This window comes from Eublepharis macularius, chromosome 4 (genome assembly GCF_028583425.1).
Source record: "Eublepharis macularius isolate TG4126 chromosome 4, MPM_Emac_v1.0, whole genome shotgun sequence".
NCBI lineage: Eukaryota > Metazoa > Chordata > Lepidosauria > Squamata > Eublepharidae > Eublepharis > Eublepharis macularius.
Genome location: NC_072793.1, coordinates 39,630,728 through 39,774,906, shown reverse-complemented (window position 1 = coordinate 39,774,906; position 144,179 = coordinate 39,630,728). Strand labels below are relative to the sequence as shown.

Below are 144,179 nucleotides of genomic sequence, written 5' to 3'. Positions count from 1 at the left end.
TCTGTAAATAAACTTCATGCTACTAAACATACAATAAAGACTTTAAAGTCCAGCTCATATTATTTATATTTAATGTTACATTCCAGGATCTCCTCCAGAGTCTGCGGTTCACTGTAGTTCTTTCTTCTTGCAATACAGATCCTGGGCTGAAATACAAGATGAACAACCTCTTCAGTGGAACACACAGATTTAGTGAGAAAAAGAGGGGGAGAAAAACCTCTGAAAAACCAAACACAGGAGGGACTCGCTCAGTACCAGAGGTCACAAAGAAAAAAAAAGTCCTGGTTTATATATAAATGAATGTTATTAATCACAGGGAGTGATTTAGTGGGAACTGAGATTTGGAACAGGAAGCATTGTAGCAAAGGCTACAATGGGACTTTGCCTAACAGCTCAGTGATGCAGCCCAATTTCGGTGTAAGATCCCAGTTTCAATCACCAGGATCTCCAGAGCTGGTTTTTGTTTTTTGCAAAAAGGATGTTGAGTACGAAGGGCAAGACTTCTGCTTAAGGCCTTGGAAAGCAACTGCAAGTCATACTCTGTCTATATGCTACAAAATCCTTATGTCTGTTGGGGGAAAATACATGGACTTCATCAGGGCTTTTTTTCTGGGAAAAGAGTTGGTGGAATTCAGTGGGTTGCCCTCGGAGAAAATGGTCACATGGCTGGTGGCCCCGCACCCCTGATCTCCAGACAGAGGGGAGTTTAGATTGCCCTCCGTGCTGCCGAGCGGCGTGGAGGGCAATCTCAACTCCCCTCTGTCTGGAGATCAGGGGGCGGGACCACTGGCCATGTGACCATTTTTAAGAGGTTCCGGAACTCCGTTCCCCTGTGTTCCCCCTGAAAAAAAGCCCTGGACTTCACAGCACATGGACAATGGGAGTTCTCTGCCTCCTGGATGCACATTGTCTCTTTTCTGTTTATGACCACAGCACAGGGAGAAGAGCAACTATAACCTTCCCCACCGCTGTTTTAGCATCCTCAAACCACTTCAAGGAGTTACGTTGCTATGTTAGCCTCACAACAGAACCAATAGCAGCTCCATGGAGGATGCAAAAATAGTGGTGGTCGGGAGAATCTATAGCCGCTTCTCCCTGCATGCTGTGGTCACAAACAGAAAAAAGCCATGGTGCATCTGGGAGGCATGAAATGCCCATCGCACACATGATATGAAATCCTGGTGCGGCTCCTCAACAAACACAAGAACTTTGGAATGTGCTGATGGCCCCTCAGGGCATGGCCAAATGGACCAAATTCTGACTTAGCATAAAGCAGCTTTTTACATCTTTAGCAAAAAAAAAAAAATCCAAAGAAGGGCATTCTTACACATTAGGTTTAAAACAGCCGTTGCTTCAATCAGCTGAAAGACAAATGTGGCAAACGGGCTCATTCACATTACATATGGCTCACCACCTCTGCATTACAAGAATTGTGTGAGAGAACCAGGAAATTTAAGTTTTAGAGTACGAAAGCATGAACAATTACATTGGGGAAATGAAACACTATTCCTATGCTTCACCAGCCCGAAGCAAGGATGCTTAATGACCCCCTGGTTGACTTTTAACCTGCTCATGTAAACTTGGAGTCACTTGCAGAGACTCCAAACAGCTTGCACATGTTCAATTATGACCAAAGACGACTGTACATGTACAAGTATGCATACTGCTCTGCTGCATATCCCACCTCACCCTGGACCATCACAATCACTGTGTATACAAGATAAAAGGCACATTATTAAAACAAATAATGCACATTTTTGAGATGACACTCACTAAATTAGGAGGTATTTCTGTGTCCTCTATGTTATTCCCTTGTGTCATTCTTTATTTTTGTGTCATTCTTTATTTTTTTTATTTATTTGCTTCATTTACACCTTACATTTCTCCCCAGTGGGAACCCAGAGCGGCTCACATTGTTCTCCACTCCTGCATTTTCTCCTTGCAATGACCCTTTGAGGTAGGTTAGGCTGAGAGGGTGCGACTGGCCCAAGTCACCCAGCGAGCTTCCATGGCAGAGCAGGGATTTGAACCTGGGACTCCCAGATCCTAGTCCAAAACTCTTAACTACTACGTCATACTGGGTCTGATCTGTTCAGATCTGGATAAAAACCATGTATACTCACACTGCCTCATGGAAATTGTAGTCTCTCCATGCATTCATATGCACACACACACGTGCACACACACATAGAGACATACAAACTTACAAACACACACACAAAGACTTTGAGACTAAAAAGAACTAAATTAAAAAGAAAGGTAGTCAGACTGTCTTGACTGGGCTAAATTTGCACGTGCACATTCACTGTAAGTAATTTAAACAATTTACAGTTTCAAAGAGAGGGCATTTGATTGTGTGTGTGACAAGTATGTCCCTTTAATGACCCAGTCCTGACTCTGCCATGCCTTAATCGATGATTGAGTGGTGACCACATAGGTCCTAAATTGGCTGCAAACTGTAACATACAAGCTACAAACATAGTTTATTTACCAAGGCACAACCAGCCACGATCCTGTAGCGCCAATAGCTACAATTTAGGTGCAAAACTGTCTGGCACAGCATTCAAGCCTAATGCCAAATTGCAACATTGAGTTGATCCGGTAAGGTGGCTCAATTGACATGTAATCAGGGTAAATTCAACTGTCATTCACACCCCCAAATTCTCAACGTGTATTGTCTTTACCCTCCCATTATGAGTTTCTTAAGCTTAGATGAGATATAAAAATGCAACTTCAGGAAACAAGATAGCAAAAGAAAACGTGTGAAAGGATAACCTGTGTAACAAAAGACTGAAAGCAGCTGAGAAAATCATTCCAAGTCCAGTCATGCAGGCGAGTGCTTGACCATGCAGGGAGATGCATGACAACTACAGGGGTTTCATTTTGTGAACCATTAAGGGCCAGAGTCTGAAAAAATGTCAATGGGCAATTGCTTGCACAAATCAGCCAATTGGATGCAAAGCCACATAGATGTTGCATGTGCATATCAGGCATGAAATTGCATTGATGTTTTCTTGCCTTAAAGTATTGAACCACTGGCTCTAGACATTTCTCCAGAAGTCAATAAGCCTGGGAGAAGACCATTTGTTTCTTTGTTCAATTGTTTTAAAAATATTGTCTAAGTTTGATGAAATGTTATTTTTTAAAAGTATTTAAATAAAAAGAAGAGAAAAAAAACTTCCTTTTCTCCTCTTGGAACCTCAAAGCAGAGAACCATGCAGCAAAGCTGTGTAGATTTACAGATGGAGAAAGGACAATATTTTTCTGTTATTCATTTGTTACTGTATAAGGCATATGCCTTTTATTCAGCAGAAAATACATAAACATTCAGCTTCAAGTGACCACCACTACTTTAAAATATATAGAACAAATAAAAAGAAGTAATAGCATCATAAAAATCATGAACAACTCAGAACTGATGGGTGTGCTGAGTGTGTTTGATTTTTCAAAGTCCTCATTCTACATGGAATGTAATAATAACATACTTTGTAAACCTCTCTGAGTGGGTGTTAAGTTGTCCTGAAGGGTGGTATATAAATCAAATGTTGTTGTTGTTGTTGTTGTTGTTGTTATAGGCTCTTGTGTGCCACTCAGGGGGCAACTGAGAATAACAGCAGAAAAAATGGTTGCGTGGTACAATGCATCCCAACAATTATTGAACAATACAATTACATTTCATTTTAAAGTCATTATATAAAGTCATATATAAATTGAATGTTATTATTATTATTATCTGAGTGAATACGTTCATCCAGTTCTTGGGGACACAAACAATAATGACAAGAACATGGAAAGAAATAAATTTCAGCGAAGAGTAAAGATGGGCACGAAACGAAGCATGGATCAAAATTCCAAACGGAATGGCTGGTTCGTTTTCAAAGAAACATGTTCCGTGGGTCCGTGTTTTTATGGAACAAACAACTTTTCCTACCGTTCTGTTCTGTTCCGTTCCATTGTTGGTTTGGGAAGCCAGACACTTTGTGCCATTCGATCTATTGCCCAGGCAATGGTGGCAGTCTTTTGGTTGCCCCCAATCTGAGGCCTCCACGCTTGATTGGCAGCTGTCCCTGTGAACTAGAGAGCTCCCACTCTGGCCCATCCAGCCAGGAAAAGGGCCAGCCCCTCAAAGTAGCTGCCAGCAGACATTCTAGTTTTTGCCACTATGAAGAGAAAATAACAGGAATGGGGGGGACCCATGGATCATGCCTTTCCCGGGGTTCAATCTCTCTGAAACTTGGGGGGGGGGGGTCTTTAGAGGACAGTGAGGACTAGGTCATCTGCAATTTTGGTGGGTATTGGACATTGGGAGAGTCTTGTTTCATTTGGCTGTGAGCATGAAGATGCCCATTCTGGGCTCCCTCGAACCTCGAACCGATTCAGAACCGGCTCAAGTTTGGCTAATTCATGCTTCATGTTCCATGAAAATGAACGAACCACAAACCACGTAGTTCATTTTTTCCCTGTTCTGTGCCCATGTCTAGCGAAGAGATTTTAAGTATTCAAAGTGCTGCTAGTTCTGGCTAGGGACCCTTATAAGCCAGGACATAGTTGTCCTGTATGTACAGAGTGCCTTCCCCTTACTGTAACCAAGCCAGCCTGCAAACATTTGGGAATGGGAGACATGCCAAAGGCATGACTTCAGCCATCAAAACTTGTTTCGAGATCCATTGCTTCCAAATGAAAAAAATGAATGAGATAAAAAAAGTTTGAAGGCACAATTCCCTTATCAGGAAATTATCTGGCTCAGAGTCCATTGTTAGCCATGACTGATGCCGGTGGCTCACTGCATTTGTGAATATGTGATGGTTGGAGGTCCTTTGTTCTCTTAATACCTCTCAGAAAAGTACAAAATCCCTTAGGCATGCTTAAGGTAACTTTCTGCCTCTGACAGCTTAAAGGAAAGGGTCACAGAACTGAGAAATAAAATCTTCACTCAAAACAGTTTAAAAACTATGTTTTAAAGAAAAAAATACTTTCCAGATAATCAAACTGTAGAGCAATAAGGGTGCAGTTGTTACTCATTTGTTGCTCAGAGTTAAAAATGCTTTCTTTCAAGCATGTGCCGCTATAATGAAGAGGCTATATTCCTCTTGCACTGGATATGTTACATTCTGTATCTGGATAGATTCTTTGGAAAGACCAGTAAGGTTTTCCTTTCCCCTTGCAGCAATGGTCTGTCATTTAATGGGGGTAAGGGGCCTATTTTATTTTATTACTTTGGCCCCTGTGTGGTCCACATTTTGAATGCTAAAGAACACACCTGCCCTTTCTTTCTTTCTTTCTTTCTTTCTTTCTTTCTTTCTTTCTTTCTTTCTTTCTTTCTTTCTTTCTTTCTTTCTTTCTTTCTTTCTTTCTTTCTTTCTTTCTTTCTTTCTTTCTTTCTTTCTTTCTTTCTTTTTTAAAAGGCAAACAGCAGTACCACATTATTCCCCACAGTGGGTTGAATCTAGACTAAATTTTACACTCATGGAAGGGGTGGGGTAATTTCCATCAATTCCCTCTTCCTGCTGCACACCCCTGATTTACCCCTCATGCTGTTTCTGAGGGTCTCCTGTGCCCCAGAAGCAGCATTTGTGGGAGAACACAGCAGGCTGCTGTGGGGAGAGGCAATTCTGTTCCATTGGTAGAAGTGCCTTGTGTGAGGGGAAAAGTTAATATGAATACAACCTATTTTATGTTAACTGTATTTTCATTATGTCTGTGGCCACTTAGCAGGCCCCCTTTGACTCCCCCATTATGCTGCCATTCAGTCTCCCTATGCCTCTCCTCTTGTGCCTGCTTGACCGACCCCCGACCTCCGTGCCCCTCTCTCCTCGCTGCTGCTGCTGCTCCAGCAGTGTGGAGAGAGGTGAGGTGAGGGTCAGGGGAAGTTTCAGCAACCAAGCTTGGAGTGTACTCATCTGCAAACTGGCCTGCCACAAAGTTTGTAAGACACTCCTACTTTGCACCAGCATGCCTAATGTAACAAGCATGTTCTTGTTCTTTTCTCCCCCCCACCTTTCTTTAAATATATATATATGCTGCCTCCTCAGAGACCTGCTTGAGTGACCTGTCCCAGAGACCATACTTTCGTTCAGGGCTTTTTTTCTGGGAAAAGAGGTGGTGGAACTCAAGACTGCCCAATGACATCACTTTGGGTCAGCTGGAACAAGGGGGGAGTTTTTAAAAGTTTAAATTGCCCTTGGCGAAAATGGTCACATGGTTGGTGGCCCTGCCTTCGATCTCCAGACAGAGGGGAATTTAGATTGCCCTCTGCACCTCTCGGCGGCACGGAGGGCAATCTAAACTCCCCTCTGTCTGGAGACTAGGGGGCGGGGCCACCAACCATGTGACCATTTTTAAGAGGTGCCGGAACTCCGTTCCACCGCGTTTCCGCTGAAAAACAGCCCTGCTTTTGTTATGACTGATTTCCAAATTGTTGGAATCATAATGACCTTCTAATTATAATTATGACAGGGAACTTGAGTGGATATTTTCAAGGCTTTTGCCTGGGAGAGAGGTAAGTTAGTATGTAAAGGGTTTCAAACTTGTTCTTTGGATAACATTGGAAGCATACAGGATATTGGCCTATAAATCTCTCCAGTTTATGTGTCAGAGGGAGTGATTTTCTTGTCGGGTGCATTAGTTTATTAGCCCCATAAATTCTGGCTACTGACTTGTTATGAGAAATTGTATGAGGAGAAAGAAGAGTAATTGGCCAGAGTATTCAAATGTGTCAGCTTAACTCAGGATGAAATTCTAAATAAATAGATGATAAAGGGTGGGTCTTAAGAGCCACTGTCTTACTGAAGATCAGCTTGCCCCTGGACTTTGAGAGTGAATAAAGTGAGTTTGTGCTTGTACCTGCATCCTCTTAATCTGTGATGGGGAGTAGAAGGAAAACACTCTTCCCAAAACCTGAAATTCAGAAGTAGAAAGACACAGTAAGGAAGTTATCCAATTTGATTCACACTATATGAAATCCACATTCCAAATTGTTTTCTGAGAGAACCTAAAAATAAACCTCTACTGAACCCTAGTTGCTCTGTGGCATGGGGGGCTCAGCACCTCTCAACACAATTCTGTGTAGAAAATAAAATATGCGGTGCCAAAAAAGTTGTTCTTGCCAGTCTTATAAAGAAAAATACCACTAAAACCATTGGAACAAGAGGTGTTAGGAGAGTAGATGAGCATCCCAATTAAAACATGCAGATCCCATGAAAACACCTAAAATGAGGCACATACGTGCTAAATTGGGGGCATGTTTCTTCTTTATAGGGGTGGGAGGGAACAGGAGCACCAGTGACAAAGAGCAGCTGCAGCTCCTCATGCTCCTTCTGTGAATCAGTATAGGCTGCAACCTGCAGAAAGAGGAAAACTTGGGTGTCCTGACCCTCCTCTTCCCTCTCACTCTGAGACCTTCCGTGGGGAAGGACATTAGTATGTATTTGTTTGTGTCAGATCTGGCTGGCTGCCTTGATACTGGTTTGCCAGTTGGCTTGGATTCTTTGGTTTGGCATTGGTTGTGTTGGGCTTGCCACATTGACCAGTGGCTCTTCTGGGATTTTCTGGTATGGTGTTGGTTATTTGGGGAATGTTGGTTCTGTTTGCATTTGAAGGCTTTTGGCCAGCAGTTACTCTTTTGTGTTTGGCTATTGGCTTCTTTGTCCTGGAGAAAGCATGGATTTCCTACCCCCACCCCCCATAGGAAACAGTGGAGACAAGTAGAATGACTGGGTGCACCTTGTTCAGGGGCTTGTAGAATTGGACCTCTTGATCCAATTCTTACGAAATGTGGGGGGGTCTTTAGTGGTCAAAAAGTGTTAGGTTTACTGCAATTTTGTTGTCATTGCTTTGAAAACAGCCACTCCAGCCTTCTGGAGATAGTCCCCCTTAAGGAATAATGGACCCAAAATTTTCAGAATTCTGAAAAAGAAACCTGAGCCCAAATTTTGAAATAGTATTAGGGACCTGAATAAACTGGAATATGGGTATGGATACCCTTCCTGAAACGTGAATCTGAAAAGTTTCATTTTTTTTCAAGTGCACATTACCCACTCACAATTTCATGTGTCAATACTAATAAACAATATTATACGAATATTGTTACATATACTATCATGTATAAGAAAAGTAGAAGTCAACATGATTAAGTGAAATTTGCCTATTGACATATACATATTAATGTTATTTGTGAGTGATTTCTCAAAACCAAACGACGTAAGATTGTTCTTCCTGAAATGGTAATCTCAGGGGCGTTGCCATGCCAGTCTGTTGTAACAAAGCAAAACAGAAGTTCAGTGCCACCTTAAATGCTATAGCAGGATACCTGGCAGCAATCTGCCTGGTGGAGCAAGCCATTCCCCTGGGCCCAGCAGCTACACTCACCTGGGTGGAACAGGGTTGACCAGGGGCAGGAGGGTGCAGCTAGGAAGGCTCAGAAAAGTGAGCCACACAAAGGCTCAGAACGTGTGGAAGCAGCAGGTGAGCCTGTACAAGGGAACAATGGCTATCTGGGCCCAAGTGGTTTAAGGCAGGGTGTTGCTGTGGAGAACGAGAGCTGGCTAAGGAGGAAGAAACAGAGAAGAGATGGGTCTAACTTAGCACAAGGGAAAAAAGGAGGAAAGGTGAAAGGAAGGAGGCTGGATGGAGGGGAGAGGAATGGAAGGAGAAATGGGAAATGAAGCCAGTTTAGAGAAGAAGCCCGAGAGAGGGAGAGGAACTGTCTTAGAGAGATTCCTAGGTAAGAAGGCAGGTTAAGGCGCTATGGCACTTCTCCCTTCTAAACCATCATAACTCTGAAGTGGATGAAGCTAATCACATCTTTGGGTGCTTATTTTGGTCAGCTTCCAATAAAACAAACTGTGCAAGAAAGCAGTAACTGGGCTGGTGCTTTCAAGGCCCCATCTGTCTGAAATTTAGCAGCATGGGTATCCTTGTAGAATAGTACAACCCCCCCCCCCCCAGTTTCATCCAAACTGGAATGGAAAACCATGAAGACAGAAAGCAGCAGACATATCAAATTAGAAACAGCGGATGCTAAAGAAAGTATCCATAATTATTTATGGATAAGAAATCAAGCAAATCTATTCATAAACAAGATGGGACCCATATTGTAAGGGATGGACTGCTTAAAATATGGTTCCAATGCAGAAATAGATTGAGCCCACCAATTTCCCCATTGATGTCACCAATTAACGCCTACTATGATGAAGTTAGAAACAGAATTGATGAACCCAGCTATGAATCTATGATAGACAAAGAAGGAAACATAAAAACCTGTCAAGAAATCCAGGCCCAAGGCAAAAACATTCCTTGGCTGACCTATCACCAAATAGTATCAAGACTGAAGGATCAAATTCTCAAAGAAGACGGCAGGTTGAAAGCAAAAACACAATATGAATTATTAATATCCGGAGACTTGTCACATCTTTTGGGGAGAATTTATAAAATACTACTGCAATACCATACAGAAATGGAGCAAGTCAAAACTTGAATGATAAAATGGATGCAAAATTTTGGGGGAAACTATTCCTATGGACTTATGGAAAAACTTATGGACTAAGGACATAAAATTTACAGGTTGCCAGTTATTGAGAGAAAACTAGTATAAAATGTTCTTTAGATGGTACATTACTCTCAAAGATATTGTGAGGATTAGTAGCAGTTACAGTGGACATTGTTGGAAATGTCAGAATATGGATGCAACATTTTACCATGTGTGGTGGACTTGTAAGAAATCACGAAAATACTAAATAAAAATACATGAAGAGATGCAAAAGATCCTTAAACTCAGATTTAAATTAAACACGAAAAGTATGCTCTTAAATATTTTACCAACTAATGTGAGAAAAGAACAAGTTGCAATGAGACATTCAAGGCTCTTTGGAGCAGATGTTTTCACAGTTAACAGCACCAAAACTGCACAGAACACAGACCTCTCTCTAAACCATTGATCCACCAAGTTTGAGCACACACAACAGGGTTCAGTATTTATAGACCCCAAAGAAGAGCTGGGGAAGGCAAGTAATGGAGGAGCACACGCACACTGTTCTTTGCAAGGGGTGGGGGTGGGGAAATGAGGGCTCTGGGGCAGTTATTTCTGCTTCTAACCAAAAACATTATCAACAATTGGTCCCCCTCCCTCTAAACCATCAATTCACTGAGTTGTTCCTCAGTTATACCACACATACACACAACAGACCCCCTGAAAATGGTAAGAGTCAGCAGGTGCACACTATGGCGGGAAATTGGCTGGTAAAGTGGTTGCTGGGTGGTGGCAGCATTAAAAAGAATCCTGCTTCATGGTTCTTAGTTTTCTAAAAACAATCATCAGTAAAATAGATTAGTTATCAAATTTGTAATTTAAAACATTGAATATAAAATATTGAATATAAATGTATTTTAATAAAAGTAAATATCATTGTATTTTATAGGAAGTCTTAAAAATTAATGCAGGTAATGGTGAGGAGAAATACTTTGTGGTTTATATATTCTGATATATATAGCTATCTCTGATTTATATAACTATGTTATACAATGCCCTTTTTTTCCTTTCTACTTCCCTTTTTGTTATTTTATTTTTCAAAATGAAATATATTTTAAAAAAGAAAAGAACATGGAAATCTCTTGTTATATGGTGATGGCAATGAGAGTACTATTTGCAGGAAAATGGATAACCCATGCTTGTCCTGGTCTCCCAGAGTGGAGAGATAAGATTCACGAATATGCCTCAATGGCCAAATTAACTACCTACTTACGTAATAGACTGATAACTGAGTTCTGGAAAAAATGGAAGGATTTCTTTGATTACTTAGGCAAAACTAATTGATATAGAAGTTTAGAGGGAAGGAGGGAAGGAGAGAGAAGGAGAAATGTTATGTATCTAGGCTTAGGGAAGCCAAATATGCAATGTTTTGCTTATCAGGTCAAAGAAGCTTAAACGTATTGCTTGTTTTACTCCCAAAACTATTATATATATGTAGAAATCTGAGGGGGGAAAGGTTTCTTTTATGGGAAATAATAACAAAATACAGTTATGAATACAAAATACCATTAACAAAAGAAACAATAACAAAAATACATACAAAATGACCCAAATAAGGAAACAGTTCCTTTTGAGATTAATAACTAAAATGAAAGAAATGAAACAAATTCCCATGTATAAGTCTAATATGTAGTTAATGCCTGAGCCCAAGAAACTGGAGTCTTTCTTCTGCTCTGGCCTTTAAAAGTATGAAATGGAAAAGTAGCAGACGTTCCTTAAAATGTCTAGCTACTTTCAAGAGAAGGACTGAGAACAAGAGATGACTTTCACTCAATCTCTCTGTCTTGCCTCCTCCCTGATTACAATCTTTTTCAGCTTCTTACTCACTTAAATTATAATCTCAATTCCTTGAGCAGATTGCCATGGTGGCTATTTGATTAGTTAAGTGGGTGGGTGTACAGAGCAGGACAGCCTAGGCCCAGTATGGCTATAAAGGCCCTTTGAGTTAGTAAAATATATCAATGCAGAGGGGGGCAGTCCTTCCCCATTCTCCATACTGTACCCAAATGTTCTGTTTTCAAGAAATGCATGATAACCTCAGTCAAAACCCAATGGTCTGTGATGAACAATGGTCAGTGGCTGAATACAGACTCCGATGCCTTTCTTTACAGTCTGCAGTTTATGACAAGAAATGGGAATAACAGTTTTCTGAGCATTCTGTACAGTGAAAAGAGGCTGAACCTTGTCTTGGCTGCAAATGGAAGAAGCATCTCCTTACAACGAATGCCTGTATTCATGGCAAACAATAAAGCATGCCTGTTTTGCATCTGATATTGTCTCCCTGGGAAGGAAGGAGGGCAGCACATCCCAACTGACAGGCTGGCATCAGTCGAAGAGTCATCTGGGAGGCATCCGCCACCAAGGGCAGCAGTACCTGAACATGAATTAATAAAACAGAGTAAGAAAAGAAGCCTGAATGGGATACAAAGTCCTTTGTGGTCCTTGACGTAGCTTTTTCTTCCTAGTAAACCTTGACACTGTGAGTGTACGTTGATATGTCGGACAAAAATGATATCTTCTCATTCTATAGCATCAAGAAAAAGAGAAGTCTTTTGTTTATGGACCCTGAATTTATCAGACTCACATTAAGCAAACAGGGAATTTGACCAACATTTCCGTTATCTTATATACTAATAGCCAAGTGGCCCTGATCTGTGGTTACTTAAATCTGGAGATTGGGGCCAAGAATGGACAAAACTGATCTTTCTACAAATGTGAAAAATGTTCCAGGTTTGCAGAAGAATCTGAAATCTAAAAAAAAAGGGGGAGGGGTTAAAATACCCAAAATTATAAAAGGAGCTCCTGTAGCTTTAACCAGATGTCCTCAGCGGCTGTTGTTAGGCAACCATAACAGTTTTGCCAACATTTTCAGGCTTGGTTGCTGTCAGTAAAAGGTAGAGGGAGGGGGAAGGGCCCTTTCTAAGGCTGTTTGGGCCTTTGAGGGAGGATTCATTGGGGTCAGGCCCAAAAGCCACCACTGGGCAACTTGTTACCAGATGACTTGCATGACTCACTGAAGCCTGACTGCTTGCTATTGTTCAACAGAACCTCCCTTGAGCCATGGTAATGCCGTGGTTAGAGTTTCAGAGTAGGAAATGGGAGATTCAGGTTTGAATTACCACTCTACTGTGGAAGCTCACTGGGTGGCTTTGATCCAATCATACACTCTTGGCCTAGCCTACTTCACAGGGTTGTTGTGAGGATTAAGTGGAGATAAGGAGAATGATGAAAGCTTCTTTGGGTCCCCATTGTGAAGAAAGGCAATATATAAATGAAGTAAATTAGTAAATATAGATGAAGATATGGGGGACAGATAAAAGGTAAGTTGTTTAGTGGGTTTGAAGGAGAGAAGGATGTAGGGGAAAGTGCACATGTAGATGCTTCCAGGGATAGGGAAAGAGGAAATAGACTGAGGAAGGGGATACAGTGAAAGTGAAGTAACCCCTGCAAGTCCTTGCAGGTTCCTCACCATGCAAGTGGGCCCGGCTCAAATGGCACCGCACAACTAGGCCTTTGGGGAAGGCTGCTGAGGGGGAGTAGGAAAGGTGAAGATGGGGGGCAGACAAAGGTGGGAAGGAGAGAAGGAAGCAGGGAAAGAGGGAGAGGCTATGGGGGGAGGCTTGGGAAGGGGAAGAGGACATGGTGGGGGAGGGGAAAATGAGACGCCCCCTGCAAGTCCTTACAGGTCTCAACTTGTAAAATAAACTTTTAAATAAGTTTGGAAGAGAGCAAATGGCTCAAAAAGATTGCATCTTGTAGAGCAAGACTAACAAAGAGATCTGTCTCCTTGACATACAAGAGTTGAAGAGAGAGACAAAATATAGGGACAGAGACCTGCAATCCAGAGCCGGGGACAAGAGGGGGCTGCCGAGGTGGGTCTGGTAGCTATACAGCCTATCTGGGGTCTCCCAGATGCAAGGTTGCCATCTTAAGCAGCATCCTTCTAATCTTCTGTGATCCTACCAGACCACGAGTGACCTCCAAAGGAAGAATACAAGAGGAACATGTGTTCTACTGCTAGCGAACTAATTTGGTAATTACCTACATTATTTTCCCTAAGTCTCTAAAGGGTACACACAAAATTCCATGCTCACTAGTGATCACTGTCAATATTTTGCTAGTTTCACCCCAGATGCTTGTGGCAAAATTGCCATCCATTATGCCAGCTGTTTGAAGGGAGTTCCAGATGGGGTTGCCAGGTTCCCATACCCTCTGGGCGGGAGGTGCGAGACCTGGCACTCTCCTTCAGGAAATGACATCATCGCGCAGGCCATGTGCTGGCCCTGCAGTGCTCCTGTGCTCCACAGTGGGCTGATTTCGGCCCATCTTGAGCTGAATCAGGCTCATTTCGGCCAAAATTGGCTTGCTGTGGAGTGCAGGAATGCTGCCAGGGCGGTGTGATGGGCCCTGGAGTGCTCCAAATTGGCCCACTGTGGCACACCGGAGCACACTGCACCACCCAGGAGCATGCACCGGGAACTGCGTTCCCCCTACTTTTCGCCCACCAGCCAGCTAAGCAAGGGTGAGGGGTGGAGGGGGGAACCCAGGGATCCCCTGCTCCCAGTGGGGGACTGGTAACCCTAGTTCTAGATGATGTTGATAGCATTCTGTCATTCTCTTGTTCTTTCCCTGCTACACTCCCAGCTTTACCAGGAACTGGCTTGTGATTTGGTTTCTGTCGTTGTGAAACAGAAGGCCAGTGTCTGTGGCGTGAATGGTGTTTGCACCACTGTTGCAATTGGCCATTGTAACTTGCTGCCTTGTTACCTCACAGCAGTGCAGTACTGTAGTTGCTACAGTTCTTTGGGTTTTGAGGGAGGGGGGACTGCTGTCTGACCCGATTCTTGTTTCTGGGCCTGGGACCAAGTTGACACGTTTTCTGATTTAATTTTTACTGTTTTTCTGATTTGACTGTTGGGGTGGGTGTCTATGGAGTAGGCTGGTGGTCTGCTGTTGAGGCCTGGTGGCTGCTGCCTGCCCTAGGCTAGGCCTTCTCCAGGCCTAGTGTGTTGCCTGGCCTAGTTCTTCTCAGGAAATGGACAGGTTCATGATTAAAAGTGGACATAAACAATCTGGACCCCAGCTGTCTTCTAGGTGCCAGCCGTTTGACTGTAGACCCCAGCCATCCTCACAGAGAAGAGAGCCAACCTTTCCTCCAGATTTAGGTGCGGAAAATCCTTTGCAGCCTTGGCTACCAAATCTCCTTAAAACAAAATTTGGGAGCAAAGAGTATTATTTTAGTACGATGGCTGTCCCTGGCTGGAATACTCTGTCTCAACTGACAAAGTTGTCTGCTTTCCCTGCAGAAAGTTTACCAAGGAAAGTGAAGGGGATGCTGCATTTATACTTTCTGGTTTCAATAATTGGAAGACTGCTTTGGAGTCCAAGAAGGGATTCAGTAGACATCTAAAACCCACATACTAACAATATCACAATTGGAAGAACGAAAGGCTTGGTCAGAACTAGGAAAAGAAATGCATACTCTGTTGGGATCAGGATAGATAATGAAGAATAGGTATTATGTCAAGAGCATTGCAGAAACCATCAAATTCCTTGCTGAAAATGAACTGTCTTTCCATGGTAGTGAGGGCCATGGGTCGATTTGTGAGAAAGCTGAATAGGAGGAATCCAGCTCTGATGGACTGTTGATGGCCCTCTTTCTTTATACCTTAAAGAAAGATGAAAAACTCAAAGCAATCATTCTGAGTATACCCACCTATGCTTCTTATACATCCCCGGAGTTTCAAAATGAAGTAATCTCTGTCCTTACATCAATGGTGGTAGGAGAAATTGCTTCCCTTTATAGAACGAGTGAAGTGGATTTCTTCTGAGTAAAAGTTGATGAGACTCGTGATGCAAGTGGCGTTGAAAATTTATCATTTGTCATCAGATTTCATAAAAGATGGCAGATCAGCTGAACATCTGGGTTTGTATGAACTTTCACTGTTAGTGGCAGACTACATATCTGATCTCGTGCTTAAAGTTCTTCCTGACCGTGGGTTTAATCAAAAGCAGCTAATAGCACATTGCTATGATGGGGCTAGTGTTATGTCTGGCAGGTCTGGTGGAGTTAAAAAAATACAAGAGAAACTTGGTAAAACTGTACCATATATACACTGCTATAATCACCAATTGCAGCTCATGATTGTGCCTACCCAAAAATATTACCTGTGAAGCAGTTTTTTGACACATGTAAGAGTTTATACAACTTCATCAGAAAACCTCGTGTGAACCAACTGTATTGTGGTTCTCAGCTCAAGAGGCTCTTAGAACATAGGTGGACTAGACATTTGGCAACAGCGAGAGCCAGGGCTTTTTTTCAGCTGGAACGCGGTGGAACGGAGTTCCGGAACCTCTTGAAAATGGTCACATGGCTGGTGGCCCCACCCCCTGATCTCCAGACGGAGGGGAGTTTAAATTGCCCTCTGCGCCACTGGAGCAGCACGGAGGGCAATCTAAATTCCCCTCTGTCTGGAGATCAGGGGGTGGGGCCACCAGCCATGTGACCATTTTCTCTGAGGGCAACCCACTGAGTTCCACCACCTCTTTTCCCAGAAAAAAAGCCCTGGCGAGAGCTTCAGAGAGGTGCTGGCAGTGTTCCGTAACCTTACAAATCCTGAAGGGGAAGCTTCAGCTTGCACAGAATTGCGATTGGAGGCAATAGGTCTACATGGCACATGTGCAAATGTGAGGTTTGCTTTTTTAGCACTCTCAATGAAAGAGGGATTGTCTATATTTAAGCCAGGTAATACAGCACTGCAACAGAAAGATATGCACTTAAGGAAAGCTGCAGAAGTGGTGAAGGCCTGCATTTCCGTCTTTAAAGATAGGAGAAGTAAAGCAAACACTCTCTTTGAAGAGCTTATGGGGAAAACAGCAGCAATATGTGAACAGAGCGATATAGCTGTAGATACAGTGGGAAGGGGAGTCAAAAGAAAAAGGAAGGAGAAACATTTGCAGGATTTCATTATAGAAGGAAGTACCAGAACCAGCCGTGACATGTCTTCTATGCACCTAAAACAGGATTTCATTGAAGTCCATGACTATTCCATTTCAGAGGCTGAAACTCAGTTTTCTAGTCACAATGTGGAATACTTATCTGCTTTGGACTCCCTGATACCAAATTCAAAATCCTTTTTAGAGGTGGAAGCAGTAAAGCCTAGCCTACAATTAGTACATGCTAATGAGGATAACTTTGCTCACGAAGCAGATCTCGTTAAAAGGAACATTATAACACCAGCAAATCCACAATTGGAAGAAGACAACAGTATCTATAATGCTCTTGCTGTGCTATCCTCCTAGAAAGGTGTATTCCCCAATGTATACAGAGTCCTTGCAGCTGCTGTGACTTTTGGAGTCTGCACTGCTACACGCGAGTCAGCATTCTCTTGCCTTACTCATGTTTTACGACCACAGAAGCGGGCAACGTCCCATCTCCAGAAAACCAGTCTAGTGCTGCTTGGTTATGAGAAATCACTCACAAATAATATCGAGATGGATGCATTCCTAGAAAAATTTCATTCCCAATCACATCAACTTTTACTGTAATTGCTCAATAGGCTATGACTTTCTAATAAACCTGAAACATTTTTGTGCAATAAACCACTTGTATTTATTATTTATGTATTAGTTATTATTTAGAAGTATGAGTGTGGCATGGCAGCTTTGTACAGACATGTAATAGCTGGCCCCCTGAGCAAAAAATGCCCCCCCAGCAAAAAGTTTGCTAGCTACAGGGCTGGTAGTGTCTTACTGGCCTTTGGATACCCTTTGCTTCACTTCCATTCATGTTGAGGTTGTTTTGGCCACATAACCCACAGGCAACAACAGTTTGTGTATACTGACTCAGAAGGAGTTGGTGCACCTTTCCTATGAGGAAAGATTGAAGAATCTGACTGGGCCTTTCAGTTTAGGAAAGAGATCACTATGAGAAACTTGACAGAGGTTTATAAAATTAGGTATGGGGTAGAGGAAGTAGAAAGAGAGAGCTTTTCCTCCCACTTCAGAAATACTAGACCTCGAGAGCATCCAATGAAGATGATGAGCAGTAAATTCAGGACAGGTAAAAGGAAATACTTCTTTACACAATGAGAAATTAAAATATTGAATTCGCTGCCCGAGGATGAAGTAATGGCCACAGGCACAGTTAGCTTTAAAAGGGGATTAGACAGAGTCATGGAGGATAGGTCTATCAGGGGCTACTAGATATGGTGGCTAAAGTGAATCCCCACATTCAGAGGCAGTGAACCTCTGAATACCAGATGCAAAGTCAGGGGAAGGCCCCGGCCTCTATGCCCTGTTGCTGGCCCTGCAGAGTAACTGGTGTGCCACTGTGAGGCAAGATGATGAACTAGATGGATGACTAGTCTGATCCAGCAGGGCTCTTCTTATGCTCATCTGAGTTGCACAAATTGTCCCGGGGAACTGGATGCAGTGTTAACAGATTTGCTCAATAGCAACATTGGGATTGGGGGAGTACGGATAATGGTGCTATGAAACTGAAAAACTTGCATTTTTTTCTGAATTAAAGCTCTCTGGTTATATAATGCGGACGTCACTACTGAAAAGGTCCTGTGGTTACATGGAAAAGAGTCACTTTTAGATTCATTCTTTATCTTCCTGTCTAACATTAACAGCCTCCTTATATCTCCCTTGTGTTGATTGATTGATTGGATTATTAGACCGACCTCCCCGCAAGCAGGCTCAGGGCAGGTTGTGTTGCTTTTACGGACCATGACACTGAGTTGGGCTTCTTCTAGAAGAAGCTTGCTAATTGAATCCCAACAGCATTCTTTCAGCACAAAAGGAAGAGTCAAATACAATGATGATTTTTCATTGCAGCTGGCAGTTCCCGAAATCAAAGTTTCTTGAATCTTCTTCAGGCTGGTTCACCCACGACACAAATCCGTCCATTTCAGCTTCGTTCCCAGCCATGCCAACACATTTGTTCACACATAATGGAAAAGGGGGGAGGAGTCCTTGAACTTCCTGGTTGATTTCAAGGAGGGAATGCCCAGAAGATTATCCAGTTCAATAGTGGATTTGGGTAAAACAGGAGCCTCCATTGACTCCTTTTCTCTGGGCTCGCAGATACTCACACTGCCACTGGCTCCTCCCCATTTGCTATTGTCCCTATTCATCCAAAATAATGAAGAGGGCTTTTGTTGCACCAGCCCTGTATGGGGTCAGATAGCCCCTTGCTTATCAATCTGCCTCTCTCTTCTCCCTGTGACCTCAGCTCCCCCCAGATGCAAACAATACAATGTTTTCTTCTGGCACCGTTTTCAGGAGGAGGAGAGGTTGCCTTTGGCTTCTGACCTTGTAATCAGTTGTAAGGATGTGTTAGCCTCGCTGCCCTCTCCCCCAAACTCCCCGTTTAACCTCTAGACCTGCCTAAGTGATCGGAGACTCCAAACACAAAATCACCCTGCCTTCCAGTTTTCCGGAAGAATGTGCAACTGGGAGCTCCATCAGTGGTACATTTAATACCCAAGGAACCGGCTCATTCACCTAAAGAGCATGGTAACACCTTCCCAAGCCAGATCATGGCAACAGGTAAAAAATAAATATGGTCACGATTTTGAAGAACAAAAATCGCTGTAAAGATTTGAGTTCTTCCACTGTGTCTGAGTTTAAATCCTTATTTTCATGAAAACAGGGACTTGCCCCTTACTATCAAACCCCTTATGGGGTTCCTAAAGTTGCCCCCTTCCTTACAAAAAGCAGGAAATGATAGATTAAACTGATTTAGTACACCGATTTTAATAAATTTGTCTAAGTACAAATATTTCAGTTTAATTAGGCGTCAGGGCAGACTAAATCATCTTGTAGTAGTAAATTTCACGTTTACCTCCTGATAGGCAGTGAAATTTGAAAGAGTGAGAAATACAGAATTCTCATAGAATCATAGAATTGGGAGGGGCCTTACAGACCACCTAGTTCAACCCCCCACCCAATGCAGAAACAGCCTAAAGCATCCCTGACAAATATTCGTCCAGCCACTCCTTGAAGACTGCCAATGAAGGGGAACTCACCACATCCCTAGGCAACTGATTCCACTGCTGAATTACTCTTAACATGAAGAAGTTTTTCCTAACACCCACCTGGTACTGCCCCTCCTGTAGTTTAAACTCATTGTTTCCGGTCCTATCATCTGTTGCCCTTCCCTCCCCTAAGTGACAGCCTTTTAAATACTTAAAGAGAGCAATCCTGTCTCCCCTCAACCTCCTCTTCTCCAAAGTGAACATTCCCAAGTCCCCCAGTCTTTCCTCGTAGGGCTTGGTCTCCAGTCCCCTGGTCATCCTGGTTTCTCTCCTCTGCACCTACTCAATTTGTCCACATCCTTTTTGAAATTAGACCTCCAGGACTGCATACAATATTCCAGGTAGGGCATGACCAATGCAATATATAGTGGGACAATGACACTTTGTGACTTCTGCATGGAAAACCTCAGATTCTCTACATGGTTCTCCACCAGTTCTATAATTAGAACATGTGACAGATATTTGGAAGCGTACATGAAATCTACATGTCTTAACATATTTGCAAAAAACCCTGTACCTTTGTGAGAAAATTTCTCCAGACCACTTCACACATTGCATTTTTTAGGTATATATCTAAGATGCTTTGGACGGACATCTAGAACTGTAGTATGAATGCAATAAACAAGTAGTACTGGCACACTCATCACTGAGCCATGACCGGATACAACTCCCTCCTGACTACAGCTGGTGACAATCTCAGGTTTGCCTCAGCATAACGTGCAAAATACTGCTGGACTGAAAGGAAGTGTGAAGGCATAAATCACAGTGTTCTCATCTCACACGATCCTTGACTACCTCCCACTTCATCATTCTCATATATTTATGTATTATTTATTTAAATATTTATATGTTGCTCATCTCTCCAGTGGGGACCACAGTGGCTTACAACATCCCTCTTGCCTCTTTCATGTCATCCTAACAACCACCCCGTGAGGTAGGTTAGGCTGAGAGCGTGTTACGAGCCAAGGCCGCCCAGAAAAGTTCCTATGGTAGAGTGGGGATTCAACCTTGGGTGTCTCAGATCCTAGTCCAATGTAGGATTGCCAATTCCAGTTTGGGAAATTCCCAAAGATTTGAGGGAAGTGCCTGGAAGGGTGAAGTAAGTAGAGGGGAGGGAGCTCAGTAGGGATATGATATCACCACTGAAAGCTTCCATGGGAACTGATCTCTGTAGTCTGGAGAGCAGCTGTAATTCTAGGAGGTTGTTAACCCCAGTCTGACACTTGAACCACTATAGCATGCTGACCCTCATCTAGGGGACATCCTGGGTATACCTGCATCTACCTGACACATTTGACAGCATCACAAAATATGTGAACTCATTTTGATGCTAAATGTAAGTTTCCTAGAACTATATAAAATATACAGGGTTTAGCAACTGGTAGCCCCTGGACTAAATCTGGACTCTGAGGTGTACTACTTGGTCCCATGATGTTTGTCAACAGAAATCAGAGGAGGAAGTGGCAGCAGCTGTGGCCGTGGCATTTGTCAGTAGTCCATTTGGAAACTGGTGAGTTATCTGCCGATCTCCATCTCATAGTAGCCCTCCAGTAAAATTAGTGGCAAACAAGATCATAGATTTGTCTCTGCCACTATTCCGAACTACAAAGAAGTTGTTCAGACAAGTTTATTGGCTAAATGAACAAAAGCATTAACTGATTTCTAAGAAAGCGGTATAGACTTTTTCACTGACAATATTACTTGTGAACTGTAGCCTTCTTGTTTCCTTTTACCAGATATATGGCTTCTATTATTCCAATGGCTATAACATTGATGATCGACATTCATAATCATCTCTGGACAAGTGACATACAAAGTTAAACATTTTTAAAATACCGCACAGCCTGATCTTAGCCTCATTTACTCAGAAGTAAGTCCAGAAGTGGATTGAAAAGAATTCACTCCCAAGTAAGAATGCATGGCTTGCATCCCTTATCACATGTTGGTACACAGATTTCAGCATTTGGCTGGATCATGCTCCTCCCATTTAATTCCTGGATAATAGTTGTAGTAGATGTGTCTTCTAAACTGATGAAATTCAGCATCAAAGCTAAATGTAAATACCCACAAAACATAAGACGATGTGCATCAAGGGCATGCTGAGTAACGTGTCTTAAATTCTAAACCCTGTGAAAACCATTTCAAGGGAATAGGGCTTTCCAATGAAATAATGATGCCTTTACTACTAAGCATTTGAAGCAGAATTTATTTATTTATTTATTTATTTATTGTTTATGTATTTATAGTCCACCTTTCTTACTGAGACTCAAGGGGGATTACACAGGGAGAGTCAGTACAATCAGTTTCAAAGACATTTCAATAAATAGGTTAAAGGGCATACACATTCACATTTGCAAAGATTTAAAACCAGCAGAAATCCAATACAGAGCTAAAGAAATCCATTCCTGACACATAGCACAAGCAATTCTAAGACTGACATATTAAACAACTTAGGAACTACCCAGTAAGGTCATACTTGTTACAACAGTAGTAAAGTCTACCGTCCCTCCCTATTATTTTCCTGATGGATCTCTTTGAGACCACTTCCTTACAGTACAGCCTTGTTTTGTACAGTTTGCTGAAAGCCAATGTTGGAAGAGGAGGATCCAGCGCTATCTCTCTCCTTAGGTTTCAGAGGGGAACAAACCAAAGAGTTAGAAAGATAGAGAGGTCAGAGCACTCTGTTTACTGTTTACTATTGTTTACTGCTCTGACTGTCCTTTAATATGCAGATTGTTATTCTCAGGATTTCTTCTGTCCTGACTTCCTCCCGCTCACTCCTTCTCTTCCTGGCTTTGTTCCAGGCAACACCTCTCTCCTTCTTCTCCCTCCATCTTGGCAGCATGGGTGCAGGCCTTGTCGTGCCATCCATGTCCATCCTTAGATGAGATAGGTAGTTAGGATCTGTCTCTCCTCCTTTCCTGTCAGAGTATGGAGTTCCTGCAATAAAGAACTCTTATTTCTTTTCTAAATATCAACCAAGTGTATGCTTTTATTATTTTCATTCCTACACACACACACCAGCCAGCAGAACCAGCTCACAACCACCTATAATCACGCTTCCTATGCCAAACGACAGATTCTGCTAACGGCCCAAACATGGAATCCTTTAATTAGGTTTCTGGGGCCTACATAATGATTTATTTATCAGCCAAGACAGGGGGAGCTTTCCTAACCTCTTCCAGTAGACCATTCCATAAAGTGGGGGCCACCATGGAGAATGCATGTGTACAGGCAACTGTTAATTTTGCCATGTGCAAGGTGGCATTTGCAGAAGGCCCTGTTCAGATCACCGAAGCTGCCATGGCTGAATTTAGGGAGAGAGGTGGTCCCAAAGATATAATGGGCAAAAGCTGTGAAGTGCTTTATATGTGATAGGCAATACCTTGAATGGAGCCTGGTAACTGATAGGTAGCCAATAGAGTGACTGCAGCCTGGGAGTAATATTCATGCTCCTCCCAAAAATAGCCAAGATGCAGCATTCTGCACCATCTAGTGTCTCCCAGTTAATTTAGAGGGGAGACCTATATACAGTGCATTACAATAGTCAAGTCTCAATGTTACCATGGCTTGGATCAAATTAACCAGACTGGCCATGTTGGGGTAGGAGGCCATCATCCAGGCTGGACTGAGTTTGGGGAAAGCATTTTTTTTTGCAACTGCCTTAACTTGCTTTTCTAGCAGTAGCACTGTGTCCAGTATAACCCCTAGGCTCTTAAATGAGTCCATAAGGCTCAGACAAACTCCACTGAAAGTGGGGAGTGTGATGTCCTTCAAGGTTTGTGTCTTACCAAGGAGCATCACTTCCATCTTGTTTGAGTTTAGTTTCGTTTGCTTTTAGACCACAGTCGTCAGGCAGTGGTCCAAGATGTCTACTGCATCCCGTGGTGATTTGGAGAGCGACATACAGAGCTGGGTGACATCTGCATATTGATGGCATCCAATTCCATAGCTAAGAATGAGTTCTTGTAAATACTGAACATAGTAGTTGAACAACATGGGGGATAAGACCGCACCCTGTGGAACCTCGCAAGATAATTCCCACTCTGGTAGAACTCCAGCAGAAATCCTTTGAGTCTATTTAAACCAGTCCAAGGCACACCCCTTGATAACCACTTCTGCCTCCATATGCCTCAACAGCATGGCATGGTCTACTGTATCAAAGCCTGCAGACAGATCCAGGAGGAGCAACAAAGAAGCATGGCCTTTGTCTACAGTCAGGCAGAGTTCATCAACTAACACCACCAGAGCAGTTTCCATCCTTCTCCAAGCAGAACCAAATTAAGTGATGAGAGAAATTAAAAGACAGCATGTAAAAGACAGTAAGACTGTCTCCTTGCTGGCTGGTTTGCGAATCAGCCCTCTGCTGGTTTGAATTCCACTACTACCAAGAGCTCAGCAGGTGGCCTTGGGTAAGCCACTCTTTTCAGCCCCAGCTCTCATGAAGAGATAATAATAACACTGTTCACCACTTTGAGTTGGGCATTGTCTAGAAGAGCAGTATATAAGTGCGTCTATTATAATTATTTGTGTGCAGATGGTTTTCCACAAATAGGATCTGTACTTATTCCTGAAAAAGGGTGCTAGAATATAAATTATGTGCTGTGGGTGCCGTCAGCTCTGACAGGTGCTGATCAACGAGGGTATGGCAGAGCCAAATCTAGGGTTGCCTTTCCCTGCCACAGGTCATCAGAGATGACAGTGACCGTCATTTGTTTGCTGCAGGGACTAGGAGGGAGATCCTTGTGTGCACTGTAGATGTGCAGCTCACTGCCGTGGGAGAACCATGTTCCTCCTTTGAGACTTTTGTAATTCTAGGGTAGACCTGTCAGTAGAGCTATTGCTACTGCCTGGTGACTCTTTGCACTCTTCTGACTTTTCATGTTACCTCTTTAGCACCATGATTAACATTTTTATTGAGAAAAATAAATAAGATCACCAGACTGGCTCTGACTTCAAGTGGCTGAGAGGCAGTGTGGCGTAGCAGTTAGTGTATCAGACTAAGATCTGGGAGACTTAGGTTTGAATCCCCACTCTACCACGGAATCTTGCTGGGTGACCCTGGACCAGTCACATGCTCTCAGGCTATCCTACCTCACAGGGCTCTTGAGAGGATAAAATGTAACAGAGGCAAACAATATAAGCCACTTTGAGGATCCACTGGGGAGAAAGGTGGCCTATAAATGAAGTAAATAAATAATAAATAGTAAGATGCATTGAGTAACTGTCTCTTTATATAAGTACCTGATTCCATCTAGTAGGTAAGGCTGCCACATTTTCCTACGAAAGAGTTTCTGTTTCTTTAACTGCTCCACGACAGGCTTTTCCAGTGGTGAAAATACTTTATCAGTTGAATTTCTTCCTGTCACATAACAGAATTCTAACCAGGAAACAAGATGACAACCCCATTTGAAAACAGACAACAAAAACAGAAGGCTTGGGAACTGCCCCATAAAATCCCGTAACGCTGATTCAGAGTGCAGTTTCACAGAATAGTTATAGCATCTATAAAGAAAGGTTACTTTGCTATTGGATTTTGGAGGACAATTTGTTCAAACACTCCTCTGTTCTTTTCCCATCTCTGCAATTTTATTCCCCCCTAAAGGCAGCAGATTTTTTCTGGCTATGTCCCAAAGAAACTGGGTGGCCAGATATAAGAGAGGATAGTATTGTGGAGAAGAGGGATAGTTAGGAGGCAGCAACTTTTCTCTCCTGCATGGCAAGAGACAAAAGCCAAATTTGCCAGTTCTATACAACCATTTATTTAGAGTTGTTCTATACCTGGCTTTCTCCCAATGCAGACAAGACCCAAGGTGGGTAAAACCAAAAATACATTACAGATATAGTCATCTATATGTACATAATCATAACTGATAGTTAAAAGAATTAAGCCCGAGCCTGTTCAAGCTGTCCCATAAAGTCTTTCAAATAATTCTGGCTTACAGCCTTGCTGGAATGCACCAAGCGTAGATGCCCACTTCATCCCTTCTGGGTGGCTGTTCCATAGCAGCAGAAAAGGGCCAAGGCCCAAACTGATCATATCATCTAACTCAGAGGAACTTCTATTATTCCAATTGTTGGACTGTCTCCCCTGATGCCGATTTCACTCCGCACAACAGCAGCCAGCGAAGAATCTTTAGGACTGGTGCAATATGGGTCTGATTTGCAGCTTTTTGCACCCGCTTTTTACATCATCTGAAGTTTCCATTTTTTCCCTCCAAGGGCAGTCTCCTGTAAAGCATGTTACAGTAATTGAACTTTGAGGTCACAATAGCATGGCCGGATCATAAGTCTGCATAAACAGGACCAACTTCTGAACTAAATGCAGCTGTGGGGTGGAGGGTTGCTATCATATTTTTCCCCTAACAGGTCACCTGGCTCTAACAGGACTCTTAAGTTTTTAACTGAGTCCTTTATTCACATTTGGATAACATCTCATTCCAAATGATGTATGATCTTATCTGGGGACTTATACAGATATGGGGAGAGAAGTGACCCTTGTGGGACCGCCCACTGCAGATTCGATGGGTTTGATTTGCATCTCCCACTGTCACGCTTAGTGGCTCGGCCACCATTACGGACTGCTTGTATTTTTGGTGCTATGAAATTTTGTAAATGTTTGTGGTGGATTCTCTAACGGCCCCTGAGAAGGTTTCCATGAAGCACCAGGAACCTTACTGGCGCTGAATGTCGGGCAGGCGGGCTGCATCCATTGGGTGTCCTGTTCTTCAGTGAACCACGTGAGAGAACGATATGGAGTGAGGAAGAAATATTGTTAAAGGTACTGCAATACTTGCAGAATTGACTTGCTTGATTTACTCACCTATCATCAGATGGACCTTTTCCTTTATTTTGACTTTTCGGTACCTCTGCACCTCTAGTTTAATAGCGTCCATTAATTTACTTGGTCATTAACTGTTTCCTGACCAGGTTGTTCACCATCATTGTTTTTGTTAATTGAACTCACCCATGGTATAATATATCGTGGTTATAAATTTATTGCTTTTTGCCTTCATTTGTGGTTATCCACTTGAGCCCTCAGAACACTTTGATGATAGCCTGTTAAAAAAAGATGTAACCTATGTTAATATGGCTCTGCCTAGGTCTACCTCTTCTTCTTGGTTTTTCAGCAGTATACGACCTACAGTGTGAAAAGCAGTGCAAAGAGTTAATAAAAGTAGCAGGAAAGCTTTCCCCTTACCCATCTGAATAAGCAAGTCATATTCCCGTATCAGTCTGTTCTACTTAGGCTATCTATGAGCAGAACCACAAGTGACAAAAGGCACAAATTGGACACTTGTCAGCTTCCCTCAAGTTTTGATGGGAAATGTAGGCATCCTGGTCTTGCAGCTTGGCTCTCCAACTGCTGTCCAATGGACTTTTCAACTGTCACTTGTCCAACATTCCGCCAAGCTGCCTACATTTCCCATCAAAACTTGAGGGAAGCTGACAAGTGTCCAATCTGTGCCTTTTGTCACTTGTGGTTCTGCTCTATGTTGCAAAGACCTAAAGGCTGACTAAAAAAGATTAAAACTCCATGTGCCATTCAAGTAAACCCAGGGCTGTGCGGCCACCATTGCATCAACATTTTTTTCCTAGAAAAGATATATATGAAACAGTTCTGTATTTGGCTAATACCAACTTACTGCTGTCAATTCTCTTTAACAAAGGTTTAAGAACTGCTTCTTTCCAGGGTCCTGGGGGGGAAAACCCTCCAGTACAGACACATTCATATTTTCTTGTTCCCTCAATCCAAGACTGTATAACTATTAAAAATAAAGCGGCTCTGCCCTGCTTTGCAGCCGGCCACCCTAAGAAAAAAAAAAGCAAGGATGTAAAGATGCCACACCTGTTTGCATTCTTGTGAATCTGTCAGAACTTCTAAACTTTGCAAGAGGCAATTGCTGGAGCTGTCAAATGGAGAGAACATTGCACCGAATCCCTGGTTTACGTTCGTGCTTAGCCATAAAACCATATTTTATTACTCACATTTTTATTCTGTCTTTCCTCTCAGCAGTTCGGGGTGGTGTGCAGAGCTCCCTCTCATTTATCCTCACAACAAGTCTGGGAGGTAGGTTAGCCTGCAGGAATGACTGGCAGAGTGAAGATGTGTAGCCTCACACGGGCTCATTGGTTGGTATTGGGGGGGGGAACACACTAGCTGAGAACCTCATTGTTCTCATCTGTATACTAATAAACTGCTCATAGGCATGGCGTCAAGATGTGAGGTTATACTTTACTCTAGCCATGTATTGCTCTGGATTAGTAATAAATCCTAATGAAGTTAGCAGGGCATATGAGTAAGCAGCGGCCAGATAAGGCTATAATAATGCTTCTGCGTTTGCAGGGCTGAAGAGACCAGTTTCCAATAGAAACCAGCTTCTCTAACTTAAGAGTTTGTATGCAGGGCTATCCTCAGTCCGGATCAGCCCCCCCCCCTCTTCTTTGAAAGGCAGACCCGCCTCTGTCGACAGCTCATTGGCTCGCAGGCGCGTCACTCGGGCTCGGAAGTGCCTTTTTGGAGAAGTTTTTGCTACAACCAAGAGCTCCACGTGTGGTCGCAGCTGGAGCAGCCGGGAAAGGAAAATCCCCCAGGGGAGGTGACGGGCGGTTGGAAGGCTTTTCGCCCACCTCCCCTGCCTGCCATCCGTTCGCGCCAAGTGGGAGCCGCGCGAGTCGCTAATGAGTCAAGCTGGCAAAAGCCGGAGGAGGCACGGGGAAACGACGCCGCCGCCACCGCCGCCCGGCAGCCACGAAGCCTCGCTGACCTCGGGCTGCTCGCGGAGAGCCGCCAGTTTGAGGCGCGCAGCCTCTGCCTTCTCACGCCCCGCGTGGAGAGAGCGGCAGCGTTGCGACTTCCCCAGCCGCACGAGCTGAGCAGAGAGCCTCCGGGCGAGGCGAGGGGCGCCCCGCAGGCAGCGCTGCTCGGGAGAGAGGGGCGGCTGACAGGAGAGCGGGCACCTGCGGGACTCCAGCAGACGACCTGCGTCCAACTCTGGTCCGCGCCTCAACTGCACCCTGGCGCCAGAGACGGAGCGTCGCTCGTTTGCAGGCGGCTGCCAACGTCCCCCCGCGGCGGTGCCCTCGCCTAGTTCAGAGGCGCCCAGCCTTTCTCCGCTCCGGCCCGGGCGGGACGACTCCTCTCGCTCTCGGAGCTCGCCGAAGTTGAGGCAGTGCGCCCGCCCCTCGCTGGGCTGCGATGCCCCGTCTCCTGGGGGGGCTTGCTCAGTCCCGGGCCCCAGATTTCCCCGCCCGCCGCGACCTTTCTGCCCCCTGCGCCGGCCCGATGCTCCCGCGGCACCCTGAGCCCTAAAGAGGGGAGGGGAGGGGGCCTCCCCCCGCCGCCCACCCCGCTCCGACTCGCCTGCCCATGGGGCTGCCTGGTCCCCGCCAGAGCTAAGCGGCCGAGCGTGGGGGCGATGGCCCCGGCCCGGGGGGCCGCCTAGCATGGCCCGGGGAGGGGCGCCCCCCGCCTCCTCGTCGGCTCCCGAGCCCTTGCCGCGCCGCGCCTTGAGGAAACTGCTGCTGGTGCTGGGCTCCCTCCTCATGTCGCTCTACGCCAGTTACTGCCTGGCCGGGGCGGCGCGCGTCCTCGCCCGGGATCCGGCCCCGGCGCCGCTGGCTCCGGCGGGCGAGGAGCTGGCCGGCACGCCGCGGGATCCCCTCATGCCGCCCCAGCCGGGGGGAGAGGGCACCAAGCGCCTGCCCCAAGCGGTGATCATCGGCGTGAAGAAGGGCGGCACCCGGGCGCTGCTCGAGTTCCTGCGGGTGCATCCGGACGTGCGGGCGGCGGGCGCCGAGCCCCACTTCTTCGACCGCAACTACGGCCGGGGGCTGGCCTGGTACAGGTACGGGGGGGGGGGGGGGGGCTACGCCGCTCTCGGGGGTTCGGTGGGCTCCAGCGGCGTGCCGGGCGCGGTGCAGGAGGGCGATGGAGCGCCGCCCAGCCTTCCTGGGCTGCTGGTAAATCCAATGGCCTGGGCGGACTCTGGGCCGCGCCTGAGCTGCGGACTGGGGGGGCCTGTGCGTAGCTACCATAACCCCCAGTTACACCCAGGCCGGGCTGACAACTGACCCACACGCCCAGGAGGGGGATTTAAAAGGGGTGGCGGGTATTGCCGGACTCTTGAGGCACTCCTAAGGACGCTTTCCTGGGAGTAAGTCCAGTTGAATAACATGGGACTTACTTTCGAGAAAGCCTGCTTAGGCTTGCTGTCTCAGCCTATTTATTTTGCCTTGGAAGCTCTGCTCCTGAGTTCTTACTGTGCTTGCTCAGCGAGGAGGGGAAAGGACTTGGCTCAGAAGTAGTACAGACTCCTGGACTGCTCTTTGGTAATGGGGGTGGAAATAAATTTCTGGAACATGGCCTTGGTGAGCCTTTGGACAGACTAAACTCTGTCCACGCTAGCCCACACAAGGTTAGCTTACTCTTTTTCCAGAACTTTGATGTCTGTGGGCTCTTCCTCCCTCCCCCATCCCCTCTGACAACCGCAATAGCCCATCAGTCTTTGCGCAGAGTTGCAATCTTCTCCCATCAATTTAGGTCACTTTCCCCCTTTAATCCAATAACTTTGACAGAAATTAACTCTACACCTAACCCTTCTCCAAAATCCTCCCACCTTCCTGGGTACCTGTCCTGTAAGTGCATCGTTACCTTTCGGACTTGAGCCATCCTGACCAATGCTTTGACCCTGTTGTCAAAGTTTCGTTCTGTCCTCATGCCCTGTTCTTATGCTAAGGTTTCACTGTCAAGTCTTTCTGTCAAGCTTCCTGTTTTATAAGAAGATGTGAGGGAGGCACTTTCTACAGAGGACCCCCCTCATGTTGCCGTAGCCACCACAGCCTCATTACCCACAGTTACACCTAGAGTCTATGCGCATTCTTGAGGCTCCATTGAGTTCGGTGAAATTTGCCAAGTAAAGTGTACCTAGGATTGAAATCTTAAGGACCCCCAAAGCTTCCCAGCAGATTTGATCTCCACAACACCCCATACTTTCATTACAAGTGTTGTGAATCAACCAAAGTTCCTTGTAGTCTTACTCTCTGCCTTTATATAAATCCTTAATTAAACCTCACACCTTTCAATGAACCTTCTTTTCCCCCTCTGGATTATCAACCCTGTTCTTCATATCTGACTCTTCTAGGCTCAGCTTTGAAAGCCACCTTGTCTGGTGTCTTTGACCCTTCAGATAAGGGGGAAGGGGTTCAAGAGGAGGTGTGAGACTGGCATCAGCAAAGCCCAGTCAATCAAGATCTCAGTTGAGACGGAGGTAGAAGGGTCAGGCACTTGACAACATCCTGCTTAAAGGCATTTTCATTAGCAAGGCCAGGAATGTCTTTTCAGCGGCAATGATCTGCTTGTGGTAATACTTCACGTTGACTAGAAACTGGAAAACAAATGGTTTTCAACTGTACATGCTGGCTAGGGGAAGGTCTGTACCTGAATGTTTGAGCCGGGAAACGCAAAACACTCCAGTTTAAGAATTAAGCCGTGCCACTGTGTGCAGAATTACACCCTTCTAAGTACACTGAAATCAATGAATTTAGAGGTGTGTAACTCTGTTTAGCATTGTACTATAAGTGACAGTAAGAAAGCAGCCTAAGAGGAGATTTCCTTTTCTGCAGGAGGATTGGTGATTCAGAAGTAAATGGAAAGTTTCCGCAGAAATAACTTGTTCCTTCCTTAGGGTCCCTGTTACCTGTGGCTCTGATAGGACATAAAAGTAGTCATGTTGGATCAGACCAAGATGGTCCATCTTTCCAGCAAACTCCTGTTTCCAACAGTAGGGAACCTGCAGGTAGGAGGTAATGCTTCAGCTGTGGTTAAAACAAATTGGGTTGGATCCTGCCACTTGTTTCACTCAGGCTTACCTAATTTTGTTTATTATTGGCCCTGTTGCACATGACCTCCCCTAGCATAGCTTTTTGGGTGATCAAAGATGTAGGCTATATTTTTTACAAGATCTATGAAAGCTGGAATCTATGAAAGCTGCTGTAGCATAGTGGTTGGGTTGCAAATCAGCACTCTGGTGGTTCAAATCCCACTACTGTCATGAGCTCAGCAGACGGCCTTGGGTAAGCTACTCCTCTCAGCCCCAGTGCCTCAGTTGTATTGTGGGGATAATAATAACACTGACTATGTTCACTGCTCTGAGTGGCCACTAATCTGTCCAGAAGGGCAGCATATAAGCACTCTATTATTACTGTTACTAAATATTGGAGGGGTTTTTGCTTGTTTGTTTGATGAAGCGAAATTAAAAAATTAGTTGGGTTTGTATGTGTTCTCATTTTCTTTGTCACAATTCCAGATCACATTCTTGCCAGTTGGTAGTGGAAATTTATGTAATTTTCTCTGTTTCTCCAAATTCACACTTCCTTTATCATGGCTTCCTCCAGGCACTCCTAAGAATTTATAACACTAGAGGTTTGCTAGTGAATTTCTTTAACATTATCCCAATGGCCCTTAAAGATTATGGGCACAGTCCAGAAAAAGTGAGTTGTGGTTTATTCGCATCAAAATTAGTTGCATAGGTTGTAAATTAGTCCCTTTTCCCCTGAGTTTGGGGCATGTGTGTGTGATTTTATCAAGAAATGTGCCATTGTGTAAGTTTTGGTACAACATCTTTCCTCAAGATGATGCATCTGTAGCAAGACTATTTCATCTTCTTGGCACACATGGAAATATTTGTCCCTGAGAGAAAGTGATGTATCCTTACCACCACCATTCAAAGCTATTGTAGTGATGCGTACTTCTACGTGTGGAGTGTAGTTGCATAAGTTTCATTGACTCCCACTAGAGATGAGCAATACGTCTCTCCAATTTATGCTATCTGTGAAGTTCCTTTTTTTTTTAAGGAAACACTTGATGTACCCATCTGCACGTACCACTCAAGTGCTGTTCTAGTTTTTAACCTGTAAAAGTCTCTTGAGATCATAAGTGTCTATGAATTCATTTCCTTCTGCTTGTTACTTGGCATTCTTTTGTATTTTAAAAGAGAAGGCTTAGTGATAGTTTACACATTTGCCCATACGTGTGGTGGAGCAGTAGGTACATGCCATTTGGACAGGGTTTTTTGAAAAACAAAACAAAACAGGACAACCACCCTGGATTCATACACTCCATGTGATTTCTTTGAAGATAAAATGGGATATTCCCCCCCATGGGAAAACCCTTAGGTTTCCTGGAGGTAGAACAAGTTGGAAGGGTGGTAAATAAAATATCTCTTGCATGATACAATATAGTCTCTACTAGAGATGGGCACGAATCAAAATACAACCCAAAATTCGTGATGAACCAAGCTGGTTCGTGGTTCGCGAACCAGCAGTTTGTCAGATCCCATTTCTGATGAATCGCCATGAACTTTAGGCTGGTTCGTTTTTTGATTCATCACTGCAGACAGCCTGGTGCTGATCAATCAGTTTCTTAGGCAACAGGGGATGGGCTTCCTGCTGACCTTCTGCTAACTTGGAAGTGACCTTCTGCTAGCCCGGAAGTGACAATTTTCTGACCTGGATGTGAAGTTTTCACGAACCAAACAAACCAGTTTGTGAACCAGGGGCAGGTTTGTGAAAGTTTGTGGTTCATGGTTTGTGAAATTTGATGAACCATGAGCCACATGTTTGTTTTTTTCCAGTTCGTGCCCATCTCTGGTCTCTACGTGCACTGTATTGCCTAATCAAAAAGAGTCCAGTAGCACCTTTAAGACTAACCAATGTATTGCCTAATGTGTTGAGCCCTCTCGTTTTCTGAGGGGGAAGGAGTATGTGATTTGGACTGGATAAAGCAAAAGGAAGTGCTTTGCAAGCATTTTTGGCAATGTTGACAATCCCCTGCTTCAGCATTCTTTGGGAGGGAGGGTGTTTGAAATGGTTCAAAAGTGTTTACCAGTTTAGGGTTAGTCGCATGCAATGCTTTTCAAATTTGCCTTATTTGACATTGTCATGTAGGCAAATCTAATTGGTGACATATTGTTGTGATGTCATCCTCACTCTTAGGTGATCCCTAATGATAACGCAGGTAGTACTGCTCTTGCTTTCAGCTGGCTTTATCTACCCAATTGTTTAATATTATGATGCCATCCGGTTCACTGCCTGATTGATTCATTGCCCATATGCTTAAATGAGGAAGGAGAGAGAGAATAATTTGTAGAATAAGCCTGGAGCATACGCAGCAGCATGTGGGAATGGAGGAGAATGGTAGCTGGCAAGCTGGGGAAAAGTTTCGTTAGTTAAAGGATTAAAGGACTTTTGAAGAAATATTTCAGTTCTCCAAAAATCTTACTTCAATCAAAAAAGTGAAATAGGAAAACACTTGGTTCAACTCTAGTGTACACATGGAAGTGCATACTGTCTGCAGCATGCTTTGTCACACGTTGGCTGTGGTGTGGATGTGCTCATTGTCCCACCTCATGGATAGGATTTCTGGTTGTGGTGCAAATGTGTGAACCGGTCCTTTAGTCATCATGTCTTTTGTAATTGCCCTGTGAAATGTTGAATTTTTAAAAGAATAAGGGGATCCATTATCAGCTATTGTGCCTTACATCTACTTCAGAGAACCTTGGTATATAATATTACTTAATTTAAGTTTGCTTCTTCATGCTGTTGAGGGCCAGGCTGAATCAGAAGATCACGTGCCTGTATGCTGTGTTTAAGTTTCTGCTACATGAGGCTATGGGCTATGGGGTGTCTTAAGTCTTAACTCCCATCATTTATATAAATAATCCACTTTCCCAACTGTACAGTTTCAAGACGTCTAATATGTTGGTTATTGGAGATACCTGTGAAGACAACTATAATCAGGCCCAATCAAATCTTGCTTAATGGAATACATTTTTCATTCATTCGAGAAGGTCCCCAACAATGTGAAAATGAAGATGAAAGCCATGGGGCAATTGTCTTATTTGCAATTTGCATTGTTTAGATGGTTCTCCCACTGGCTTCTGTCATTTAAAGTTAATAAAGTTGTGTCCTCTGGCAAGTTAATATGAAAATAGCTTGTTGGCTCAGCAAGTAATTTGTCTTTTTTGTTGCACAGCAGAAATGTTTTGTTCTCCATTAAATACACAAGAGAAAAACAAAAGAGTCTGAGGCTAGGATCTGCGTGCCCTTGGTAGTGAACCATGCTTCAAAGTTATCTATAGGCATCTCTTCCAAAAAAGAGGGGAGGGGATCTGATAAGTATCCCGCCGCAGTCCTCCTAGGCTCTCTTACTGAACTGAGTGAACCTATTTCTGATAATGCTTAAGATAACACAGTACATCTCTTTCTGATTTGTCTTTATCTCTAGTTATGTCTGTTTCTTACTTGGAAGATTACCATTAAGAGTAACCACAGAGTGAGCTGTAAATTCTGGTTGTGGCTGAAGGAGTGCTCTTGAAAAGGGGATAGAGAGTATTTTAGATTTTGATGCCAATATATGCCCCCTTAATTCCGTAGATACAGGAGCATATAGATGTCTTTTTCAGAGAATAAAGACTTTCTGTTCTTAAAATTCAAAGCTGTCCATGGAACTGTATTTTCTCAACAGTACACTTATCCAATTTTGCATGCCTTGAAAGAAGACCAAGAAGGGAAACATTAAAACTTCTGAGGTTTTCCCATTTATTTTTAAGCACATTTTTTCTTGACTTTGAAAAATAAACACCTGCCTTTAGGGACAGTGCATGGCCATAATGTCTGGCTGATATTTAGGAAAACTATTTATCTTCGGTAGTGATCCTAAGGAGACTTGAAACTAAGTTCCACTGCAATCAAGAAAACGTCTTTTGGAGGAAATGCTGCATACAGTCCTAGAAACCTCGCCAGAGTGAAGAATGCAGAATTGACCCAAGAAAAAGTCAGCTATATTTCTGTTCAACAGACTTTTTGGATTAATGGTGTTAATTTCCACCACAATGTCATTGAGATTAAAAAGAACCAGGCAACTCTCCTCCAAAACTACCTTTCATCATAGGACTCATAGGTCCCATTTCAGTTTTCTGTATTTATTACAATTTATCTTACCCATCCTCCAAGAAACTCAGGCCACCATACACCTTCCCCCTCATTCCATGATAGCCTCACAACTATTTGAAACAGGTTAGGTTGAGAGATAGTGATTTCTTAACAGCAAGCTTCTTGCCAGAGTGGAGACTTAAATGTGGGTCTCACCTGGTCCATAGATCAGTTGAATTGCTTACAGTTGTCATTTACAATGCAGTCCTATGCAGAGTTACTCCAGTCTATGCCCATTGATTTCAAAGGGCTTAGACTGGAGTAACTCTGCTTAGGATTTTGCTGTTAGTCTGTAAAATCCAAGAGCTGGCCTCGAAAAAGCGCTCTTGGGGAACACTCGTGTATGGTCTGACATAAGGTGTGCTATGGTTGTTGTGGATTTTTGAAAATCCACAACAACCATCGTTCTCCGGTCGTGAAAGCCTTCGACAATATAAGGTGTACTGTTTAACTGTCCTTTGCTCTGCCTAAATGGTGCCCCTGAAACCTTCATGTGAGATTATTAATCTAATGTTAATGTTTTAGGTATTAGATCCCTGGGAATTAAACAATAGAGATTTTTTAAAATAGTTTTTTTAATATTTCAGAGATTTCCGTGCCATCTCATCAGAATCATGCTCAAGGAAGTTTACAGATGAAATACGTTATCAATATAAAAAGAGCAAGCCGTTACAAATTTAGGCATTCAAATATATCTGGGAACAGTCTTTGTGCATGATGATCCAGTGACATCAGATATAAAATATTGGAATTAGATGACTGTTTGAAAAATTATCTGAAAAAATCTTGGCTTTTGGCACCTCTAGGTCGAGTGAGAGACTCACCACCAGTCTATTATTATTTTCCAGTGAAGTCAAGAGGACAGGTAATCCACAATTGAAACCAGAGCTTTTTCCTTTGGGATTAATGGACACTCAGCTGGATGGAAGTCATAGAACTTTGTTTTTATATATGGCAACGGCAGCAAGAATATTATATGCACAAAAGTGGAAGAGTCCAATATTGCCTCCAATAGAGGAATGGCTGGTGAAGGTGTTGGAACTCGCAGCGATGGCTAAACTTACTTCACTGATTAGAGAAAAGACAATAAATTCGTTTATTGCTAATTGGAAACCCTTTATAGACTTTTTGCATGAAATAGATAATAATGATTTGATAATTAGTGGGTTTGTTGAATAATGGATTTGGGCAATAGGAAAAAAGAGCTTTTTGTAGACATAGAGTAAGAGAAAATTTTGTAATGATGCTTATATTTATCACAGAGAAAATCAGAAGCCTCATTTTACTTTATACGGTTTTCTTTTTTCTTAGTTTTGTTGTTTGTTGGTTAGCTGTTATTTTATAAACATTTTTTTTTTTAAAAGGACAAGTATTCCCTGACTGGGTAACAGCTATTCTATGAGAGTCAGTGTTGGTTAATATTTCTTTGTATGTTGCTTTGAGAACTTTTTTAAAGTTGAAAACCAATTAATACGCATGTGGAATAAATAAAGTACCATCCTAGTCTTGTCTTTTAAGTTTTTTCCCACTAAGCCTTTTTGAAAATATGTGATTAAATTGTTGACAAGTAAATTCAGTCCATAAACTGGGGAAACTGCTATTAAGAAGTACATGTATGGTGAATGTTCCAGAAAAATGTCAGAGGCTGCAAAGATCTGGAGAATCTGTTTAAAGTGAAAATAACAAGGAGTCTTGGGGTAATTTAAATACGAATGAATTTATTGTGGCAGACCTTAGGCTACAGCAGACTAATATGACTATCCCTCTGGTACTTTATGCAAGTTTTTATTTCTACATTATAAAGCAACTTCCAGTCTATTCCACCTGAAATATAACTTGCAGGGTTACTTCAAAGTATGATGTGAGGATTTTTACTAAATCCACACTGCATTTCTTCTAGGCTTCTAAGCTAAAATGTCACACTTCGGATTTCTTTTTCCTAGCTAACTGACAGGAAACCCTAATGAAGCCTTAAGCAATTCATCTAAACGAATGCAATGTATGGATGTTTATATTAAAGTAGGGGAGGGGGAGGGAATCATAGCTTTTAATATGGACAGTCAGGGAGAAAAGTGTTTGGAAGGCTGTGAAGGGGGAATACGGGCTTTTGCGTCGGTCTCCAGTCTGCCCACTTGGGATAGTTCCATCTACACAACTACAAGAGAACAACAGTGACCCCTACAGCTAGAAAAATACTAACAACTCTGTTTGTTCTGTAGTAAGGAAGTGAGGGGGCGAACTGTTGCAATAAAGAGGTCTAGAAAGAATTTCATGTTGCTTTTCTAATGGGAAATTAAAAGTTTAGTAAAATTGTAGCCAGAAGCTGAGTAAATCTGATTAAGCTTTTTTTTCTCAGGGAAAAAAAAATCAACAAATGAATTTTGATGACTATAGCAAGGGGGAGAATGTGCTTCTAGCAAATCTCTCTGCTAGCTCCTTGAAATCCCACTGCTTGCTTATGGATCAGAATAGGAAATGAAACTTGTCTAAATTGCTGTGTGTTAACTCAAGGGGAACAAAAGCTCCTCCCCTCCTTCTTCTGTCAAAAAGGCAAATCACCTGTAGAGATGCTTATTTAACAACAAGTTCTGTTTTAATTTGAAAGCTACGACACCTATGTGGATAGATCTGTGTGGGTAGAGTATTGAGGGGAATTTGAGCGCCTGCTGCAGCTTTCTCTGTTTCAAGTCTGTGAGTTACCAGGTTCATGAGGGACAAGTTGGGAGGGGGGAGGGGAAAGGGAAAGCAAGCCACAATAGCCTCATTGATTTAAAAAAATCAAGGAATTGCTGAACAAGTCCATTGAGCAGCTAGAGTTCAATAGCAGGTGAAGCTTCCCCTCCACCCCTCCTCCCATGTAATATGACTTTATAAAGCCTGCGGGGGAAGAAAACCTTATGTTGGTTGTGTTATAGTGTATTGGAGTAATCCAGTCCAGTTACAAAAGGCATTTTTCTTAACCCGGGCCATTAGAATGGAGGGTTGTTTTGAGGGGTGTTGTGTTGCTCGCTGATCCTTTGTTTTGCTAGCCTCAGATTCAGTTGCCCACTGGAATCTCATTATCCTGTCAGTCACACCAAGAGTGTCTATTTTGTATAGTATGAATCCTGCCTGTCTTTGTAAAGTTGCCTATAGATTTGGTAGAGGAAAAATGCCGCCGTCTTAGGCAGCATGTTGCAAAAAGATGGAAGGTTATTCAGTATATTATTCTTTTCAAGGGGGTGCGAGGAGCAGGTTGAGGGGGTGAGTAAGATATTGGCCTGCTTAATGTTATAGATCTGGGAAATTCTGTGTCCTCCAGTTCCCCCAGACAGACAGGGATGGTGGGAATTACAAGTGAAGGGAGAAGTTTTCACTTCCTTGAAAGGGTTTGGAGAGAAGCCTGTCCCAGCAGCTGGAAGCAGCTATGGAGCATGGCTTCCTGCACAGCTTCTCAACCGCATTGCCTCAAGCTCTCCCTACTATGTAAAGTTGAGCTGGAATCTGAGCCTTGGGGACTGGAGTGGAGGGCTGCCACCTCTGCTGCTGCTAAGGGGGTCACATATGCACGATAAGGCCTAAGAGACCACAAAGTTCAGAAAGGCTCTTGAAGAATCCACAAGCGATGGTGCACAGGAAGATGTGCTTTTTGGAGTGGGATGGATTTCTGTGTTGGGGTGTGTGTGTGTGGGGGGGTGGCTCTTAAAGGAGAAAAGGGAAAGTCAACTTGTCAAAGACAAATTGTGTAGAACTGATTAGACAAAGGCTTGTGTGAATGTTATGTTCCCTAGGGACAGGACTTTTGGAAGAGATCAGGGTCACACATTTGGCTTCTGTGTTCCCTCCTCTATTCCTCTTACTAGGGGAGATGGACATTTTAATTTCTGTGGGGGGAGAAGAAATCCTGCATTCAGAGTTCTCCAGTTCAGGCATTTACATCTCAGTATGATTCCAGATTATTTTATGAAAAGTGCTCCTTAACTGTTTGATATGCACAGCAAACCTTAAACTTGCCTCTGAGGAAATACGCCAGTAGTTATAACATGCCATGCATAGTCAGACTGTTGTGCTCACTGAAAGAGGTAATATTTACTGTAAATGTTTGCTTGGGATAACTCAGCTCTTTGGACAAGCACTGTGAGGTTATTCATAAATGTACAAACAAGGCCTGTGGTAAATATCCTCATGGAAAGCAAGATATGATATGCCACGGATTTTTCACGATGGTATTGTTTCTTCACAGGGGTGCGGCCCTGCACATGCTGCCACAGATGTTCTAAGCATTTCAGGTACTTAGGTGGTATCCCAAGCCGGGCTGAGCATGAGTTTGCCAAAATCATCAGACAGTTGTCAAATCCTTGAAATGCCATAGTTAGCATTACCGGACTTTTCTTGACCGTATTTTTTTAAATACGTGATTTATACCTGTACATGTAGCTCAGCTTTGATCAGAGGTCTGATCAATTTAAATTTTAAGAACTTGGAAAAATAGAAATTTGATTTTAAACTACAGTGTCATTGACCTTTGTTACATTAGACACGTCCTGCTTTTTAAACAGAGATCCTCTTTTGTTTTCTGCTCTGTCCTCTGACTTATCCAATCAATAATGCATCCAGAATACTTTTGATTTTAGAATTGAATTTGCATGCTGCAGATCGGTAGCGCTAATAGTGAGGTCATTGGTGGTTAAGACACAGTAGGTGAAGCCTTTGTATTTATCCACTATATTTTTATCCCACTCTTCTACTGATGAGTCCAGCGTATTGGACATGCTTTTTTATTTTCTTTTTTATTTTATCCTCACAACGGCCTTGTGAGGTAAGTTAGGTTGAGAACTATTGATTTCCCCCAGTGGAATCCTGTTCAGAATTGTACCCTTAGAAGTGTGCAACTCAAGAATCCCCAAGTGGGACGTGAAATTGGCAGAGCCTTCAAGGAGGTGTAGATGAAATTAACAAACCCTCTGAAGAGCGATCTCCACTGGTTCTGTCTTTTTAAACTACGCTTCCCAACTAACATTGCATCTCCTTGCACTTGAACATCCCTGTGTAAGAGTCTCGTGTAGAGAAACTTTCTGTTAGGATTCCACTGTGAGCTACATAATGGATGACGATTTGAAACTGGATCTCCCATGTCTTAGTCCAGTACTTTAACTACTATACAGCACTGGCTTGGTAGAGTAAATACTGGAATTTTTTCTCTCTGTCCCTTGAGTAAGAATAAATAACATGCTGCATACTCAAAATGAAGGCTGAATTTGTACTACTATCTCCCTATAGTTGTTTCTGCGTGTGTGCTTGTAAGTTGTCCTTCTTTAGCCAGATGGTGATTCTTGTGCCTGTGCCATGACCGCAGGCTCATAAAAGCAGCTGTCGGCTCCTTGATGAGCTTTTGAACTCTGACCTGTGTTTCCAAGGGTCGGGTTTTTTCACAGGCTAGCTATTGAGTTGGTGTAGCTTTTAAATCATACTGTACCCTGTGTCTGCAGCGACAAGGTGATGGGGTGAGGGGGGGAGAGAATAATTCCAAGGGTGCAGGATGATACATCTTTAGAAGTAACTTAATTCATTTCCGATAAAGAATGAACAGGAGCCCATATCATATGAATGCAACATCTGGGAGCCAAGTGGAGTATGCGCTGTGTTGTTGGTACAGATCACATGAATTCTGTGTCCAGTTCATTGTGTATGCACCCATATGTATTATGCTAACAATTTGGTAATAGTAGCTTGCAGGTTTGCTGTGTTATATACTGATGGATTATTGTCCTTTATAATGCCGGTAAACTAGGAGATGATGGGTCTTCCCAGTTGTTGCTATCACTTTAGACATATAGATTTATCACTATTTTCCTCTTGACTTATTGGGGAAGACGTTCAGGAAACTTCTCAAAACATTAAGTCTTTACATCTGTTACGAGTCATTTCATCTGCAAAAGGGGCATGTCATTTTTACAGTTGCAAAGACTGGTAGTTTGCCTATTGGTGTAACTGATCCTACCCCATCACATGATCTGGAGTGCCCTCCTCTGTTGCCAACAGAGACATCATTTTGCAGTTAACATGCTCTTCTATTTGCATCTGCAAACCTGAAATTCACCACCACAACCTGGTTCTTAACTTGCAATCACAGATGTGAAAATGGCCACTCTGCACACGAGACACGCAATTTTTAAAAAATGAAAAATTGACTTCTCTCCTTAATCACCATGGTTTGTGTATGAAAAGTGCAATCATAAGCAGAGTTACACCTTCTAATGGTTGCGCTGACAGCATGCCGCATGATTCTCAATCCATCATATATCTAATAGTGAAGTGGCCCTGACACATGCGGATGCTTAAATCTGAGTATCAGGATGACTTCAGAACAAACAAGATGTTTCTGCGAGTCTGAGGCATCCAGAGGCTTGCAGAAAAATCTCAGAAGTAAAAAAGAAAGTACATTGGGTGATTTAACCCCCACTCCAACCAAAAGCAAAAACAAAAGTGTTTTCTGCACATGCACAAAAAATGCATTCAGCTTCTCCATCAATCAGTACTGAGGCGTGGTGACCCAAGGCCGAGCCTAACCAGTGAAATAGTTAAGGAATATGGGGGGAGGGGAACCATGTTTGGGAGGGAGCAAGGGCGGACCAAGGGAAAGGGTATTTGGAAGGGAGGGGTATCCTCTGAGATTTTTCTGCTTTGATTCCCCTCTCCTCCACTTGAAGCCAGCTGGGTGACCTTGGGTCAATCACAGCTCTTCCAGAGCTCTCTCAGCCCCACCCACCTCACAGGGTGATTGTTGTGGGGATAATAATAGCATACTTTGTAAACCGCTCTGAGTGGGTGTTATCTTGAAGGGTGGTGTATAAATCGAATGTTGTTGTTGTATTGAACTATTTTGCCCAAGAAGGCTGAAGCTGCTGTTGGCATAATAATCTGCACAGCCTTTATCAGAGAGCTAGCTAGTTTTGGTACCTTGCTGTCCTGCCTTGTGATGTTGAGTGCCATCTAGTGTGTATATTAGGGGGAAGATTTTAAACAAAAAATCATGCATACTTCAAACACTGTGAGAGCTTTAAAATATTCTCAGAAAAATGAACTTTTAAAATAATGAAAATTTTCCTTTCTGAATGTTTTATTTTCAAATTTAAAAACTGGAATAATCATATAGAAATAATAAACTGGTAATGGCAGTATCTGCTCAAAAATTAAGAATCTGAATGATGGAGAATATTTTCAAAAATGGAACATTTCTGGGACATTGTTCTGACCTGTGCACACATCAAATAGTCTGAATCCCTGTCAAAATTTAGCGCTGTTTGGAAAGTGTTGTGTGGTTCCAGAATCCTTAACAAACTGGGCTGAAGTAATTTTTAAAGTCTGATGTCAGGCTCAAACCCATCTAGGAAACTTTTCCTCACAAGTTGGTATAGGCCGTTTTCACACACCTCCAGAAAATCGCACAAAGCTCATGGCATGACAGTGTCTTCATAGCGTGATTTCCTGTCATGATCCCGTTTAATGGCACGATGACATCAGAAATTGCACCATTAAATAGCTTCATGATGGGAAATTGCACTAAGAAGACACCATTGTGTTGTAAGTTTTGTGTGATTTTCTGAAGGTTACAGGCACGTGAAAATGGCCATAGTATCAGTTTTGTGTAGAGCCAGTTTGGTGTAGTGGTTAAGAGCGCAGACTCTAATCTGGAGAACCGGGTTTGATTCCTCACTCCTCCACTTGAATCCAGCTGGGTGACTTTGGGGCAGTCACAGCTTCTAGGAGCTCTCTCAGCCCCGCCCACCTCACAGGGTGTTTGTTGTGGGGATAATAACAACATATGGGCGTTAAGTTGCCCTGAAGGGAGTTATAGAAATCAAATGTTGTTATTGCTACCAGTTGAATTGGTCATGAACATGTTATTGTATTTTATCTGACTGTATTTTCCAGCAGTGACTGCTTTGTAGCGTTTTTGTAGCAGCTTTCAGTATATTTTCAGTTATGGGCCATTTGCTGTTTTCATATAAAGAACACCAGAGGAACTGGGTCCAAAGAATACAGGCAGGAAACAGATAACTATTTGAAATTTGTTTGCTCAATCTAATTTTTCTTCTGGATCTTCCATATAGCTTTGTAGATCCTAGCAAAGTACTAAAATGTTTTATTTTTGCTGCGCTGTTCTTAGAACATAATCGTGTGTGATTTTTATTTTTTGTTCCTTTAAAAAAATAAGGGCATTAAGAGGAATTTGTCTAAAAGCAACAGTTAGTTCCTCTCTGAATGGTATTTGGCGGGGGAAAAGATTACGGAAAAATATCTCCTCAATTCTGTCCTTCCTATCATGCATGAAAGTACTTCTGCCAAAAATACACGGTGCTTTAGCTTTTCATAGTGAGAACAGAAATGACAGGCAAAGCTCTGCTCAAATTGTACCAGGGTACGATGAGAAGAAATTCTAGCTGTGTTCTGTGTTCGATAGTGGCATGCAATTAAAGAAGGTAAGTCAGTAAAATGTAAGCAATTTAGCCCTGCTCCATGAATTCATTATTATATATGGTTTCTCCTCTTTTTTTTGAATTATAGACCATCTCACAGTAAAGGCCCAGAGTGGATAATAATTTGGATATCTTTAGGTCCATTACAGTAGTTAACATTACAGTTATTTGTCCTTCCTTCCCATGAAAAATCAATTCTTAAGGCTTGCCTAGGCACGTTAAAAATATGGAAGTAAAGGAAATGGCATAATTCTCCATATATAATGCACTGTCCATAAGTACCATAGCTGTTTTATGATTGATTCTGTTGTTTCTTCCTTCCTACCCCAGCCCCAACTAATGTAAATTGAAAATGCAGAAAAACCTATTTAACTTATTAGAGACCCATGATCAAACCTGCTATCTCATTAAATAAATACATTTTATAAGCTGCTGAGTGTAAGGAAGAGAGAAGAGGGCGGGGGGAATACCATCTTAACAATCCCCTCTAACTGCTATTTGCCTGAGTGGAAAACTGACCCCAGTGGAGTAAATGAATCAAAGGACCCACAACAGTAAGGACAAGCAACTTAACACAAAGTACAGCACACACTTATGGTTTAAGTTACTGACCACTTTTATGAACAATGTTAATCACAAAGGCCACTAGCCTGTTTCTTTTCAATACAAAATGAACACAAAGATTGCACAAACAGAAAGTCCACACTCCCCTATGGGGAAGACATCCCAAAATTGTCTCTTAATGAAGCAAGTCACTCCTTTGACTTAATCACGGTGGTCAAATGATGAACACGTTCCAATGACCAGCCCCAGTCGGGAGATTCCACAAAGCGGACACCAATTGACACCTGACAATTGATATCCAATTTGGAACTAGAGGAGAGAGTGCAGCTTTGTGGAACCGCACAACCACCAGTATATAGCGCTCTTAATAAAGAAGAGACGAAACAGGAGTTCAGCTTGCGCCCTGTTGAGCGCACGGTGGCTTTCCGTCCTCCCTGCAGCTCTACAAGCAGTATATTATTAGTCCTCAGTTCTGGCAGAGTTTCAGCATACTTCTCTTGATCTTCTTGTTTCAAGTGTCACATTCTTACAGGTTGCATTACAAATACTACATTGGCTCCTGATTGTAGAAAAAAGTGCAAGGCATATAAGTGATATATAAAAGTAGTATATAAAATCCCTTTCTTCAAATCTATATCCCGACCGTGATTAAATCAAAGGAGTGACTTGCTTCATTAAGAGACAACCCTGCGTAAAAGTAAATTGGGAATTACACAGGGGGAGGGAAATTCTTTAAAAAAAAATCCCCCTAGTGCTGCATTCCCATCCCAGCTGCCACCTCCAGTTTCTTGCCACAGAGGGCCATATTAGATGAGGAGGAAACAATCTGGTAATCAAAAATCTCTCTCTCCTTTCAGTTCTTCACAAGGGAGTCCTGAAAAGAGGGAGAATTGCCCAAATGCTTATTCATGTAGTTGTTGACTTTTTTCCCCCAAGCAGGGAGGGGATAAAGAACTGGAGATCTTTGAAGGCCTGCCTTACCTCATCATGGATAACACCAAACAATCCCTTTAGAAAACAGATTCTGGGAGTGGGCTGTTGCCTACCATTTCCTTGTCTGCAACCTGAATTTCTGTGTCATGAGAGAGAGAGAGAGAGAGAGATGAGAGATCTGACTTTTTGCTTCAGGCAGGAAAATGATGATGGACTGCACTGAATTTTTCTTCCCCTTTTTCTTCTTTTTGTCTGCATGTCTCAAGGCTCTAGCTCCTTATGTCCTATCAGAAAGCAAAAACCTTCATCTTAAAAATACGTATCTCAATACCATGTCAAATTCTTTTGCCGCACTATAGTGGTTTTACAGGATTTTGTAAAGTATTCGCACAACTGGATGTGTGGATATATCTTTACTTATTCAGGATATGCTGGTATTTGACCAGTATTATGATTCTCTTGCTACTTTTACTGGTAAGGAAAACACAGAGAAATTTAATTGATGGCTATGGTGAATGAATTTGTGACTTCTACCTGATAGGGCTATTTGCTCTTTTCCAATCAGGCAGCATTGGTGAGGTGGACTCCAAGCTGGAAGATTTTAGGAATAGTCTAGGCACAGAAATCAAAGTGAGATGGCTGTCTACTCCTTGACTTGGCAAGGTGTCTAATCAAACACTCGGTAGCAAAGGCCTTGCTGGTGGAGGTCATGAAAAGTTCTTTGGCCTTTTTTTCTTTTTGTTTGTTTTTTGTTCTTTTGCAAAGAGCGTAGGTGTTAATCCCAGTATCCTGGCTGTACCCCAGCTCAGGTAATTCTATTCTTTATCCCATGAAATTGACCCTGCAGTTTCCGTTCGAGGTAGCATTCTCCTCCTTTCCGTACCCCTTTGCCTACAGTTTTACATTGTTCTGTGGGATGGAGGAAAGACTTCTGGGATCTAGCCCAGAAGTAGTTAGATTTCAGTGCTGACCTTTTGCTTATACTTGGCAAAGCTATCAACAAAGTCAATTAAAGAAATTTGTGTGCAAAATTACTGTAAAGCAGGGAGTCTCAAACTGTAGCACCTTCCCCCCATGAGACCCCTGCAGAGGGGAGCAAAATCTGAGGGAGGTATTCATTCAAGGCTACTGTGTCCAGAAGGAGTGCTTTGAGAATGATGCACCAGACCCAATGCTCACCTGAACAGTGGGCAAACAGTGTTGGTGAGCTTGCCTCACATTCTAGCTCCTTCCTGTTAGTCCAGAGCAGAAAGCTGAACTGAAGTCAGAAGGTGTTTGAAGAATGGTCGTGGCTGCTTTGCAGATGGGGAAACTCTGTCTCTGAATGTTGACTGAAGGCTGAGCCTATTCCAGAGCCAATGTGCAGTTGGCTGGCTTCTGCTGGTTGGGTCTAAGCGAATGAGGAAAAGGCACAGATGCTCAGATGGACCCAGTGGTTCTCTCTTATCCTTTTCCATATTTGAGCCCTGCTTCTCTTAAACCCACCTTCTTTCTTGCTGCTCTCCATAACTGATAACAAGTATGTTCTGGTTCAGCCACCATCTCATGGGAGGTGCAGACATGAAGACCTCCTCCTTGCCTCTCTCTCCATTGTGAGATGTCATACAGTGGGACCTTTGGGGAGAATATGATTGAGTAATCTGGGACTGCGCAGAACATCAGTGTGCCCCTTGGTGGCCTACGTCTCCAAGTGATGTTGGTCATTAGATGTCTCTCTTGCTCTCCTGGGCAGTTGAGTAACTGCCCATTACTCCCTTTAACCCATACAAGAACAGAGTCAGACTGTCAAAAGGTCTAAGAGATCTTTCTTGTTCAGGCCATTGAGATGGGGGCGGGGTGGAGGAGCTAGCTTTGATTGTAATATTTCAAAAGCCTGCAGAAAGTTGAGAGGTCGGAGCAGGCATAAATTAGGCAGATCAAGTGCATAGCCATCTGTGAGAGGCAGGGCTGGAACTGGATGGCTGAATGATCTGCATGTATATGTATATTTTGCTTGTGATGCCAAAATGCAGATACCCTTCCTCTGCCTCAAACATGCACACAGTATCCCTGTAAATACCAGGGTAACGGCTGTCAGACTGTGGCTAGATAATGTCCTTCCTACAGATTTCCCTTTAGAAGCAAACAAGAGTCCATTGTTTGAATAAGGAAACTTTACTGCAGAAATAGTTCATTATAGTCCACTGGCCTGAATAGAGGATTCAGGATGGTACAAGAGCATTGTTACCAATGAGGATAAAAGCATAAGGTACAAAGTAACAGTTCCCAGCTGAATCAGCCTCCCCCCATAGTTCTCAAAACAACAGCTCTCAGACTTGGGAAGTTGGACATCTCCAAGGCCAATCTCGGGTGGAACTTTGGTAGACAAAACATCCCCTTTCGGTGAGAAGTCTGCATGGGAACATGTGCACCTGTGGAGAAAGCACTTAGACACTAGAAGCATTAGAAAATGGAGTCTGCACCGCTCATATATACATTGAACCTGACATTCTGCCCCCTCTAAAATAAATCCCCCCCAGGTTTATATGGATAGCGAGTATGAAAAGCTTTGACTAATCTAGGGGCATGAACATGTACAGAATTCACCCACTCATCGAACCCAGAGTCAAAGTCCTTCCATCTGATGAGGTAAAACAACTGATTACGTTTGATTTTAGAGTCCAGAATCTGTTGTACCTCATAGTGAATTTGGTCATCTATCAATGTAGGGATAGGTGGGGCTTTGACGTGCCATCTATCATCTGTTGGAGCCTTCTTCAGCAGGCTGACATGGAAGGTGTCATGGACATGGCGAAGGTTTTTGGGTAAATTCACAGCAACAGTCACTTTGTTAATTACTTTGCGAACAGGGAAAGGTCCGAGAAATTTCAATGCTAGTTTGCAACTGAGCTGAGCCAATTTTAAGTTTTTGGTGGATATATAAACATGATCTCCTGGATGTAATTCCCATTCGGCCGCACGATGGCGATCTGCGTATTTCTTGTAGTCCTGTTTGGCTTTTTCAAGATGTTGCTTAATGAGAGCCCATTGCTGGGTCGCCCCCTTCCACCATGAAGGCACATCTGGCGAGGTTGGTGCGGAGGAAGGGAGGGCGTCCAATGGAAAAGGGTTGAAATGGACTCCGTACACAATTTTAAACGGGGCTTCCCCGGTGGAGACATGTACGCTGTTGTTGTATGAAAACTCTGCCAAAGGAAGAAGGTCTACCCAGTTGTCTTGTTGGAAATTGATGTAACAACGAAGGAATTGCTCTAAGATTTGATTAGTCTTTTCCGACTGCCCGTCGGTTTGTGGGTGGTGGCTTGAACTGATTCCCTGCTCAATGTTCAACATCTGCAAAAGCTCCCGCCAGAAGTTGGCAACGAACTGTCCGCCGCAATCCGAAATCACCTTGGACGGAAAAGAATGTAATTTCACAATGTGTTTTAGAAATAGTTCTGCCAGTTTTCGAGCGGTGGGTATGGTGGTACAGGGGATGAAATGAGCTTGTTTAGAAAAGAGATCCACTACCACTAAAATGCAGTTGTGACCCTTGGAGACTGGTAAATCAGTGATAAAGTCCATTGAGATTGTCTCCCAGGGTCTGCTTGGTGTTTCTAAGGGTTGCAGTAGACCTGGAGGTTTTCCTTTACGGGTCTTGGCACTGAGGCAAATGGGGCAGGAAGCAACATATTGGGAAATGTCTTTGCGCATGCCCGGCCACCAGAATTGCCGTTGTATTAAATGTAGCGTCTTCACATAACCGTAGTGCCCTGCGGTGGGGGCATCATGGCATCGCTGTAAAACCTCCTTCCGCATACTGTCGGGCACATAAAAGCGGTTTCCTGCTAGCCAATCCCCTTGTTGGGATTGATTCAGTTTAGCTTTGGGTGCTCTATCCCCCTCCCTTTCCACTTCAGTCTTAAGTTTCGACTTCCATTCCTGGGAACCGGTAGGGAGGGGTGGCGTTATGCGGCTGCGTGTAGTTACAACGCCTCCCAATTGCGTAGGTGAGAAGACTGTATCTATAGTCTCCTCCCTTTTGCTTTTATGTTGGGGCATGCGCGAAAGGGCATCTGCAAGAAAATTGGTTTTCCCCGGTAGGAAGTTCAAGGTGAACTTGAATTTGGAGAAAAATTCGGCCCACTGTAATTGTTTGGCATTTAGACGGCGGGGGCTTCGGAGGGCTTCCAAGTTTTTATGGTCTGTCCAAACTTCGAATGGGTGGCGCGCCCCCTCCAGCCAATGCCGCCAATTAGTGAGGGCAGCCTTCACTGCAAAAGCTTCCTTCTCCCACACATTCCAATTCCTTTCCGCCTCGGAAAACTTTCTGGACAGAAACGCACAAGGCCGAAGCTTCCCATCCTCCCCCTTCTGCAGTAGTACTCCCCCAATTGCTGTATCGCTGGCGTCAACCTGTACTATGAAGGGGTAGTTTTCGTCGGGGTGGCGGAGCACTGGTTCTGTAATGAATTGCATTTTCAAGCGTTCAAAGGCCAACTGGCAATCAGGCGTCCATTGTAATTTAGAGTTGGGCTTTTTTGCTAGATTCCCCTTGTCTTTAGTTTTCAACAGTTCAGTCAGGGGAAGCGCGATTTGCACGAAGTTTGCAATAAATTCTCGGTAAAAGTTGGCAAACCCCAAGAAAGATTGCAGTTCTTTACGGGTAGTGGGAGTTTGCCATTCCTGGATCGCCTGTATCTTAGCTGGATCCATTCTTAAGCCATTTTGGGATATACAGTAACCAAGGTAAGTCAGTTCAGTTTTATGGAATTCGCATTTTGACAATTTAATAGGCAGTTTGTTATTCATTAAGGTGGCCAGAACCTTTTTGACCAATTTTATATGCTCTTCTTCTGATTCTGAATAAATTAACACATCATCTAGGTACACCACCACTCCTTTATAGAGAAATTCATGTAGCACTTCATTTATCATGGACATAAACACAGAGGGTGCTCCTGTCAAGCCAAAGGGCATAACTAAGTATTCATACTGCCCGAGGGATGTGTTAAAAGCTGTTTTCCACTCGTCCCCAGCCTTAATACGAACATGGAAGTAAGCTTCTTTCAAATCTAGTTTTGTAAAGATCTTACCTTGGGCCACGACGTTGAGAAGATCCCGGACGAGCGGGATAGGGTAGGCGTTGTTGGTTGAAACAGCATTAAGTCCTCTGAAGTCTGTGCATAGCCTATGTCCTCCGTCTTTCTTTTTTACGAAGAGGACTGGCGCTGCATGGGGACTGTTGGCTGGACGGATAAATCCTCTTTGAAGATTAGTGTCAATGAACTTTCTGAGTTCTTCTCTTTCCTGGAGACTCATAGGGTAAAGCCGGCCTTTGGGCAGCGAGGCTCCGGGTAAGATTTCCACCGCACAATCGGTTCGTCTGTGCGGGGGTAGAGTATCGGCTTCTTCTTCGGAGAAGGCCGGTAAATAAGTCCAATAGGGTTTAGGAATCCTGTTTATTTCCTCCTGGGTAAGGAGGGCCATCTCGGTGTGGGTCGGATTGGCGCCCCAATTTTGATCCCACCGATGGTCTTTGCAGTTGGAATGGCTGAAGGTGACGCTTCCTTCGGCCCAATTTATGTAGGGATTGTGATCTGATCTGCTCGAAAACTGGCAGAACTATTTCTAAAACACATTGTGAAATTACATTCTTTTCCGTCCAAGGTGATTTCGGATCGCGGCGGACAGTTCGTTGCCAACTTCTGGCGGGAGCTTTTGCAGATGTTGAACATTGAGCAGGGAATCAGTTCAAGCCACCACCCACAAACCGACGGGCAGTCGGAAAAGACTAATCAAATCTTAGAGCAATTCCTTCGTTGTTACATCAATTTCCAACAAGACAACTGGGTAGACCTTCTTCCTTTGGCAGAGTTTTCATACAACAACAGCGTACATGTCTCCACCGGGGAAGCCCCGTTTAAAATTGTGTACGGAGTCCATTTCAACCCTTTTCCATTGGACGCCCTCCCTTCCTCCGCACCAACCTCGCCAGATGTGCCTTCATGGTGGAAGGGGGCGACCCAGCAATGGGCTCTCATTAAGCAACATCTTGAAAAAGCCAAACAGGACTACAAGAAATACGCAGATCGCCATCGTGCGGCCGAATGGGAATTACATCCAGGAGATCATGTTTATATATCCACCAAAAACTTAAAATTGGCTCAGCTCAGTTGCAAACTAGCATTGAAATTTCTCGGACCTTTCCCTGTTCGCAAAGTAATTAACAAAGTGACTGTTGCTGTGAATTTACCCAAAAACCTTCGCTGTCGAGATCGATGAGAAGAGGGGTGGTAGTCAAATCTCTGGTCCCTTCCAGTGTAGGGCCTTGAGGTTGCAACTGTTGTCCGTCGGGAGAAGCATACGGATCAAACAAAGGATCCCTGTCCGGGACTGCTTTGGATTCCGATGAGCCCGACTCTGACATGATTGGTAACAAAATGTCAGACTGTGGCTAGATAATGTCCTTCCTACAGATTTCCCTTTAGAAGCAAACAAGAGTCCATTGTTTGAATAAGGAAACTTTACTGCAGAAATAGTTCATTATAGTCCACTGGCCTGAATAGAGGATTCAGGATGGTACAAGAGCATTGTTACCAATGAGGATAAAAGCATAAGGTACAAAGTAACAGTTCCCAGCTGAATCAGCCTCCCCCCATAGTTCTCAAAACAACAGCTCTCAGACTTGGGAAGTTGGACATCTCCAAGGCCAATCTCGGGTGGAACTTTGGTAGACAAAACATCCCCTTTCGGTGAGAAGTCTGCATGGGAACATGTGCACCTGTGGAGAAAGCACTTAGACACTAGAAGCATTAGAAAATGGAGTCTGCACCACTCATATATACATTGAACCTGACAACGGCAACCTAGTTTTTTTGCTGGACTTTCTTTTTGATGGGATAGTAGCACTAATTATTTTGCTCAAAATTGAGCAACGGTGGCATTATGCCAGTATACCTGGTTGATTCCTTCCAACAAGGCAAATCAGTAATATAATACATATTGTTGGTGTGTTGATGCAAGAGGAGACTTATTCTCAGATTGAATTTAGACATACTGGAAAGAGCCTAGAGGTGTTGCTTCCTCCTTCTGGACAAAAATAGCCAGGGAATATGGACAGCCTAATTTCCTTAGCTCTGCAAGTAGTTGGTTTAAATTGCTGAACCTGTGATGTGTGTACATTGAGCATAGCTAGCTCCATAGTACCGCTGAAAACCCAAGGGGTTCTGTGTGCCTTGCCTCCCCACCATTCCTTGCCCGCTCTGTCTTCTAGAAGGATAAGAGTACTCTTGCTAGCAGCCCAGTCCAGTTCAATTAATATGCAAACGTTATATTGAAGGTACATTTCATGTCTTGGGCTGCTGCTGCTGAAGTACAGTCCTTTTCCTGCAGAACAGAGCTGGTTGCTTCAGCATCCCTTCCCTTGAAGTAGCTTGGCTTGTCCCTTGGGTTGCATCCCAGGCATCAGGATAACCTGTGGTTTGTGTGAAACCTCCTCTGGTTAATCTTACTGATATAAATAACAAATTCCAGTTTGTGTATATATTTTTGGGCCTTTCTACCATTCAGCAAGTAAAACATCTTCCTTATGCTGCTATCTCTGGGTTGGATCCAGACACTTTTTTAAATTCAGTCTTGCTTGGCTAACCTTAATACAGACCTCATCCCCCATGGTGTTTATGCATGCAGGTCCCTTGATTCTCAGCATAGCCTTTCTGCTGCTGCTGTTTCATAATCATTCCTTCATTTTTCACCAGCAGAAAAGCTGATTATATACAACCTTCTGTGGCCAGGCAGTTGCAAAGGGAGGTGCTACTCTGTAAACTCTGGTTTGTAAATTCAGATCTCACAAACTGTGGTTAGCAAACCAGCTACAGACTCTTGTCTGAAATTTTGGTTTGGCATCAGCCAACAGCTCTTAGTTTGTTGGATTACTCTCATTCAGACATCACAGCTTTGTTCAAGCCATGATTCATTGTGATGTCTGAATGCAGCTGTAGTACAACTTATACCTGGGTCAGTGAGGGGTTTGTCTAAGCAGCCCCTATAGGCTTAAGTCCTTGGCAAGATTCTTTACAAGTCAAGTGAGAAAGGATTCCAGCTCCATACCAGAGTACCACAGTAGCTTTTGTGTGTCAAAACTGGGTGTAGGCTGGAAGTAGGAATTGAGGAGGCAGAGGGCAGGTGATACAGGGGCAGAGAGCCTAAATCATGAGAGAGAATATGTCTTTTTGCTTTGGATCCCTCATTCAGAATTGTATTGGCTTGTGTGTTCCTTAGAGACTCACTGCAATTCTTCCAAGATTCTAATCAGTAAAGAAGAGCTACCCTACGTCTAGTATATAGCCAAGTTCAAATGAGAGACCCCTATTTCCCAGTCTTATCTTGAAAAGACTGTGTTGTCACACAGGGACTTTGCTTAGCTTCCAGGACTGTGTCATGATACCTGCTGCTCTGCAGAAACTGCAGTCTGATATGTGAGAATACAAGCACGTCTTTTGTAGTGCCTGTGTGCTGGTGACGAAGCCATCAGAATCTTGAAAATCTCTCTTGATTTCCTAGGCCTGGTTTCTGTCTATTTTTTACTGCAGTTGACTTTTGATTGTTCCTAATGGCCTGCCTGACTGGACAGGATCTTGAGCACAGATTTTTCATACATTTTACCAGTTTTCCCCTTACTGAACTAGCAACCCAATCAGAACTCAGTTAAGGGTGATAGTATGGAAACTTTGTGATATTCAGAGTATGTTAGCGTAAGATACAGGCATGGGCAGTCTGGCCGTGTGGGTGCCAAGGCAAACCTTATGGGACATTTGCTCATGTAAGATGAATAACAGCTGGAAACTCCAGCAGCTGGCTAGAAAGATTCTCGAGGGGCCAAAGCTAGGGAAGCATCTCTCACTCTGACCTAAATGCATGCTGCAGGCACTTAATTGAGTTTGATGGGCTTGGGTGCCCTTAGTTAGACAAAGGTTCACCATTTGCTAGGGTAGCTCTCAGCCCATGTAGTGAATGAACTGGAGGGTCACTTATCCTTGTACCCCCTCCCCTAACCCAAACGTAAATAAGCTGGCCCCATTATACTTGTGATGCTGTTTACAAAGCAGTCTGATGATGGCTAGAATTGCACCACAATTTAAGCCAAGCAGTATAAACCAATGTACAGTTCTAAAGCCTTTCTCCCTGTTTCTCTCATCCATTCCTGGTATCCCAATTGTAATTCATTAGGAGCCAATTTACAAACTGACAGCTAAGTTTCTAGATCCTGGCTCCTGTGTATGGTTGTCCTTGCTTCTGTGTTGCTCATCTGTAAATGCTGGCCTTCCAGTGTCTTTAGTCCTTCCCAGTCAAATCTGGAATAGGAAATTTTCTCATGATCATAGAATCATAGAGTTGGAAGGGGCCATACAGACCATCTAGTTCAACCCCCTGCCCAGTGCATGATCAGCCTAAAGCATCCCTGACAAATATTCATCCAGCCTCTTCTTGAAAACTGTCAGTGAAGGGGAGCTCACCACCTCCCTAGGCAGCTGATTCCGCTTTTGAACTACTCTGACCGTGAAAAAGTTTTTCCTAATATCCAGCCAGTACCTTTGTGCATGTAATTTAAGCCCATTGCTTCGCGTCCTAACCGCTGCTGCCAACTGGAACAGCTCCTTGTCCTTCTCCAAATGACAGCCTTTCAAATATTTAAAGAGAACAATCATGTCCCCCCTCAACCTCCTCTTCTCCAAACTAAACATTCCCAAGGCCCTTAGCCTTTCATCGTAGGGCTTAGTCTCCAGACCCCTGATCATCCTCGTTGCTCTCCTCTGTACCCTCTCAATTTTGTCCACATCCTTTTTGAAGTGAGGCCTCCAGAACTGCACACAATACTCCAGGTGTGGCCTGACCAAGGCAGTACAGAGAGGGGCTATGACCTGCGATTTCGACACTATGGCCCCTTTGATACAACCCAAGATTGAATTAGCCTTTTTTGCCACCGCATCACACTGACTGCTCATATTTAGTTTACAGTCCACTCTTACCCCAAGATCCCTTTCGCATATGCTACTGCCCAGAAGTGTATCCCCCATCCAGTATTTGTGCTTCCCATTTTTGTGGCCCAGATGTAATACTGTGCACTTGTCTTTGTTGAATTGCATCCTGTTCACAGCTGCCCACTTCTCCAGAGTATTCAGGTCTTGTTGAATTTTAATTCTATCTTCTTGGGTGTTTGCTACTCCTCCCAATTTGGTATCATCAGCAAATTTAATGAGCAGCCCTTCCACTCCTTCATCCAGATCATTGATAAAAATATTGAAAAGTACTGGGCCCAAAACCAAGCCCTGCGGCACCCCACTGGACACCTCCCTCCAATCTGATGAAATGTCGTTGACCACCACTCTTTGGGTGCGGTCCTCTAACCAGTTCCCTATCCACCGAACTGTCCTATAGTCCACTCCACAGTCTTCCAGTTTGCCCATCAGAATGTCATGGGGGACCTTATCAAAAGCTTTACTGAAATCCAGATAAATCACGTCAACAGAGTTCCCCCGATCCAGTAAGCTGGTCACTCGATCAAAGAAGGAAACCAGGTTAGTCTGGCAAGATCTGTTAGGAACAAAACCATGCTGACTTCCCTGGATCACTGAGCGGTCCTTCAGATGCTTACAGATTGATCCCTTTAAAATCTGTTCTAATATTTTCCCAGCAACAGAAGTCAGACTGACCGGCCTGTAGTTTCCCGGGTCATCAAATACACATACTTTCCCCGTGTCTCCATCCACAACTGCTATGCAGTCTAAGGGGAAATTGGGAAATGGCCTTTGCGGAAGTGTAAAAAATTCACCAGCTCTGGTATGCCTATGCATGGCAAGCAAGATCACTAGCAGATGGTTTCCTGTTGGCATTTAAAATGAAAGTCTGGGGCCTAATTTTAACAATTGCGACCTGCTAGCATTCTTGAAGCAGAGGAAATATTGCAAGTTTCCCAGTTGCTGTGAAAGTCCTTTCATGAATACCAAACTTTAATGACATTGGTTTCTTTTGTATCTTATATATATAATTTCTGATTTCCGTGCAGGGAGGGATGGAACAAGAATGATAATAGTGCTGGGAAAGGGATGTTTGTGGCTAATTTTTTTCCCCATGACATGAAGTCTGTCTTGTTTTCCATGGACAGAATTGAATGGTTTTGTCAGAATCCTGTCACTTACAAAAGTGACAAGTTTATAATCCTCATGGTTGCAAAGAGAACTTTAAAAATTCATGGCCATTCCTCTATGAGTCTCCCTACACGAGACGAATTGCACGAGGATGCTCAAATGAAGGGAGACGCAGTGTTAGCCGGGAAGGGCTGTTCACCTCTCTAGAGCCGGCAGAGATTGTTCCATGGAGGGTTTGTTTATTTCATCTTCGCATCCCAATTTCACCTCCCCTTAGGAGAGGCAAAGAGGAAATAAATCCTCCCAGGAGGGATCTTTGCCAGCTCTAGAGAGGTGAAACTGACACAGCCTTCTGATCTGTCTTTTAAAACTTGGCTTCCTGATTAACATTGCCTCTACCTTCACTTGAGCATCCCTGTGTAATTCGTCTCATGTAGAGAGACTAGAAGACCTAAGGATCTGTGATATGTCAGTCATAGGCAAGAATTCTGCTCTAATAAACTTCTAGGCCCCTGGTCCTAGTCCTGGTTTGCTATGCATGACTTCCCAATTTGTCTCCTCTTGCAATAAAAATACATTATAAAAATTGTGTTCTGTGTAAACTTGTCAGCTGAGTAACACTGCAAATAGAACTGTGTTGAATTTTGACAAGGACTGCTGATGGAAAGTGCCGGACACTGCTAGGAGGCTCCAATTGGTGTAAAATGCTGCAGCTCGACTGTTAGTAGGAGCAAGCAGGAGCATGAACATCACTCCCATCCTACAGTCACTCCATTGGCTACCTATCAGTTACTGTGCTCAATTAAAGGTATTGGTTATTACATACAAAGCTCTTCATGGCCTTGGTCCTATGGGACCACCTTCCTCCTTAGGTCCCTCCACGGCAGCATGCCTCATCTGAACAGGGTCTCTTGCAGGTGCCAGCCTGCACATGGGCAAAGTCAACAGCAGCCCATATGTGGTCTTTCTCTGTGGTGGCCCCTACCCTGTGGAATGGCCTGCCTGAGGAGGTCAGGAAAGCCCCCACTCTCCTGACTTTCCACAAATGAAGCAAAACCGAATTATTCAAAAAGGCTTTTTACTCAGATAGGAGGGTAGTATTGTAGGGAGGGGGGTCTCAGATGCTTCACCAATGAGTTAGGGACCATAGACTTCACCACTGTGTTGCCTTTTTATCTGTTGCTTTAAATTTGTACTCCTATATACTACCTGTGCTTCATGTTGTCTAGTGTCAGTCCCAGAATTGATTATATTCTGTTTCAGTAATTCTTCAACACTGTATTGGATCTTTGCTAATGTTATGTCTTTGTAAACTTGTATTTATTTATCCTATGGCTTTGTCTATGAAAATGTCCTTGACACTGTATAGAAATATCCTTGATACTGATTGTACTATGTAATCCACCTTGAGTCTCAGTGAGAAAGGTGGACTATAAAGAGAGAGAGAGAGAGAGAGAGAGAGTCCTGTGAACTGCTTGCCAGTTTTCTACTTGCCTCTGTACCACCATAGCCAGTAGTTTAAAGAGGGAAATGGTAGCAGGACCCAGGTGACCATAGAGAGCCAAGACGTGACTCACATCATTTCCCAAAGGGCGGCTAACATACTCATGAAGGCCATTCCAGAGTGTGAGCCACGGCTGCAAAATCTCTAGTATGAGTAGAAGTTGTCTTCCCATCTATATGATAGCAGTGCAAGCAAGCCAGGAGATTTGTTTTTAAAAAACAAGGTGAGCATAGTGGTTAAGTGGTTGAGCTGTGAATCAGCATTCTGCTGGTTCAAATTCCACTACTGCCATGAGTTCAGCAGGTGGCCTTGAGTAAGCCACTCCTCTCGGCCCCAGCAGTGTTGTGAGGATAATAATGACACTGATTTTTTTCCCACCGCTCTGTCTAATCTGTCTAAAAGAGCAGTATATAAGAATGTGGTGTTAGAATGTGAACTGAGCTTTTCTATATTGGGTTATTTATTTATTTTATTATTTATTTATTTCAAATTTCTATTCCGTCCTCCCCATGAGCGGGCTCAGGGCGGATAACAATGTATTAAAATACAATAAAAAATTATCTACATTAAATCATTAAAACAACAGTGTATTAATACACATTTAAAACAGGATGGTGGACAGCCTTCACAGGGAGGGTTAAGATTTTATACAACCCTTTTTTCCGCCTGGTGGAACAGCTCTGTCTTGCAGGCCCGGCGAAAGGATAGTAGGTCCTGCTGGGCCCTGATTTCAGCAGACAGAGCGTTTTACCAGGTGGGAGCCAGGACCAAAAAGGCCCTGGCTCTAGTTGAGGCTAAGCAGGCCTCCTTGGGGCCAGGGACCACCAACAGCTGTTTGTCCCCTGATTGGAGTGTCCTCCAGGAAATATATGGGGAGAGACGGTCCCATAGATATGCTGGTCCCAGTCTGCACAGGGCCTTACAGGTCAATACCAGAACCTTGAATCTGATCCAGTACTCCACTGGCAACCAACGCAGCTCACATAAGAATGGAGTTATATGCGCCTTATTTGGCACTCTCGTAATAACACGCGCCGCTGTATTTTGTACCAGCTGTAACCTCTGGGTCAGGCTCAAGGGCAGCCTCGCGTAGAGCAAGTTACAGTAATCTAGCCTAGAGATGACCGTTGCTTGGATCCCTGTAGTTAAGTCACGGGTTGACAGGTAAGGGACAAGTTGTCCGGTCTGCCGCAGATGGAGAAAAGAGGACCTGAGAACTGCTGTGACCTGTGCCTCCATTTTCAGGGAGGCATCCAAGATCACCCCCATGCTCTTAACTCTTGGAACTGGCACTAACTAACGGTGCCCCATCGAGGGCCAGGAGCCGGAGTCCTGTACCTAATCCCCCGTGGCTCAAGTACAGGACTTCCATCTTCGTCGGGTTCAGTTTCAGCCAACTCTGCTTCAGCCATGAATTGGCCCTGAATAGTGCAACTCCTGCTCTGCTAACCACTCTTTTCTCATAAAGTTTTGGGGGAACATTCCTCCAGAACTCCATATTCATTAAAATGTGTGTAGGAGTCCATTTTGCATTCACTTGTACATCCATAGGACCCCTGAACCTCTTGATGAACATGGGGCAAAACTTACTGCTGTGATTCTATTTCCATAAGCATTTTGCTACCCAGAATCTTGTACAAAGAACCGTAATCTCAGTTTGTGCGTTACGTGTATGTGTGTTCATGTATATTTGTCTGTGTAATCCACAGCCCTGAACAACATATTTCATAGAGGGATCTTGAAGGCTGTTTGTTTGGGTTTTTTCCCTCCCTGTGCTAAATGCTCTCCATTGTGCTCCAGCAACCTTAGGGAAAAGCTAACAGACTTACGTTTTCCTCCTCTGTTGTTTCAGTTACTTGACTTCTTCTTTACTGTACAATCTCTCTGCTTCCTTAAAGTGTTAAAATCTGTCAATCAATGAGTCTTTTATTTTAATAAAATAAATTTTAATAAGAAGCTGAAGAAACTCTGTACATTAGGAGAATCCTTGAACTTGGTGATTTAAGCATAGGGGATTTGGAGCTCATTAGAATTCTTTCCTAGTGTTTTTCCATCAGTGCAAAAGACTTAAACTTCCAGCCCATAAATCCAAGATCTTGGCCATCAGGGAGTTGCAGGGGAGAGGAAGTGGAAGTCAAAGACAGAGAGCTTTGAGTACCTTAAAGGTTTTGCATCAGGATTGTGTTTCTTCAGCTTTTGAACCTGCCTTTCACACGGGGCATTTTTATGGAGCCATTCAATCCCAGGATGTAAGAGAGATGACAGGAGGTGTGGAGGGGCTATAATGTCAGGAATCGGATCGGATTTCTCTCTTTCCCTCCATTGAGTCCTCATGAGCAGCCGTACTTGGTGATGGAATACACTGTGTCTAACAGGATACATTCAGCTGGCCTTTATGGTCAGAGCTGTTTAAATCCTGCTGTTTTCTCTAGTGTGGAAGAAGACACCGATACCCTGCTTCTTCCAAGGGGAAGGGTGAGAGGAGAGACTGGTAACTTCGGTCAGGCCATGGCGAATGCATTTCACCTCCAGGTTTAGGTCATGCTGATTTAAAGTGAAATGGTTTCATTCCTTTATTTCCCCCTGTTGGTGTTTCGAAACAATTCCTGTATCCCTTCCTTCCTTTCCCCTCTGATAGGCTTACTAGCAGCTGATGCTATTTCTGATGTTGGGGTTTAGTAGTGTATCATCCATTTTCTCCTAAAAACAACTGTCCAAGGCTGTGAGCATGCTGACCGTTGTGTGCTCCATAGGACAGCGTCTAAAGGGAAGACAGCATTTATCTTGATACTTGATATCGAGCTCCCCCCCCCCCTCCTTGAGTTTTTCTATAGCCCCCAAATCCCTAATTGCAACCATTTGAACTGGAAAACGAGTCAGGCCGTGCTTTTTAAAGTTCTTGCAAATGGATTGCATTTGTTATGCATGCACTGAGCCAAATGGTATTTTATGTTTTATAACCAATACAGGGCAGTGTACACATTGATTTAATCATGGGTCCCCTCCCCTGCTTTTTAAGCACCAGGTCCTAATGCCTAAACTGTGTTAAAAATTAGCCATAAACTGGAATGTGAAACTCTGCTTGGAAGAGGGTTGGCAAACGATGCTTTGCAGCATTAATCACAGCTAAGCATTGCATCTATGCTGGGCAAACCATGGTTAAGGCAGTTTCTTTCCCCAAGATCTGCACAATATCACTTAACTAAAATTGTGTTCACTGATTTGCACAGCTGGAGCAGCATGGTAAGGGTATTTTAGAGGCTGAAACACTTTCTGACTCCTTAGAGGACAAATACTACTTGCAGAATACTTAAAGATGTAGTATGGATGTATATTGTGGACTTCCACAGTATTTACATATTGGATCCAGCAACAGAGTTAAAATATTTTTCTTCTTCTGACTTCACGGCATTCTGCTCTGGAGGGCAAAGGTGCCATAATGGCCTTTGAGACTTCCCTTTGTAAATTAACTGGCTTTTACTATGTTTTATTTTCAAGTACATATACTTTTAGGATCATAATCTAGAAAAAAAAGGACTCTTGTAGCTCCTGGGCCCCACAGCATTGGATTAGATAGAAATTTAGGGAATATTTCTGCATAATTCACCAGTCAAGGCCTTGGTAAGGCCATGCTCAAGACTGTTTGCTTTGAAGGAAAGCTCTTTCTTTGGCTGGAAGGTCCCAGATAAGAATATCTAAGGATCTTGTGCTCTGGATTTTAATTGAAGTTCCCTTACTAAACGTGCACTATTTAACATCTTTTATTACTCTAGTACCAAGACTTGATGTTTAAAATATTTCATTTATCATGTACACAAATAATTATCAAATGACATTCTATCTTATATTTAAAGTGTGTTGAGGTGAGCCAAATTGGATAGCTGAATTTTTGGAACATTTCTGTAACTAAAAATATCCCCATCCCTATTTCTGACAATTGGGGCATGTGGTTGAAAGAGGGCAAAGGCATTCATTCACATGGAGGGGGGGACGCATTCCCATTGCCTTTGGAATTATGGTGGTTCTTCCTGGTTTATCATGATGTGTGCTGCATCAGTGAAATTGTTGGGATGCAGCATGACCCAGTAGAACGTCAGCCTGGACTTCCTTTATGTAGTCAACACAGAAGACCAATCACTGCCAAACACAGATTACTGGCAAAAGTAATCATAGGTCTAATCTTGGCGGGGCGGGGGCAATATAATTTTAGATAAGAACCTATTGTGAATACATTTCCTCTGCCACTGCCGTGGGCTTCTTCATCATCACAGTCTTCTGTGGTTAAGGAAAAATAAAATGTATATATTAGTCACAGCACATAGTAAATTGATTGTGCATTATTCTGCTCCCACCTGTCAAAAACTTCCACAGTCCATTACAATTCAATAGTGAATTTGCTAACAAAAGCCATTAATTAAGTGGGATTGTGCCACTGGTCCTGCCCCCAAACACCCATATGTGTAATCAAACATCTGCAACAAAGCTTTGTGCATGCATACATTTGTATGTGCATGGACGCCTCTGTGATCAGGACACTGTTTTTTGCAGCATTCTTGATTGTGATGAAGAGCCTGTGAATGTTCACTTATAAGGGGTCGTTTCATGTTTATTTTTATTTTTATTCATTTTCTTTTTATTCATTTATATCCCACTTTTCTTCCCAACGTGGGCCCAAAGCAGCTTACATCGCTCTCCTCTCCTCCATTTTTTCCCCTTCACACAAACCCTGTGAGAGGTAGGCTAGGCTGAGAATATGTGACTGGCCCAAGGTCACCCAGCAAATGTCCAAGGAAGAGCTAGGAACTGTGCCTGGATCACCCAGATTGGGAGGGGATGTCAGTCAAACAAAGGAATTGAGAGCTGTGGCAAATTGCACACTTGGTTTCGGGAAAATTTTTTTATATTCTGGTTACACCAGAATTAAGAAAGAGTATAATGCTATGGAGAGTGAAATTCAAAAATAATGAAGGAACAACAAGAGCAGTGTAGAGGTGCATAGCAGTTATGGCTTCTGTTTTCATTTTAGCATTGATATTTCCTACAATGACCTAAAGCAAAATTGGGCTCTGCGGTTGAATTTTACATTTATTTGAACTAACTAGTCAATTCTAGTCTTGCATTATTTTGCACTTCCAACTTCTTTTTTTTTTTAAAGATTTTATTGGTGAGTACATCATTAATACATACATTCCCCCTCCTACTGAATTTATTTCACTTCCAACTTCTGAGATCACTAATCTACCCTTCTAGCTGCAAAATCTAAAAAAAAAATAGACTGGAAAACTTCCATACCGCTTACATTCACACCACTTTGCAGCCTCTCTCCTGGTCCTAAAGCACAGAGCAGTTCTTCTCCAAAAGCTAAGAAACTTCTGTCTCTGACAGAGCATATCTGGTAAAATGTTGAAAATGTTTGTTTTTTTAGTTACCCTGTGCTTTTTGCACCCTTAAGGGGTCTTTGGTTAGGGCAACAGAATGTTCCTATAAAGGAATCCTCTTTAATCTCTTCTAATATCTTGCCTTTTATAGCTTTCTCTGTCATTATCTTGTTCTAACAGTTAGGACCTTAGCAGTCCACAGGCTATTGATTTGTGGTAAAGGTGTCCTCGTCTTCCTCTAATGTAAGGGGGCAATTTCTAACCATTCCCTTTTGCCTTTCATTGAGTAGAGGGCAGCTTCTGGAATGCATAAAATGGCCAGCATTGAAACTGGATGGACTTTTCATTTGTTTTCTAATTGAGGGTTTTGATAGTTTCTTGCAAACCGTGGGTCCTAATTGTATTTGCTAGGGAAAAAATCCATTATATTGTAACTAAACCAAGATAATGAGCACCTTGAGCATCTTTTTATGGAAAGGGTAGCCTATAGATAATCTAACTAAATGAACAGTGGGATTCTGCCTCAATTTTGGGCATTTGTGGTCGGGTCATTTCCATTTACCTGAGCTGTAGGAAGTTGTATAGCAGCAGCCTTTGTGGCATCAGTTCTCTTGTGAGAACCTACTGAAATTGATAATGTTTTACAAACTTACACAAATTTACCAGATTACATAGCATGAGGAAGCAGCAAGCATCCAGTGTGACAGCTTTAAAACCGCATCAGTTCTTCCTTCAAAAGTAAATACTCTATCCATGGGCCCTTTAGCCAGTGCCAAAACCCAGGTATCTGTTTCCTTTCCTGAGCATCAAGCCACCGTACTATAACAGCCACCAAGGCCATTGAGCAAGATCCTCTTAGTGCCCATTGGTGATCTTTAGCTGTTAGCTAAACAAAAGCTTAGAGATGGTTATCTCTTCACAAGGTGCTTCACAATAGTGCTTCCCTTACACAGTTTTGGAACAAAGCTGCTGAGGGCCTCAGCCTCATCAACTCTCAGTTGTGTTCTTTCGTGTTTGTGGAAAGGAGAGACAGTTAGCTGGCTTTTATTTCAGACTGCATAGAGCAAACTGCATTTGCTCTTTTTTCCCCTTGTAGAAATAATTACTTGGGTAAACAATATCCTCTTTGTTCCCTGATCTGTTTATTTAAGATTAGAGCACCACTGAACCATTCTTCCCTTTTCTGGCCCAGACAATAGCCTTGTTTTTCTAACTTATTCTTATAGCCCATTTCTTTCTGCATTGTGTAAAGTTAATGCCAACAAGCTGCATGCTTAGTTGATGTTCCTCGAAGGCATAGGATCCCCCCTCCCTTCCCAGAAAGCCCATTGCAAAAATGTATATAAAGTTAGCTTATCATTTATTTATTTTTTACATTCAGTGATTTTCCTCCATTCTGTTTTGTAAAGGGACTGCTTGTATCGCCGAGCAGATTTCCCTTGCTGGCTTCTTGGCTTCTTTCTGGGTTACCAAGACATTCCACTCATGACACACAAAGCAAATCCATAGTCAGCTAGTTAGTTACATACACTCTGAACTTTTTCATTTAAATATATTGCGCAGATATCAGCAGGAGCCAGGGACGTTCTGCTGTCAAGTGTCAGCCTTGCCATGACTCTATCTTTCCAAACTGAGCAAATTCTTCACCCCTGTGGTGCAAGCTTTAATTTCTCATTATTATTGCTTTAATAAGACTGATACTTACAGTACGTTGCTCATTTGAAACTAAAACTGGAACCATTAGAGCAGTAACTGCCAATTACCTCCTGAGCAGTACAGCATGCAAATACTTCCATTAGCTTCTCTAGAGCAGAGGCATGGAGAAAAGCCATATGTGGGCTATAAGAAAAAGTACAGCAGCGGTGGGCAACTTTTGCCAGCCTCTGGGCCAGTGGCTGCTGCCTGAAGATGGGTCGGTACCTTCATAGTGTGTATTAGAATGGTATCAAAGCAAAAATAGAAGATGCATCATGTTAGAATTTGATCTGCCTGTTTAGCTTGGATTTTGGTGACTCCCCTTGAGTTTCATGGGATGAAAGGAATGGAATCCAATCTTAGACATACCTGGAGCTGTCCACCTGTCAAACAGTACAGTTTAGTGTCCATATATCTCTGTCTATAGACAGCTGCATCATTTCTTCTTCTGAGCTGCTTTACTGATCCACGTGGATCAGGTACCATTCAAAATTTCACAAGAAGAGAAAGGCTTTGGAAAAAGCTTATACCACCTAAGCACTAATGAGGGAGAGCTTTATGTAGACTGATTCAGTCTAATGCACCAATCCCAACTCCCATCCTACCTTTTTCACGGCTCTTTGCGTCATTCCATCCTCTCTTTGGCAATGGGACACAGATCCCAATGCTGCTGTGGCAAAGGGTTGTCTAGTAACCAAAAGGGCCTACTCACATTGGCTTTGGAAAGAGGCATTTGAGAAGAGGTTTCTGTGGTGAAAAGTCCAATGGAGAATAAAATCTGGCTATTAACTATCCCCTCCCCTAGATTGCTTCCAGCACCCACCATATCTTCATACTCATGGCATGGTCCTATGTGACCAGTGCATAGCAAAATACAGCACTATCTGATAGTGATCAATGTGGCTTACTCCCAGGTAAATATGCATAGCATTGCAGCCTTAGTACTGTTAAATATCCTGGGAAGTAAGGGAGAAAGGAAGGGTGTGTATGTGGGGAGAGGGGATAACAGCAGTGGCTGGAGAATTCGTGAACACTGACAATGATACCATACAGTGAAAATAGTAAGCAGACAAACAAAAAATGAGCACAACTGTTGCTTGGAATATACAGCTGAGTGACAGCAGAGAAAGAAGGAAGGGTTTTCAGAATAACAGGAAAAACAAACCTTTTGCTCATGGTGCAAGCATTTCTCTGTCTCCAGTTGTGTACCTGTATGCATTATAGTAAGAATGGAACTAAGTGGGACTTGACAGGAGAGTGGAAGGTGGTGGGGCAGAAGTGGAGATTAGTGAGAGCCAAGGGAAAGAAGGCATAACCAAAGTAGGTAAACTCAGAAGGAAAATATGGAAAAAATCTGGAGCAAAGCAGAGGAAAACTGTAGCAGGACTAGCTTGGGAAAGGAGGAGGAAGCAACAGATAGGTAGTAATTAGGGGTGTGCAAGGCCTGCCTGTTTCGGTAAACCTGATTCGGTTTTAACTGAATCAGGAAACCGTTTCGGTGCAGCTGTTAAAGAAATAAAGTGTTTTTGACAGGAATTGTGTTTTTGTGATTCTCTGATGTTAAGTGAGTTGTGTTTTTCTGTGTGGGGGACTGCTGGTGTAATGTGTCACAATGCTTTGCCTACTTGTACTTTGAAAGTGAGAAAATATTTTTTTAAAACTTTATTCAGTGTGTGTTTGTGTTTTATTCTTTGTTGTGCAGTTGGTTCCCATCATAGGGAACAATGGAGCTGGCTGGCCAGCAATCTCTGTAGGTGGTGGGGGAATTTGGAGGAGGGTGTTTGTGGTTCAGGTGCTCTTTCACAGGGACAAGCTTGCACTCAGGAGTGTGCCCACCATTGTGGCACCCCTGGACTGTGCATAATTGCCCTGGGAAAGATAGTGTAAAAGTTCCCATCACAGGGAACAATGGGGGACGGCTGGCCAGCCTGCTCCTGGGGTAGTGGCCAGTGTGGGAATGTTGGGGAGGGTGTCTTTGGGTCAGTGTGGGGCTGTGGGGGGTGGATTTAAAAGGGGGACTGTGCCTGTGGCCATAGATGCCACATTCCGTGGGTTCCTGCTGTGGGAGATTTTCCCATAACAGGAATCAATAGAATGTGGCTGGCCACAGGACAGGGGAGGTTAGGTTTTGGGGAGGGTGTGTGTGGTATTTGGCAGTTTGGGTGCAGGTGGACTGTGGCTGTGGCCATTGGCAGCCCCAATCCCATCTGTTTCTGTGGTGTGGAAGTCTTCCCCACAGTAGAAAGACAAAGTGCTGTGGCAGGAGAACCACCTTTGGGGGGGGCATAAAATGGCCCCCCAAAGTGGGATCTGGTTGAGCCTTGGTGGAGGGTGGGAGGACAGGTAGGAGACGGCCCCCTGAAGGTTGGGGGCATTTTGCATGCAAAATGCCACCCCTAGCCAGACAAGCCTCTCTTATTTCCCCCATAGGAAATAATGGAGAAAAGGAGGGGGGCTAAGAGCAGCATCTTTGGGAGGCCATAAAATGGCCCTCCAAAGTGGGATCAGCTTGGGCCTTGGTAGAGGGTAGGAGGACAGGTGGGAGATGGGGCCCCTGAAGGTTGGGGGCATTTTGCATGCAAAATGCCACCCCTAGCCAGACAAGCCTCTCTTATTTCCCCCATAGGAAATAATGGAGAAAGGGGGGGGCTAAGAGCAGCATCTTTGGGAGGCCATAAAATGGCCCTCCAAAGTGGGATCAGCTTGGGCCTTGGTGGAGGGAGGGAGGACAGGTGGGAGATGGGGCCCCTGAAGGTTGGGGGCATTTTGCATGCAAAATGCCACCCCTAGCCAGACAAGCCTCTCTTATTTCCCCCATAGGAAATAGTGGGGTGGAGGTGGATAGGGGCACCTTCTTTGGAAGGCCATAAAATGCCCCCCCAAAGTGGAATCTGCCTGAAACTTGGTGGAGGGTGGGAGGACAGGTGGCAGCAGGTCCCCTGAAAGTTGGGTGCATTTTGCTTGCAAGCCACCTAGAAAGAGGATGTGTTTTTCCCCATAGAGAACCATGGAGAATGTAGGAGGATGGGGGCACCTTGTTTGGGGGGGCATAACATGGCCCTCCAAAGTCCAATCTTTCTGAAACCTTGGGGTAGTTAGAGGAGAGTTAGGAGAAGGTCCTCACCAGGACTGGTGTGATTTGGACAGAAAATGCCCCCCCCCCAGATTCCCGGAAAGCCGGGAGAAGGTTTTCTCATTGAAAACAATGGCCGAATCGATTCGGCAATCTCTGATTCAGTATTACTGAAATTTTTCGATATTCAGAAAAAGTTTCGGTAATACTGAAAAAAACCAAAACGGCTCTGATTCGGTAACATTAACCTAATCAGAATACCGAATTGCACACCCCTAGTAGTGATAAAGGGGACAGAAATTTGAGGGAATGGGGCAGGTGAAATAGCAAAAGGAAGGAAGGGTGGAGAGAGGGAGCAGAGTATGAGGGAATGAAATACGGAGAAAAAACAGAGGGAAAGAAATTGGGGCTGACACATTTCCACAGATGCAACTATTGCCCGTCTTTAGAGCTATGTTTCCTACCATTTGAGAGGCATGTCTCTAGTTTATTCCCACAGAGCTATGGAGGGGGAGGGGAAAGAGTTTGAATGATCAGTGTCTGCATTAATTGCTGACTAACAATTGTTGGGGGTGGTAGTTTGATGAAGTGTTTTTTGTGGATGTCATCAGAACTGAACGTTGATAAGCCTAAATAATGAAGAGGCTAAAAGGATGGGATTACAGATCGTTCTTTGCCTCTTTTTAAAGTTCTGCCATTTATCCTCTTCTTCCACTGGAACTGATAGAGGGGTTGGCAACTTAGTGTCTGGTCACAAAAGAGCCAACTGTGCCTAGAACGATTAGACATTTCCAACCCAAACTTCCATGGTACTAAAATACCAATAATAAGATATAAGCTCAGTACAAAACGCTACAGCCTAGCCTTGTGCTGGAGCTCCATTGTTCTGCCTACCATTATCGCCGCAGAGTGCCTAATTGTTCATTAGATTGCTCTATTGAAAGAGTGAACACCTGCTGGGGATGAGTAAATCCCACTCTATTTGTAGACACATTGCCCTAAATAAGTTAGAGTGTAGCGCTAAGGAGACCCAAGGTAGTAAGCCAGGCCGTTAATTCCTGTGAATGCTCGCTGACTGAACTAAACTCATGAAGTAGTTAGGAAAGCAAAGTATTTCCTTGTGTCCCTCTTGTGAGGAAAAGAGGAGCAGCAGAACAGCAGAGTCTAGAGCATTGATAGGAAAAGAGAGTTTGCCGTAGAACTGGATGGCAAGGGGACTGAGAAATGACAATGTGACAGTGGTGAGGCTTAATGTTGTTTTTTTAAATTCAGACTAGTTGTCTGAATTGTCTAGTTTCACTATGATAGACTGGCTAACCAAAGAGTTGCACGTGTCCTTTCCTCCAGCCCAGAGTTCACCTTACTTTGCTTCGGCTGTGAATAGCAATGGTGACCTACTTAAAAACTTAATTTACATTGTTTATTGCCCGCCTTTCTCCCTGAGACTCAAGACAGTTTATGCAGTGTGAGTCAGTACAATCAACAGGATGAGACATCCAATAAACACTGCAGTAGGATTTCAATTGCAGAAATCTGAAGGTCAGTAGAAGTCTGCAACAGAGCTGAAACAAAGCATAAGCATACCAAAGTATAACAGCAGAGGAATTAGCGGTGTTAGCCTGTAGTTGCAAAATAGTAAAAAGTCCAGTAGCACCTTTAAGACTAACCAACTTTATTGAGGTGTAAGCTTTCGAGAACCACAGCTCTCTTCATTAGATCTTCGTTAGCTCTCTTTGTCTCATCTGACGAAGAGAGCTGTGGTTCTTGAAAGCTTACGTCTCAATAAAGTTGGTTAGTCTTAAAGATGCTACTGGATTTCTTACTACAAAGCATAATTGGCCAGCTATAGCTCCCTCCTTAAAGCATTTCTATAGAGTTGGCCTAAAAATCCAGCACCATTTCATGTCCCATCATCCCAATTAGATTTTTTTACAGTTCAAGATTCTCTGCCCTGTGAAACAAGCCCTTTTTAAATGTCCATGGGTCATAGAATCAGAGTTGGAAGGGGTCTTACAGACCCCCTGTCCAATATAGGAACAGCCTAAAGCATCTTCAACAAGTATTCATCCAGTTGCTCCTTGGAGACTGCCAATGAGGGGGGACCCACCACATCCCTAGGCAGCCGGTTCCACTGCTGAATTACTCTTAACATGAAGAAGATTTTCCTGATGTCCATCTGGTACCGTCCCTCCTGTATTTTAAACCCCCCCTTTTTTTTAGTACTATCCTCTGTTGACTATAGGAACAGCTCCCCTCCTCTAAGTGACAGTCTTTTAAATGCTTAAAGAGAGTAATTGTACCTCCCCTCAACCTCCTCTCCTCCAAGCTGTACATTCCCAGGTCCCTCAGTCTTTCCTCGTAGGGCTTGTCTCCAGCCCCCTGATCATCCTCGTTGTTCTTCTCTGCTTGCGTTCCAATTTGTCCGCAAGCTTTTTGAAGTGAGACCTCCAAAACTGCACACTCCCAAACTGCCTGAAGCATCTCTCACCATCTCCAAGCCTCCATTTCCTCCTCACAACAGCCTTGCGATGGAGTTTCCAGCCTCCAGGTGGTAGCTGGCAATCTCCCGGAATTACAACCAATCTCCAGGTGACAGAGATCAGTTCCCCTGGAGAAAATGGCTGCTATGAAGGGTGAACTCTATAGCATTATATCCTATTGAGGCCCCTCCCCTCCTCAAACCCCACCTCTCCAGGCTCCACCCCCCAAATCTCTGCCTCTGAGCATGTACAGAATAAGGGGGAGAAAAGGAGGTTTGGGGCTTTAGACAGGTACAAACTTTTTCCAGGACCAGCCACACTACCACAATAGAGCCAGTGCCATCTATCTCTCCCCAAAGACAGAACAGCTCTGAGCATACGCAGAGCGCACCTGCAGTATTTAATATTTTAGTTTTGTTGCTGATGTTTTCTCCTGTTAGGAACATGCAGGAAAAAGGCTTCTGAACATGCACACAAGGGGAGCTTGTAAGAGAATAATGTTTTGGGCTTCAAATGGCTGCAACCTTTCTACCAGCACCAGGCACGCTGTCAGAATACAGCTGCTGCCATCTCTTCTCCAAATTCTGCAGCCAAAGACACAGTGCCTCTGAGTATATACAGACTGCATTAGGGGCAGGTAGTCTTCTGTAAAGGAAGTAGTGTAATGGATTTCTGCTTGCAGGCGGTTCAAGCCAGGGTTCCTGATACCACAGAACACAATCGTAACCCTTGGAATAATGCCAGTAGATCATTTACTAACTTGTTCAGTGGTTTCCTGCTATAATGGCCACCATGGGCTGGTTTTTACCTGCACAGTCTGTGTGCTGTAGTTGTTAAGATTGCTAGAGAGACCTCTGCCATGAAACTTCCTGGGTGAAGTTGGACCAGGCTCTCTCAGACTGGCCTGTCTCACTCGGTGGGTGTGAGGCTCAAATGAAGGAAGAAAGGTCTAAAATTCAGCTGGTAGATAGCACCAACTCTGTCTGAAAACTGTGTGTTTCTGCAGTCAATTAGGTTTGCCAATCTAAGCATGTAAATGCCTATGTTTAGTTTATCTACCACAAACAGAAAAGGGGCAGGTGAATAATAAACAATGCATTTTATGTTGTTAAAGCAGTCAAATGAATCCAGCCTGATCATAAAGTAATATATAATTTAATTTCCACCCCCACCACCCCCAATTCAATTTTCTACATGGTTTCAAAATTTCTGGAACATTTACCTCAGCAGGAAAAGCCAGGCCCTTATGCTGTTGGTTGAAAACCTTTCAAGGCAAGAGTGCTGGAACAGCCTTCCCCAAACAGCAGCCTCCCCAGCCCAACAACCCTACTTAGATTCTCTGTCTGCAAATGGCAACACAACAATCGGAGTAGACCTTTGAGCCTGGCTTTTGAACAACCAGAAAGTGCTGGGGAGCTGCTATTGAAAGGAACATTACCCTAAGGGTGAGTCTTTCTGTGGCAGCTTGATGTCTGCGTTCATTATGCACATCCCTTTCTTCTGGCCTTCATTACTCGCCCGCTATCTTGTGTCATTAAGATATCAAGTTCATTTAGGTACATCCACATTGGCAGTTTAATTATGTCTGAGTATCAGTCTGTATTTTATTCATGGGCTAACACAGGGTGGTTGTCAGACATGAGGCCCAGGAGATAAAGGCCGTGTGGCTGCAGAATGCTAATGCCCTGCTGGAACCTGCCTGACAAACACTCATAGTGGTTATTACCCAACTGATTATTTCATTCATTAACACCACATACATCAGCTCTCTTCGCCCTGGATTATTGTGTACATTCATCTTTCCGTAAACAATTACCTGACAAGGTTGAGACAGGGGGAATGAATGCCCTGATGGGATTTCTCCAGTTGGGTCAGCAACAAAGTGCTAAACATAGAATACCCTGTTGACAACACAGTCACTTCATTAATCAAATTAGGCACAACGGAGCATCCCATGTGCTGCATGTTCCTAAACAATGATAGACCAGGTTTTATTATGCTGGGCTGGTGGCTTAGCTGTGATAGGGCCTGTTTGTTGACATCAGGAACAAGCGAGGAAATCCCAGTTGTAACCTTGGAAAGCATGCGCTTTAGGGACTCTGGGCAGAGGCGCATTTCTTGCGTTTTCTTTCAGGATAGCTTTTGAGAACATTTTGCTTGAGCGTAAGGAGACATCGGTCTATTTCCCCTCCCTCATCTTTTTATACATAAATGCAGAGAGAACTACGTTGACATCTTTGCCATTTTATCCACAATTTAAGGTGATAATTGCATTTTCCTGTGGATAATTCCATCCCATCATTCCGTGGAATTCCATCTCAGCCTGTGTTTGACTTCCTTTCTGGCAATATCCAAGAATGGTGGTGAGAATGATACCTTATGTAAAGAAAGGGAAATACTGCAATCCTGGGGTAATTGAGCTGCAACAAAATGACTGATCCCAGAGGTGGTGATAAATTCAGCTGCTTTTTTTTTTGGTCATATTTGAAAGCTGCCAGAATGCCAAACACTGGCTTCAAAATGTCTGTTTTCAGCATCTATTTTTTTTATTAGCAACTGAAAGTGCAACCGTAAGTAGAGTTACACTCTTCTAAGCCCTCAATGAACTTAGGACTGAACTGTTGATTACTAACTTCCTTTTCTGTTCTTGACACCATGGGTGTCACTCTCAGTATCTAGTTCTGCCATTAACTAAAACATTCTGAAATGACTTTGTCCTCTTTGGCAAAGGAACACAGGACAGAGAGGCATTTCTTGATATGAAAATGGAATATTGAAGAGAGGTTGCTTTGTGTGGCAAAGTTTCTCCTTAATTTTGAGTTCTTAAAATATAGCTGTAACCTGTTGAGCGAGTTGTGGGATGATGATGCCTAATGAAATTTCTCCATTTGGTTTCTGCTCTGTTTGTTCTTTGCTTTCCTCCAATCACATCTGAAAACTACTTCCGAAGAATCTTATGAACACTTTTCTCTCTGTTGGATGCCTTTGCCCCCTTTTAAACTCAAGGGAGCCCTTTGCTAGCCATAAAAAATTACACAACAAAAGGGGAGCAAATAGAGTGTTTGGAGCTATGAAGAATGACTTCAGGAGCCTGTGAGTGTTGTTCTGTATATTTCAGACTGTAGCCCAAGGTCAGCAGCTCTAATACAGATAAAGATTTTTTGTTTGGCCTTGCAGTGGTAGGAAATAAACAGCAATCTATAAAGAAGCCATATCTCAGAATAATTTAAGAATCGCTGTTCTCTAAGGGGCTTCCTCATATGCCATAAATCTGTCTTTTGATGAGGCAAAGGATAGAGATGACAAATATCCGGCAGTAAATGGCATTTTTTAAGACTGAAACGGGACATTTAATTTGGGTGGTCCAAGTGGCCTGACTAAGAGAGGAGAGCAGAGCAAAGCTTCTGAAAAAACACTGTGCATTAACAAAGTGGATCAGTGATGACAAATGATACTCCATGGTTTCTGTCTCATGCTGTGGGAACAGCAGAGAAATCCCAAACCCACATGAAGCCTTTTGGCACACAGCAGTACGATAGCTAATATTACAACACACTGCTATAAATTCCCCCCAAATATGTATAACATCAGGGCTTTTTTTCAGCTGGAATGCAGTGGAATGGAGTTCCTGAACCTCTTGAAAATGGTCACATGGCTGGTGGCCCCGCCCCCTGATCTCCAGACAGAGGGGAGTTGAGATTGCCCTCCGCACTGCCGAGTGGCGCGGAGGGCAATCTAAACTCTCCTCTGCCTGGAGATCAGTGGGCGGGGCCACCAGCCATGTGACCATTTTCTCCGAGGACAACCCACTGAGTTCCACCACCTGTTTTCCCAGAAAAAGCCCTGTGTAACATAATCATTCATCCCCTGAAGCAACACTACAAACTACAGTTTGCATGTGTGTATGTGTGAATGTGCTTATATGTAGATAAGGATTTATTTTGCATTCACCAAGGGGCTGTTTTTACTACTGCAGAAAAACATTCAAATTATTAAAAATATTTGAAGCCAGGGTGGGAGGAAAGAGAACTTAAGATGCATGAAGAAAGCAAGTGCATTTTATAATGAATGAGTGCAGGGACTCTTCCTCTGCAGCACAGTACTCTTTGAAGAGTCTCATACAGAACTCTGACAAATTACTACTCAAAATCCTTGTTTAGATTCTTCTGTGAAAGATTCAAAAGCTCTGTTTAAGTCTGCTGGTACTGGAGATCAGCCTCTGCAGAAGATATCTACAAGTTCCAAGAAGGCCCCAGTTGTCTTTAGCACCCAGAGGAAAAATCGAAGGGAAGGCTTCAATTACTTGCATGAAAAATGAGTTGCCTAAGAGGGCCTTTCCACTCGCTAGCGGTGCTTGTTTTTAAAACTGAATTATAGAGATGGCTCCGTTCCCCCTCCCGTTTAGAGACAAATGCATTAATTTTTCTCAAAATAGACAAGAGGGAAGCAGAGGGAAAATAAGATAATAAGAGATTCTGTAGTGATTTATATGCCTTTGTGAAAAATAATGGGGCCTAGAACAGCAAGCATACCAACGGCTGACCGGGTAGGAGGGAAAAGCACAAAGCCATCAAGAGCCCAAATAATGTTGTTGTCCTTAAATGATACAGGATCACTTTGTATTGCTAGCTGGTTTGAGGAATGTATGCATATGTATATAAAATATATATATGCCTTGCAATGCATGTCAGGACGAGCTACATATTATACTCACAAGAATAGAGATTTCTGGAAACAGCCTTCGCAGAGTTGCTGTTCCACCCTTGAGTTGTGATATATGTAACTGCTCATCTCATGAGCCCTTTCTCAGCATGCACAATTTATACAACTTGGAGGGAGGAGGATTGCTCCATCAAGGTCCACTCCAGACCTGTACATGCTTGTTGGAATGAAGACACAGAGCTATCCCTAGACATTTTGGGCTCTCTCTTTGTAACTGGGAACCCTGGAAAAAGAAAGGTTCCTGATTATGGGGAGAAAGTGTATGAACATACATTTGTGTGCTCCACATACTTTCCAGGAAAAGTATGTAGGTCAGGGGCAAAGCTTTCCAGCATGATCTCACTCCCCAATATGTGCATTCATTGTTTGAGCTTAGAACATACTAAAAAGTTTATGATTTGCTCCAATCCTATGGTAATTTTTTATGTCAGCACCATCACTAATGTACAACACTGGTGCAAAAGCTTGCGATAGGATTTGGATGAACTATGCAACTATAAATGTTACAACCACACTGGGACTCATTCCAGCAGCCCCCATGTGTTGAGTATAACATCTAAATTGGAATAGCCTGTGAAAAACTACATTGTTTATACATGAACAAATTGTATTTCTGGCATCTCTGCTGCCCTTCTCGTGCTTACTGATTAATGTTAGATGCTCTCAAAATGATTTCTTGTGTGATCAATTTATGTCAAAATTGGCTATCTGGGTAACTTTTCCAGAATGAAGCAGGAGAATTCTGAATTTCTATTGGATTCTGCTTATGGATGCATCCCTGGAAAATAATACAGCTAATTCTGAAAATGGAAGGGAGTTCAAAACCAGAATATTGGATTCTAAAACTGTAACTAAGCAAAACCCAAATAATCCTCTTTATTATTTAATAAAGCTATTATAACTAAATGAAAAAGGCAGTTTAGTCATTTGGATAATGATAGTGCATAGATGCAAGGGAGCAAGTAAGAAAAGAATGACTCGGCAGACATATAACTGACAAGGATGTTCACCATTCAGCAATTATACATATTTTGTCACTGAAGACGATTGCACTGATTGGAATACACTATCCTATATAAAAGGCTAAGAGTGCTCCAGACAACTCATTTCCTACCCTGGTGTGCCACCAGAGGGTGCTGCCATGGAGGGAAGACCAGGCGAGGCAGCCTGTCCCTCTAGAGAGCGTGCCATGGCAGGAAGCCCAGGCTGGAAAAAGGTGCAGAGCAGGCGGCAATGCTCACCCCATGCCTTCACCCAGCTGGGATCAGGAGCAGAGCAGGTGGCAATATCCAACACACGCCTTCACCCAGCTGGGATCAGGAGCGGAGTAGATGGCGATGCCTACCCTATGCCTTCACCTAGCTGGGATCAGTAGCAGAGCAGGTGACAATGCCCAACCCATGCCTTCACTCAGCTGGGATCAGGAGCTGAGCAGGTGGCAATGCCCACCCTCTGCCTTCACCCAGCTGGGATCAGGTGCAGAGCAGCTGGTAATGCCCGCCTTCACCCAGCTGGGAGCAGGTGTCAATGATTGTCTCCCCCCATCTGGGATCAGAAGCAGAGCAGGTGGCAATGCCCACCCCCCTGCCTTCACCCAGCCAGGATCAGGCGTGGAGCAACCGGTAATGCCCGCCTTCACCCAGCTGGGATCAGGAGTGGAGCAGGGGGCCATGTCTGCCCGCTGCCTTCACCCAGCCAGGATCAGGCATGGAGCAGGATGCAGTGTCCAACCCCTCTTCACCTATCCGGAATCAGGAGCGGAGCAGGTGGCAGTGCCCATCCACCACCTTCACCCTGCTGGAATCACTGGCCAGGATTAGGAGCGGAGCATGAAGTAGTTCCTGCCACTGGATTCAGAAGAGAAGGCACAGCAAATTCTGGACACCCGTCCAGAATCCATCATTGAGGAGGAGGCAATGCCTGCTTGACCGCCCCCCCCCCCATTTCTAGAGCCCATTGTATTTTTTCCCAAAACGGACTTTGTTACTCATTTGAAAATAAAAACCTATCTCATAGCTGGCTCAGGGGCTTGGGGAGGATTTCCATTCTTAGGTAGCCGTTCTTGTTTTCAGGAGCTGTTTCCTTATCTGATGATGCTACACATTCTACCACAAAGGCAAATGGTGAATTGGCACACCTTGTCATATAGGCAGTACTGCAGATGTGAATGGGGGAAAGAGATGAAGGAAATACACACCCAACCTAGTTATTAGTAAAGAGTCCAGTAGCACCTCTCATTTTACTAGAGCCCAGTAGCACCTTTAAGACTAACCAACTTTATTGTAGCATAAGCTTTCAAGAACCACATCTGCATGCATCTGACGAACAGAGCTGTGGGTCTCAAAAGCTTATGCTACAATAAATTTGGTTAGTCTTAAAGGTGCTACTGGACTCTACTATTTTGCAACTACAGACTAACACGGCTAACTCCTCTGGATCATTGCATTTTAGTTATTGATTATGTTATACTTGTGCTCACTGTACTTCTTGTTTTCTTAAGGTGCCAAATGCCATCTTCTGCCTGCACTGCTTATAAACATGGGTGCTTTCTCCACCTATCTGCACTCTTCAGATTAATCTCTTATTCTGGATTGCTTCTGAAATGTCTACCCATCTCCACTGGAAAAACTGGACCGATAATCAGTTTTTCAACATGTCTTTTGCTTATGTCTTGGGATTACTTTGAAAAATTTGTCTTATGCATACCGCACTTATAGCAGTAAATCCTTATTAATACATTCCAGATGAAGATTATAAATACATATTTGGTGCAGATTGCAGAAAACACACATCGTTGTTCATACATGAATTGTTAATGCATTCGGATTGCCACAGATTGTTTTGGAGAAACTGTGGAGAAACTGTGAAACTGTGTCCAAATGTACTGCCTTGAATAGGGAACTGACTGTGGTACTATTTTCCTAGCTGTCTCAAGATGAGGAAGAAATAGTCTTCATTGGCAAGTTTTCCAAGCACTACAATGCCATGCAGAAATGAGGGACCATCTTCTAGCTTGGTGTAGTGATTAAGTTTGGTGTAGTGGTTAAGAGCAGCAGGACTGTAATCTGGAGAACCAGGTTTGATTCCCCACTCTTCCACTTTAAGCCAGCTGGGTGACCTTGGGCTGAGCTCTCTCAGCCCCACTCACCTCACAGAATGATTGTTGGTGTGGGGATAATAATAACATACTTTGTAAACCGCTCTGAGTGGGTGTTAAGTTGTCCTGAAGGGTGGTATATAAATCAAATGTTGTAATTGTTGTTATAGTTCTCTTCAACCTTCAGTTTATCACTTGGCTGTATAAATGGATGCAAGGTTGTATGAAACAAAGGTAAGAGATAATTTCAGGTGGGTAGCCATGTTGATCTATAGTAGAAGAGCAAGATTCAGGTTCAGTTGCACCTTAAAGACCAACTAGCAGTTCTCTTCTAAGCAAAGCTATACCTTCTATTTTCGTTGTTTTTAATGGATATAGAATGGTGTAAGTCTGCTTAGGATGACCCTGAAGAAATTCTCAATAAGCCTATCAGAAACAAATTCCAGATATGGAAGCAGCTTACATGAAAAAAAGAAGAGGCATTTATTATGCCACTTTTAAATAGACATTTTTAGAGTGGAAGCAGCAGCAATGTGTGGGAAGGTACCAGGGACAGGAAGAGATGGCCTAATGGTGTGTTTATAGATAGAAAATCTTCCACTAATTCAGGTTCAAAAAAATCAGAGAGTTTTTGATATGACTGTGACTGAACACAGTGCAGCTGGACTTGTCAGGCAGTAGTCAGAAATTGTAGTCTGATGGCTGACATAGCTTTGCTTTGGGGAGATTTTGCTGCTGCTATCCATTCAGCGCCTGGTGCTTTATGACATAGGTTCTGTTCCAATTGATTTAATTCACAACTGTGTGCAGAACTATGTCTCTAAGACAGATAACGATGTATAGGAGAACTGAGTGGTTTCAAAGAAGCCAAGAAGTGGGCCCAGAGTCGTCATTTTGTAGGGAAGGGGCAGGGAATTATAGCTAAAACATAAATATTAGGTAGCTTGATTTTAAAAAAAAAATTAAAAATTAGACATGTTTAGTTGTATCCAATGCAAATAAAATAAAATGTAAAAATCAAGACCTAATGCTTTGTAGTTACCTCATTTCTTTTGTACTAAAAAGCAGTAACAACTTTACTGTGAGCATTTGGGTATTCCTTTTATCCCACAAGTAACAGGGCCACAGGTTTATTTTTGTACATGAATGGTTAGAATTCAGAGAAAGTCCTAGAATACCCCTAAGGGAGCTGCCCTCTCCATGGCTAAAGTTGTACATAATGTATGTACGTTCTCCTTTTGACTCACTGTAATCTCCTATCATACAAGTTTAGCAAGTTTTCAAAGTAATAGAAAATGCTGCAGAACTAACTTGCTGCGATGTAAGTGGGATGAATGTGCGCACCAAAAGCATCAATCACTTTTCCAAACCCTCTTCAGATCTCTGAAAGGAACTATTGTCTGTCTCTAGCCTCAATTTGCTGAATGTGACTTGTTCCATTCATTTAATTTTAACTATTGGACAGTTAATGTAGCGCATTAACTTTAATGATTGCTAATTAGTTTGGCTAGAAAACTTATTTAAATAGCTATATTTAAACAACCACATTAATTTAACAAGTAAACAAAAAGGATCTTTAGTATTCCCCCAATGTGAAGTGCAATAACTAAAAGAACTTGGCTCACAGATTAATGGAATGGGAAAACCTTGAGGTCGGCAGATTGAAGGGACAGGTTTTATGATGTAGCCCCAGGAGAAGGTGTCTGGTATGTTTGGGTTTGAGCACCAACTCTTCATGTGGCCTTGGTTGGTTAAGTAGCATGGGTTCCCCCCCCCCCCTTCTACTTTGGCTCTCTTCCTTAAGTTTAAGAAATGAGTTCTACAATATCACAACTAAGCAAATTTACAACGTATCTCCTGTGTGGTTCAGAATGTGAGTTTTTGAACAAGTTTCAATTTTGTGGCCAGGGCTGGAGAAGAATGATGGAGTGGCCTCTGGGGAAGGATGTACCTGGCATGTAAGAAGGCAGTGTTAAAATAATGAGGTGCAAGGAAGACAGGATGCAGAGGTCTTACTTTCAGAATATAAAAGCTCTGGTAATCTCCACCACTTTCTCAGTTCACCAGGTAGAGGACAAGAATTGTTCTTTAATTTAATAAATGAGCCAAGGATTTCACATGTGGAGCTTCATGCACACAGAAGCTGCCTTCCACCAATCAGAGCATGCTCTGGAAACAGTGGGATGAGAATGAAATCTCCTTGACTAAGGCTGCAACTCTGTGTCTCCTTCCTAGGAAATACGTCCACTGAAGATAGTACGGCTTACTTTTGAGTAAAATGTGCTGTAATCCTAGTGGAAAGATTTGTTTGTTGTTAAGGAATGACTGATTTTCTACACGTGCCATTAAAAAAATGCCTTTCAGCATCTCTCAGGCTATTTGTGCCACATAAGGATGTCTGTCATGCAGGAAAGACTGCAGCTGAGAAATGAAATGCGCAGTCTAGGCTTTGCGTTCTCATGGACCAATGTAGGTAGCACATGAGTATGAGTCTGATGGAAGAATGCAGCCTTTGATGTGCACTGGCGTCTCTGCACTGCCGGCACTTTGGGACTGTGCATAGTTTTAGATTAAACTGGGCAGAAAAACAGCAATGTACAAGGTGACAGTTTTTTTTTTTTTTAAACCATGGCAAGGTGAAAATATCCGATGCAATATCGATAGGCGCCCAAAGCAGTAGCAGTGGCAGGTTTGTGGATTGTCATTAATCTCTTCCAAGTGTTCCAAGTTTAATTTCATTTGGTCCTTCCTTCCCCTTTCCTCATCCGTCCTGTGTGGCAAATGCTACTGCCAGAACTGTTAACTTGAACATTTAGTCAAATGCTGAGTCATCGAGCTGGTGAACAGGGAAGTGTCTGATTGAAGCACATAACTTTCTGAGTGGACATAATTGAAGCCTAAGGAGATTTTTTTCACAGATTCATGGGTTTTCAAAAGCAGAAATTTGCATATTAATAAGAGGCTGTTCAGACTGATTGGCTTAATGTGTTTGGGGTAAGTATAATTAAATGTCATGGGAGATATATTATGAAGTAATGAAGCTGGAGGTAATTTATCAGAAACTGAGCCTGAAGAAAGACATTTCAAATAATAAACAGTTTTTTAACCTTCCTTTTTAAAGGTAATTTGCTTAGTCTGTACTAAGACATGCCATTTTTTTAATTGCAGAGCCAAATAAACGAAGGTGCTTTCTCATTACCATGAAGATTTTTAAAAGAAGTATTTATCTTCCCAAGAATAAAAGTTTCAGTCCATCTGTTATACAATCAAGGGGAGTAATCAGACTTCATAGAATATCAATCCATTATTGCTGCCTCCTATAGAATTCTAGTACCATAGTCTAGGCTCCAAGTGACACTTAAATAGACTGGAACTTCCAAATCTGGTGCTCTCATCCACTGAGTCTGGATAGATTTGTGTACATTTTTTCGAGAGCTAAGGAGGGCTGGGGTTTGGTTCTGACATGTCTTTCTTTCTTTCTTTCTTTCTTTCTTTCTTTCTTTCTTTCTTTCTTTCTTTCTTTCTTTCTTTCTTTCTTTCTTTCTTTCTTTCTTTCTTTCTTTCTTTCTCATGAACATGTATGTTGCATATACTCAAAGGTTTTCCACAACAAGTTATGGAAGCAGAGTAGTAGAGGGGAAAGAACTACTGAACTGCAAGTTCTGCCTCTCAGAATTCACCTGAAATGGCAGCAGATGGGACCTGAGATCTGCAGTAGGGGCCAAGTCATCAGCTACTTGTCTTGGTCCTTTCTACCAGCATGCTCTGCCCGTAGGGAAAGTACTACAGCCACAGCTTTTCCTCAGAAACTCCATCTTTTGCTGTCATTATCCATGGAGATGGTACTGAGGCAGAAGCAAGAGCAGAGTAGTAATAAATTTTACGAGGCCATTGGAAAGGCAGGAAGAAATGGAAAGGGGCTTGCAAACCTAAAATTCCCAGCTAGTAGAGTAATGGAGATATCCAGGTGGAAGGGTGTGAATGTTGAGACTGGACATTTTTCAGCTTTCAAGTTTGTAATGGTCAGACACCATAATAGTCATATACTAAAACACACACACAAACATCTACCTATCTGGTATCAGGGGGATAATTTCTAGGGCGGAGGGAGTGATTTGTGGGAAGATAAAAGTTAGGAATCTCTCATTTTAGTAAACGGAACATTGATGAATTGCCATCTCTACCGCTCCTCTGCTTTCCCAGCGTATTTTTTAATCTTACCCAACCTTCTGTTTTGCATCTCTTGAGAGAAGAATGTAAGTATTTATTTTAAACAGTTGTATCCTTCCTTTCTGCCCAATTAGAGCTCTGAAGGTGGTAATCAAAAAGACACTAAAATACACTTAAAAACAATTCATATATAAAACAACAATTAAACAGGAAGGAGGATCACTAGGGGAATGCCAAATAAAACAAAAAAAGTATTTGCCTGCTTGCAATAATTTCATTTATAGTCTGTCTTTCTTGCTGAGACTCAAGGTAAATTATCCAACTTAAAACAATACAGTTGGTATAGTATAAAACATGCCACCAACAGTGAATAAAACTGGGTTAAAAAATAGAAAACAATGCACTAGAAACATTATAATACAATATAATATATACAAATAAAATAACAGAGCTGAATGGCAAAATTGGAGGTCAGTGTGATAGAACAGTGTAATATATACAAGGAACAACTGCCTAAATCAGGGGTTCCCAACTCTTTTGAGCCTGTGGGTATCTTTGGAACTCTGATACAGGGTGGTGGGCAGAACTACAAAATGTCCACCATGGGACACAGACCCACATGCGCAGATGATGCCCAAGTGCAGGGGACAAGAGGGGTAGTTTTAAAAAAATACATTGGAAAAGAGGAGTGAAGGAGAATAACACTACAGTGGCAGCTGCCACCGAAAAATGTTATTTTCATCTGCACAGCCAATCAGCTTTCCAGTGGCCAAACAAAAACCATGGTAGGCGGAAGCTCTGCCTACCCCCACTCACTTTCTAAAAACACTAGGTAGGCACCAGGAAAGGTGTTGGTGGGTGCTGTGTTGAGAATCCCTGGGCCTCAGTTTTACATATCCTAACAAGAACTTTATTTCCTATTATAAAAACGTACACTAATGAAGTCAACAAAGACCTCATAGTATGTATATGAACAAATCATATACATAGAATCACTTTTCTATGGATAGCAAATGGTATGCCGTATTACAGATATATGGCTTCTTCTAAGACTTCTATGCTTTGTGGTAACTACTGCAGATGTAAAGTAGAAATGAGAGGTAATCTGGCCATTAACAGCTCAACTACATTTTACATTTAGTGCATAGTTAATTTCTGTGGCCTAAGTAGCCCATCTCTGAAAAGCCACACGATTGTGATTATACACAATATATTTTGTGATGTATGGAAGTACTACTATTAATGTATTTATTCAGTATGAAGGAAGAGCCACGTGGTGCAGAGTGGTAAGCTGCAGTATTGCAGTCCAAGCTCTGCTCATGACCTGAGTTCGATCCTAGCAGAAGCTGGGTTCAGGTAGCTGGCTCAAGGTTGACTCAGCCTTCCATCCTTCCAAGGTCGGTAAAATGAGTATCCAGTTTCTTGGGGGTAAAATGTAGATGACTGGGGAAGGCATTGGCAAACCACCATGTAAAAAGTCTGCCAAGAAAACATCGTGATGCAATGTCCCCCCCATGAGTCAGTAATGACTTGGTGCTTGCACAGGGGACTACCTTTACCTCTTTTATTCAATATGAAATCACCAGGTCCACCTCATGACACCACTGGACCCTTACACATTTCATCATAATTTCCTGACCTTTGGGTCTCAGGGTTTGAGGTATGAAAAACCGGCAACCTAACTCTCCCTTAATGTACTCTAACCCCTTTACTAGAGATATCAAATTTCCAGAAGTTTTGAAGCCATGGGGGAAATTTTGTTGCTGCTGTTGCTGGAAATACTAAAAATTTGAGGGGAAAATGAAATATATGCTATACTTACTTTTCTATCATACCAAAACTTACTGTGCTGTGACAACAACATAAAATGCATCATTTATAATTTAGTTTATAAAATTGTACTGTATGGCATATTTTTATTTATAGTATAGATGCTTATTTTTTTTACAAGCAAAATTGCAGATAGACCCAATACTTGAGAGAGAAATGCAAACTGTTGTACCTTATGCTGTCTTAGCACATCTCTCTCTCTCTGTCTCGCTCTCTCTCTGGCATTTGAAGGATAAGAAAAAAATAAAAGTTGAAATCGAAAAACAAATCTTGCAGTGAACAAAAGGAAGTTTATTATTTAGGCAGAGACAGTTTCATACATCACAACAGGTCAACCAGCACATATATTTAGGTATCGTTAAACTTTATAACATTGAAAACATTGAATTCTCTTATATTGTCATCAAACACTTTATAGTATATTAATTGCTGCCAAAATTATTTACATTTTAAAAATGAGCATAGATTTGAAAATATGCTGTATATGTCTATAGTAAACATTGGAATTACCATTCTGTAATACTCTAGATTGTTTATTTAAAAAATCATGATACGTATTTTGAATGATTAAAACCTTATCATAACAAGTATTTCTAATTCTAAAAAAAGGTATTTCATAGGATTTTTAACATAAATTTCCTAATTTTTCCATTGGAAAAATTGAAACCAGTCCTTGAACCCACCTTCCACCCCCCAAATTGTCTCCGAGATCAGGCAAAGGTTGAAGTTAGGTTTGTTCTGCAAGTAAACAACTGTTGTGAATTCTCCATTTATATTATTGCAGTCTTTACTCTCATTACCCAGGGTGAACGGAATGCATCCCAACCAAAATGAGATGCATTGTGCAGTTTGTATATACCACTGCAGCCCATATTTCACACACACACCATCTATCATAGGTGGCTTCCTAGTATGTAATTGCCAGTCCTCAAAGTCACAGTGCAGACCTTCATTTTATTTTCCTGTTTGCCTGTTGAATTTAGGGAAGAATGGGAAGCCAGTAAAGCAAGGCTGAAAAACACAGGAGCCAATGCTGCAGCAGGAAGTTTTTGGTGTGTAACAGACCCGCAACTGGAACAATACAGACAGTCCCTTGAGATGTTTGAGAAAGAAAGGTTGCTGTGTGTCAGTTTTCATTAAGAAGCCCTGAGTTCAGGGGAAACAACTACAACTTGGATTAATCTAAGCAGGTCCATCAGGGAAATGAGAAATCTCTTCTAATTTGAGAGTTGCAACAGTGACATTAGGCAAGTGCAGCGTGACCGGATCGCTTCGTTTTGTTCCATTGTTGGCTGTTCCTGAGATGCATCAGCAAATCACTCTTGAAGTCAATTTATATGATTCTGGGTCAGGTATTGAAGTCAACTCAAGTTGAACTTTTTGTGGAGGGTGGTATTTTAAACTAGTTTGGTAGGAATGCTTTGACCTATGTTCAGTTTCCTGCCACCTGGTTCAGCTCAGCTGTTTTGAACTTCTCAGGTTGAAGCCAGATGAGACCCTGAAAGATCCATGAACAGATCTGTGTGCAGTTTTAATTGTGAAACAGCATCTTGGAGGAAGGGTAGAGGCTTGACTCTAATCGAGGTCATAGGGCAGGGGGAGGGTTAACAATTTTACCCCATGATATTTTCCTGACTTCCCATTGGCCCCTCCCCAGAGATGCTGCATTTGCACTCCTGGGGAAACCAGCAGATTGTTGGAGGGAGGGGCTATATGAAGTCAGAAAAGTGGTCCAGATGGAAAGGGTTTAAAAACCCCTGCTCCCATACTCCATTGGGAGAGATTGCATGCGGCATACCCATATCTATTGCAAAAGTCAACTTGTGTTAATTTCAGTTTGCTCCAATAAAAAGCACATATAAACCAGCCCTCCTCCTTTGGATGGCAGAACTGTAGTCCCAATGCACGTTCAAAAGACAGTGTGGAAAGTAGGCAGGGAGTCAGAGACAAGGCAGCCTCCCATTTACCTGCCCCCCCCCCGCAACCCCAATGTCCCACACCTGAGGAATTAAGGAGAAAAAATGGCTTCCACATAGTGACACAAAATAACGTCCTCCCCAAACTCCACCCTCCCTAGGCACTCCCCCCAAATCTCCTGGCATTTACTGAGGCATTGTTGGAAACCCTAGTCTCACCGTAGAGGCAAGTGGTCCAGACTGAAGATCTAGTGCAAACAGAGAGGTTATAGGGAAAAAGAAATGTAATTACTCCATTTTATCTCCCAATGCAATGTGAAGTAACCTGTGCACACACTGCTACAGTGACCCATTCCAGTCAGTTGCCCAAAAAGGGACTCATGTCACGGGTAAGGTATAGTTTGACCCAAAGTCTACACAGTTGGTCTTGGATTTCCCTGCTGGGAACTCAGTTCTGAGGCACACATGAGCCCAACTCAGACTGAGATGACAGTGAGAAAGGGTGCTTAACCCCCTCCTCCATTTTCTTGACCTGGAACAGCCTGGGGAGCCACTATTTGCCTTGTAAGTTTTCTGCCACAGAACAAACACTCAGAGTCTTTCTACACAAGACATCTTACACAGGGACGCTCAAGTGAAAGATTTTACACTTGTTCTCCCACTGTGGATACACATGCACTGCTAGGGAGTCGGAGTACACTTGAATATAAGACCACACAGAAAGTCACTTGAGCATCCCTGTGTAAGATGTCTTGTGTAGAGAGACTCTAATTTCCCAGGGCATTTCAGGTTAGAAAAATAACACGGGGGGGGGGGGGGAGTCTTAAGCACTGTCTTCCCATGTGTTGTGGTCCTGATTAGAGATGGGCACGAACAGCAATATGAACAAAAAAAAGCCACGAACAGCCCAATCTGCTGTCCATGAACAAGCTGTGCGTGAGACCCCATTCTAAAGAAACAGGTGGTTGTTGCAAGCCTTGTTCGTTGCTGTTTGTCAAGCCAGACAGTCTGGCACCTGCAATCAATTCCCTTGGCAACTTAGACAGGGATTGTCTGAACTCCTGCTGTTGCCCTGGAAAACCCAATCTAAGCCCAATTTAGCTTGATAGGCAAGTCTTCCTTTCAAGTGTGGAGCTTCAAATTTGTTACAACAAGGGAGCAAAGAGCAGGGGGGAGGGGGGCTCCCAGCTCTGACTTTGCAGACAGTGGAGAGACAGTTGCTGTTGGCATTTTGATAGAGTGCATTGGAGCTTGAATTTTCTTTGTGTGTGGTGGGATAGGGATCTACCCCTTCAAGTTTCAGGGCTGCTGCCAGGCTCTGGGGCCAAGCTATTATTTATTATTGGTACCTTTCCTGGTGCCTGCTCAGGTCAGGTTTCTGGGAGTGGTGCAGTAGGGATCTTGACTTGGATGATGGCTGGGGGAGAGCCTGCTGGCCCCCATGAACATGTTCATGAACAGGGCCATGTTTGTGGTTGTTCGTGAGTCCCTGTTCGTGGATGGCAACAAACAACAAACATCATGTTCGTTTTTTTCTATTCGTGCCCATCTCTAGTCCTGATCTGATTTGGCCCTGTGCACAATTGAGAGTTTAATTCCCAGAAGGAACCCCTAGTTCTGTTTTATTGAAAGTCATCCTGGCAGCCATGTGGACTTCGTAGAGTGTAAAGGATAGATTTACTCTTGGATCCAGTGTAAATTCATACAGGAACAGGGTGACAAGGGGAAAGCTAGAACCAATAGAATGATTATTGTAGTTTAAGCTAATGGTTCAGCAAGGAAAAAAAAGAATCAAACCATCAGGCTTCCAGCAAGCCAGAGGGATATGAGTTTCTGCACTCTCCAGTGTAGGATGGCAACTGCACAAATGCGGAGGTGGAAAGAACTAAAAAGCTGATGAGTCAAGCGTTCAAATTGTATAAACTGTAATGATTTCCTTGTTAAAGCAAAGAAAATCAATGAGGTGGACAAGTAATGGCATCAAAGAGTCCTTTCTTGTCGATAACACTTAAGGAACTGACTGTCTGCAGGAGGTCTACAGATGCACTTCTCGGAATAACTTCCACCTGGGATCCTTGAAGATACAACAGCCCAAGAGCACAGTCAGACTCTGCTCTCTCTCTCTCCTCCAGTCAGTGTTAATTCCTTAATTATAAAGCAAAATGAGGAAGAACAGAGATTATGGTAGAACTCCTTAAGCCTGAAGTGGTCATCGTTACCTGACAGCTTAAGAGGAAAGGCTTTTTGCATCAATAATGAATCAGAATAATCAGGGGAGGACTTGGAATCTCCAGTTAGATATGGTCACAGTGTTGGTTCCCCTTTTTGCATTGCAGGCCAGCTGGACCCCCAGAGGTCGAGCTCAACTCCTCAGAAAGCTAATTGGGAAGGATTCAGAATCTGAAGTAGGAAGGGAAAATAACTCCTCAGCAACCCAGTCTTCAGCATACAGAGAGCAGTGTCCATTGGAAACGTGGTGATTTAATCATGCATGTGCAGCTGAAGTTTTATGTATCTGAAAAAAAGAAGTGCCATAGGAAGTAGGCCTAACAATGTTCCCATTTATGCTAGTATGACAACTTTAGTTAATTTTTTAAATAAGACTGCATTATGAACTAAAGGCGCACAATCTATATTTGATCAATATCTTGGGTCTTTTTCAGCTTTGGACATGTTTGCTGTTTCTACAAATTTGTCAATAAACTCTACACTTTCAGCTAAACTGAGAAGTGCCCCCACCACTTGTATGATATGTTGCATTAAAGTTTTGATTAATTATTTTAATTAAATTAATTAATTTCCCCCTATGATGCCTCCTATTTTGACTTTAAAAACTTAAATGACACTAGAGGCATTTTTAAATTCAAAAATAACAAACTATTTTGTTTAATATAGAGGGGAAAGGTGAAATCTGGCTGAAAATTTCGGAGGTAACTCAATATAGATAACTCTGAGGTAAAATCAGTACATGGACAGACTTAAGGTCTAATGTTTCAGACTAATGAGAGTTTCTGAAGCTCTTCACAATTACACAGTCAGTTTGGTATAGTGGTTAAGAGTGGCAGAACTCTAATCTGGAGAGCCGAGTTTGATTTCCAACTCCTCCACTTGTAGCCAGCTGGGTGACCTTGGGTCAGTCACAGCTCTCCAGAGCTGTCTCAGCCCCACCCACCTCACAGGGTGATTGTTGTGGGGATAATAATAACATACTTTGTAAACCACTCTGAGTGGGTGTTAAGTTGTCCTGAAGAGCGGTATATAAATTGAATGTTGTTGTTGTTTTTACTTAAATTTTTAAGTTGAGAGGTTTTTTCCAGTGTTTCCCCAATTACTCTAGTACATTTTCTTCTAGTATTCTCTTACTCTTTTGGTTTCAAAAAGGCTGGCACCCTCTTTCTAGTACTCAAACTCCTTCTCTTGAAACACCAGTACATGTCTGGAGTTTCTAACTGACTCTTAAGTTCTCCAGTGGCAGTTTCTAACCACACCACACCAGGGATCTCCTCACTGTTCAGAGCTAACTCCTGTTTTACTGGGTAGGGGAATTCTTATCTCACTGGAAGATCTATCCCCTTTCTTTGGCCCAAATGGGAGTCTTCGTCTACTTCCAAGGATGCCCCCCCCCCCGCTGAATGTCAGCCAGATAGAAGAAAACTTCTATTGGCCACTGGGTGGGAGCTTCTACAGGGTCAGCAATAGGAATGGGACAAGGGCCCCCATAAAAAGGCATCTGTCACTCCTACCTTTTCTCTGATTTTTCCTGCATTTTTTAATTTAGCACTAAAGTGCAGAAATGAAGGAACTTGGATATGCCCCAAACAACACAACCCAAGCACTGCTATTTCATAAGGGTCAGCGTTTGCTGTGAGGGTTGGAAGGAAGAGGTAAAAAAGACCATAAGTAACACACACACACACACACACACATACCCCTTGGCTGCTGAAAATACCATTCTAAGAGCAGGCGCCAACTATGTATAGTCTCCAGTCCCTGTGTGGGTGGGTGAGAATCACTGTCCTAATTATTCATGGCATGATTGGAGCTTAATTTGAAAAGCTTGTTAGAACAGAGGATGTTGACTAGTGCAAAAAGTTAAACAATCTGCCATTAGCAGACCAAAGCAATCCGGCTTCCAGTTCTGCCCTGGAGCATTTACTTTTCTATGGCCATGTCAGTGTAACTCTAAATAAAGTTTTCCTGTGATTGAATTAGCTAAACTTTGCTAATTTAACTCACGCTGCATCTTCCTAAACTGCTCAAGCCCTGGAACCGATTTGCCGTTATACAGAGGCTGAGCACATGGGTATGCCTTTTTATTTCTTTTTGTTTTTTTATTTATTGCATTCTCTTCTATTTAAAAATGGCATCCAAAGCTGTGTGCAACAGTGAAACTGCAAATCACAACAACAGTGAATCTGTAGATCTAAAACTAAAAGAATAGAAAAAGTAATACAACAGTAATATCAAAAAGAGTCCAGTAGCACCTTTAAGACTAACCAATTTTATTTTAGCATAAGCTTTCGAGAATCAAGTTCTCTTCGTCAGATGCCTGATACAGATCAGGCATCTGACGAAGAGAACTTGATTCTCGAAAGCTTATGCTAAAATAAAATTGGTTAGTCTTAAAGGTGCTACTGGACTCTTTTTGATTTTGCTACCACAGACTAACACGGCTAACTTCTCTGCATCTACAACAGTAATAGAAAAAGTAATAGCAATACAGCTAAGTAAAAATCCATATAGATTAAAACAATCAGAGCCAGCTCAGATAATCTCCAGTCAGTAGGAAGCACCTCTTTTAACTTGGCAAAAGAAAGTCAGCGCCCAGCAGAGATGGAGCTCAACATGCCTCAGATGAAAAAGCATTCCCAATGACCTGCCACTAAGTGCTCTTGTAGCAATCACATCTACAATGAGTGTAAAATACCGAGGAAAGGGTTTTTGTGGGTGTGTATAATGCTTTCTCTAGCTACTGAAAAACTCATCCAGTTTCTACACAACTGCATTCTGCTATTCTGGGATCATGCAGCACAAGTGAGAAATCATCAATTGGTCACAGATTTTAGCATCCCAAGAATCTTCCTAAACTGGCACAGGAGACAGTTTGGTTTCTGCTCTGAAATGAATAGCCAAGACAGATGTATGCGCACACCTCAAGACCTCAAGCATCCTGCTCTTGATGAAAAATGTAGAAGGGAGACCACCTTTGAACTGACATAGGAAAGTCGAAGCAAAACAAATATATAAAATGGCTGCTTATTAAACTAAACCAAAGTTCTCTTCATGCTTGGACTTCTAGTGTTGTGTTTGTTAATAGCATTTTGCCAAAATGGGGGATATAATTTCAGTTAGTATGCTAGCAAACAGCCTAATCTTTGACCATTTTCACACGTCTTTACATAGCACAAAACTCACAGAACGAGGGTGTCTTCATGGCACGATTTCTGATGTCATTGCACCACGATTCCCGAATCGTGGCTCAGTGATGTCACAAACTGTGCCATGAAGACACCCTCGTTCTGTGAGTTTTGTGCTATGTAAAGACGTGTGAAAATGGCCTTCATTTAGAATATTTCTCAAGGCCAACATGCATCTTTGAAGTTTCTTGTCCTGTGTGTGTATTTGCTCTTTTTGGTTTTTTGTTTATTATAGTCATTTGTCTCCCACTCTTCAACAAGACAGTTCTCAGCATAGCATACAACTGAAATTAAAACTAAATCACAATATAACACAAGTAAAACAAAACAGGCATTGTCAACAAAATAAAAAGCAGCGTATGTTAATCTACAAAAAGAGCAACAACTATTGAAATTGGTTTCAGGTAGCTGTGTTGGTCTGCAGTTGATGAGCAAGATTCAAGTCCAGTTGGACCTTGAAGACCAACTAGATTTCCATACCCTGGAAATCTAGTTGGTCTCTAAGGTCCAACTGGACTTGAATCCTGCTCTTCTATTGAAAATGAAATAACACAAAGAAAACACAGCAGAGATACACATATCTGTGTAGACATTCTCTTGAGCATTCCCAGCACAGTTTCTCCTGATCTTTACCAGAAGTGCCAAGGCTCACACAGCAGTCCTGTAAGCATAACTCACCCCGTCCACCCCCAAGTTGTTGAACAATATTTCCGGTGCAAATAGATCAACTGAGGTTTATTTTTTCTGAGTGAAATCTGTAACGGTTATCTAGGAGCCTAATTAGTTGTAACAAACCGTACAGGTTCACTGTGGGGACTTGCAGTTATACTGTTCCTGCTAGTTACTTTTGAGTAAACCTGCAGCAGGGCCCAGTTCAGATTGGGACTGCTGTATAGAAAAAGGAAGAGTTCCCACCTTCTCCTCTGTACCAGTTTCAGTGGCTGAAACAACCTGGGGGCTTAGGGGGGAAGTGTTATTAGTTCCATTGGGAGTCAGCACATGCATTGAATTCTTGCATGTGCTGACCATCTTCAGAGAAAATAAATGTTCCCCCAAGGGGAAGGGGGGAATCCCCCCCATCGCTACCACAGCCCCTGGGCTGTTTCAACTACCAAAAACAGCACAGAGGAGAAGGCAGAAATTCATCTACACAGCAATCCTAATTTGAATTGAGTCCTGCTGCAGATTTACTCACAAATTGCCCCCAGGAACTAGCATACACAGCATAACTGCAAGTCCCCGTGGTGAACTTGTGCAGTTTGTAACATCTAGTTAGGCTCTAAAATATAGCCAAAAGCAGGGAGATTTGTTGAATTAAAAGAAGACTTGGGTAGGTGTGATAGTTAGGTGGGTAGCCGTGTTGGTCTGCAGTAGAATAGCAGGATTTTAGTCCAGTGGCACCTTAGAGACCAACAAGATTTTCAGAGTGTAAGCTTTCAAGAGTCAGAGCTCTGAAGAAGGGAGCTCTGACTCTCGAAATCTTACACCCAGAAAATCTTGTTCTCTAAGGTGCCACTGATCTAAAATCCTACTGGATAGGTGTGAATTTTCTTGCATTAAGTTTCCCTCATTCAGCTGAACAATCATTCTTTAAAAGGCAGTGGGAATGAGAGTCCTTCAGGTTCACCGTGCATTGCTGGAATTTTTATTCTCAAATGTTGTTTACAAATGCATTCTCATGCTACAGAAACGATTCTATTCAAAGCAAAAAAGAGAATCAGCCATTTTCTCACATTGAATGAGGTTGGGGTGGCACAGCACATTGAAACACATACAAATATACACTCCCAAGCCACATCTGTAAGGGAAAAGTATCTTCAGGGTGGAGTGGTTTAGAAAGCAGTAGACCTCTCCTTTCCTGCCCTCTGTGAGTTCCAGGCACGTTGTGTGGTAAACAGATTCTGCCTCTGAAATGCAGAGGCCCCATTTGGCTGTGTTTCTGCACTTCAAATCAGAGATGGGCATGAGCAGCAATATGAACAAAAAAAAAGCCACAAACAGCCCAATCTGCTGTTCGCGAGCAAGCTGTTCATGAGGCCCCATTCCCTGAGAATGTGTTCGTTCCAAGCCGACTTCGTGGCATTTGTCAGCCGTTCGTAAAGCCAGTCTGGCGCCTTTCAAACAATTCCCCTGGCAACATAGGCATGGACTGTCTGAACTCTGTCTGAACTTCTTCTGGCTTTCTTTCTGGCTTGTAACCCCTCAAGTAGCTTCCAGCAGACAGTCCAGTTTTTTCCACTGTGAAAAGAAACTGACATGAAAGGAGGAGACCCGTGGATCATGCCTTTCCTGGGGTGCAATCTCTCTGAAACTTGGGGGGTCTTCAGAGGACAGTGAGGACTATGTCCCCTGCAAATTTGGTGGGTATTGGACATTGGGAAGGTCAGCCAAGGTCAATTAGCTTCCAGCAGACAGTCCAGTTTTTGCCCCTGTAAAGAGAAAATGACATGAAAGGGGGAGACCCATGGACTCAACTTTTTCCCTGGCTCAAATTTAGCTAAGTCCCAAGGGGCTGGTTCTGGCTCCTGTGAACCTCCAACTACAAACATGTTCATGAACATGTCACGTCCATCGATGTTCGTGAATCCCTGTTTGTAGATGGCAATGAACAACAAACATCGTGTTCGTTTTTTTCCTGTTCATGCCCATCTCTACTCGAAATCATTCCGTCCTCAAACTGCTTTTCTGTTTTAGAAGTGGCCGCACAAGCTTTGCTTGTATTGTGTCATTCTGCCCTAAATCAAGTGTCTGCTAAGGAGTCGCATCACCCTTTTGAGGTTTTGGTACTGTTCCCACCTTTGACAAGTGCTTCTGTATAATAGGAGTTATTGAAGACATCTCCTAAGAGATCAGAAATGTTTGTCCTTTCAAGTGTGTCCTATCCAGCTTGAAGGGTTTGAGGAACAATTGTAATTAATCCACAACCCTACTTTTGAATAAAGGAGCTAAAGACCCCATGTCTCATGTCAATCCCATAGTCCAGTAGCTACTATGTGCTCACTTAAATGATCACTTTTTCCATTATGTACTTCTAAACTTACTCTTCAGCCTAGAGAATTTTCAGTCCGTTTTTTTTAAAAAATTCTGGTTAGTAAAAAAAGATGCGAGAGCAGAGTCGGCCCTTCTGAACCCACGGAGCATAGACTTAAGGTTTTTGTGCCTCTGCTAAGCTTGTTAGGAGCTTTTGCAATCCCACTGGATAGGCAGCAGTCTCTGATAAATACCAATATTATGTAATTATTCTGCAAGTCTGACTCGGCTGTGTTGAGTGCTGCTGATCAGAGATGTATAGCAGCTCACAGGCTCTTTTAAAAGTCCCTTTTCAGGCTGCCTGCTTAGCCTTGTCTGTTTCCCACTCTGTTATTTAAAAAAGAGCTTAGAATAAGCATCAGGTTACTTATCAGTGAGGTAAAAGGAGAGGCAGGAATGTTGTGCAGAGAAAGAGAGCTTCTCTGATAAGATGTAGCTTGACAGATATAGCGTGGAAACAGATGCCACAGGCTGCCGATGTAATGAGATACATAAATACTGAGGCCTGCTTGAATAAATGGAGACATCCCGTTCCATAAAGATGTCTGCTGAAGCTCTAGACATCAGCGCCTGTGTATTTCAGCACCAGCCCCCAGGATCTGCTTAATTTCAGAGACAGAGAGATGGTTTTACTTTGGGGTTTTAATCAGTCAGTTTTGTTTTCCAGCATACAGAGTGGCATCTTGCCTTTTGATCTACATTTAAGATGCAAGAAATTGCCTCTCTGTCTGAATGGTTATATTGTTTGATGAATCTGAAATTTGGAGGGCTTCCACCTGAACAGCATCTTACGACATGTCCGCTTCCACTCCAGGTTTAAGAAAGAACTTGGTCTGATAAGTTTAGGAAGCAAGATTGTATCCTCATCACTTCCTTAACAAAAGGGTCTTTTGATCATGTGTCTCAAGGAGCTACGTACCTTACCATAGCCACTTAGACCAGAAAATGAAACTTCAGTATTTGCTCCATCCCAGTTTAATAGATCACTTCCAATGGTTCTCTGTAAACTAAATCAGTCTGGATTGATGAGACCAAGTGTGCAGGCCAAGAAGTAGAAGTGGGGAGGGAGTCACACTGTTCAAATGTTTTTGCCTGCTCGTGCCTTTGGCTATAGTTTTAAAACTCTAGATATATATGTGCAAGCAAGCTACATGTGTTATCAGTTGGTGTCTTGGCAACATATTTGGAAATATATACAAATAGCATTTCTAAAAAGAAGGCTAAAATGTGAGGTTTGCAAACCACCGATGCCCCCTTCCATACTTTCTGGTTGCCCATTTCATATACAGCCTGAGAGAATACAGATAGTGAAAATCAGTGGGAGTGGTGGCTTGTTCGGATCAGAGGGGTATGAGCATACCTGTGATTCTAAATGTCTGTGTAGCTGTGCCTGTAATTCCTGATAACCTTTCTGTATAGCTGACACCTGCAACTCATGTGAGATATAGATATGGTACTTGGTATCTCTTCCATCATCATTGAAAAGGGGGTCAGAAGAAACTCAGCTAAATGCTTCTGGAACAGTCATGCCAGGCTACATTTGTGGGTGGGTGATTCTCAATGGCTGGGATCAGCAGGAGCAGTAAGAAGATTTAGGCCACATTTATTCTTCTACTTTCTCCCATACACGTGAATACTTTCCATTTGTTCCTATGCGAAAAGTTAGGCACTACAGTTAAAGAAGATACTGTCATGCTGTAAGGAAACCGGCCATTCAACTGTGACATGGGGGATCTAACTTTGTTTGATAGAAATCCCATATAAGGTACAGAGTCAGAATTGCACCCTCCCGGGCTCCTTGCAATATACAAGCCATCCTTGTACATATATGCTCCGCTTGTAGTAATGATAGGCATTTGGCTAGTGGTAATAATAATATTCATCTGGTTTACATGGTGATTGTAAGGATTACTAGCTAAGGCATGTGGTGCACTTTGAACTCTTTAAAGTGGTATGTAAAGCCTGAGCATTATTATTAGTCTTGCACTTCTAGCAATTACTCTGAATAGGACAATTACTCTGAATTTCTCCGCATGGGTGTTTTCTCAATCAGTGCCTGCCTTCATTCAGTCCCCTGGAGAAGTATGGTTGAATATAATACATGTGTGTACCATTTTCTGGAACCAAGTTCCGTCTGCAAACAGAAAGACTTATTTGCAAGTTAAAATGTAAAATCAATTCCTGTTTTGCACTTCACTCAGAGCTGAGAATAATGTTGCTAAAGAACTATTGAAGAGCTAGCAGCAAGTGAGAGATCTGGATACATTACAAAGTTGCACAACATATGAACCGCCCCCCCTACTAAAAACCGCAGGCTCCCTACACAGTTGTGAACAAGCCTAAAGAAACAGCAGAATCTGTCACCAGCGCTTCTTTCATGAGATGGAAAAACATTGTCATGTCTACTTGGTCATGTCTGTGTCAGTGGAGAAGTCTCCACAAAGCTTTAAACTGGAATTCCAACGCATCAGGGGAAAACTTCAGCATGGAGAATTTGTGTTACCTCTTCCTGTGCATATTGGAGGAATGTTTGGTTGGGAATTTAGTGATCAAGATCCCAACACCAAGTTCATGAACAGACCCATTTGTAAATCTTAGAAACATTTTCAGTCTGAGCAACATTTTTTCAACCATGCAGGGACGGGCAGAAGCCTTCCAGTATATTCTCTGCAGCTACAATTTGCTGTTGAAGGGGGTTGAGGGAGGGAGGGGATAGCATCGGCAGTATATGTCAGGAGCAGGAACAGTTCACTCCCAAATCTGGATTGCTATTTTTGTGCTCAGTATTTCCATGTTCTGCCAACCATTGCATCATCTCACTGGATTTGAAAGAGCCATTCCATTATTTATTGCTGCTCCTGTTCAAGGCAGGCAGGGGGAAGGCTTTGTTTCTACTTACTGGCAAGCAGGTAGGGCAGATAGCCGAGAAAGAGGCATAGAGTCTACAGCTTCCCTCCCAATGATAGAGAGGATGTGCCAGTGAAACTGCATATCCTGTAATGAACAGAGGGGCAGCTGCAGCTGGGGGTACAGACAGTGCTACAAAGATGGAGGAAATAGGGGAAGATACCCTTTTCTCTCCCAGATCTAGCCACGGGCAGCTTGCCTATCCTTCAGACAAAAGGAGGAATATTTTTTATTTATTTATTTAATGTGCTTATACACTGCACTCTGAGTGATTTTCTTGAGGCTGGTATAGGCAGCGGCTGAGGCTTGTGTCCCCAGCGCATGCACACTCCAAACGAGACATGATGCTAAAGATCAGTGTTGAGGAAATTCTAGAAATCTCTCTGTGTAAGAAAGCGCTGGTGTCTGAGAGCCTTGCTACAAGTGACATTTTACACGTGAAGGATAAAGGATCATTTTCGCAAGTCTTTCTGGGAACTAAAGTTCCTCTCCCCCACCCCTTTTCCTTTTGTTCCTTCTCCTCGCTGCCTGAAGAGTCAGAGAAAGCCTGCGACAACAGCAACTTTTGCAAATCGTTCCTCCAGTCACAAGCCTGCTCTCAATGATCTTTGGGGCAGGCCGCTGCAACGTTCTCAGCTTTCTCCAGAGCATTCCCCCCACCCCCAGCAAGACGATTTGCAAAAGCTGATGTTGCCATAGGCTCTCTCTGTCTCTTCAGGCAGCGAGGGGAAGGAACAGAAGGAAAAGGGTGTCAGGGTTGAAGTGTATGTTTGTAACCAAAGAGACTCCATATTAATTCTTTCAGTATTCTAAGTGCTTTGTTCACAGGTGCCAAGATGTTCCCAGCAGCTATCTCACGGAAGAGGATTGTTTTGGCTATCACTTCTCCAGCCTTGGGAAACTTTTGCTTTCTCAGCTTCAAAGGGATTGTTTTGAGAACTGTGGAGGGAGGTTGGGCCTGCTGGGTTCTGATACTTTGTAACTCATGCTTTGCCTGTCATTCGTAACAATACACGTGTACCATCCTGGATATTGTATCTGGGCCAGTGGACTATAATGAATTCTTTCTTCAGTAAACTTTTTAAAACAACGGACAGTTGTCTGATTGCAGAAAGTAGTCTAGAGTAAGGACGTTATCTAGCCACAGTTCTGACAAAGGGGTGGGGGAGAGGAACTTCAGTTCCCAGAAAGACTTGCGAAAATGATCCTTTATCCTTCATGTGTAAAATGTCACTTGTAGCAAGGCTCCCAGATCTCTCATTGTTTCTAATTTCACATGAAAGCTTTAAACAGCCATACCTTTAACCAGCCATACCTACACCATAGGGGGAAAAGACAAGCTATCCTTCCTTTCTCATCTTAAGAAAGTACATGTGTTTTTGGGGTGGGAAGGCATATTTTTAAGCAAAACCATTGTATATGGATCAGGGAAACTAAACCTTGCCCAAGTTTAAGGCTTGCCCTGGCCTGTCCTCAACAGGGAGACCCAGTTTGGTGTAGTGGTTAAGAGCAATGGGACTCTAATCTGGAGAACCAGGTTTGATTCCCCACTCCTCCACTTGAAGCCAGCTGGGTGACCTTGGCTCAGTCACAGCTCTTCCAGAACTCTCTCAGCCCCACCCACCTCACAGGATGATTGTTGTGGAGATAACAATAACATACTTTGTAAATCGCTCTGAGTGGGTGTTAAGTTGTCCCAAAGGGCGGTATATAAATCGAATGTTGTTGTTGTTATCAGAGGATGGCTCCTTGAGGGGAGAACTATGGGCCCAGTTGAACCCAAGGCTTCTGGCAATTCAAGATCTCCATCAGAAAGCCATCTGCCCTCTCCATTCATGAGCCAGAGGTACAGGCAGATCAGTAGCCCACTGAGTAGTCCCTTCTGCCTTCAGTTCCCCCGCAGTTTCCCCCAAGAGCAAAAGGAGGAAGAGAGCAATAGCGAAAGCCTGGACCAGGCAAAGAAGCATGTGCCTGGCAGCTAGAACCTGTGGAACTCAGGAGAAAGACATGACTTTCTAAGTCTTCGCAGGATAAGGGACTGAAGTCTGGCTACAGAAGAGGGATGGGCTATTTGTTTGTAACACCTCAGTTGAGTTTCAGGGTTTGCAGGTTCAGCATCTCCAACAAACCACTTTGTGCTTGCCCTGGACTGCTCCCTGTTGCAAGGACTCCAAGGCTACAGGCCACTGTTGCCTCTGGTGGATATTGCAAGATTCAGCTGCTACACCTGGCCTAAAGGACAGGACTTGCTCAGCTTGATATTAGCTGCATGCCTGAGACCCAGTGCCTTCACCACTGGCTGGCTGGGTATGGAAGGCACACCCCATCCTGGGCCTTAGGCTTGGCTTGCACATGCTGGAGAATAAGATATCTGAGTCCTGAGATAATAGAACCGATTATACCACTTCAGACTGCAGGCGAAGTACCCCAAATACTCCTTATGTTAAAAACATCCTACAAGGAGAATGTCAGCACAGCAAGCATAAAGAGGGGGTAGAACCTTTCCCTGCTGCTGTGGTAGTTTTCTGATTGCTTGGAGATTTTGATGCAAAGGGTGGAATCCATCACCTGCAATCTGAAGTGGTACGAGCTATTCTACCACCTCCAAACTCTGCCACATCATTCTCCGGTGTGAGTAGACAAAGCCTTGCCCCAGTGCTTGGGGCATTTTTCTCCTGGCCAGGTTCCAATACAGGAAGTCCGTGGGGTTTAGAGAAAAAATGGTGGGGAAAACCTGTGGAGTGAATTAAAGTGGGGGGCACAAGCTCCGATTTAAAAGAGCACTACCCACCAATTGAGGATCCTGGGGGGAAAAAAAAAGAAAGCTCACTCAGACACTGCTTCATGCCTGCCTATATCTGCTGTGCAAGTGAAAATTTTAATTTCCTCTAGAACAAGGAAACTTTCATTTATCAGCATGCAGTTTGGGAGGGAAAATGCCTTGGAAAAGGGTAGAAGCCTTGAGACTGTCATCTCAGTTGGATTGCAAGGAGAAAATTTATATCCATGATATGTTTTTCATCATAACCAATGAAACAACTGTTAGATTGATTTTCTTGTACAACTAGCTTTACTTTCAATATAAACCAACATAAAACTTTTTTTTACACATCTAGTAGATTGGGGCATGCCAAAGCCAAATGGCAAGATTACCTTGCCATCTTTCAGCTCAACTACTATAGTTTTTTCTACCAGGCTGTGAGATGCAATCTGACTGTATGTGTGTAAATGTTTCCAAATGGCCAGTCAGCACACTCATCGTTCTTGCACAGTGGGTGTTGTAATCATTGTCATGCTTAAGATTGGGTAGTACTTTACAAAATAAAGGAGTTTGGAGATTTGGCGGGTTTCTGCATAAACAAAAAGAAGTCAAAAATAATAACTAAAAATGTGACTAAGAAGAAGCAACAGGAACTGAGTGAATTAACAAACTGCGAAGTGGTACACAGAACTAAATATTTGGGGATAGAGCTGACAGCTAAGAATATAGACTTGTTTAAGAATAACTATGAAAAGCTCTGGACTCAAATTGAAAGAGACATGATAAAATGGAATAAATTAAATTTGTCGTGGTTAGGTCGAATTGCCACAATTAAAATGAATGTACTGCCCAGAGTGATGTTTTTAATGCAAACAATTCCAATTGTGAAAGATAAGAAACAATTTGAAAAATGGCAGAGGAAGATATCAGAATTTGTCTGGGCAGGAAAGAAACCAAGAGTCAAGATGAAAGTTCTTTGTGACGCTAAGGAAAGAGGAGGAATGCAGTTACCTGATCTAAGACTTTATCATGAAGCGATATGTTTGGTGTGGCTAAAAGAATGGGTGTATTTGACCAATCATAAGTTATTAACATTGGAAGGACATAATAAACCACTACCTGAGAAGAATTCTACTGTCAACCTGGCTCAAGTACAAGAAATTTATAGAGCTAAAGAAACCACTTTGGATTGTTCCAGCTGAAGTAATCAACCCAAATATGGAATATCAGGGAAAGGAATGGCTTACCCTCAAAGAATTAACAGTATTAGAAAATGATGGGTTGAGACTTAAGCAAAATGAGGAGTTGCCATTTAAATATGGTTGGTTACAATATAGACAAACTAAAGATTTATTTGATTCAGAACATAGGAAGAATGGTTTTAGAATTAAAAATTCAGAACTAGAGGAACTATTATTGGGGGATAATAGTAAAGCAATATCTAAAATGTATAAGTTGTTATTGAAGTGGTTTACAGAAGAGGAAACAGTCAAGGTGCAAATGGTAAAGTGGGCCATAAATTGTAATGAGGAAATAGCGATGGAAGCATGGGAACAACTATGGAAAAATACCTTAAAAATATCAACTTGTACCAGTATTAAAGAGAACGGTTATAAAATGCTGTATAGATGGTACTTAACACCGAAAAAATTAGCTATAGCTAACAAACAGTTATCGAATAAATGTTGGAAATGTAAGGAGCATGAAGGTTCTCTATTTCATATGTGGTGGACTTGCCAAAAGGCTAGAGAATTCTGGTCTAGAATATGTGCTGAGATGTCTTTGATATTACAATATAATGTTGCTAAAAATCCAGAAATGTTATGACTATCTTTACATTTAGAAGATGTTAATAGAAATGATAAGATATTGTTGTATTATATGATAGTAGCAGCTAGAGTTTTATATGCTCAATATTGGAAAAAAGAAGTACCAAATATTGAAGAATGGACAAGGAAGCTGTTGTACATGGCCGAAATGGACAAATTAACTAGAAATCTGAAAGAGCAAGATCCAGAAATTTTTTTGGAAGACTGGAAGAAGTTTAAGAAATATTTGGAAAAGAAATGCGATGTTAAAGGACAATTGTGGTCTTTGGAGGGATTTTAAATTTTATTAAGTAAGATTTTAACGAAGGGAATATATATAAGATCTCTACCATGGGTAACATAATATAATTATATTATAGTGAAATAATAATCTCTATGAATAAACGGGGGGTTCCAGTGTTGTTGGAAGTCAATAGAGAAAAGGGGGAGGGGAGGGGTGGGGTTATATATTTAGAAAGGTTTAATTTGGATAAGTTGTATGTATTAACCAACTATTTTATATCACCTCAACCAATAAAATCTATTTTAGAAAAAAGATTGGGTAGTACTTTTAGATTAGCAACAGGGCCCAATTTACTGGGAGGCCTTTATGCACAAAGAGGATTGAAATGAACGAGAGTAAAATGTAAGAGTAAAAGAGTGCTCATCTGCAACTCCCATTCATTTCAATAGAGCTTGCGCTGGAGAACTTCCCAATGGATTGTGCCCATAATGATTGATTTTAGTAGGACAAGCCTACTTAAATGCAAGAATATCTAAATACCAAGAAGCCTTCTAAATGGTGAAGAATTCCTGGTCCCAGTAAGTATAAAGTTCTCTGATGTTTAGGATGGGTACAAGCTGAACACTCCATTCTGGAATTCACCAGTACAAATGCTTCATTTGCTTTGTTCCAGCCCGCAACAATCCCGTCTACATATATTGTCAAAGGCTTTCATGGCCGGAGAACGATGGTTGTTGTGGATCCACAACAACCATAATCCCGTCTACAGTTATTTCTTTCAGCAAGCATAGCTATGCACCGTCTACTGTTTGGGGGTAGTTTTCAAACAGTGAGCCAGTATACAATTAAATATTGAAGGTGAAAACGTGGCGTAACTTATTCTACAAAAGAAGATTTTCACATCTCTACTGATTAATCCCGAGCCTTGTGGATCTGAAACATTTTTTTTTCTGTCTGTAGTCATTTTGAGTGCAGAGGTGGATTAGATTTAAGTTTATTCTGAAAACCAAACTATGTCCTTCAAAAGAGAATATTAGCTTATTTTCCTAGACTTTGAATAATCCCTGTTGCATAGAATTTCCTTCATAGTGCCTTTAAGGAGCTGATGTGCTAAGTCGATAACCTAGGGTGGCTTTTGGTTCTTGAAGCTTTCTACTAAGTCAGATAGTTGCTCTAGATCCTTGTAGCATCCACTCTGACTGGCTATGGAGATGTCTTTCCCAGCTCTGCTACATGAGAGCTTTTAATCTATGATGGAATCAATGATTAACTACGTATGCCTATCATGTGCTTTATCAGTGAAATCTATCCATGTGTAAGCTTGATGAATTAGCTAGCAGCCTTGATGTGTCTGCTGTATTTCTCTGCTGTGGCTTGTGTGTGCCTGGTGGAATGTCATGATTGGCTACTGGACTTGAGATTAATTAATAATTATCTGTTGCACAAGTAGGGTTGCCAGCCCTTGGCTGGCTGCCCCAAGCAGATTGGTAAGTGGGGTTATAGAAATTGGTGTTGGTGTTGCCATGATACCATGGTTAGACATGGGCACGAACAGAAAAAGCCCCCCGAACGCTCTGTTTGTCATCCGGTGCCATCCACGATCAACAAACATGGATGAATATGAACTGTTCCCGGACATGTTCGTTGTTGGTTGTTCGTGGGATCCAGACCCCCCCCCCAATCCCCAACCCCACTTATCCCCCTCCCCTCAAACCCACTTAACCTGGCCCTTTAAAGATCCCTTTAAAATATCTGCTGGCAGGCAGCAGGGGGGGGATTCCCCTCTGCCACCTGCCAGCTGATAGTTTAAAGGGCCCTTTCCTGCCACGGGCAAGGAGCAGGGCCCTTTAAACACCCCACAAACTGACCTTCCCAATGTCCAATACCCATCAAATTTGCAGGGGACATAGTCCTCACTGTCCTCTGAAGTCCCCCCCCCCCACACAAGTTTCAGAGAGATTGCACCCCAGGAAAGGCATGATCCATGGGTCTCCCCATTGGCTGTCATTTTCTCTTCACAGTGGCAAAAATGAGACTCTCTGCTGGAAGTACTTTGAAGGGTTAAAGCCAGAAGGTGTTCAGACAGAGTTCAGTCCCTCCTTGCCTCTGGCTGCCAAGAGGATTGATTGCAGCAGGTGCCACACTGTCTGGCTTGGCGAATGGCTGCCGAAGTCAACAAATGAGGCTTTTAATGACCACCTGTTCATTTAGGATGAGGCCCCACGAACAGTTTGTTCGAGAACAGCAGATTAGGCTGTTCGTTGGTTTTTTCTGTTTGTAATGCTGTTCGTGCCATGTCTAATCATGGTGCCAGGTGAAACTTCAGGAATTCTCCAAATCTGAGAATTTGAGAAATTCCTTGAGCGTCACATGATGCCAGTTTCCTCCCCATTTTGCTCAAGCAGCAGTAGGAATCCAAAGCTGAGGGCAGGAGGATTTTTCACCATAGTGGGTAACCACAGTAGGCAGTATGGCAAGCCTGTACACAGGGCTTATTGAAGGGCTACAGTAGTGTGTTTTTTAAACTTAACTTTCTGTTTCTGGGTGTCCGGGGTCTGAGCCCCAGCCCCCAGACTTGACAAGAGGGAACAGCAGGTCAACCGGGCTGACGGGCAAACAGAGGGGGCAGCCAGCAGCCAGCAGGTCAACCGGTCAGCCAGCAGGCAGCAGGTCAACCGGTCTGACTGGCAAGCAGAGGGGGCAGCCTGGGGACAGCAGGTCATCCCCTCCCACAGGCAAATGGAGCCAGAACCTGCCGGCGCCAGGGGCAAGAGGCAAAGGCCCAGGGCCTCAGGAGTCAGGGGGAGACAGAGAGAAGCCAGCGAGTCCCACTCCCCTGGGGAAGGAAAGGGGACTAAGCAAGGCAGAAGGGGGCAAGGGCAGAGGGATTGGGGGCCCAGCAGTCACCCCCCCAAAGACCTTACCTAAGGAGGAGAAGCAGCAGCAGCCCCAACAGCCCAAAGCCACGCCCCAGCTAGAAAATAGTAGCCTGGCCCAGGAGTTGCCAAAAGCCAAGCCACTCCAGGTGGGGCTATTGGAGGCACTCTGCAGGAAGCCCTGGGCAACCAGCCAAGGAGCTGCAGCTGGACCCACCTTCAGCCATCAGCTCAGCCAGGGAGGCCGAGCTGCTAGCCAGGGGACTGCAGCTGGACAGGCCTTCAGCAATCAGCCAAGGCAGGGAGGCTGGGCAGCCAGGGAACGAGGCACAGCTGGTGCTGGTCAGTGGGGCCAGATCAGCTACCCCAGCTGCAACTGCTTGGTGCAGCCCAAGACTGGGCTGGAAGAGGGGTGGGGCAGTAGAAGGAAGCCCTATAAAAGCTGGCTGGGAAGAGCCCTGTGGTGGTGGATGTGAGTAAGGAGTGATAATGTGGAGCGAGAGCGGTGCAATGCAAGAGTGGAGGTTTGGAGGAGAGTTCTGGAAGGAGGGGATGAAGAAGGACACAGGGGGCAAGCAGGCCAGGTTGAGCAGGCCAGCGAGTGGACTGAGAGGGAGTCTGGGTGAGGTATACCGCCCCTCCTTTCACAGAGCAGGGTCCTGCAGCATCCCTGGCCCCCCTATGACGTCAGGAGTAGACCGCCCAATGCCACGCCCAGCGGCAGCGGCGGCAAGCCCTGACAAGTTGGTGGCCCGTACGGGGAAAGCCGTTCCGACGCAGGCGCCAGTCGAAGGGATGTATCCCAATGCCGTAGCCCCAGCAGACCTCAGACTGTGGCTGGAGGAATGCTTGGACAGGATGTGGAGGAAGTTGGAGGCGGCCTTCCAAACAGCTCAGGCAGAGCTAATGCAGGCCGTGGAGCAGCGGATGCAAGCCTGCACACCCACAGCCTCCTCGCCAGTGGTATGTGCATTGGCTTGGGAAAGTAACCCACCACCTGGCAAGCAGGTGCTGAGTCTATGCGCCACCGTGAGGATAGGCCAGCTGATCCTACAAGCCCTGTTGGACTCCGGGAGTGCAGTCTCAGCAATTCGGCCCCAACTCCTCCCAGCTGCCACCCCAGTGCACCGCTGGATCCCGGTGACGGATGTGATGGGCCGCACCCAGCCGTACCCTACGGCCCTAATCACGGTAGAGTACCTAGGGGTCTGCCACCAAATGGAAGTTGCCCAGGTAGCTCACCTACCCGTGCCAATGCTGCTGGGAAGAGATGCCCCGGGGTTCTTCAGGCTCCTCCAGCAGGCAGCGAAGAAATCGGGAAGAGACGCCCCAGGGATCGCCAGGCCTCGTCGGGAGGCGGCACGGGAATTGACAGACCCACAAGTTGCCACCACTCTGCAAGTGGAGGAGGCCGACGACCCGGGAGAGGGTCCCTCCACCAGACCAGGGGCAGAACCACGGACTGAAGACCCAGCTGGACCCCCAGCAGATCGCCCATTCTGTGATGCCCAAGGGGCAGATGAGTCCTTGCAGCGCTTGCGAGAGACAGCCGCTCGTGAGGAGGAGCAGGTGCGGGATGAACGGAGGTCCCAACGGCTCCCTCGCATTGAGAAGCAAGGAGGGGTTTGGGTTCGCATAGCTCGTGCCCCGAATGGCCAGGGAGAGGTCCGCCAACTACTTGTGCCAGCAGGCTATCGGCCGGAGGTCCTCCGCACCGCCCATGAGCACGCTTGGGCCGGGCACCTGGGGCACCACAAGACCCTGAGGAAGATCCTCGAGCGTTTCTTCTGGCCCTCGGTGAATGCGGACGTGAAGGCATACTGCCGCTCATGCCCCACCTGCCAGAGGGTGGCAGCGAGACGCCCGCCAAAGGCCCCTCTTTCCCCGCTGCCAGTGATGGGGGTGCCCTTCCAGCGGATAGCGATGGACTTTATCGGCCCACTGCCACGCACACCCCGAGGCTACCGTTTTGCCCTGGTGATCGTGGACTACGCCACACGTTTCCCGGAGGTCATTCCTTTGAAAACTATGCAGACCCCGGGGGTGGTCCGGGCGTTGTCCAAGCTGTTCGCAATGGTGGGGCTGCCCAGCGAAATCTTGACAGACCGGGGAGGGCCCTTCCGAGCAAAGGCCATGCGTCAGCTCTGTCAGAACTTGGGGATCCGGCAGGTGTTCACCTCTGCCTACCACCCCCAAACAGATGGATTGGCAGAGCGCCTGAATCAGACTGTTAAGGAGGCCCTGAAAAAGATGACGCATGACAAACCTCACCAGTGGGACCTGTATATCGACCCCCTGATGTTTGCCCTCCGAGAGACCCCCCAGGCCTCCACTGGCTTTAGCCCATTTGAACTGCTGTATGGGCGAAAGCCACGAGGAATGCTCTCCCGCCTGGTGGAGCAATGGGGCCCCCAAGCCAGCCCCCCAGCCCCCCCAGTCCAGGAGTACGTGAGCCAACTCCGCGAGCGGGTGCAGCAGTTCCAAGCAGAAGCAGGCCGACGGCTGGCCCACGCCCAGACACACCAGAAGGCCACGTACGACCGGGGTACGCGACAGAGAACCTTCCAGCTGGGGGAGAAGGTCCTCGTCCACCGCACAGTTTTTCCCAGGGAGGAGGGGGACCCCTGGCGAGGCCCCTATGTGGTGACAAAGGTACTAGGACCTACCACCTATGAGGTCCAGTGTGGGCCTCGTCGACGCCAGAGGAAGACGCTCCACGTGAACCTGCTGAAGAGGTGGTACGAGCGGGACAGCGAGGAGTGCCAGCTGGCGGAGGACCCCCTGGAACTCCCGTCCAGTGAGCTGCCGTGGACCACAGAAGGCCCAGAATTCGAGGAGCCCAAGGTGGACCCCCAGCTCGACCCAACTCAGCGGGCCCAGCTACAGGCTCTATGGGCCCGGGTACCAGGCGTCTTCTCCCGCAGACCAGGTAGCACCAGCCTGATACAGCATGCCATCCCAACCGAGCCAGGGCAGGCGGCTCGGGCTACGTGGCGACCCATCCCTAGAAAGCGGTGGGAGGCGGTGGAAAAGGAGACGGACGAGATGCTCCAGCTGGGGGTGATTGAGCCCTCACAGAGTGCCTGGAGGAGTCCAATAGTCTTGGTGCCCAAGCCGGACGGGACCACCCGCTTCTGCGTCGATTACCGAGAGCTGAATAAGGTGGCCAAGTTCGACGCCTATCCCATGCCCCGAGCAGATGTGCTGGTGGATCACCTGGGGTCCGCTCGCTACCTGTCAGCTCTCGATTTAACCAAGGGGTACTGGCAGGTGCCCGTGCGACCTGAAGATCGGGAGAAAACAGCCTTCGCCACTCCCCAAGGTCTTTTTCAATTTAAGAAAATGCCTTTCGGGCTCCATGGTGCAGCAGCCACGTTCCAGCGACTAGTGGACCAGGTGCTGGGCAAGTGCCGGGCATACGCTATGGCCTACATTGACGACATCATTGTCTTTAGCCCGGACTGGCCCACCCATCTCCAGCACCTGGAGTCAGTCTTGAGAGCCCTTCAACAGGCCGGACTGCGGGCCAACCCAAAGAAAAGCCACCTGGGGTTCCGGGAACTCCAATACCTGGGCTTTGTGGTCGGGGGAGGACGAGTCAGGCCACCACCGGACAAGGTGGCCTCAATAGCCGACGCCCCACAGCCCAAGACCAAGAAGCAGGTTCGGCGATTCCTAGGACTGCTGGGGTATTACGGGCGGTTCATCCCCCACTTTGCCTCCCGAGCGGCGCCCCTGACAGACAGCTTGAGGAAGGGGCTGCCCAACCAAGTCCGGTGGACCCCAGAACTAGAGGCAGCTTTTAAGGACCTGCGGTCAGCCCTCTCCAATGCCACTGCCCTATGGAACCCAGACTTTGACCGGCCCTTCACACTGGCCACGGACGCCTCGGACACCGGCCTCGGGGCCGTGCTGACCCAGGAGCGGGATGGCGTGGATGTCCCAATTCTATTCCTAAGCCGGAAGCTCCAGCCCGCCGAGAAGCGCTACGCCACGGTGGAGCGGGAGGCCCTAGCGGTCAAGTGGGCGGTTGGGGCCCTGCAGTACTACCTGGCCAACAACCCCTTTGTACTGCTGACAGACCATGCACCCCTGCAGTGGCTTCATCGCATGAAGGCGCACAACCCCAGGGTGCTGCGGTGGTACCTCTCCCTCCTACCCTTCCAATTCACCGTCAAATACCGCCAGGGGGCGCGGCATGTGGACGCGGACTTCATGTCCCGCATGTTCGAGGCTGAACTGGACCCCCACAACTCAAAGCCAAGCGGGGAGGTGTGTCCGGGGTCTGAGCCCCAGCCCCCAGACTTGACAAGAGGGAACAGCAGGTCAACCGGGCTGACGGGCAAACAGAGGGGGCAGCCAGCAGCCAGCAGGTCAACCGGTCAGCCAGCAGGCAGCAGGTCAACCGGTCTGACTGGCAAGCAGAGGGGGCAGCCTGGGGACAGCAGGTCATCCCCTCCCACAGGCAAATGGAGCCAGAACCTGCCGGCGCCAGGGGCAAGAGGCAAAGGCCCAGGGCCTCAGGAGTCAGGGGGAGACAGAGAGAAGCCAGCGAGTCCCACTCCCCTGGGGAAGGAAAGGGGACTAAGCAAGGCAGAAGGGGGCAAGGGCAGAGGGATTGGGGGCCCAGCAGTCACCCACCCAAAGACCTTACCTAAGGAGGAGAAGCAGCAGCAGCCCCAACAGCCCAAAGCCACGCCCCAGCTAGAAAATAGTAGCCTGGCCCAGGAGTTGCCAAAAGCCAAGCCACTCCAGGTGGGGCTATTGGAGGCACTCTGCAGGAAGCCCTGGGCAACCAGCCAAGGAGCTGCAGCTGGACCCACCTTCAGCCATCAGCTCAGCCAGGGAGGCCGAGCTGCTAGCCAGGGGACTGCAGCTGGACAGGCCTTCAGCAATCAGCCAAGGCAGGGAGGCTGGGCAGCCAGGGAACGAGGCACAGCTGGTGCTGGTCAGTGGGGCCAGATCAGCTACCCCAGCTGCAACTGCTTGGTGCAGCCCAAGACTGGGCTGGAAGAGGGGTGGGGCAGTAGAAGGAAGCCCTATAAAAGCTGGCTGGGAAGAGCCCTGTGGTGGTGGATGTGAGTAAGGAGTGATAATGTGGAGCGAGAGCGGTGCAATGCAAGAGTGGAGGTTTGGAGGAGAGTTCTGGAAGGAGGGGATGAAGAAGGACACAGGGGGCAAGCAGGCCAGGTTGAGCAGGCCAGCGAGTGGACTGAGAGGGAGTCTGGGTGAGGTATACCGCCCCTCCTTTCACAGAGCAGGGTCCTGCAGCATCCCTGGCCCCCCTATGACGTCAGGAGTAGACCGCCCAATGCCACGCCCAGCGGCAGCGGCGGCAAGCCCTGACACTGGGACTACCCAAAGTCTAGCCATGCTGGGCTAGCATTACAGCTTCCAAAGGTGAATGCAATGGAGTGACTGGCTGTATTGCGCAAGGTGGCTGCAGTGCCATCCCCTACCATTTATGGACACGTATAAAGGATGGGATTGAAATGGAGGAATGTGAATAAATGTTCTAGCATACTGTGGGGAGTTTGGGGCCTTCTGCTGTCCACTGCTGCCTATCTAGCAATTGAAAAACTGTTCCTTCATTCATCCAACTAGACCAATACCATCTTGACTGCTTTGTGTAACGTTTGAAATGTAAATAAAACACCAAGTGAACAAGTGCTGGCGGCAGCAACTGCTGTGAAGTAACAGCAAAGGGTGTCAGAATGCCATGATCCCACAGTGGTTTAATGCTTTCATCAGAATTTCCTTCTTCTTTCTCCTCTTTTCCCCCTTTCCTTTCAAAGCTTTGTATGTTGTTGACTCACAGTGCCTGTGGGAAGGTGTTTTGTTTTATCTCCTTCTGCCCACATATGCAAAAGCCTGATAACTCTGCATTAACAAGCAGCTTTCATTTTTAACCGTACTGCCATCCAAACAGCAAAGCATCTCCTGAGAAACAGCATCTGATCAAATCATCAGATGGCCTCATCTCACCCTCTAGAGATGTATTCTTGAGATGGGCCATTTCAGTTGTGCATTTCCCAAGCCAAGAGTGCAGACAGTGGAACAAAAAAGGCCGACTTTTTTCACAAGTGCAGTGCAAGCCGTGACTCTGACATGTAGTGAGATCCATGGTCAAATCTTCCAGTTTTTTTTTAAAAAATTAACTTTTAGACATATGGGAACCTACGTGGTTTCAGTTAGAGAGGTATTTGCATTGTGGAAATGGCTTGGTGAGAAAGCTAAGCCAACCCTGAGCATGGGATGTGACAGGGATCGTAGTAACGCAATTATCCAATCTCACAAATTTGCCAAAAATATTTTCAGAGTTGTCTAAACTAGAAACACTGGAATCAAGTAATGGTAAGACTTGTTAGGTCAAACGAGGCTCCAGGCACTCTCCAGTTAAGTTGAAACAATTAACATCACAAACTAAGCTGCAGAAACAATCACCCCCTTTCCCCAGAGAAGGATTGCAGGAAACAGGAGAGCTGCCCTGTTTTCCGTGGAAGTTTATGAGCCACTGTAGACTCTGTCCCCAAAATAATACCCACATCATGATTGCAATTAAGGGAATTATTTCCCTTAAACTCTCAGAAATGAAACAATTCCTTAGTTGAATATTTGTCTTTCATTGTGAAGCTCCTTCTGATGCCCCAGTGCCTTTGGGGCTGACTGTCAGCCGAAGGTCCATCCATACACATCACCTCCCTTAGTCAAAAAGACTGTAGAAATGACTTTCTGAATGGAGACAGTATTTTACATATGGACCATGTTTTATTTCTGAGATAAGACTTCCCAGCCTCTGGGACTTGGAAGCTTGTATAGGGAGCTCTGTATTTAAGTCACTCAATATGATGAGGCATTTCCATCAAGCTTTTATTTTTTTAATAGAAATATTTTTTCCCTAGAGTTTTGGCTTTGGCTTTCTTCCCATTCTTTCTGTAGTAGATACTTATTGGCCCTTGGACCTTTTGGGGGCCATGGTCATGTCAATGGTAAGAAAGCCGAAGATTGTATCCGTGTATGAGGGCTCCAATTGAGGGCTCTGCCACAAAACCCCTTATTTTGTAATATTCCACTCTTTGTTCATTGCACCCCAGGGTATCTGCATGGAAATTGTATCTGTGCTTCTTACAAGCTTGCCTGTTGCTGCTTTTTCTTCTCTGTTGGCTCATCAAGCCTATATAATTCAAAGCACAATAGCACATTTAAAAATACACCATAGTAAGGGGGAGAAAGAGAATGTTGGAGGCAAATGAAGGAGGTTGTGTTAGAAACTATCACACAGTGTGAAGCAATGTCTACAGTGGTCATTTTTCTCCCCATCCCACCCTAGTGGAAAGATTGTTTCATGGCCAAGGAAAACTGCCATCTATGTCACCCTTTATGTTAGTAAAGTGGGTATGCCACACACAGGCATCCTGTTGGGTGCCAGCATTGATGGAGGGAGGGAGAGAAAGCAAGAGCGAGTCTCCACATGTGAGCATCTCCTGGCAGTTTAAAAGAGAAGGGAATTGGCCACAAGGAACAGAAACCCTCAGAGTCCAATTCCTCCTCCAAGAGACTGACAACAACCCTTCTGTTCAAACTAGGAGTTCCTTTATTTTGCTTACACACATCTTGGATATACTCTTGCTAGATACAGGCTAATATTTTTTCTAAATAATATATTTTAAAAAATATTTTTTTTTCTAAAAAACAATTACAATATGTTTTGGTCTGAATTGACATGGGGGTGGGATTATAGTTGAAAATGAGGAAAATAATACCAGCAATCAGGGCTTTTTTTCAGGGGGAACGCGGGGGAACGGAGTTCCGGCACCTCTTGAAAATACTCAGCAATAGTGCTTGAAAATAATATTATTTCAAAGAAACCCGTGTGTTTCTTCCTCATTTCCCTCTTGAGAGTTCTGCCACCTCTTTTCCCAGAAAAAAAACCCTGCCAGCAATTGTTAAAAATCATTGGAAGACCAGAATTATTTTTATTATCGTAAAAGAGTCTCATTCCAAGGGATTTCCTATGTGGACAATTATCTTTTTCACCTAGTGTTAATCCTGGTGAATACTTCTGCTACACAGTACCTGGCTGCATGCCGGTGAGTAGAATTTGATTAGATAGATCAGTAATAAGGGATTCTAAAAAATACACAGTGCATCTGATGCAAAAGTACTAAAGCTTATTAGCTAGCCAACGGGCAGCATCAGAAGGGATACATTATACCTACTGAAGCAAATTAATGCTGCAGACAATATTGGAAAGTCATAATATCTATAGAACCAAGCAGAATGAGTGCCACAAACATACAAAGATGTTTTGGAATTCATTATACCATTGTTTGTTTGTTTGTTTGCAGGGCTCATTTCAAGGGGGAACACACCGGAACCTTAGTTCCGGCAGTTCCCCAAAGAGACTCTCGGCTATTTTGCTCCTGTTTTGTCCTGGATTGGGCCTCTGACTCTCCTGTTTAGCAGTGTCCTGATCCTGACCATTTTGGCCCCCCTTTCGACCATTTTCAGCCCCCTTTTGCCATTTTGGGCCCAATTTCGGCCCTGAATGGCCAGGATTGGGTCCAAAACAGCCAGGATAGGTGATGTCAGGGGGTGTGCGTATGCTAATGAATTATGCTAATGAGTCCCTCCAGCTCTTTTTCTACAAAATGACCCCTGTTGGTTGGTTGGTTGGCTGGTTGGTTGGTTGGTTGGTTGGTAGTCTGCCTTTCTCACTGAGCCTTGAAGTGGATTACACAGTGCAAGTCAATACAATCCACAGCTGGGACATTCAGTGATCAATACAAAAGGGTACATGTTGCAGAAATTTGAAGAAAAACATAAATTTGAATTTGCTGAAACAAAGCATAAGTAATTAAACATGGCATATTTAAGTGTAGGAACATATCTATATGAACAGAGAGTACCCAGTAGTATAGTTTACGGTTCCTGTCATTTTACCAAAGGATTTCTCGGAGTCATTTCTTATTGAACAGTCCTGTTACCTGAGTATAAAAGCCCTCAGTTTTGTATAGTTTATGAAAAGCCAAGAGAGTGGGAGCTCTCCTGATATTTTCAGATAGACCATTCCATAAAATGATCATTCCCTTTATTAGCAAAGAACCTCAGGGTTAGGGAGTACAAGATGTGAGAAGGTGCCCACCAAATGTAGAGGTGTCCTAGTGTTGCAGAAAAATATCAAGAATAGAATAGACTTCCATCTGCCCCATTGGGGTCCAAGGGCTATGCATGCTCATTGGCCCCATGTGACCATATGAGAAGCACATGCATAGTTCCATAGAGATGTATACATTCCCCCTTGCCAAGAGGTGTATAAGTATAGAGAGAAAACAATGTTGGTAGCTGCATTGGTCCCTAAGAAATTCCAAAATTAGAAGCCAGGCGATACCTTTTATTAAGACCAACTGAAACAACACAAGTGTGAAAGCTTTTGAGCTCTCCAGAACTCTTCATCAGGCAGGAAAATGATAGCAAGATAGCATGCAAGTCACTCACACATCTTGTATTGCCTCTTCCTTGTAACATGCAAAGCTGATTGCAATGAAAGACTTGGAAAGTTTTAGCGGTTCTCACAAAGAGACAGCAGTTTCCTCCCATGCGACATCCAAAACTTAATGAGCATGTTTGAAGTTTTGGAGCCAGATCTGTAGAACTCTTAATGAAAGAAATGTCGTATGTAGGTCAGCAAACCAGTTAGAGAAGAGAAAGTAGATTAGATTATGCTGTGGCTCAAGTGATCAGGCTGCTGAAAGCTCTCTTCTCTTGAATTGCCTGCATATTCTCAGAACTGGCAGCATTTTTGTAAAATACTGATAGTGGTGCTCTTTATAAACTCAACATTGTAAAGATACAGTGCATATTATTCAAGCAGCAATCGTCACTGCCCCAGCTCTTCTGTTCAGGCACCAGCTTTTACTCTTGAGTTCAGATTGGCTATAAGATTAGCTAAATGAGTATTAGGACTGGGAAACTGAGATTAAAATTGTGGAGAGCAGAATAAGGAAGACTCAGAATTTGGTATGTACATCTAAAATGTCCTCTCTCTCTCTCTCTCTCTCTCTCTCAAAAACCAGCATCTTCTTCTAGTAAGTAATTAAACAGAGCCCCCAAGGCCCACTAAAAATAATACAGTCCATTTATTTTGGCAAAAGTCATTTACAAAAGTGTTTGCCAAAATATTTCTGTGGCTCTAGTCTTTTCAAGTGGCTCCTTCTCAATAAAATCCAGATGCCATCCATCTATAAGACCCTACAAGCTGCCGCTCCTGCCCGTGAAAGATGCCCTTGTCTTTATTTAATCTCTCCAAAACTGTGGCAGGACATTCTTCATGGCTCCCAAGAACATGCAGTCACTGGATTCATCCTGCCAACACAAGCAAAAAGGTTGTATTAATCTCTTAGTTCTGAAGAAGAACATTGTGCCACAAAGGTGGCACCTAAAAGTTTAGTCCTTTCAGTAAATCCTCTTTTTTTGTGTGGTTTATCTAGGGTGGTATTAAAATAGTTCCTCTCAATAGATGATTCTGGTTAGACATAGACATATTGTGAATCATCTGGGGAAATCCTTATTGGATGTTAAGGTATTGGATTTGGCTGACTATTTCTAGAACAGCTTCATTTTTATGGATGGAAGATCTCAAGACCCAGATCGTTCTAGAAAGTTATGAGTCACCTAATATTTTTTAGATACTTTCATGTGTTCAAAAAGTAAAGTAGCGTAGCCTGTGTGATATGCTCAGATCAATCTCACAAGGAAAAAAAATAAGTGCAGGGCTGTGTACGAATAATCAAAAATTACAATGTGTGGTTTTAAAATGTGGAGACTACTCAGCAGGAGCAATGAGAGAAGGTGCCACACTGATGACATACTAATATATGCAAAGAACAGATTATAAGTCTCCTGCCTTTTAATTACAATAATTATCACAAACATCTTTTATAATGGAATGTGCATAAAATGAAAACTTTCTATCAGTGCTTTACAGATCCTGCAGTGGCAATTGATTCCCTTGTCTGCATACAGATTATCATTTTGAAAATGAGCTGAATGTCATTTGATAGAGACATTATATTTCGTAGGCTGTGTTCACTTCTTTCTTTTGTTCTACTGTTATCTCTGGTCAAACTGTTTTCCAGGTTATTTTAAGTTGAGCATCATCCAGAGTTGGAGTTTTGAAACAGTGTTGTAGCCTATTTCACAAAATTTCCAAGACTAAAACTTTTCTCAGACTTCCTTGTAGGACGTAACGGGTTAAAATTCATGATATTTTTTCTCCAGTCTAAAAATTACCAGTTCTTTCATATTTTCTTTAATGTGCTTATTCTTTAAACCAATGAGCCTGCTCATTCTCTCTCACTGTCTCTCTCTTCCCCCTCCAAAATCTCAATTTTATCAATATACTTATTGAAATATGGTACTGAGCATAATATTTCAAATCTAACAGTGAAATCCTAAGCAGTGTTACTCCAGTCTAAGCCCATTGACTTCAATGGGCTTTGACTGGAGTAACTCTTCTTAGGATTTCACTGTTAAGTGTTGGTCATCATCTCAGCACCATGTTTTGCCGGTCCAGGGCCAACTTCTTCAAAATCCAACTTACATTTGAAACTTCTTGGGAGACAGAAACTCAAACTTCATGGTGACATAGGTAGAGCTTTCGACAGTAACTGTTGAATTCATTGACCAGTCCGGCCATTAAGAACTCACTGATGCTATTTTAATGTATACTCCCTTGAATTTCTTTCCTGAAGATAGTCTTTTTGTCTTGTGCTTGATGCAAATGGGTGTGGTATACAATATTCGTTGTAAAGGAAAAGGCTACTATGTGCTAACCATAGATGAAGCTGTGCAGTTGTTGGGCCTTATAAAATTCTTTCAATTACGACCGTGCCCTTATCACAAGAATTAAAGTTAATTAATAATAAGCACATAATCCTTTAATATTTAAGAGGCAAGACTTTGTATTGAACCCTTAAAGAAATGTGTTGCCCCCCCCTTTAGGATTCTGTATAGCATTTTGTATCATTTTCTGTGTTTGACCTTGTAATCTCTCAATTCTATCGCAATTTCTATGCAGTGTGAAAAAAAGAATTACAAGGTGTTTCTCATTATGAGATGATACATTAGCTATTACCATTTAAATTGGCCCAGTACTTTAAAGAACATATAAGAAGAGCCTTATTGGGTCAGTCAAAGGGTCCATTTAGTTCAGCATCCTTTTTATAGTCGTAGTTCGCTAGAAGCCTTCAAGAAGTCACAAACAGGGCATGAAGGCAATAGCTACACCCTGTGTATTCAGAGTTATAATGCATTTGAACCAGGAGGGTTCTTTTAGTTATCATAGCCAATAGCTGTTAATAGACCTGTCTTCCATTAAATTGTCTAATATACCTGTGTCCTGTGTCCATTACCATATCTTGTGATAGTGAATTTCATAAGTTAATTACATGTAGTGTGAAATTGTACGTACTTTTTCTCTCTCCTGAACCTATTAAATATGAAAATGAATTGATGATACTGAGTTGCTGTAAAAGAGAGAGGGAAAGAGAAAAATGCCTATGGAATGAGGATAATAAAATTGCCTCTCGGGGTTCCAGGGTTGCCAGCCTCCAGGTAGTGGCTGGAGAGCTCCCAGAGTTATAACTGATCTCCAGGTGACAGAGATCAGTTTTCCTGGAGAAAACGGCTGTTTTGGAGGTTGGTCTCCATGGCGTTATATCCCCCTGAGGTCGTTCCACCCCTCAAATCTCTCCCTCCCGAGGTTCCACATCCAAAATCTCCAGGAACCCTATGGGGTGCCTAGATGAAGCTCACCCTCCTGCAAGAACATTTACTATTGCGTAGCTAAGCTTTTGAAAATGAATTAAGAGATGACAGGGAACTTGTTTGAAAAGAATAATTTACCCTAATGAACATGCCAACTGATGGAATGATAAAAAAGACAGAGTATGCTATTGTGATGAGGATAAATATCATTATGACTGGCAGTCAGTAAGGCCCCAAAGAGTAACAGCACAATCCTGAGGTCCATCATGTTGCCGGCGCCTGTGTACCTGTGGCGTCACTCATCTGCTTCCTAAGGACCTTTGTCTGGTCTCTGTTTGGGAGCTGAGCCACCCTATGGGGTAGAGGTGCCTGGTGGATCCCTGGGGTTGCCACGTCCCTGGCAGCCCAGGGTCGGGGACCATCCCTGGGAATGTGCTGCAGGGATACCCACTGGGGAGATAAGGGGTGGGGGAGCTACTGTCATACCCCAGTAATCAAGTAGACATGGAGAGAGTTCTTCTGCACAAACTTTATTAAGCTGCCAAGACTGGGATGGCTGTCTTGCAAGCTTGCACGGGATGTGGACTGTGGCTGCTTATGCAGTGGATGGAACCAGAAGAGCCTTGTCTCATGCATGTATCTGGGGTCTATGGTGTAGCCAAGGGCTGCCTGAGGATCCGCTCCTGGCATCGGGTTGTAAAGGCAGTCATGACGGGATTCCGAGGGGTGCCTTGGCCATGTTCTCGGATGCTTCAGCCAGACAGCGACCTACGTGGAGGGGGAGAAGGGACATATGCACAGAGGGCCTCCAGCTGCAGCGAGGGCTGTTGCACCAACAGGAGATGTCTGGGTTCCAATCCTGTGAGGGAAGGAGTTGAGAGGTGGTGCAGCTGCAGGAATGAGCTCACAGCCATCCCAGCTCAATTCTGTACTCCAAGCCTGGGGCCCAGCCACAGGCAGGCCATGTGGGACTCCAACATGGGCTGCTCTGGGGAACCCCCTCAATGGCAGCAGCAGGCATGATTCCCTGGACTTTGGCAGATGTGGGCCATGCAAGCTTCTGCCCGCATGACAGCCCTCCAGGCCTTGGCCATGGAGCAGCAGAGCTGATGTTGTGGGGTTGCTGCCAGTGAGGGATGGGTAGGATGGGGCGGACCTGTCATGGGGTCATGGGCACCCTGGCTGGAGGTTATGTAGGGTCTCTGGGGGGGGGGGGTGATTGGGCATAATGAATGGGTTTGACTGCTACAGGGGTGCAAGTGGATTGGTCCCCGCGGTAGTTGGCATCCTGTGCTCCACCAGGCCTCTTAGGCGGCAGGATGGGAGAATCAGTTTTTCCCACACAATGGGAGCCTATGACCCATGCCACCTTTTCCAAGGCATACATTTGTTCTGCTCATGGAGGTGTTCTTGTGACTGAAATGGCTCAAGGAGCAAACTAAGTCACATACACCCTAGGCCTGACCCCCCCCCCAACCCACTGGTGCAGGGACTTACACTACAGTTACATTTGCACCTTGCTGCCATGGCCAGGTGCCCACAGAGGACCTGGGCAGAGTGGTGCTGGGCAGCTTCACCATTTTAAGGGGGGATTATGATGATATAAGTCCAGGATAAGCCGTCATAATGCCTAGTCAGCTTCCAGAGTGCTTTCACCCCCCCCCTCAGGATTGCTCTGCCCATTTACTTTAAATACCATAGGTGTCAAACAGCAATTTCAAAAACTCAAGGGCTTGAATGCTGCTAAGATAATTTGAAGTCTTCCATGTTTGTGGGATTCTATATATGAGTCCCACCTCTTCTGTATTTAAAATGTACCTGCTGACAAAAACAGTAAACCAAATTAGGCAAGTCTAAGAAAACCACCTAAAATTAGGCACGGACTACCATATTGTTACAGATCTGCTAATCTTTATCACACACTTTCTCTCCCTTCTATTTTGTTTTAGGGATTTGATGCCAAGGACACTTGATGGGCAGATCACCATGGAGAAAACTCCCAGCTACTTCGTCACTAAGGAAGCACCTGCTCGAATCTCAGCCATGTCAAAGGGCACCAAGCTCATTGTGGTAGTGAGAGACCCCGTTACTAGAGCCATTTCTGACTACACACAGACTCTCTCCAAGAAGCCCGACATCCCCACCTTTGAGAGCCTGGCCTTCAAAAACAGGACTACGGGCCTCATTGACACCTCCTGGAGCGCCATCCAGATTGGCATCTATGCCAAGCACCTGGAAAACTGGCTTCTATATTTCCCAATTGGGCAGATTCTCTTTGTCAGTGGGGAGAGACTAATCAGTGACCCTGCTGGTGAGTTGGGCCGGGTCCAGGACTTCCTGGGTCTCAAACGGATCATCACAGACAAACACTTCTACTTCAACAAGACCAAGGGCTTCCCATGCCTGAAGAAGGCAGAAGGCAGCAGCAAGCCTCATTGCCTGGGCAAAACAAAAGGGCGGACCCACCCCAACATCGACCAGAAGGTGGTCCAGAGGCTACGTGAGTTCTACAGGCCTTTCAACATGAAGTTCTACCAGATGAGTGGGCAGGACTTTGGCTGGGAATGAGGCTGGAAAAATAATTTAAATGAGTAAAAAGGAAAATATATTTTTGTACATATCAATAGAGAAGGGAAATTAATATTTGTGCTGATGTGTGGTGGTTCCAATTACTATTTTCATTTTGGCACACAAATGTCATGGCTTTCTATTTTACTTGCTTTATTGGTCATGGTTTAGAGTATCTACTTTTACAGACCCAGAAGTTTGAATTGAAGACTGCAACAGTGAATTTGATTATTTACCTCAGTGAATCCAAGATGTGGATTCATCATGATAGACAAGATAAACTTTTCCATTTTAAGTTTTTATAGCATAGTTTGAATTCCTCAATCAGTTGATTCTGGGTTCAGTGCCCAGATGTTTACAAACATGATGTGTTGTATCCAGCCAGCTTACCCATTGTTAAAAAGGTAAAACCACTCAGAAGATTATGCTGGAGATCATAAAGAAATGTGAGTTTTATTATTTCCAAATAAAGCTCAGATGTATATTCTCTCTCTAGCTCATATGCATAAAGAACAGTTACATCAGAAAATTTTATATATCTTAGCACTAATTGTTTACAAAATAAAAGATAAAAAACGCTAATACAAACATCTCTTCAGAATTACAGTTTCCAGAAAACAAGGCATCGTACAGGCTTGAGTGACACGTCGGTCAGACCTCACTATAATACAAACACCTCAAATGCTAGAGCCATACTTTTATTATGAGTTCAAAACACTTCTGGGAATTAACACTTCCAAGGCTGAAATCTTAGTTATGGAATGAAAACAAAAGGATGTTTAGAGTTGCCGGAAACTTTCTCTCTTATTATGAGTTCATACTGACCTGCACTGAAGCAAGTTTGCCTTGGTTGTTGTGGGTTTTCCGGGCTGTATTGCCGTGGTCTTGGCATTGTAGTTCCTGACGTTTCGCCAGCAGCTGTGGCTGGCATCTTCAGAGGTGTAGCACCAAAAGATCTCTATCTTTTGGTGCTACACCTCTGAAGATGCCAGCCACAGCTGCTGGCGAAACGTCAGGAACTACAATGCCAAGACCACGGCAATACAGCCCGGAAAGCCACAACAACCATCGTTCTCCGGCCGTGAAAGCCTTCGACAAGTTTGCCTTCTTTGTGCATGTCTTGGTTGAATGAATGCTCAACTCACACATGGTTTTTAAAAAAGGGGTCCCAGAATTTTTTTATAACAGACTTTAAATTTAAAAGCTGGCTGGATTCAACTCGATACTTCTTGATCTCTGTTTGTAAGTAAATGGATGGATTTTTTTGCTTTCCCATGTTCTAAGGTGGGCTTTTGTATCACAAAAAAAGGTCAGGATAGAATCATCATGAGGATACGTCATTGAGTTTCTTGAGGTGTTCTCTATTAAACACTTTGCAAGGTGTGTGGAATTCCAGATCACAAAGTTCTAGAGCAAAGTTCATTCATCTGACACTCCCCCCCCCACACACACACACTGCAGTTAAATAAATACACATAGCATCATCCATGGGCATGTGGCTAGCATAATCAGGAACAGAAAGGTATCTCTTAAGTCTTATGGTAGCATTACCATTGCCTAAGGTATCACAGTAGTTTTCTATAATACTGATCCAAAGTACACCCATGGGATTGGGTCATTAGGCATTTACTGAAGAGTGGCATGCAGCATTGTCCAAACACATGACTCTAACCCTAGATGTTCTGCCAAGAAGATCAAATAGCCAAACTAATTAAGATAAAGTATCTTCACTATAGTTTGAAAGGCTTTATTCTTCCAACCCCCCCCCCCCGACTTACCCACCTGTTGCCTCCTTAAGGCTTTATATTAGCTCAGATTTCTCTATCAGAGCCTAGTGACAGCTGGGCTGAGCTGAAGAGTCATAAGTAAGAAACAAGGAAATGAAGCCCTTCTCCGCCTCACGTAAGCACAAGAGGTTGTAAGGTCACTGCTCACTGCAGTCAACCAATCCACTCAGCCTCCTGTCTCAACTCCGAATGTTCCATCTCTAGCCTTAAGCCCCTTTTTGGCAGGGTCTTGTGCCATAAAACATCTGGGTAAACATTTTATAATCACCCAAACAAAGAAGGGAAAGTAGCTATTAGGTCATTTGAGAATGTAACATTGGACAAAGCTGGCTTGCTCTGTCTCACAGCAGCTCTTCTGTCTCAAGTCCTTCTGAAAGCTTGATTCATCCCAAATACAGAAATCACCTACACAGAAACTCATCTGGCGGTGGCCACAAGAGGAAAAACAACGGCCACAGTTAACTGTGGTTTCCAAGCTCCTTTAAACAGAGGTGTGTGTGGGCCAGCGACGAACCCCTGAAGTTAATGCCAGAGGGCACAAAATACCACGGCACCCTTTGTATGAGAAACCGGCATACTGGCAAGAGTGCAAATTACTAAAATTCTTGGGAGAAAAGCTTTTTTGTTTCAAGATTGTTTTCAAATTGTTTTTTTCAAGATTTTTTGAGATTGTTCAAATTGTTTCGCAATTTCAAAAACAGGAACAGCTTACAGGTCTGCATCATCTTCAGCCAGGCTAACAGGACTGAATATTAGTAAAAATTAAGACCAGTCATTCTTTTACATATTTTCAGTAATCTCCGAGTCTGGAGGGGTGATGGCTGGATCCCAATCAGTTGTACAGCCTTGAAATATATACGTTTCATCTCTTGACTAGCATAGTAGTTAAGTGGTTCAGCTGCATATAAGCACTCGGAAAAAACGGATGGCTGTTTCTGCTGCACAATGGAAACTGACAAGGAACAATGTCCACAGAAACGTTAGCACTCACTGTGCTCAAAGCAACTTTACATGATTAAACAATTTTTACAAAGTGCAAATGCCTCTTATTTCTACAATAATTACATGATATCTTCAAGTACAAATACATAAATAACAGCAGCGCAGTGCAGCAATGGTAACTGCAATACAACTCAGTTCACGTAAAGTTCTTTTACTCATTCAATTAATTTTCCTTCCAGTCATTCCCCAGGTGATAAGGACTCTGGGGTGGGGAGTGAAGACCGCCACGCTCAATCTGGGGCCGGCTACGGACGCAGATTTCGTGCCACCTTCATCAGGAGCGTGCCATCTGTAGTTAACATAACCTTATAAAATTACTATCAACTTCAATATTACTTTTCAACCCCCTTTTCTTTAAAGCTCATGCTTATTTATACTCACTGATATCCCACGGAAAACTATCACCATCATATCTCTCTTTCCACCTGGTTAGTAAATCGCAAATTCTCTTCCACGTGCCTCGCTGCTAACTGCCCCTTGTTTAAATTAGCCAAAGCTGATTGGTATCACTATTACTTAAAGAGACCATGCATTTCAACATACCATTTCCATTCCCTGGATTTCCTTATGACCTCCCATGCCTCAAATCTAACAAGTACCACAATACATTACGTCTCACAGATAACAGTTTAAACATAACTCATTATTCAGTCCCTTGGGTTTTACTGTGTCCAGTTTTTGAATCCAGAATGCTTCCCTGTGGAGAAGCATTGTTTGCCCTGCACCACCACTAGTCCTTTCCACAACTTCCAAGATCATGACTTTAAGGGCATTATCTGGGTGTCCCTGTTCCCTATAATGTTGTGTTAATGGCGCTTCCTGAACATTATTGCGGATCCGTGACATGTGCTCCAATACTCTCACTTTAACTGGTCTTGTTGTACATCCTACATATAATAACCTGCAGGGGCATTCCAACGCATAGATTACCCACTTGGACAGGCAATTAGCAAAATGGTGAACCGTCAACTTATTATCATGAATGTGAAGTTCCCTGCCCACAGCTGTATTGTGGGTATAATAATAACACTGACTATGTTCACTGCTCAGAGTGGGGCACTGATCTTTCTAGAAGAGCAGTATATAATAACCATTATTGAGGAGTATAAATTGTAAAACTTTCATTGTTGAAACGCAAAAGAATTCAGATTTTCAACAATACTCCCAAGGCTTATTTCTGGCCATAATGGGATAAATAGTGAACTTGCAAACTTGTTGCTAAGTAAAATTAAAAGCCACATTGTCAAGGGGCCTGATGAATGAGTTTTGTACCTTTTAAGGCAACTGGTATCATAAATACAAACGGACACCACATTAATTTATATTTTGTGGATTCTCTGGCTCCTATTCAAGAGCATACCTTGTGAAGTTTATTTATTTGAAATAGTTATTCCTTTATCTCTCTCTCTTTTTTACCCAGCATATACTATATAAGGCCTGCCAAGAGAGATATAATGCCTTTTTATTAATAGAAAAAAAATTCTTTTTTCTTACTTTCATAATATTTTATGTTATTTCTTTGCTTTGTAATCCTCTCATTTCCTCACTTTGATGCTATTTCTGTATGAGCTGAACTACTTTTAATTTAATTTAAGGCTGATGAAGCACATATTTTAATAAAGTTTACGGGTACTGAGAGACTGTGTTGTCTTTTTGGCTTTGACACAAAGAGGTGGAGAGATGCATGATGCAAATTGAGGTTATTTCATACATGCCATATTTTAATGAAGTTTTATGACTTTCCTGGTTTTTATATGAGCTGTAAGCATGAAGGCACATTTTAAAGAGAGGGAAGAAATGCTAGATCCTCAAAAGGTGCAAACAGAGCTTACTGATACAAGGAACAGATTAAGGCTCATACCCCGATAACTACATGCAGATGCCAATGAGGGCTAGCCAAAAGAACAGAAGAGGGTTTTGCTAGTATTTTACTAGTCCAAAATGGGTCCTATTAGATAACTAACATTAATCCAAATGCCGTTCAGACTCTGCCAAATGGTGCTTACCAAGGCTCTTCATCTGATCTAGTGAATACAGCGTTGGTTCCTACTGCCTGGCTACTGCCCCTAGCCCCATCTAGTGAAATCCAAAGTTTTCCTGCCCACAATCAAAAGAAATGCATCTCTGTTTAAGATAAAAGAACAGAGTCAGGAAGATCAGGATGGGTAGCCATGTCAGTCTGTCTGTAGAAAAGAGTCCAGTACAACTCTGAAGAAGTGAGCAGTGAGTCACGAACACTCATACCCTCCCACAAATTTTGTTAGTCTTATAGGTGCTGCTGGACTCTTGCTCTTTTCAGAGTCGGAAAGGACACACGTCAGAAATGTGGGGATTGAGAGCCGGGCTTTTTTCTGTATTCTCAGGGGTTGCTTTATTCTTCAGAGAATGATTGGGGGCAGGGAGAGTTTATTTTGCCACCCAATTTTATTGACCTCATTGGTAGCTTTATAAATAATAGCTTCAGAGGTTGTGCACACAGGCTATCTGGGACATTACAGACGAAATTCAATGAGGAATTTAACACTGAAGTGTGTGCCAGCTCTATCTCTTACAACCTGAAAACATTATCTTTTTTTCCTCTAAGGGCAAATCTTGACTAAAATTTAGTAGGGCCATCAAGGGGCCAGATAAAATCTTTTCCAGAGCTGGATCCAGCCCTGAGGCTGTCACTGTTCTATAATATAGTTATGTATAACAGCAACATGTCCACAAATCCAGAGGAAGTAGATGATCACACTTCACTTTGGAAATGTTTCGGTAAGAAACATACCCAGTGGCTTGGCAGAGGAATATCGAATTATCGGTGTGGTCAGGTAAAATGAGGTTTTTATTTATTTTTTACATACGCAAACAGATTAAATCCTATGAAAATACTCTCCTGAACCTCAGAAAGTTCTATTAAATTTCATTCATTTAATATAAATTGCTAAACAGAGACAAGAAAAAAGTCCTTTTCCTTTCTCAGGCTTATAATTTTTCTCTTTTAAGTATTGCTGTCCAGAGTGAAAAGTATGTGTTCAGCATTCTGTCCAAGTAATCTGAATGAAAGCCTTTAGTTGAAAACATAAGCATAAGAAATCCTGATTATGGCTTGGGAATGGTGGGGAACACAATCGGAAACAAGAAGGTTATTTAGGTGTGCAGTTTGGGAACCCCCTGCATTTAGCACATGATTGTATCAATACAAATATTAGAGGATTTTCAGCCTTTGCTATTGTAATCATCAAAGCACTTAACCCAGAATTTAAAATGGGGTATAAAATAGGTATCCCCTCTCCCATGGACATAGGTCTTTGACAAGTCCTTAGAATAAAATCATGTAAATAAACAAGCCACTTTCAGCCTTGGTTCTCTATAGATCGGCAATAATTTAAAACATTAAAGTTCATGATCCTCCTCCTCCCATCACCACACTTAAAGCCTCCTTTCTGAGCTTCCTTTTACCCCTGAAGTGACCATTGTGAGGGGAGATTTGAAGTCAGACACAGCACACCAAAAAGCACACTGTATTGTACAAGTTTTCCCTCCCGTCCCAGGGTCACTTCAGAGAGGAAGAGTGGAGAGACCCCCCTGAGACCCCCCTTTGAACACATGCATGAGCATGCCCATGGTGACTATTTTCATATTTTATATTTTTTGTTTTTGAGGGAAGAGGATTGCAACCTATTGCAATGTATATTGTATATATCACCTTGCTCTTTCTGCATTGTCTACCTTTGTAATCCATGTTTGGCATTATGGTGACCCCCCCCCCCGCCCCCGTTTGCATTGTTTTCCAATTTTGTAATCATAGTTCTATTGCATAGATAGATAGATAGATAGATAGATAGATAGATAGATAGATAGATAGATAGATAGATAGATAGATAGATAGATAGATAGATAGATAGATAGATAGATATCCACCTGAGTATGAGTTATAAATGAAGTAAATAAATATTTTAAGGAGTGAGACAGCATACCAACACAATAAATCTTGTCCCTGCATAGATTTCAAAATCCCTCCCCCTCCATGATTTCTTGCAGGGGCTCAGATTTGTCTTATATTTGCCACCATTTGCAGACTGAAACAGGCCCTTTTTCGTCACCATGAAGACGACTTTCTTTAGGGGAAAGAAATATCAGGCGCTTCCCAGAGCAAGAGGAACAGCTTGGGGTGGTCTGATCCAGAGAAATAATAGTAGGCACTGGCGGGGCATTTGCCATAGTTTCTAACTTGCAAGCTGTCAGAAGGAGGGGCAGGGAGAGACTACAGTTAAGGATGCCATGTCTCAGAGCCAGCTACAAGTGATGCCTTACACAGGTTGGACAGCTTGGCTCTCCGTTACAGCTGCAAGACCAGGATGCCTACATTTCCCATCAAAACTTGAGGGAAGCTGACAAGTGTCCAACCTGTGTCAGGCGTCACTTGTAGCTTGGCTCTCAGTATGTCACTTTAAGAGCTCGGACACGGTGAGAAGCAACAGCAGCATCCTCTACTCCCCGCTGCTGATTTCTCCTACCATCTTCTCTTTGCTGTGAAGTACAGCGAGCTTGCTATGGCAGGCAGGCAGGAAGTCTAGAAGAGTAGATGGTTAGAGCAGCAGACCAGGAAATATTATCACTGCTTACCGCTGGTGCTTATCTGTCTCCCAACTGCTTAAACAGAGGGAAACTTTGAGGTTGGGAACTGCCACCTGACCACCCCCCCCCCCCAGTTGCTACTGGAATGCAGGGCCCTCAATGTGCACAAGTATGATATGGGTCCTAAAAAGGTAAAAGTAGTCCCCTGTGCAAGCACCGAGTCATAACTGACCCTGGGGGGCTGTCGCATCATGACATTTTCTTGGCAGACTTTTTTACAGAGTGGTTTGCCATTGCCTTCCCCAGTCATCTACACTTTACCCCCAGGAAACTGGATACTCATTTTACTGACCTTGGAAGGATGGAAGGCTGAGTCAACCTTGAGCTGGCTACCTGAACCCAGCTTCCGCTGGGATCAAACTCAGGTTGTGAGCAGAGCTTGGGCTGCAGTACTGCCGCTTACCACTCTGTGCCACAGGGCTCTTGGATACGGGTCCTACTTCTGGCCATAAACCACTTCTAAGTACACACATACACACTCAGAATTCTTCCTCCTGCTCAACAGTCCTTCTGGCCAAAGCTCCAGGAAACTAACTCCTTTAGGCAATTCACATTTTTCAACCTCTGCAAAATTATGTTTTGCATGAAATAGAATGACTCCCCCTGCCTTTCTTATTAAAGTGGAGGGGGAGATATGTAAGAACCCCAAACTGCCTCACAAAAATTCTGAGCCTTATAATCCTTGAATTACTCATCTACCTTTTTATTTCCTTCCAATTTGCTATCATAAACCCCATCTGTTTCCCTTGGCAGCATCCTTGCAAAATAAAAACACAGCACTGTGGTGCCCGTGGCTTCTGGTTCCAAAGCCAGGATCTTAGATGAGAAAGAAGATGGGGGCATATTAAAGAAGTTAAGATTATGGAAAGTATATTTGATGAGGTCAGTAAAATCTTACAGAAGGAACTGCTCTCTGAGTAATGACTACTTTGTGAGGGTTGGGGAATTATCTGCTTGCTGAAAAAAAGCCGGGGGAGTTCAGCCACAGATATTTATGCTTAGGAAATGTTTGTAACCCAGCTTTGGTGAGACACAAACAGGTCAGGGGACGATCATTTTCCTATTGGGACTAAGTCATTACAAGACTTAATAGCACCATGCAAGGATTAATGACAAGGCATGGCAAAGAAGTGAACTGATCTTCTTAGGCTGGGGCTGAGACACAAACAGATTGCTGCTATTCCACTTTTACTGAGGATTATGGCATTAAATAATTGGAAACAAGGTGATGTAGACACTTGTAAAAAAACTGTATGCGACCTTCATCTCAGATTTATTTATTATTGACTGATTTGCTTAATCCATTTATACTCTGCTTTTACCGCTACTTCACACCCACAATAGGGTCCCAGTGGCTTAAATCATTCTCCGCTCCTTCAATTGTTTGGTGCCAGTTTGGTGTAGTGGTTAAGAGCTCGGGATTCTAATCTGGAGAGCCGAGTTTGATTCCTCACTCCTCCACTTGAAGCCAGCTGGGTGACCTTGGGTCAGTCACAGCTTCTAGGAGCTCTCTCAGCCCCGCCCACCTCACAGGGTGTTTGTTGTGGGGATTATAATGGCATACTTCGTAAACTGCTCTGAGTGGGCATTAAGTTGTCCTGAAGGGTGGTATATAAATCAAATGTTATTGTTATTGTTGTTATTATTATTATTATTTTAGATTCCTCTCCCCCCCCCCCACCCAATTTCTCCTTAGACAAGACTGGTACGTTTTTTTTGCTCCTCTTTGTTCTTCCATACAACCATTTGTACTGTTTCAAATGAAGGGCCTACATTCACAATTACTTAAAGGCAAGGCAGGCCACAGGAAAGAGAGCTACATGGTCCCTCCCCTTGACTTCAGATGATGGCAACACAGTTCTAGGCAGCATCCAGCTTGGGAAGAACCTGTTTTCTAAAAGGCCTGGTGACAGCATTTTTAGACTGCCAAAAGTAAAAAACCGTGACTAGATGATTGAGCACCTGCTTTGCATGCAGAAAGTGCTAAGATCAACCCCCAGTATCTCCAGTTAAAAGGATCAGATAGTAGATGATAGGGATGACCTCTACCTGCAGCCCTGGATAGTCGCTGACAGGCAGAATAGACAATAATGACCGATAGTCCGATGGTCTGATTCATTACAAAGCAACTACATGTGTTCATGTGTTTCAGCAGATGCATACCACTGGCTAGGCAAAGGCTGAAGAGCATAGTAGCTAAAAAGGCCAGGCTTTTTTTCCTGTAAAGCAGCCTTAAGAGGTGTTACTCAAATTGCTATACATGTGGAGGCCCTGTGACAAGCAAAAGCATCCCCTTGCTGGCCTAAAACAAATGTGTGTACAGTGGGGTATTCAAAACAGTATTTTAGGATCTTTGTGTATACCAAGGTCAAGATCCAGCCCAGAACTCAGTATAGCTAGGAGGAAATAAGCACCCATTAAAATGAAAAGGGGTTTTCTTGAGATCACATAAGTCATATTAAACAACTGTAACAAGAAATATGTGTGTGTGAGAGAGATTGCAAAGGCGCAAACCAAAAGCCTTTTCCTTACAGCTACCTGTCTAAAAGGGAAAACAAAACGGGGGAGTGTGGAAATCCTGTAGAGTCCTGATGTGAAGTGCAGAAGAGTGGAATGCAGAGACAGAGGCCAGCTTATGTCTCCAAGGAACATGTCTCTCTCTCTACACGAGACATCTTACACGGGGATGCTCAAGTGTAGGGAGACGCAATGTTAGCCAGGCAGCATAGTTTAAAAAGACACAGCTGAAGGCTCTGTCAATTTCACTTCTCTACAGGAGTGCAGTTTAAAAAGACATAGCCAGTGGAGATGGCTCTTCAGAGGGTTTGTTAATTTCATTTTCCCCTCCAGGAAGGCTCTGTCAATTTCAACCCCCCTTCAGAGAGGAGAAGATGAAATTAACAAACACTTTGAGGAGCCATCTCCCTTGTCTCTCTTTTAAACTGCTGTCCTGTAGAGAGGTGAAATTGGCTGAGCCTTCAGCTGTCTTTTTAAACTGTGCTTCCCAGCTAACATTGCGTCTCCCTACACTTGAGTGCCCCCATGTAAGATGTCTCATGTAGAGAGACTCTGCCACACGGGCAATAGCTAGAAAAACTGCTGCCAAGTATTGGGGATTCATAAGCGATATTTATGGTCCAGATGTTCATGATCTGGAATGTGCTGGTCACAAGGTGGGGCAATGATAAGTAAACAAAAGAGCAGGAAGTGACAGATGACTGTCTCTGGGAGGATGATGAGTCTATGATAAAGTTGATCACCTGCTAGATATTGCCTTGCATTAAGGCTATCAGAAAACCTAATTCTGGAAAAGCACTAAAGTGGGGAGGAAGCCGATATTGAAAAGGGGAGTTTTCTTGGTTTGCTTAATTTTTTTTAAAAAAGCTTCACGGAGGAGGTTTGGAGAAACACAGTCCTCAAGGGGTCGTGGTGGTGAACAACAAGATTACAGAGAGGGCAGGAATGTTCCTGTACAGTCACTAAGTTAAGGGGAGGAACTAGATGGGGCAGCTGTTGCTCATTGTCTTGGGCACTGGGTTGTTCATTAGGATCAGATTATTCAGGAAGGAGGCTCCAAATTCCTTGGAGAGAATGGCCCTCCAATTTAATCAGCCTGAGGTGGGCTCTAGGGAAGAGTGGCTCTGCATTCCATTGCTGCTTAACTCACCACCTTATGATTGGCATGGCTCATGGCCACTGTTATTAGCTTAACATTAGCAGGACGCAGAGTCTGTTTTCTAGTCCTAAGCCCATGTTACAACCAAAGTGGAGGCCCAAGGAAGGGTCTGGGGGCTACAGAGGAACAGGAAACAGTGATGCCAAGAGAGTTGTATACATACCAGCATTCATGCATCATGATGTTTTTACAACCTTGGACAGAACAAGTAACTTGCCAAATGAAACCAGCCATGTATGGTGGCCCATATGGGACTCAGATTTTCAGTTTGGACTCGTTGCAGGGACTGAACAAAACAGAGGGAATGTCAAGCTTGTGGTAGACCACAACGCAAGGGCTGCAATGAGATTTGTGAGTTATAAATTGTGCAGGCCTAACTTAAACCCACCGAGCTTTAGCAGAAACAGTACAAGCCGTGTAACCTTCATTAGAAGCTGTTGTGGACTGTGTCCCATATCTGACTGGAAAAGGAAGGGGAAGCAGTGAGGTGTTAAATAGTTTGAGTTGTGAATGTAGAATGGTTATAAAAGACAGGGTGGTATATATCAAGTTTGAAATACAACTATACCTCAAACCTTATATATGAGCTAAAAATCAGCCTAGAATATACAGTCCAGAGATGCATATTCTGTCAGCACTTAGCATAGCGTTGGCACTGAATAATAAAACAGTGAATAACAAAAATAGCAGCAGGAGCTGTGTAGTGAAGGGAGATTTCTGCAAAGAATCCGGAGAAGTGGGAGAATTAATCACTCCTACCAGTTCCAAATTCTTTCTCTTTAGCTATATTTTCAGGGCCTGGTTATGTACTGGTGTTGGGGAAAGGAACTCATGTAGGAAATACTTGCCACTTCAGGAGCTCCACTACAAACTGATTTGCAGTGTCTGACCCTAAGCAAAGCAGAAACATGATATCATGGCAACTGGGGCAAGAAGGTGGGATCGCTGCATAATCGAGCTGTATACATACAACACGGAGGGCAGGATTATAAAGATCTCCACTACCCCTTTCAAATCACTTTGATGCATATTCAGGAAACCCCCTCAGAAAAAAAATGGGGACCTGGTATCTGCCATTCCCCAACCCCCTCTGGTGATTCAGGGAGACATTCTCCAGGCTCTTTAGTCTCGGTGCTTAGACTCACTCCGCCCTGAAATGTGCCGACATGGAACAGCAGTGTCAGAAGGCCATGAATAAAAGCTTTCATCGGCTGTCACTTCCCATTACTGTGGGCATGACATGGAAATGCACTTGCAGTGGCCTTGGTGGTTTGGGAATTCGATCAGGGCCCTACAAAGGGACTCTCCCATTGCCTTCCAGGGAACAAAGTAATTGGCTGTCATCCCCCCCCCTTTTTGCTCCATTGATCTTTTCAAATTTAACCAATCATATTGGCTCATGAGAGGTCAAGCTTACTGGTTGTGCTTCCTTTGTCAGACTGCTCAGAGAGTTTTACTGAGGAGGCTGGTAGAAGTCTTCATGAACCTCAAGTATCTAGGGTAGCAGCACAGAACAGGATCCCAAAAGACTCTATGGGACCTCATAGGCTGAGCATTACTACAAGTTTCAACACAGAAGATGCTGGGAAATCAAGTTCTTGGTATGAACAAGGAAAATCCTCTGAGACTTGCTGTCAAGGTCACCGTAACCTTTTATCCCAGGAGCTCTTTGCTGTTTTTCAACACACCAGCTGTCCATCGAGATGCCAACAGTGACTCACTGATGACCACCTTATTGCCGTCAGTGCTTAGAAGGATCTGTGAGTTCTTTTAAAACAAACATCACTTGCCTGGTTAGTTTACTTCCATCCTGCTTGAAATGCACCAGCCTCTTACATACAATAGTTTCCATTAATTACAAGATCAGTAGCGGCCAGCAGCTGCCTTTGTAATGTAGCAATAAAGCGTAGAGGTAGGGGAACAAAAGGTAAATTAAATGCTGAAATATTTTTTAAAATATCTGTGAGTTCATAGCCACCAATCCTACACTATAAATTATCAGACAACAGGTTGGGAAGCTTCCAGATCTGAACGTCATCATCCAAATTAAAATGTCTTGTCAAAAAACGAAGCCTGCTTATTCTCCCCTGCAAAGTAACCCCAAGAGAATGCCCCCTGCCCCAGTCAGGCTAGAGAATCAATGGACAAGGATAGAGTAGAGCACACCCAACCACCAATTCTCCCTGAAAATGTCCCCTCTTAGCATCATTTTCTCATAGTATGTAGGTCCATCTTCAACCAAAAGTTATTTACAAAGAAAGAGCTTTGTGGCATCTTGTGGCTAAGAACTATATTGTGGGGTAAGCCTTTCATGGACCATATATTATTTCATTAGATGCATCACATTTTTGCTGTTAAGATGAACACAGATATCCCTCTGGAACTAGTACAACATGAAGGCTGTAGCCAAGAAACTGCTTTGGGCACCCCGAGAATAGTTTTCAGGGCAGGAAAATCGATAACAGTTTCTGAAGTTTATGATCATTCACAGTTGTGTTCTCCAACCATATATAGGCAGAATGAATCAGTCTTCTGCATTCTCACACCAAAAATCTCATTTCAATATTAGTGTTTATCGTGAGGAAACGGGAAGTCTGGGCAGGCGTTGCTTCTTATGCAAGGATGACAAAAAGGTACCTGCTGAAAAACTCTTTTACAGTCATTAAAAGATCAGTCTTTTGAGTGGTCATTTAGCTTACAGGAAAAAATTCGGGTGGACCATTGCCTTGGAGGCCCAGCGACAGGCACAAGCATGCAGAATTAAGGCCCGGTAGATGTAGCACCGCAGGGACAGCTTGGCTCAGACCCTTTGGTAGCAATAATGGTTGGTGCCAGCTCCCTAGTTGCCTCCTCCTATAATGCTACTGCTAGGCAGTGATACATAAGGAGTCAACGGATGAGCCAACGTCCATCACTGAGTGGAGTGGCCTCTGCAGTGCACTGTAGATGCTGTTCAGTTTGGTTTTCTCCTGGGCTGATTTAACTTCCCAGAATCCCAGTCTGCCATTGACTGTCCTCCTTTATATTCCCCCACCCTCCGAGGTTCAGGATTGCAATCACATACAGTTTGGCCTTGGACATACTCAAGGGAATGGTCAAAATGACATCACCAAGTTCCTATCAAAATCATCTTTCAGTGATAATCGCTACATTTTTGAGACAGAGCCATTGTAACTATTCTGTGCAATGTTCATTTTGTTAGGCCCCTTGAGCATATCTGTGGAAAGGCGGGGATTTATATTCAACCAATGAATAAACCAAATGATAAACCTGTAAACTATGAGGTTTCAACCACAGCTTCCATTTTCCAGCTCAAAATTTTCTCCTTGCTGAAAGTTTGCAAGAGTATTAATAGGCAGAAGAATAATACAAATTGCAAGGGTGTTTATGGAAAATATATTAGACAGCTGCCTCTCACGCACATACACACACACACATCTGTGCCTGTGAGACAAGTGATCCTAAATAAATAATAACACATTTTAGAAAACTGGATGCAACGTTGCTATTTTGCATCATAAATAAAAGGGAAGCCTTTTGTGTGCTCATTCTATTCCTACAACCGTTAACAAAAAAAACAGCTCCTTTGAGTACATCCACCAAGAGCGTCACTACTTCAGCTGCCTGCCTCGGTGGATATATCTCTGCAGCAAAATGCACCTTGCTAATGAGGAGAAGAGAAAAGAACCAAAATAAACAACGTTGCCTTGAACTGTTCCTCTCCAAAGTTCATGGACCTCTCCCAGGAAAAACAAATGTTTCTGGCACGAGAGAATTACCTCGACTATTTGTGGTGGGCTAAGGATGCTTCACTCACATGTTAAAATATCGTACTGTGTTCTGATTTGAAAAATACCTGTATGTGCGTTATCAAACTGTAACGTATCAAAGGAAAACATAGGCTCACACCCCCCCCTTCTTCCCTTGGCATTGATGGCATCTTTGTACACTACAACAAACGCTGCATTTCTGGACATAAGTGTGGTTTTGTTGTAAAAATAATACAGATGGGCTAAACACTGTGTGATGGAACTAAAAAAAGTAAAACAAGGGTTACAGTGGTATGAAGAAACAAAAACAAGCCTTAAGTTTTTCTGCCTGTTATTCTATAGACGTTACTGCTTTGCCACTCCAGCCGGAAGGAAGAGACAGACACAGGCTTGGAATTAAAGGGCCGTTTATTAAATGACCATAACATAAACAAGGCAAGGGCCAACTAAGCGGTACAGGTCAAGCCCTGGGGTCAACTCCGGACCTCCGCCTTGACCTGTCTGGGCGAGCCCCACGCCCCCGGGTGTAGGCCATCCTTTGAATGGCTGCAACCCGGGCTGCCAGGCCATGGATCCCCATTGAAGCACCTATTACGCCCCAGCCGCAAAGCATGAGGGTAGGCCTTGTATTGAGGATCCCCGCAGGTTTCTGCCAGCGTATGGTAGCCGCAACCAGGCATACCGCCCTTAATGGCAGCCCTGTCCCCACTCACGGGGAAGTGCCACAGGGTGCTCACCAGCCCGCACCCTATTCCCAAAATCTCCTGCCAATGACAGAACAAACCCCTACGGCACCACCGCAAATACCTCACACACTGCCATTAGTGCAAGGTAGGCGAAAAAACCTTCCTTTCCCGTGGCCAATCTGGGAAAAAAGGTAAAAATTCCTACCCGGCTCTGGAACAGCAGCCAGCTAGTCCTGCACTAAAACAGGGAGAGGTGGGTGGGCCGAGCTCTTGCAAAACTGCGGCCAGGGGAAGACGGAGCCGCTGAAAAACGGCCCTTGGCTCCGCCCCCTGGCCAATGCCCGGATGCCCGGGAAGGAAGGGAGCCTGCCTCCTTTCCTCCGGGCGGGGCGGCAAACGGAGACTCCCTGCCGAGGCTGTGAGCAGCCGCAGGGTGAGTCTTCTTCTGTACATCAGTGTTACACCAGAATTTCTCAAAGCAAATCCAAAGTTTGGAGGAGAGTGTTGAGGTGTATTCAGTCAGCTCCCAGATGCAATAGCCTGGGTGAAAAGTGGGCCTGTCATTTGAACTTCATACGGCTTCAACAGCAAATACCAAAGTAACATTGTTGTGTCTGCAACAACTGGATCTGTCCTCAGGTGGTGTAAACACCAGGCCTCAGCATAAAATGCATTAGGAGGTTTGAATCCAAGAATCATTCATTCCTTTTACACCTGATGGATATCCATTTCCTTGAAGTCTGTAGCCCTCAAAAACATACAAATGCAGGCACATAAGCTCTTCCGCATAGCTGGGCCCAGATTTTGCATGATTCCTATATGTTTGGAAGAATCTACATGCCTATGCTTGTGTGTATATTGGGGCTCACATTCATCTGAACAAGTGGATGTTAGAGTGTGGCCAGCAGGTACAATCCTGCTCCTTGCTGATTGCATTTAGTGAACATATGGACAAACCAAAAAGGCACGTGTGTGTGTGTGTGTGTGTGTGTGAGAGAGAGAGAGACAGAGAGACAGAGAGAGGGTTAAGCACTGACCTCGATGGCCCAGTCTATCTGGATCTCGTCAGATGTCAAAAGCTAAGCAAGGTCAGCCCTGGTTACTACTTGGATGGGAGACCATCAAGGAAGACCAGGGTCGATAGGCAGAGGTAGGCAATGGCAAACCATCTCTGTTAGTCTCTTGCCTTGAAAATCTCAGCAGGTGTTGGCTATGACTTGATGGCACTTTATGCACATGCACAGAGGTTAAACGAAAGGACAAGGTCAAGCCATTCTGCCCAGCTTGCTACCTTCTTGAGTTTAGAATACAATCTATGAAAAAGTTGGCCCATCTCACTTGATTTGCACATAGACAAAGATACTGACATAGACATATAAAATTAGGACCTCTGCAATCATGGTGGGAGGCAAGCAAGTTTCTCCAGTTCCCATAAGCCATAAGCACCTCCAACTTCACAAAACAAAGGAACAATATACAGCCATTGCCTTTGCAGACTGTGGTATGTTTCTGTGCATTGTCGGTTCCAGGAGAGTGGCATTAAGAGGAAACTAAGCCACTAATTGCATTATTGTGGCCATCTTCCGATTGATCAAAGGCTAGAAATGTGCATGATTCTGTTTCTTACCATTTTAGATCTCAGAACTTTGTGAGGGTTGCAAAGGCTTTAAGTCTGCATCCTTAATCTTCCCAGTAAGCCAGATCTTTGGCTATTATCTGTACTTCACCAGCTGCTTCTCTGCAGCTATTCTTTTGTTCTTCTAAATAAAACCTCAAATATGTAAACTAAAGGCTTGTACAGATAATATCGGAAATGTGGAAATTTTCTTATCCTCTTCTTGTTGCTTATAAAGAACACAATTACTCCCTCCTCTCCTTTCTGGCACAAAAGGTTGTGAGGTTTTGTTTTTTCTGCACACTATAGTCATAGTTTGCACACCACCGTTTTTGCACACCATGGTCAATCATACAGGTAACAATAGGGTCTTGCTGACTATAGCATGCAAAAACCTCCACAGTCTTGATGCTTTGTGGTATTTAGCAACCCTGTATCATAGCAGAACCAAGTGTAAAAAATTGCTGGGTTTACTTCTTTTAAAAATGCCTGTTCCTCTGGATATATTCTGTCCCCCAAAGGAAAAGCAGTGATGAGACCAATAGTATTGGTCGTATTACACACATCAGTTAAAGCCAATTTTTAAAAGGCAACTAGCATTTGGAAAAACCCGTTTTTGGAGGTATTTCATTCATAGCAGTAAGCAACTTGATGGCACATAACACACACAGCGTTTGGAAAGACACTGTAGTTGATATTTTGGAGCCCTACAGTTTACCATTAGTAGTAGCCATCACGAATGAGAGTAATGAAAATAACATTTTGGTACTTTATTTCCTGCACAGAATTGCTGGTCCTTCCCCTCCCTGCCCCCCACCCCTACCCCCACTTGCCCTGCTAGGGAGTGGTTGAATACTGCCCATGTTGAAGGTTATGCAGCTATGTAACTTTTTTTAAAGTTATTTTTTAACATGGTACAAGAGGATCACTTCTCCAAAAGATTTAAAAAGAAAAAGTGGGATTTCTTTCCTTGCTTCATATCAATGTCCCATTACTCCATAAAACTTTTCTTATTTGTGTTTCCCATTTTGCTCACTACAGCACACAAATTTCTGTATTAATGTTGTTGTTGTTGTTGTTGTTGTTGTTAATAATAATAATAATAATAATAAAATGAATTTTTCCCAACACAGGGCTCTCCCTACTGCAAGCAAGGATTTCTCCCTTCTCCTGTGTTCCGTTATACTTGTGCCACATCACTTCTGCAGGATTTTAGTGCCATCAAATGCTAGGAGGAAAGTTGCTCTTCATTCTTTGAAAAAAACATTGCTTCGTATAAACACTCGTAAAGAGATTTCTGAGAGACCCTGGCCTGATAACACAGAGAGACGTGTGAACGGTAAGACAGTGATCCCTGTAAACAGTAAAGTGGCCTAATGTTACTGTTCAAAGGGGTGAGGAATTTGGGAACCTAGACCAGCTGAGAAAGATCTGCTATTTGCCCAGCCCTTCTTTCAAGGTACTCTGGAAAGCCCAGAGGTTGCCAAAGTTGTGAGCTAAGGGCTGTTGGCTCTTAGCCTGTGGCCGTGTTCAGCTGTATAGACTCTAAAGAATTTCTGGGTTAGCAGCTGTGGAGAACGATTGGATCATGACATCCATTTTTGGATAGACTTCTAAAAACCTTTCCATTGCCTAAGTTGAGGTGATGTAGTGGGGTGGTCTCTCTATCTGTCTCTCTCTCCATCTGTCTGTTCATGTAAACTGATTTGTCTGCATATTGAGGAGATAGGTGGTATAAAAGTTTATATCTAAACACAGGAAAATGACTAGTTGCATGTATGCTTATCCTTGTAAATGGTTTATTACTTGTTTGGGCTTCAGCTGCTGCCTTGGATGCCATGTATAGAATGAAGCAGGGGCGGTATCCAAACAATACTCAAGAAGGGGTTTTCTTGGGGCCCTTCACTTTTCGATAGTTTTTCCAAACTTGGCAACCAAAAAGCTAACTTGGCTGTTGCATTGCAGCAGCTGGACAAGAAATGGAACGCACTGCCAGGACTCTCCTTCAACTAACAGGAGAATCAACCACTCGCGCACTTTCTTTTTTGGATGCTGTCATCTTTTACAAAACTAGAGGCCAGCAGGAGGGACTCAGTACTAGAGATGGGCACGATCGGCATTACGATTTGAAAAAAACTCCGATAATGGTGTTCGCGCCATCGGGACCCAGCTGATCGGTGCTGTCCACGGCAACCGATCCAGCGGTCGGGGGCTTGCTTGTTCTGGGCTTGATTGGATCGATTGGTTTCTGTTCGGGATTGCAGACACTCATGCGCCAGCAATCTATTCCCCTGGCAACGGAGCCAGGGGAATGCCTGAGCTGTGTTTGCCCTCCTTCTGTCGCCCTGGAAATGCGAATGGAAGCCCAGCTTTCCTTGATCAGCAGGGCTTCCTTCCAACCACGGAGCAGCCAGCAATGCATCACCATTTGGGAGAAGAGAAGGTAGGGAGGGGGAAGGGGGTGTTCTGTAGCCATGGGCACTCCAAATGTTTTTTGCTTTTTTAAAAAACGGGGCTTTGTAGGAGGAATGGCTGTTTTTCTGTCTGTCACTCTCTGTTTTTAACCTGCTTTTAAAACACTGTATTTTGTGGGGAAACCTCATTCACAGCTCTGTGTGTGTGTTTAAAAGGGAGTGGGTAAAAGCTGGATCCAGATGATTTTAAACGGATCCTCATGAATTCATATGATTTTTATATTGAAACAAAACAAAAAGGCTGTCATATTATAGATCATGTCCTAGTCTACAGACAGCAACAAAACAATCATGCATCCACTAATCCGTGGCGCTGCCACGGCACAAAAACATGCTAAAAAAGCACGGATCCGCATGGATCCTCTTGATTTTTAAGTGGGGCCACCCGAAATCCACCACACAATCAGAGACCATGTCTGTTGCCACAAATTGGACCAAAAAATTCAGCCATCCACTACTTCGTGGAACTGCCACGGCGCAAAAATACGGTTCAAAAGCACGGATCCGTATGGAGCCTCTAGGTTTTTACATGAGACCACCCAAAATCCACCATACAATCCCAGATCATGTCCATTGCCACAAAAAGGGCAAAAAAATCAGTTATCCACCTCTTCGTGGCACTCCCACAGTGCAAAAACATGGTCTAAAAGCATGAATCCTCATGGATCCTCGTGATTTTTATGTAGGGCCACCCAAAATCAACCATACAATTCCAGATCATGTCCATTGCCACAAATGGGACCAAAAAAATCATTCATCCACTGCTTTGTGGCAGTGCCATGGCACAAAAACATGGTTCAAAAGCACGGATCCTCATGGATCCTCTTGATTTTTACATGGGGTCACCCAAAATCCAGTATACTGTCCCAGATCATGTCCAATGCCACAAACAGGACCAAATGATCTAAAATATGACAGCTGTTTTGTTTTGTTTCAGTGTAAAAATCATATGAATTCATGAGGATCCGTGTCTCAGATTCGTGTTTTTTCACCGTGGCAGCACCAAATATTTTTGGATCTGTGTTTTTTATATTTCAGTCTGTGGACCTGGCTGTGATATGTGATTTGATGTTTCATTTGTGTTTTTCCTATTTAAAAAACCATAGGATCCGTGAGGATCCGTGTGGATCCTGGTTTTACTTTCTTCCTTTTTAAAATATGCTTTTGGAAGACTGGCTGCTTGCTTTTAAAATCAGGTGGGGAGGAATGGAGGATCCTATCCCTGCTTTTTTTAAAAAACTGGCTGAAACATGTTGACAGGGTGTCTCTCTCTATTTGGAGAGGCAGGTTAAAAACTCCCCCCCCTCTGCTCTAAGTGTGTGTGTGCGTGTGTGCGTGAAAACGTCCCCTCCCTGAGGGGAGGCAGCTCGTCGCCGGGTTAAAAACTCCCTCCCATGCTCTAAGTGTGTGTGTGTGGGGGGGGGCCCTCAGCTTTGGCCTCCCCAATCTCAGATCGGAAATGGGACTTGATCAGTGTGGATCGGTGATCTGGGGTCGTCGCCGGCACGGATCCACGATCAGCTTGATCGGTATTTTTTTTTGGATCATGCCCACCTCTACTCAGTACCTTTCCAGACAATCAGTGAATAGTGCAATAAATGTATAGTCAAGAGTGGATTGAGAGTGATAATGGCCACGGAGCAAGTCACGCTGAGTGATCCCTGCTGTGCTAGAAGCCAGCACTGCAGGGCTTCTCAGTTTAGTGGGGCCAACAGTGGGCATTAACTCCCCCACTACATCATCCCCCCAAATGGAAGCAGTGCAAGAGGACACAACTAGTGACCTGACACCAGTGGCCATTGCTGATGAGGGATCTGGACCACATGGCCCCGGTGGCTCAGAGAGAGTTGCTAGGGCTTGGCTTTGTTTGCTTCTGGCCACCAGTGGCCCACTAGGACAATGGCCCACCAGGAAATTTCCCTGTCAGTTAAATGGCCAGTATACCCTTGTGTATAATTGTTGTTCCTTTGATGCATAGAATCATAATTGTTGCCTTGGATTCCATGCAATCAAAATATTTTCCCTCAAAGGTGCTTCTGTTTGAAAGCTCACCCATTTTTTAAGCTATCAAAGCATAACTTATTGTTTCTGGGAAAATGTGATCCCCCACCGCCAGCTGACAAGGCTACTATGGCTTTTGGTGCTGCCTAAAGTTGCACAAGTGTAAAAAAGGATCTGTTTTGGACAGAGCCTATTACGTAATTTAACAGTGACGCAGCTTCCTCACAACCAAGCCATGTTTTAGGTTGTGGCTTTTAAGTAATAGTTTTTATGCTGTGTTATTCATGACTTGTTTTCATGCTTTTGTTTTATGATTTTATTATGCTGTTTTATGTTGTAAGTCACCCTGAGTAGGTCTTCTTCACCACACTGTAACCTTTGTTTTGGAATTTACAAATAATTATACAAAGAAGAAAATAGGATACCAGCACATTCTAAACGGATTGTGTGGATAAACAGTCAGACAAGCCCCAAGTTCAGATTTATAGCATTTGAATAAAATATTGCACTTTTCTGGCCCAGTAACCTCCGATTAATTTTATCCTTTTCAAGTAAGACTATTATCATTTTTTTTAAATGCATTGATGTGAAATCAAGCAAATCAAGATCCAAAGAAATCCAAACATCTTAGACATTGTCCAGTCACTAAGTTTCCTCATCAAAAGGTGTGCGTCCCTGGTTTGCCCCATCTAATGTCCATGCCATTCCTCAGAATTCTTTCTTAAATCTGTTTGAGAAAGCATCATAGTCCCACAGGTTTTCTATTGAAATAACGACTGTTTTCACACGTCTTTACCCTTACACAAAATCGTGCAAAACTCACGGAATGATGGCATCTTCATGGCACAATTTCTGACGTCACCCATTTAATGGCATGATGTTGTGCCATGAAGATGCTGCCATTCCATAAATTTTGCACAATTTTGAACGAGGGTAAAGATATGAAAACAGCCACATTTTCCTTGCTACCGATTCTTCATCTTCCTTATTGGACCCAATTCTACTTGGTGGAAAGGCAACATAATATCCATTGTCTTTATTAATTTGGGACCTTCTCAGTTATGATGCATTGCTAATCAGTCTATGAAAGCGGTAAATGAGGCACCTGCCCAAACTACTCGGGTCGGTTTGCTTAGCTTTGCCTGTAGATGCAATCCATTGAGCTGCTGGAATCTTACATTTCATAAGCTGCTTTGCAGATGCTGTTTGTGGCAAGATTCATTCATAGCAAGGATAACTCTGATGCAGTTGTTTATATTCACTGTCTCTTATTTCAGTATTCTTCCTGGTTAATGTGTCTGCCTCTATTCACCTAGCAAAATGCTGCTTTGCAATTTACTTAGGTCTCACTTCCAACTAACTCTTTCATCTCTATTTTCAGATAAAATCATGATAGGTAAAAAAATGGATATAGCATGAAGTTATCCTGAAATAATAATATCAGAAACAGGTTACTGACAAAAAAGGAAATAAAGTCTTTGCTTGGTGCTTAAAGAAGGAATAGTCAATCAGTCCTATTTTAAATAGTTTTTAAAATTAGAATTTTGTTTTGCATTGAAATTGCCATTTTTGTGGAAAGTCTCTTTTCTAATACTTACTTTGAAGGGAAAATACGGATATATGTGTGGATAAAAAAATGAATCTCCTACAGTAT

The 144,179-nt window shown here is 43.7% G+C and overlaps 1 protein-coding gene across 1 annotated transcript; it reads left to right on the top strand.

Annotated features, from left to right (window-relative positions):
• The first annotated feature begins 29,016 nt into the window (after window positions 1–29,016).
• On the top strand, window positions 29,017–120,891 carry LOC129328621 (heparan sulfate glucosamine 3-O-sulfotransferase 3A1-like). The gene is made up of 2 exons (XM_054977804.1): window positions 29,017–29,417; window positions 120,273–120,891. Exons 1-2 carry the CDS (start codon window positions 29,017–29,019, stop codon window positions 120,889–120,891), a joined length of 1,020 nt encoding a protein of 339 aa, XP_054833779.1.
• Window positions 120,892–144,179: the final 23,288 nt, after the last annotated feature.

Coding starts and splice junctions, on each gene's coding strand:
- LOC129328621 (XM_054977804.1), top strand. CDS start 29,017: ATGGCCCGGGGAGGGGCGCCCCCCGCCTCCTCGTCGGCTCCCGAGCCC. Junction 29,418..120,272: donor CGGGGGCTGGCCTGGTACAG/GTACGGGGGGGG, acceptor ATTTTGTTTTAG/GGATTTGATGCCAAGGACAC.